The sequence below is a fragment of the Paramormyrops kingsleyae genome, chromosome 4, assembly GCF_048594095.1.
Source record: "Paramormyrops kingsleyae isolate MSU_618 chromosome 4, PKINGS_0.4, whole genome shotgun sequence".
NCBI lineage: Eukaryota > Metazoa > Chordata > Actinopteri > Osteoglossiformes > Mormyridae > Paramormyrops > Paramormyrops kingsleyae.
Genome location: NC_132800.1, coordinates 28458642 through 28566801, shown reverse-complemented (window position 1 = coordinate 28566801; position 108160 = coordinate 28458642). Strand labels below are relative to the sequence as shown.

Genomic DNA, 108160 nt, shown 5'->3' with positions numbered 1-108160 from the left:
GTAGCAGATGTTTTGATGGTTTCTGATTCCTTGCACCAAACTGGGTAGCTTTTCCTGAGCGTTCGTGCGTGTGTCTGTGCCTGTTCGTGTCGGGGTGCGGCGTCATTCTCGGGAACGCAGGTAGGAGGATCGTCAGGGAGGCTTGAGCAACACCAAACCATCTCAAGCGACACCCCGGATAAAAAAGTAAAGTATGGGTCAGTGGCAGCACATCGGTACAGAAATACCACACTGACCCCCAGCCGTGCCCGCTGTTCTGCCATCAGAGGCATAAGTCCGCTGCTGTTGGACTATGTACCACACTCCTGCAGGCAGCCTCGTTGGACTTTCAGTCTTCAATAGATATGACGTCATGTGTCCCTTGCAGAAAGAATGCCTCAAATTTTCTCTGGTGTTGTAACTGCTAAAGATGGTTAATTTCATAAATGAAAGATATGACATTTTCTTGCTAATAAAGGTATTCAAATGAACATACTGTAAATCTATTTGTTAGCAAAGAATATTGGGTGTATTTTTTAAAAATGTTAAGGGTAATTTGCAAATGTAGAAAATCTGTGTGTGTAAAAACTTTTGACTGGTAGTGTATTTTCAATTCATTAGTCTAAGCCTTTTAATATTTTTGCTTTTATAAAATTTATTAAACTTTAACTTATTAAACTTAGGACCGAATCAGGGTACATTTCACTACATGTTACACTTGTATAACTGTGTATGTGACGAATTAAGAATCGTGAATCTCTTTAATCATGAATCTGAGAGGTGTTTCGGGTAAACAAACATCCGCCTGATGCTGCGTACTTAAGGGTGGGGGGGGGCTTGACCCCTAAATGCTTTAACTTTGGGCTGAAAACAAAAAGCAAGACACATTCATTATTGTGAGGTGTGACTGATGTGGGAAGCAGAAGGACGGCTGATGCTTTATGTTGTGTGAATTACACCGTCAGCACCGGGGCGATACGGGTCTAACAGACACTGAAGGTGAAGTGCTTATGAGACGCTGAGGGCCGCTACCATCAAGCCCACAATGTGCAGTTATCAGGGCTCTGCCAGCTGTCATGCCTCTGGTGTGACACGCGTTCAGACTCTCACACTCACGTTACATACACGCAACTGTTACATACATGTAAATGCGTGTGCAGACTAGTCTCAAATTGAAAATCTCACACCAGCCAGCTGACCAAAGTTGGCGACCCTGCACGGTGTGTGTTAAAACCTTCGTAACTCTGGCGAGTGTCACAAAGACCTTGACAGTCATGGAACTGCAGACAGTTCCACAAGGTCCCAGAGTGTCTTACTGGGGACAGAGCAGATCCCAGCCCAAATGGAGGCCTTCTCTGGGCTACTCACTCACCGGCATGTCCTTTGCTTAATCAAAGGGTTTCTGAGGAAATCTAATCATTATCTAAACTGGCGCAATCATATATCAATGAATGTCTAATTCCCATGACGTCACTTCTCAGAAAAAGCCTTCATGCTTCACAAAAGGACCAAAACAAAGGGATGTTTTTTCATACATTCCATTTCAAATGTGCTTTACACATGTAGTCAAATGCAAGCTAACAGATGCAGTGTGCAGTGTGCAGTGTGACACCCGGCCTAGGAGAGGAGGACATGGGGTCCATGGGTCTCGGATGAAGCTGCCATTGTTCCTGTAAAGGAGTCTGGGTGGTTCTCAGCACCTAGACCGCAAAGATCGTACCTGTGGTCTTGGCAAGAGCAATCTTGCTATCTTGCCTCCTAAGAACAAACTTGGGGTGCAATGAATCATGGGATTGGTCTCATTTGGCAAAGATGCAACCAATGTACCCTTGATATTTGAGGAGGGGCAAGAACGGCATCCGGGGATTTTTACCCTCCTCTGTGCATCTGTTCTTAGTACCGAAACTGGTCTTCGGCAGTGGAAGGTGACGTAAGACGGGTCTGCGAGAACACGAGTACGTTAAGTGTGCATACTGAGAAACACCTTCTGTCTGCCTGCATTTCTGTCCCTGGGGCTTGTGGAAAAGCAGGCAGGACAAGGTAGACAATGAATAGCAATGAGCAAAGACAGCATCACATTTACAGCAGAGACCTACAGCAGCTCTGCGATCTGGAACACTGTACTAAGGCGTTTGGAACTGGCGTTTCCTGATCACTTCGTGTATTTAAAGCACATGGAATTAACGTTAACCTACTGGTCAAAAGAAGAAACCGACAGAAGCCGTACGAGTCATTTACCATCTGTCTTTTCTTGAAGTAAAAATGAGTAGCAGCAACATCCTATCTGTGGTTTAATGCACTTTCCATTGTGACTAAGTGCATCTCTTTCAGTTCCTGTCCGCACTTCCATTAGGCCTTTCACAGGAGCTCTATTAATATAAACCCCATCATCTCAGGAGTGCTGCACTCAGCCGAGGTCACGCGGATCACTTATTCAAGTGTGGGTTACGCAGAAGGTTTTCCTCAGGAAATTAATGACTGCAGCTGAAGTCCTGTGGTATGACGTCCCTCCCGGGTGGGGGGAGGTAATGCCCCCCCGCGTCTGCCGCTCTGGGGTGTAGGTGGGGGGCAGAGGGAGTGATCACCAAACAATAGGCTGTACGAGGAACCCGCAGAGCGAACAGGAAGCCCAGTGACAGGACACAGCATAATAGGATACGGTGTTTATGGGTACGCTTTTGCACGACTTATCAGATATCTGACAGTGACACACACACACACATATATATATATATATATGAAAAAAACCAACCCTTGTCAGTGGGAAGGCCTTCCGGAAGGGGATCAAACTGGGAATACTGAGGTGATAATGTGCACTTGAGGGTCATTTCCTAAATTTGAAATGACTCTTCACCGTTCTCAAAACGGAAGTCTGACTACTCATGCAAGCGACGCAAAATGACAGGATTCATAGAGAATAACGAACGGCGGTTAAATTTGACTTTGTTGTTTTACTGTTTATAGTGGTGAAATGCTTCCAAAAATCTGAAGAGCAGCTGATCTGCATGAACTCCTCGCTGTGCTGTGCGAAGGGGCCGGCCTCGGACCGTCCGGAACCGCGCGCTGTCTGGACGGGAAGCATGTGTCACTTTGAGAAGATGAGTAACGTTTGGCATCAGGGCTTCATAAGACGGCAGTCAAAACGCCGCACATTCAATATAAATGAAGATACACTGAGAATGAAAGAGTCCGTCTGGCATTATGGACAGGCTGAGCCCTGTGGGGGCACGGGGGGGTGGATTTGGTCTAGTTTCTGTGTTGCCACGGTGACCTGAGCCTAGAGGTCAGCCAGCCTGTGAAGTCCAGCTGGACCTTGTTAGCTCTATGGGCTCGGTGGAGGTATGGGGGGGGGGGGTCAGCTGTAAGGCCTGGGAGGGGGGTGGGGTGGTGTTAGGGGGAAATGGGGGGGGGCAGGAAGAGGGGGGGTCTCCATGTGTGCTTTCATCAGCTGACCTTCTTTGCGTCTGAGTGTTTCTTTCAGCAACTTGATATGAGTGTTTTTCAAGTTTGTCTTTGTTTTTGTCAGAACCCCCCATCCTGCCTGGTGGCGGAACGACCTGCCAGTCACTCTGAGGGCCGCGCCACCATTCCTGTGGCGACGGTGCCCAGATGACGGAGAGGGCTCCGCCCTGCTTCTCCCGTGGCCGTCCCTGTGGCGACGGTGCCCAGATGACGGAGAGGGCTCCGCCCTGCTTCTCCCGTGGCCGTCCCTGTGGCTACGGTGCCCAGATGACGGAGAGGGCTCCGCCCTGCTTCTCCCGTGGCCGTTCCTGGACTTTTAAAACAAACCGCTGTTCAGTGCCATTTAAGAGATACGTTTTTAGCGTATTGTACTGTAGTCTGAAGTCCAGGCATTTCTTTTGTGCCCAGAGGGATACAATAGCTGGACTTAGCTGCCTCGCCAGTGTTCCCAGGCATCGTCATTGCGGCAGCTTTGGGATTCACGCTTCGCTTTGGCAGAGTCCCGTCAGTAGCTTATTGACGACCCCTTGCTCCCTCAGTGCCACGCGGTCCGTGTCTGGTTTTCTGAGCAGCACGGCAGCCTGTGCCGTCAAATGCACGTGCTTATGAGGGGGCTGTAAATAATAACGTGACACAAACGTGGGTGAGGCTGCCTGTGTCCCCCCTCCCTGAGAGGCCCCATGACCCTGCAGTCCTGACTCGACCCACTGCTGTCACACTACTCACCGTTTAACACCTGGCACAGTCACGTAGGTGTTAGGAGAGAACAAAAACGTGGAGTGGATGTGGCCGGACTGGATGGGGAGCCGCTGTTAATACTAAGTAGGAAACTCTGGCCATGTTGTATTTTAAATCTGCTATTTTTTTTAAAAAACACATTTATTTAAGCCAGTGAGTACAACACACACTTTCTCAGGATTATTAGCTTTTGGAACCAAAAAAACACTGATTCTTCTTTTTCAGTGAGGTAAGCGAGACCATTTTTTGTTACAATGAAACAGTGTAAATGTAAAAGTCCCACTACTTTCACCTGAATGTTGATAACGTATAAAAAGTCACTTATACACATCATTTTATTCTTCAAGCAGTTGGTTCCTAGTATGGAACCTTAAAATTGTTAATAAATGAAACCTGATGCCTTACAGAAATACTACTATTAAAGGCAATATCACTCTGCACAGTAGTTTTTGTGTCTTCATTAAAAAAATCTAAAATGAACCACTTGTTTTAGTAGTATTATGCTATGCTGTATAAATTAAAACACTGAACGTAATTTAAATATAAAAAGGTGTGAGTCCAACACCACAAACCCTTAAAACCCCTTTAAACAGGAACATGTTGAAGCCTGTGGGATGAAACAAACATTTTAAATGGTGCTGAGTGATTGGTTAAGAAGTAATTAAAGGTTCTCTTACTAGAACACGGACAGGAACGTTAATTAGCTGCGGCGAGGACATTTGTCTTCCTAAATTAATGTCATTTAAATCCAAAATTAATGTCAGAAGCTGAAGGGGGGGGGGGGTGAGGGTGAGCAGACAGCAGGAGGGAGAGGGCGAGTTCCTGGGGGGGGGGCTTGGCACTTGAGGTATCAGTTCTTTGGCATTCCTTTTGCTGATTGGACAATGATGGGGACAATCTGCAGCATCAGGGATCGATTTACATATATTTACATCTTTGAAAAAGTGACACATGGAAACAGAATAAAAAAGGGGGGAAGAAACAGTGCCTGATTTTGCAGGGGGGGGTTGGTTCTGTGATGGAGCTGGGGTTTAGGGACCTATGCTCAGTTCCTGCCCGGGGGGGGCATGAAGCTGTTCTCCACGCACAGCACGATGAAGCGGTTGGAGCAGCTGCGCGTGTTCTGGCCCAGGAGCCGGCCGCTGAGCAGCGGGGAGGCCTGCCCCGTCACGGCCGTGTCCCCCGCCCGCCACGCCTCGCAGTAGCTGGACGTCGTGCGGATGCCCCCCTCGCTGGAGCCGTGCCACAGCAGCTTCTGAGGCCTGCACACACAGCAGCGACACGGGTTATACCACACCAGCACGACTACGGGGGGGGACAAACAGCTGCCTCTGTTTCACATCTGCTACTCAACACTGATTTTGCCTTTTTTGTGGCGTTTGACATTTTTCTTGGGGGAACAAACTTCCTGGGGTAAGAGCAGCATGAACAGGCCCGTCGAAGCCCATGTGATGCCCTAGGCGAGCTTCACCACCGGCGCCCCCTGTCTGACACAGGGGGAACTTGGCAGTTTGCTGAGCTGGCACCCCCAGCAGATGGTGCCCTAAGCGGCCACCTGTGTCACATAAGGGGCTGACCAGCCCTGAACATGAACTGCATTACCCTCCAAGGAAGGCCTCCAGCATTCACCCATTTGTGCCTTAAGGATCCCTTCCAGTGATTGGATGGGATAGTGCCCCTCGAACCCCAAACCCCGGGCTGGCTCACCAAGACGGGTCTGTCATCACATTCCGTCCATCAAAGGAATAGATGGGGACCTGGGGCTCGAACACGGCGCCGTTTCCAGAAAAGATGGCCATCCAGCTACTGAAGAGCATGTCCCCCTAGGAGCAGAACCACGGGAGAAGGGGGGTGAGGCACACGGAGCCGGCGGCGGGTTCGAATCCCTGCCAGCTGCACGCTCCGCACAACCGGCTAAGAACACAGCTGCTTCCAATCAGCTTTGGCTTTATTCTCTTCATTTGAGTTAGCATCAAGCAAAACGAACATCAGATATAAAGCTAAGCTCCTCTTCATTTGAGTTAGCATCAAGCAAAACGAACATCAGATATAAAGCTAAGCTCCTCTTCATTTGAGTTAGCATCAAGCAAAACGAACATCAGATATAAAGCTACGCTCCTCTTCATTTGGGTTAGCATCAAGCAAAACGAACATCAGATATAAAGCTAAGCTCCTCTTCATTTGAGTTAGCATCAAGCAAAACGAACATCAGATATAAAGCTAAGCTCCTCTTCATTTGGGTTAGCATCAAGCAAAACGAACATCAGATATAAAGCTAAGCTCCTCTTCATTTGAGTTAGCATCAAGCAAAACGAACATCAGATATAAAGCTAAGCTCCTCTTCATTTGAGTTAGCATCAAGCAAAACGAACATCAGATATAAAGCTAAGCTCCTCTTCATTTGAGTTAGCATCAAGCAAAACGAACATCAGATATAAAGCTAAGCTCCTCTTCATTTGAGTTAGCATCAAGCAAAACGAACATCAGATATAAAGCTAAGCTCGTCTTCATTTGAGTTAGCATCAAGCAAAACGAACATCAGATATAAAGCTAAGCTCGTCTTCATTTGAGTTAGCATCAAGCAAAACGAACATCAGATATAAAGCTAAGCTCCTCTTCATTTGAGTTAGCATCAAGCAAAACGAACATCAGATATAAAGCTAAGCTCCTCTTCATTTGAGTTAGCATCAAGCAAAACGAGCGTCAGATATAAAGCTAAGCTCCTCCTGCCTGGAGACTCAGTGAATTCCAGTTCTGCCCTATCTCTGATGTCATACTGTTTACTGGCAGTCACATTTCAGGCTATAATAACCAGAGGTGGAAAGTTCTGGTTCAGAAAGTACAAATCCAGACCAAGATTATGTTTCAGCCAACCAGTGGAGTATAAAGAGTCATATTCACATAATACTCAACTGGTTGGTTGGAACAAAACCTTGGCCTGGATTTGTACTTCCTGAACTTGAACTTTCCACCTGTAATAATAACTAATTGCTGAGCAGTGGTGCTCCATCCAGTCCTGCTGAGCTCGTCTGCCTAAGAACACCCAGCACGTCTGAAGGCCCAAGCTGACCTTGAGGTTAACGACTGGCACGGTGTCACGATCGCCCTTCTTTACAATGGTGATGAGATCTTGCAGGTGTGATGACAAGAAGGCTCTGTAGGTGGACACCAGCCCCATGGCGCGGGCCTGCTGGTAGCACTGGAAGTCGGCCCCCCGGATGCCACGCATGTCACCTGAGAACGGGGCGTTCAGGGCCACCAGGTGGAGCTGGAGAGCAGGACAGAAACATCACTATCAGGATGCGGTGACATCCCGATCGAAGCACCTCCGGAACTTCTACCAGAAACCCCCCAAGAGCTTCTGAAACAAACTGCATGCTAGAGCAGAAATGGAGCCTGAAATGGAACGAGCGCCGAGCAGAAGTGCATCTTTATTCATGCTCGGTATCTTTAGGAGTCTTTACCATCATGTTGCAAAAATTAGCAAAAAGGCTTTTCATATTTCACTTTAATACAAAACTGAGACACAATGTAACACAGCCCAGCTCAGTTAGTGAGAGAAAAAGAAGCCAGGACTCACACCGGGGGCTCTGTGATACACGCTCGGTAGGGTGCTGTAGCCTGGCAGGTCCTGGAACTCCTGCAACACGACACACTCAATCACAACCCTGGGGAACAGTCAGTAACTTAAGTAAAATGAGCAGTTATGGGAGAGGAGAAGCTCAAACACCCATGGAAGGTGGTGGTACCATGAGCAGCCAGTCACTGACTGCTTTAGCCTAGTGCCCCTGGTTGGTTTATTGGCTGCTTTTGGCAGGGACTGATGCCCACTGTGCCTCTCGATGCCGTTTCTCCCACAGATCACAGCACTTCTCTTTCACCTCCTTGGCATGTTGATATTTTATACTTCCTGGTAGCATACCTTCAGACCAGCATCTCAGCTGGTAGGTTTAATGGCCCTAAGGCGACCCCTGTGCAGCACCCAAGCAGTACCTGGCTCAGGATGTTGGGTTTCTTTGGCTCCACCTCTCCCCATTTCAGCTCCTGGAACAAGGCTGACGATGGGCTATCAGCTGGGATGGGGATCAGCTCTCCAAGCTGCGGGGTTGAAAAGCACATCGTCAGGTCGGCCAAGGTCATGCTAAGCTAATGTATTGGGCCAAGGTCATGCTAAGCTAATGTAACGGGCAAAGGTCATGCTAAGCTAATATAACGGGCAATGGTCATGCTAAGCTAATGTAATGGACCAAGGTCATGCTAAGCTAATGTAACAGCCAATGGTCATGCTAAGCTAATGTATTGGGCCAAGGTCATGCTAAGCTAATGTAACAGCCAATGGTCATGCTAAGCTATTGTATGGGTCCAAGGTCATGCTAAGCTAATGTAATGGGCAATGGTCATGCTAAGCTAATGTATTGGGCCAAGGTCATGCTAAGCTAATGTAACGGGCCAAGGTCATGCCAAGCAAATATAACGCACAATGCTGTCAACATGGTGACTACCAGTGAATACTTGAGTGGAGCAGGTAAAAGTGGTCGTACAGCACCTGGACCTTCTTCCAGCCCTCTCTCACACGGATGTAGAGCTCGCCCTTGTCCAACACATAGGCCATGGTGCCTTCCGCCATGCGGTACATCTCCCGTACCAGAGTGTCACCGTCTCTGTATGTCGTAACCTAGAATGGGCCCAAAACAATCACACTGGACCATCTCAGAAGCAGGATAACAGCAGATGACAGATAAGGTCCCATCAAATGTTCAGATATGGTCCCATCCTCACACAATGCACCTCCTGTTAGAGAACATAAGGCTCAAAACACTCTGAGGCCACAACCCACTGCTTATGTGCGAGAAGCAGCTCCTGGTGTCTCCTTACCGGGTTTCCATGTCCGGGCGACCCCGGAAGTCCAGGAGGGCCTGGAGGCCCCGGAATAGGGACAGCTGGAACGAAGCGACGAAGAACCACTCTGAGACAAAGGTTCAAACTCACCAACATGGTCCTCTGCTAAATGAAGTACTGACCGGAACTAAGAGATGATCCCATCATTAATTTGCAGCTTAAGTCATAAAATAATAAAAAGGCCAGAAAAAAATCCAGCTCCACACCCAATATTGAACCAGAGCTGTCCTGAATATGAAACAGTGCGTGGGAGTGCTTTGTCTCTACATCAGCCATGAATGTGCTAACCTTAAGGGAAATACATACACTTTTCATTTAATCTGTTTGTTTTTCTTTAAATTAAATATCGAAAGGAAGTAATATATCTTTTTGAAAAGTCATAAACCTTTGATAAGCCCCAGGCAGCAGATGTTTTCTTTCTAAATAGTGATACTCTTTACTTTGTGCTAAATGCATCCAGAAAGCAGTAGTCCTGGCTTTAATTTCCACCATAAATCACACCACCTTTCCCAGCTGTAAGTTCATTGACTTTAGCAGAGTGAGAAATCTGAGAAATTTGGCAGAAAGTTGGCATTGACACGAATGAATGCGTGGAGGAATGTCAACATCCCAGTGGCTGTATTAATACACATATTAATACACATATTAATGTCATTTACTACCTGAGCCATACAGGGAAAGAGGCCCGGGGGCCCCAGGGGGCCCCGGAGGACCGGGGGGGCCACGCAGTCCTGGATGTCCATACCCTGGGGGTCCCGCTGGCCCTGGGATGCCAGGATGACCTGGGGGACCAATCACAGATTCTCCTTTGGGGCCCTAAAGTGATAGCAGGGGTCCAGAATAAATCCACACATTCAACCACTATCAAAATGATATCAGCATGAGAGGTACCAGTGGATATGCACATATGCACATGTAACCCTATAAGACAAACACGGATATGCACATGTAACCCTATAAGACAAACACGGATATGCACATGTAAGCCTATGAGACAAATACGGATATGCACATGTAACCCTATAAGACAAACACGGATATGCACATGTAAGCCTATGAGACAAACACGGATATGCACATATACACATATAACCCTATAAGAAACATGGATATGCACATGTAACCCTATAAGACTAACACAGATATGCACATGTACACGTGTAACCCTATCAGACCAACACGGATATACACATGTAACCCTATAAGACAAACACGGATATGCACATGTAACCCTATAAGACAAACACGGATATGCACATGTAACCCTATAAGACAAACACGGATATGCACATGTAACCCTATAAGATAAACACGGATATGCACTGTTCAAACAGAAAACTACTCCCATCTTGTTGTTCTCATTATAAAAGTCCCAGTAAACAAGGCCAGATTCCAAGTGCTGTGTTGTGGAACTCTTCTGGAACATGCCGACAAACTAAATCCAGACATTTTGTGACTAACAACAGTGCTGTTACAATTGGATTTAAGTGAACCGACCATCTTTAGCCAGAGTGCCTGGCCTGTCCTCTCCCTTCAGTGACGTGTGACTGATCGGTAAACAGCAGTATGGCTGCCATCGTGCAGTTCCACTTTGCGTCTCGGCTAATCACATCGCAGGTTTTACTGCAGGAAAGAGAGTCATCTCAGAAAGCGATTGCTCTGCCTCATGTGGCACAGCCATGACTCACCACCAGGCCCGACCTGCCGGGCAGCCCGGGGACGCCCAGGACCCCCGCGTCTCCCCTCTGCCCCTTCTCCCCTTTGTAGCCTCTGTCTCCCTTGTTCCCCTGAAAAAGAACCAGCCCAGTAAAGGCTCATCCACCGACTGTGGGATTAATAGGACAAAAACACAGTGACAGTGACACAATGACGGTGCCCAAATGTCACTGTGACGATCCACCTTCTAGGCACCAATTCAGGTCTGGGGCGCAGTGAGCTGGGATGTCAGGAGACACCTGGCGGGTGACACGCGTTGGTGGCACACACACACAATCACACACTAAGGACAATGTAGGGACACCATTTTGCATAATCAGGTTTTTGGACTGCAGGAGCAAACTTCAGAGATTCAGAAGGGGAATTCGAACCCTTGACCTTCTGGCACCATCCCCAAAGCCATCATCTGGCTATTTGAAAGTTTACTTAAACTTTATGCTATAAAGTTATATTATACATATACCTTGATACAGGATGTATGACCCGCAAGATGTTCTTAGAATGATCTGCAGTGACCAGCAAGTCAAATTTAATTTTAGTTTAAGAAATTTATCTTTTATCTAGCATACTGTCTAATAGAGTCACCTCATCCTACCACCTACATTTCATCCCCTACAGAACCATGTGACCTTCACTGGACACCACCCCCTAGCAGCTAAGGCACGAGAGCAGACTCACCAGGAAGTTGTCAGGAAGTACGGGAGCTGTGTAGGGGAAAAAAGAATGGTTTTGATTGGTTCTGCAGACGGAAGGCTGCCATGCCAGTCGAAGAAAGGAAACTGGACAATGGCCCTTGGATAACAAACACAGATAGAAGCACCTCGAGAAAACTGGTGATGGTTATTCATTTTCCAGAAAAGCAACTAATTTTATTACCATGAAACTGTACTGTGAACGTATATAAGAAAAAGTATAGTTTTGTCGAACATTGTGTAGTTCAAGTAAAGTACCCTTATAAAACAAAAAATATGATATTGTTTGTGAGGTACTCCAGAATCTCAGTGCGAGTGGCACAATGCATTGTCCATGTGCAGTGACTGCAGGAGCATAAGCTGGTACTCTCCCACGCTCTGAGGGTATAACCATACTCAATGTGCAGTGACTGCAGTAGCATAAGCTGGTACTCTCCCACGCTCTGAGGGTATAACCATACTCAATGTGCAGTGACTGCAGAAGCATAAGCTGGTACTCTCCCACGCTCTGAGGGTATAACCATGCTCAGCACTGTACAGCACCTGGCGATCCAGGCTCCCCCGCAGGTCCTGGCTCCCCCTTCTCTCCTTTGGCCCCCATAGCCTCCTTCCTCCTGTCCCGTCCCACAGACGAGCCTGAAAGAAGGTGCAGAGCAGAGACAGGCAGTTCAGAGGGCATGACACAGCCAAGAGCCCAGAACTGACTCTGTGCCACATGACAGGCAGGAAGCAATGAAGACCCACGAGCAGCCCCCGCAGATCATCAGCCTGGCCTCAGGGGGTCACTGCTGCGGAGCGCTAAGGCTTAGTGCACGAGCAGCCCCCGGAGATCCTCAATATGGCCTCAGGGGGTCACTGCTGCGGAGCGTTAAGGCTTAGTGCACGAGCAGCCCCCCAGATCCTCAGCACGGCCTCAGGGGGTCACTGCTGCGGAGCGTTAAGGCTTAGTGCACGAGCAGCCCCCCAGATCCTCAGCACGGCCTCAGGGGGTCACTGCTGCGGAGCGTTAAGGCTTAGTGCACGAGCAGCCCCGGAGATCCTCAATATGGCCTCAGGGGGTCACTGCTGCGGAGTGCTAAGGCTTAGTGCACGAGCAGCCCCCGCAGATCCTCAATATGGCCTCAGGGGGTCACTGCTGCGGAGCGCTAAGGCTTAGTGCACGAGCAGCCCCCGCAGATCATCAGCCTGGCCTCAGGGGGTCACTGCTGCGAAGCGCTAAGGCTTAGTGCACGAGCAGCCCCCGCAGATCATCAGCCTGGCCTCAGGGGGTCACTGCTGCGGAGCGTTAAGGCTTAGTGCACGAGCAGCCCCTGGAGATCCTCAATATGGCCTCAGGGGGTCACTGCTGTGGAGCGTTAAGGCTTAGTGCACGAGCAGCCCCCGCAGATCCTCAGCACGGCCTCAGGGGGTCACTGCTGCGGAGCATTAAGGCTTAGTGCACGAGCAGCCCCCGCAGATCCTCAGCACGGCCTCAGGGGGTCACTGCTGCGGAGCGCTAAGGCTCTCTGTTTCCGGGCAGCTGTCTGACAGCTAGACTAGCCAAGACTAGCGGACCTTGACTAACCATGCAGGTTTTGGTTTCGTGCTCCCTATCATCTTTAAATACTCATAGTGGGGGCTGTGGAATCAGGACCCACTCCAGAAGGAGAAGTTATGGATTTGCATCACTTTTTGTCAATATTTATTCATTATTTACATCAGTAAAAAATTAAGGATAGTACAAGGGAACAAGGATTTATCCTTAAAAAATTAAGGATAGTACAAGGGAACAAGGATTTTGAACTACACAATCAAAAAAGGAGTCAAAAAGGCTGCTTTAGCCTGGACTGTAAAAAATTAGCAAAACATCTCATTGGGTCTGTATTTACTGTGGAAGGGTATTTACAGTGGTAAATACAGACCCAATGAGATGTTTTGCTAATTTTTTACAGTCCAGGCTAAAGCAGCCTTTTTGACTCCTTTTTTGATTGTGTAGTTCAAAATCCCCTGACCCCCCTCCAAAGAAGCAGTTAAAATCCTCCTTTCCTCAGTGCCACATGTTTCTGATCCAAGCTGTCTTTCCCACAGGTATAAATATGACGTGCAAATCCTTAGGAAAACACCTATTGGTAGATAACTAAAAAGAAAAAAGCAGCCGCATTTTAACCTATGTGCTGTCCTTGTTCCCATGTGCTATCCTTGTTCCCATGTGCTATCCTTGTTCCCTTGTGCTATCCTTGTTCCCATGTGCTATCCTTGTTCCCTTGTGCTATCCTTGTTCCCATGTGCTATCCTTGTTCCCATGTGCTATCCTTGTTCCCTTGTGCTATCCTTGTTCTCTTGTGCTATCCTTGTTCCCTTGTGCTATTCTTGTTCCCATGTGCTATCCTTGTTCCCTTGTACTATCCTTGTTCCCTTGTGCTATCCTTGTTCCCATGTGCTGTCCTTGTTCCCATGTGCTATCCTTGTTCCCTTGTGCTATCCTTGTTCCCATGTGCTATCCTTGTTCCCTTGTGCTATCCTTGTTCCCTTGTACTATCCTTGTTCCCTTGTGCTATCCTTGTTCCCATGTGCTGTCCTTGTTCCCATGTGCTGTCCTTGTTCCCATGTGCTATCCTTGTTCCCTTGTGCTATCCTTGTTCCCATGTGCTATCCTTGTTCCCTTGTGCTATCCTTGTTCCCTTGTACTATCCTTGTTCCCTTGTGCTATCCTTGTTCCCATGTTCTGCGCACTAATAACTTTTAACAGCGCTAACAAAATAAATGGCTAAGCAATATCAGAAACTTCGCATCCTAGAAAATGATAAAATGAGCTGCAGGGCATGAGCTTACCTTGTGGGGCGTCCCGATTACCGCTCACCTGCACAAAGCAGAGAAGGACAAATCTGGCATGATATTTATATCTAATCTAATTATTCTGCTGAACAGAGGCCAAAATGAGGCAGTCTGTAAGAGACTGACATTATTAACAAGCCAGATACAAAACCAAGCAACATATTTATAAGTTTACAAAAATTAGTAAATGATTAAAAGCTTCCCCTTTTGTCATTGTTTGGGAAGCGGCTTTGGGAAGATGTGCCCATGACAGCCAATGAAGAATAATGGCAGTTAGTACCAAAGACACCCAAAAAATACAGAATGAAAAGACTCCCGGGCTTAGATGGGAATGTGAACTGAAGGTGGCTTTCCAAAAACGCAACATCAAACTGAAATTTAAAGGCAGACACCATAAGCATTGACCGTTTGTAGGACAATCCCAATACTGTGTTGTTTCTGGAAGGTCACCTTGCTTTCTCATTGTTAGTCTTCATAACACCTTAAAATGAGCCCAAACACCCCAAAGCCTAAACCTTACGCCATGCAGCATGCTTAAGGGGGGACTTTTAATCAAGCCTGCGTCCGTTAAGGGCTGAGGAAGCCCCAAGCACACACGCCTCTCTCCTCGTTTCGGTTAAGGGTCACGGAAGCCCCAAGCACACGCGCCTCTCTCCCCGCGTCTGTCTGACACAGGCTTCCTCCAGCCTACGGAGGCTTCTCATTCACTTACTGGTGTTTTGCAGTGAGGTCGCGGAGGAACCGGAAAGACTGTCTTTAAAATTTAGAGGAAAATGCATTGAGTTGATTCAGAATAGAGCAACAGTGTGACAAAGACAATGAGAGAAACACGGCGGGACAAGTGAGAAGCGAGACCCAAGGACAAACTCACCCCGTTCAGGCCAATGACGCGTCCTGGGATTCCCGGTCGACCCGGAGGTCCCGGAGGACCCTGGGAGGAGACACAGGTGTCAGGTGACATATCTTTGGACCGGAAGAAACACCAGTGCCCAGTGCTACAGCTTTCAGGTGCATCACCAGTAAAAGGACAAAATTGGGATTTTTCTTTCCACAAAACCCAAACCAAACAGCAGAGGGAGACAGTGAGCTTTCACGGCAGAAGGCCTGCTACGCCTTACACCACCCTCTGAAAGTGATGGAGGCAGAAGGCCTGCTACGCCTTACACCACCCTCTGAAAGTGATGGAGGCAGAAGGCCTGCTATGCCTTACACCACCCTCTGAAAGTGACGGAGGCAGAAGGCCTGCTACGCCTTACACCACCCTCTGAAAGTGACAGAGGCAGCACCATCAGCCAGACTTCCTAGGCTGACTGTTCTTAACATTTAATGCTTATGCAATAGTGGCGTAAAAGTCAGGTGCACCAACACATCGGTGAGACCTGAGAGATACACACATCGAACAGCCAACGCACATGTGCAGCTGCATGGGAAAGTCTCTCATGCTGCTGTTCATGTTTCATCCATGTGTGGTTCACCCCCCACCCCCCCCTCAGGATCCCCTCCCTGTGGCTGCGAGCGCGGGCGAATCTCACCGGCAGACCTGCGGAGTCTCCTTTCTCACCCTTCTGGCCCGCAGCCCCATGTCGACCCTGGGGGGTGACAGACGACACTAAGTTCTGCAGACTGTGGTAGCAGGAGCAGCACTAGGGGGTGACGCCCCCCCGGCTGGGGACACATCCTGACGCAGGCCTTTCAGCCAGCGCACCAATCAGCATGCTGGGATATCACATGACCATGTTCAAGCATCTCAGTTAAAAGAAAGACCATAAAAGAGCCACATTTCTTGGAAGGGCGCAGTGAAGCACTTACTGGACGCCCAGGAAAGCCGTATTCTCCTTTTGGTCCTTGAGGTCCTACTGGCCCCTGTAACACAGCAGAAAGGGCATCATTCTTTTGTAAGGAAGTTGACTTTTATCTGTGATGTGCAGAAATGCCCGACACTCAGCCATTGGCCTAACAGTCAGCATAACTGCAACGACCTTTCAAAATCAACAGCAGCAGCTCCAGAAAGACAATCGCCACCAAAGAACACGTCCGAGCATAAATGAAAGAACAGCTCCTCACATGTGAGCTGGCGTGAAAACCTCAGCTATCAGAGTGCAACACAGACAAATCAGAATCAGGTGCCGCGCACTGGAGACATGGAATTGACACACCTACCACAAATCCAGGAGCTCCAGGCGTGCCGTGGTCACCCTGCACAACACACCAGCGCAGGCATTAGCAAGCAGCAAGCGTACCTGCTGACAGCCTCGAGAAATGGCACGGTACTGACCTTAACCCCTTTGGGGCCCTGGGGACCCCGCAGCCCGGACACCAGGGACCCGTCTGCGGCGATGACTGTGCCCGGCTCACCCTTCTCGCCCTAGACATGCAGGCGGGGATAATGATCTTCACATGCGTATAAGGCCCAGGAAGCCCTGCACAGCAGACTATTGCTTTCTGGGACGGTGTTTACATTCCCTGGCCTGCCTCTGATTTGAGTCATTCGGTGTTTACGTTCCATGGCCTGCCTCTGATTTGAGTCATTCGGTGTTTACGTTCCCTGGCCTGCCTCTGATTTGAATCATTCGGTGTTTACGTTCCATGGCCTGCCTCTGATTTGAGTCATTCGGAGTTTACATTCTCTGGCCTGCCTCTGATTTGAGTCATTCCATGTATCTGAGCTGCATTTGCTATAAAATCTATACAGACATAACTTGATCACACACAGCAACATCATGCCCTGTACAGTCGATTCAAGGTGTCCGTTCAACATGCTTTGAATTTTCTGTTGTGCCTGCTGCCACCTTCAATAAAGCCGTCGGCCTGCTCAGCCAATAAACCTGGCAGGTCCTGGCACTGCTCAGGGGGCCCATTCCAATTCTCACCTTTAGTCCCAGAGGCCCCTGGAGACCCGGCACTCCGATGTCCCCCTTCGGGCCCCTTGGCCCCTGCAAGAAGAATAGGGCATGTTTTGCAACTGTAAAACTGTGGCATGGTGGGGATTGAATTGCTGATTATGAATTTTCTCCTGTGATATGAAGCATCAGCAACACCATGTGACTGCAACATGACATCTGAAATCCAAATATTAAAGTCTTCAGAAAAATGCCATATATGTTATGAATTATAGGAAGCATGGTTTAGCTCCGATACTGTCCAATAAATGCAACACATACCTATTTTTTCTTCCAGGAGAGCAGAAAAATAGGATTTGAGTAATTATTTAATAAATGCATAAAGACATTGTTACACAAAAAAGCAGTGTGGAGAAATTCGTAAGAGCAAGAATCCTGAGCTCAGCCGTGTCTGTAAGCGCCTCGTTATCTATGGGCCTGATACTGTGCGCTGTGGTCCAGATACGCCTGGATCTCTGACTGTGAAACGCCGCACAGGAGGCTGAGTGCCGCTTCCCAGGAGAATCCGCCGCGGCTCTGAGTATAAAGAGCGTAATGAGCTGGTCTCCATCTGATAGACCAAAGCAGCATTAATCACGATGCTTCAAATGACCACAAATCCTTCTATGTCAATTTATCCATGATTAGGGACTGTTTCCCTGCATAAACTAATAACATCAAAGTAAAGTTTTGGTATTTGTGCTGTTAAGGCCTCTCCACCCGATTAGTATCAGGTGTGGGATTCCCGAAAACCTCAGCGTGTCGTGGAACTTGATGAGGAACGACGTCATGAAGTTTCTTGTTCCACTGAGTTTGTCACTCAATGAACACTGCAGCTGCATGTTATTCTGCAGTTACAGACATCAGCATTGCAAGCCGTCTTTCAGAGTGGCTTTTGCTGTGTGATGCTGTGCTTATAGTGACATTTTGCTTTCATATGGACGTGTTCGGCACAGGAAGAGGCAAACTCTCAGCAGTCCAGTGACCACAACAGCCAACGTTCCACAGAAGACATTCAGCGTAGCCGAGAGAAGCTTACGGGAAATCCGGGGCGTCCGGGCACGCCTTCGGGGCCCTGAGACACGTGGGAGACACAAAGGCACAGAGAGTCGGTACAAGGGCTAAGACAACGGCTCTATACAAAGACAGAGGAAACTTGCGTCAGTGAGGAGCTAATTGGGGGAGCATGAGAGGAGTTATGTCCTGGGGGCCTCCGTATGTCTCCAAACATAGGAAACTGTCATCCAGAGGCAGCTAATTCACTGTCACTGTGACATCACCCAGCCCGGAAACACCCATCAATACACAGGTAGAGGTAGACACTGGCAAATGGCACTCGCCACTTACATCCTGCAGGTTAACAGCTGGTCCAGGGGGTCCGGGGGGCCCCGGGGCCCCCACGATGCTGCTCCCATTCTGGCCCGGCTCTCCCTGAAACACAGAAGATCACTGAGCTCCTCTGTGCTGTGGCTCCATGCATCATGATGGCAGGTCAGAGAAGCTCTAGATGCATCATGATGGCAGGTCAGAGAAGCTCTAGATGCATCATGATGGCAGGTCAGAGAAGCTCTAGATGCATCATGATGGCAGGTCAGAGAAGCTCTAGATGCATCATGATGGCAGGTCAGAGAAGCTCTAGATGCATCATGATGGCAGGTCAGAGAAGCTCTAGATGCATCATGATGGCAGGTCAGAGAAGCTCTAGATGCATCATGATGGCTGGTCAGAGAAGCTCTAGATGCATCATGATGGCTGGTCAGAGAAGCTCTAGCACACACCTTTGGCCCTGGATCGCCCTTCTTCCCAGCCGGTCCCTGCCGAAGACACAGACAAGACGGACGGTACCGTTCAGGGGATGCTCTACATACTTCTTAGTGTTTGCTTGATGCCCACCAATGATGAAACAGCACGATCTGCATCGTCGCTATTCATTGGCTAAAACTGTCAAATATTAATACGGATAATGATAATAATGACATGGCAGCCTGCTGTACAGTGCAGCTGGACAAAAAAACAGATAAAGGTGTAATTACTGGAAGCCTGTATATGGCAAAGCATTAGATGCTGGGGCAGCATTGAATCATGAATCCTGCTGGCATTTCCTACAATGGACAAAGTGTGGGTGTGGAGTGTACTGACCATGGGTCCAGGCAGGCCTGCTAGGCCGGGGGGGCCGTCGGGGCCTGGGGGGCCATGGTCACCCTGCAGGCAGTGAGAGAGAGAGAGAGGGAGAGAGGGAGAGATGAAATTTCCCCCAAACAAACAAGCAGAACATGGAAGGATGGATGTATGGACTGGTGCAACTGTTTGGTTGATGCTTCTGCTTGGTATAAAATCTCATGTTTCATCCATTATATCAATTCTCTGTAGCTTGTCCTATTCAGGGTTGCGGGGGTGCGGAGCCTATGCACACAAGGCAGAGAACAACCCAGGATGGGGCGCCAACCCATCGCAGGGCACACAAACACACCAGTCACTCGCACACCAGTCACTCGCACACCAGTCACTCGCACACCAGTCACTCGCACACCAGTCACACCTATGGGGACTAACCTTGCATAACTTAGCATGTTTTTGAACTGTGGGGGGAAACCAGAGAAAACGCCATGGTGACAGGGGGAGAGAATGAACACTCCACACACATGGAAGCAGGGCAGACGGGACCTGCAACTGTGCCACCTCATATCAGTCATCTGTAGAAACCAAAATGCGAGTGGAAACTGGTACACAGCCTTCCTGACTCAATGACCTATATGTCAGCATCAGCCCTGGGACACAGGGGTGCGGAGGCACTGGCACAGGGGTAAGGAGTCAGTGACACAAAAGTGAGGAGTCACTGGCACAAGAGGGAGGAGGCACTGTAACAGGGGTGCGGAGTCAGTGGCACAGGGGTAAGGAGTCAGTGACACAAAAGTGAGGAGTCACTGGCACAAGAGGGAGGAGGCACTGTAACAGGGGTGCGGAGTCAGTGGCACAGGGGTAAGGAGACACTGGCACAGGGGTGAGGAGTCACTGGCACAGGGGTGAGGAGTCACTGGCACAGGGGTGAGGAGTCACTGGCACAGGGTAAGGAGACACTGGCACAGTCCAGCTTTCCCTCTGGTGGAGGTGAATCAGAAGCATGTGTCAGAGGTGGGGGGGTGGGGTTACCTTCACTGCAGTGCCGGGAGGCCCGGGAGCTCCGTTCTGGCCCTATGTGGTGAGAGGGACGCTGGCATCAGGACAGCAGCCAATTGGGTGCTTTCAGACACCCCAAATGACTGCTGAGCAGAGCCTATTACCTGAGGTCCAGGAGGGCCAGGCAGACCGGGAACGCCCTGCAGAAGACATGGAGGTGTGGTCAAGGCCAGTACGGGAAATCAGGCACTGCAGTGGAACCAACCAGTCCACCTTCATGCCCATGACAGACTAATTCTATATGCCCAGAAAAATATTCCATCTATCTATTCATCCATTTTCTCAGCCACTTGTCCTAATCAGGGTCACAGGGAGCTAACCACTGCACTGCCCCACAAAAACATTATTGGGGAAAAACAAGAAATATAGGAAGAACACAAGTGATGACTTTCAATGTCTCGGGGCCCAGCTGGTAGAACCTACCAGAGTGCCTCTGTGACTCGCAAAGACAGGCGAGGTTCCGGACCCGTCCAGGTCCTGAAAGCAGAAGCACAGTGAACCACTTTGTTATAGAGATGATGAAAGTGACACAGGAGGTAAAGCGAGGCCGCGAAGACCTCTACCTCTGGGTCTGAGACTGGGAACCAAGCTGGATGTCCTGGGGGCCCCGGGGGCCCGGGGGGCCCCTCACGTCCAGGGAGACCCACTGGCCCCTGAGGGCCTACTGGCCCTGGGGGTCCAACCACCCCTGGGTTGCCTTGTTCACCCTGAGAGAAATGAGGAACAAAACGGAGTATTTCGGCAGAAGGAATGCAACCACGAGTCTCAGACGGAAACATGTTCTGTAAGAGTGCTGGAGTACCTTTGGTCCAGCTTGTCCAACAGCACCCTGCTCGCCCTGTGAGAGTGACACATGGTGCATTTTACAAATATCACAACAAACATTGCCTAAGTCCAGTGTGGGACGCTACCTCTAACAGCAGCAACGCCCAGCAGTTTGGGAGCACAGTGAAGGTTTGACAGACACCGTCCCCAGTTCCTTCTATACTTCCTGGATAGTACACATCACCTGGCTCTTAGTGCGGGTCTGACCAACCTTGAGCAAAGAGGCCTCCTTACCTTCTCTCCTTTGACCCCTGGTGGCCCAGGCAGCCCACTGAGACCAGGAGAGCCCTGGAAACCCCCCCATGAGACAGAGTAAACTGGGACAGCTGATCACAAATGTCACGCCTGCAGCTCTGACACAGGGAAATACTGACATGCAGGACTGTGCTATCTCTGTTTACCTCACATATACATGCAGGGCTGTGCTATCTCTGTTTACCTCACATTTACATACAGGACTGTGCTATCTCTGTTTACCTCACATTTACATACAGGACTGTGCTATCTCTGTTTACCTCACATATACATGTGGGACTGTGCTATCTCTGTTTACCTCACATATACATGCAGGGCTGTGCTATCTCTGTTTACCTCACATATACATGTGGGACTGTGCTGTCTGTTTAGCCTCACATATCTGAGGATTTCCTGGCTGATTATTGGTCATATGCAAATTGATCAGTGAGGCTTCTATTTTTATTTGCTCAGCTGACACTGAGAGCTGTGGACCTTAATGAATGAAGCAGATCAGTACCCAGATGCAGCAGATCAGTACTCAAATGCAGCAGATCAGTACTCAGATGCAGATTAGTATCCAGATGCCGCAGATCAGTACTCAGATGCCGCAGATCAGTACCTAGATGCCACAGATCAGTACTCAGATGGAGCAGATCAGTACCCAGATGCCGCAGATCAGTACCCAGATGGAGCAGATCAATACCTAGATGCCACAGATCAGTACCCAGATGCTGCAGATCAGTACCCAGATGCCACAGATCAGTACTCAGATGCCACAGATCAGTACTCAGATGCCACAGATCAGTACTCAGATGCAGCAGATCAGTACCCAGATGCCACAGATCAGTACTCAGATGCCACAGATCAGTACTCAGATGCAGCAGATCAGTAATGCCACACCATAATCGCACTACGATCTCTAGCCTAATTGCTTAACGTAACGCCATGCGAGGCCCAGTATACTTGACCCCCCCCCCCCCCCCCCCCAGCCTGCTCAGGTACTCACAGACAGCCCCCGCTGGCCTTTTCCCCCCTCTGTCGCATCCTGCCCTGGAGTCCCTGGCAGGGAAGGGCCACCTGAGGGGCCACTGGGTCCTGGGGGCCCCGGTGGGCCAGGGGGGCCTGGAGGGCCCTGCAAAGATCACAGGACAGCAGATCATGACATCAAAGGACAAATAAAATACACAAGAAAAAAAGAAAAACACATGCAAAAATTATTTACATGATCTATAGCACACATTGCTGATAAATACTATAATACTATAGCACACATTGCTGATAAATACTATAATACTATAGCACACATTGCTGATAAATACTATAATACTATAGCACACATTGCTGATAAATACTATAATACTATAGCACTATGTCATATATCTCACATATCCTACTCATCCTTTTACCCTCCAGTCATTAAATCTGTATTTATTACTTATCTATTTATTACTCAGGTGTATCATTCATATATACTGTGTATATATATATATAAATATATATATACACTACTAGGGTATATGCCATATTGTGTTTATATTTATGTAAGCTGTGATGTGACGACCATTTTGAATCTAATTCCAACAGGTTCATGTGGTGAGAAATGTACAATTTTCATGGTTACACTTGGACTTATGGTGTGATTGTCATGGCTACGCTTGCAATTATATTGTGATTGTCATGGTTACGCTTGGAATGATGGTGTGATTGTCACGGTTACGCTTGGACTGATGGTGTGATTGTCATGGTTACGTTTGGACTGATGGACTAAAGAGCGGCAGGGAAGGCCGACGTACTCGAATGGGCTCTGAATCGCTGTCAAGGTCACTGTAGCCAGAGCCGTCCACGGCACCCTGCGAGACATAGTGTCAGCATCATCAGCCACACACACACACACACACACAAACACACACACATACACACAGACATACAGACATACAGATTCTCAAACACAGACAGACACACCGAGAGCCGGCCTGCATAAGGTGGACCCGGTGGTCCAGGTGGTCCTGGTGGTCCGGGCCGGCCGACTCCGCGGTCACCCTACAGGAAGAGGAGAGACGACAGACTAAGGTTAGAACCCAGAGCCCAGCATGGGAGGCCCTGCTGTCATCAAACACCCAGATCTGCATCACTGTCCTCTGCTGGCCTTCACTATAACACAGTATATACATTAATATGACCATAAGCAGAGTTAACTGACATTAACCATACAGTCTAACACACTGGTTAATGGGACACACTGACGGTTGGACACAGTGACTTTCGGACACATTAAACAATCTTACTTTCTCTCCCTTGGCTCCAGTTTCTCCAGGATAACCAGGAGTTCCCTGAGGACCCCTGCTACCCTGTATGATGAGGGCAAAGAGAGTGCCAGCCAATCATGAGAATGTGGGCGGAGCCAGTGGTAGACACACCCACCAACAGAAGGCACCCAGTAATAGAACCACCTTTTTTTTTTATCAGTAACATAAATAAATATCTTTCAGAAGATGCTGATTGCTGCCATGTCTGCAAGAGTGTGCTGCACATTCCCTTCTTGGGCATGAGGGTACATGCATAAACAGTCAGCCACATTTTGTTCAGTAGATAGTATTAGAAGGATTATCTATTAAAATACAAAGGTAAATGTGCGTGCATGTGTAGAGGGTACTTACAGGGTCGCCGTCTCTGCCCCGATCTCCCTGTAAAGTAAGATGAATAATGTCAGTGTGCAGCTTCTCCAAGGCAGAACCCCCCCCCATGGCCATGAAGCACTGCCGTGGTCCCATCTTCCTCCAACACACTGCCGTGGTCCCATCTTCCTCCAACACACTGCCGTGGTCCCATCTTCCTCCAACACACTGCCGTGGTCCCATCTTCCTCCAACACACTGCAGTGGTCCCATCTTCCTCCAACACACTGCCTTGGTCCCATCTTCCTCCAACACACTGCCTGCTTCATAAGGCCATGTGGCACAGCTGATGGAGGCCCCACCCACAGTGAGGTAATAAGCTGGATAGACATCCCAGCACCCCAGACCCGGCGGTCCCCAAATAAACCACAAGTTCACACGACTTCCTGGACTCTGTGCCTGCTTCCCAGCTCCGTACCCACAACTCGTGACAATTGGCTCGGTGGACAGTTGGCAGTAAAGCATTCTGCTACAGGGCCCCTATATTGTGGACTGGTTTGCCAGCCTGTGTTTTGGATGCCGAATCAGTCTTAGTCTTTAAATCTCAACTGAAGACCTTTTACTTCAGTTTAGCTTACCAGCTAACTTAACACATACTGTAACTATCGCTACTGGTGCAGCTGTACAAGCCAGTTTTATTTTGAGGACAGAGTAACAGAATACAGGGGCTCAGAGGACAGAGTAACAAACCACAGGGGCTCAGAGGACAGAGTAACAAACCACAGGGGCTCAGAGGACAGAGTAACAGAATACAGGGGCTCAGAGGACAGAGTAACAGAATACAGGGGCTCAGAGGACAGAGTAACAGAATACAGGGGCTCAGAGGACAGAGTAACAGAATACAGGGGCTCAGAGGACAGAGTAACAGAATACAGGGGCTCAGAGGACAGAGTAACAAACCACAGGGGCTCAGAGGACAGAGTAACAGAATACAGGGGCTCAGAGGACAGAGTAACAGAACACAGGGGCTCAGAGGACAGAGTAACAGAATACAGGGGCTCAGAGGACAGAGTAACAGAATACAGGGGCTCAGAGGACAGAGTAACAGAATACAGGGGCTCAGAGGACTGAGTAACAGAATACAGGGGCTCAGAGGACAGAGTAACAAACCACAGGGGCTCAGAGGACAGAGTAACAGAATACAGGGGCTCAGAGGACAGAGTAACAGAATACAGGGGCTCAGAGGACAGAGTAACAGAATACAGGGGCTCAGAGGACAGAGTAACAAACCACAGGGGCTCAGAGGACAGAGTAACAGAATACAGGGGCTCAGAGGACAGAGTAACAGAATACAGGGGTTCAGAGGACAGAGTAACAGAATACAGGGGCTCAGAGGACAGAGTAACAGAATACAGGGGCTCAGAGGACAGAGTAACAGAATACAGGGGCTCAGAGGACAGAGTAACAGAATACAGGGGCTCAGAGGACAGAGTAACAGAATACAGGGGCTCAGAGGACAGAGTAACAGAATACAGGGGCTCAGAGGACAGAGTAACAGAATACAGGGGCTCAGAGGACAGAGTAACAAACCACAGGGGCTCAGAGGACAGAGTAACAGAATACAGGGGCTCAGAGGACAGAGTAACAGAATTCAGGGGCTCAGAGGACAGAGTAACAGAATACAGGGGCTCAGAGGACAGAGTAACAAACCACAGGGTTACCAGCGCAATGTAATCCGGCCCACTCCCCACATTACCAATGCACACCACAGGCTGCGGTGATGACTTACATGCTGGCCATCTTTTCCTGGCTTTCCCGCTGGACCTGGAGGTCCCATGGGCCCCTGGGGGCCTCTGGGACCCGGCTGAGCTGCTTGAGAGTTTCCATCTACCGAAGGACTGGGGAGACCAGGTGGCCCCGGAGGGCCAGGAGGGCCCGGATCCCCACGTTCTCCCTTCTGTCCTCGGCTGGGGTCCACCTGAGGGAGGGGGGTCAGAACATGAGCAGGTGAGGAGCCCCAATTCACCCCTGAAGGTCTGAGCGTGCCTCACAGGGGAGGAGTTACTCACTGTCCTGTATGGCTCTCCCAGCTCATCGGTTTGGTCCTGTCCTGCAAGGATCACAAAATCAACAACTAACAGTCTTGGAATAACAGTCTTACTTCAATGCAGACACACATGACAAGTCATTTGAAATGCGTAGCTATGATGACAGTTCATGTTACTCATTTGGCTGATATCGCTCGAAACTGTACATATGATAAACAAAAAAAACAAAAAAAAAACTAAAATACTGTAAAAATCACCATAAGATCCTGGCAATGATCCGTACTTGCAGTGTGAAATATTTTAACATCAGTATAGAAGCAGGTTACTCCTCGAGTTCATTAACTGTTACCTAGCACAGGCAAACCATTCATGAAACCTTTGTATTTAGTGCCACCTAGTGGCAGTTTTACAACTCAGACAGCACACCCTGTTTATGCAAAAGACTGCAATTCTTTTATGTAAAATTTTAAAAAATGTACAATTTACTTCAGTAATAAGTATTGATTGACATCTATAACAATGACTGACAAAAATGCATACAGATACTGTTCATGCATAGACCTTTTTCCTACTCGAAGAAGAAGAGTAACTGCTTTTGACCTAATAACTTCTTAGGGATCTCTGCTATCAGCATTAGACACAGCAGTCTGCCTAGAGCAGTGCAGCATCAAACTGCAGGACACTCACTGTACACTGAGCTCTCCTCAGCAGGCTCCATAGTGGGGGTCACCTGACCAGAGTATTCCTCTGGCTCCTCTCCTTTGGGACTGTCCGTAGGGGGGGCTTGTACTGGGGAGCTCCGCCTTCCCTCCATCTGAGAGGGTAAATGAAGCTCACTCACAACACGCCCACCACACGTTTAGACTGAGCATGCATGCATTGGTGTTTTCTGAGCTGCTCAGCTTCGGAGAGTTTGGTGTGTAGTCCTCACGATGTCAACGCAATGTGCTGGGTCACCTTAGGCTGAGTCCTCTAAACATCACCCACTTCAAAGCTCTGAACTCTAACAGATTAATGCGACTAAGTAGTTACTGCACTACTTTCATAGTGTTGTTATCCTATTAAGATAATCAATGAAGAGAATATACGTTTCTTTGCGGTGTCCAGCAGGAGGTGACAGAGATCTATGTGAGAGCAGGAGCTCCCCCAGGTAGCTGAGACGTGCTGCACTGTAGGTGAATTCTGCTGGTCTCGCTCCCTAACGGCAAAGGCCGCTGAATATGGACACAAAAGTCTCCTCTTACAAGCAGCAGACCCAGAACAAAAGCTTTGCTGGACTGCTGTCAGAAGGCTACAAAGCTGGGCCACTCTAACAGTCTGGGCGGTTGGAGACACCGTGAGATGGGAACCAGAATACCCACAATAATTTCACCAGTCACTTGTAACCGTCGCAAGGTTGAAACGACACACACAGATCAGACATTATATCTGAAGCCAAGTTTATCGAGTGATGAACTGCCTGAGTGATATTAATCGTGGTGATATGGCGCGCCACCGACTCTGGGCTTCTTTCAGCTGAATGGCTGTGATTTCAAAATGCACAGACCTGAAGCTGAAGGCAGTTTAAGAATTTGGAGACAGAAGGAGCGAGGAGGAGGGGCCTGTACTCCCAGAGCGCTGGGTAGTCCCCGCGGACGAGTTATCAGACGGGCAACCCGCGGACGGGCCGTCAGACGGGCAACCTGCAGACGGCCCATCAGACGGGCAACCCGCCGACAGCCATCAGACGGGCAACCCACAGACGGGCCGTCAGACGGGCAACCTGCAGACGGCATCGTCACCAAGAGGCAGAGGAAGCGTCTGTGTGCCAGGACCCCTAGCTGCCCCCCCCAGACAAAGGCCGGATGTTTTTAAAAACCCACAAGTCAACATCCCTGTTTACTTCTCATGGGGAGGATGTTGGGACTCTGCATGCTGGTGAGCTGTTATGTTCATCAGACCAGATGAAAGAGAAGCACAATAAGCTGGATGGTGGGTCACCCCGCCCTAGATAAGCCGTTCTTGGACATTATGGACAGATTGGGTTTTTGTGTAACCAAACTGGGGGGGGGGGACACTGACTCTACAGTGGTCTGGTATGGCCAGGAGGGCTGCTGGCAAATAATCCTTGAAATAAAAATAGTTACATTGTGGCAGTGTTGACAGTTAACTCTAGAAGTTGCGTAGCTCAGTGTTAGACTCTGCTCCCCAGGAATCAGTGTTTGGTAGTTAGGAGGACAGGCTGAGCCCAGTCCACGTCTTACTCACCTGTGAAGTCGGGGGTCTTCTCTCCCTCTTCACCACCTCGTCTGTCATCTCACGGTCATCCAGGCCATCATCAGAGCTGCCCTCTCCAGAGGCCTGGAACAAAAGAAAAACTCAGCCTCGCAGCTCCAACCCACTATGCACCCAAACTTTCTCGCCCTATGCTATGTGGAGCTCTCTCACCCTGTGCTACATGAATGAAGCTCTCTCACCCTGTGCTACATGAATGAAGCTCTCTCACCCAATGCTATGTGAAGCTCTCTCACCCTGTGCTACATGAATGAAGCTCTCTCACCCTGTGCTACATGAATGAAGCTCTCTCACCCTGTGCTACATGAATGAAGCTCTCTCACCCAATGCTATGTGAAGCTCTCTCACCCTGTGCTACATGAATGAAGCTCTCTTACCTTGTGCTACGTAAAGCTCCCTCACCCTGTGCTATGTGAAGCTCTCACCATGTGCTACATAAAGTTCTCACCCTGAGCTACATGAAACACTCAGCCTGTGATGCGTGAAGCTCTCTCAGCCTGTGCTACGCGTAGCTCTCTCAGCCTGTGCTGCGTGAAGCTCTCTCAGCCTGTGCTGTGTGAATCTCTCAACCTGTGCTACGCGTAGCTCTCTCAGACTGTGCTGTGTGAATCTCAGCCTGTGCTACGCGTAGCTCTCTCAGCCTGTGCTGTGTGAATCTCTCAGCCTGTGCTACATGTAGCTCTCTCAGCCTGTGCATTTTGAAGGCATGGTGCTGCAGTATATTCTAACGTAGCACTGAAGTGGACACACCCTGTGCAGTGCTGACTTCAGACACGTCCACCATGTAAAAGGGGTTTCCTGACTAACTCAAGCTCTCTCAGGAACAGTTGTTTATACTGTAGTTTCCTTACTGCATTATAATTATACAATAAAATAAAATTGATGATAATAATAATACTAATATTTACAAGCTTACTGGCTCTTTATCTCTTGTTTTATTTTAACAGAGAAGCCTGTGACAGACCCATTGACTAATCAAAAACCATTCAGAAAAACATGGCTCTCCTTTGACCACTAGGGGGCAATAATTGTCTCATAGTCTTCCAGCAGTGACACTGTCAGTCCCAGCTACTGCGTCGAAGCTCACTGCACTTACATAGGGGTCATCCTCCTCACACTGCTCCTCTGGCGCTCGGGGGTCTGGCCGAATCAGCAGCTGCTGCATGTAGCCCTGGGGTGAGAGATAGGGAGTGGGGGTGGGTGGGAGAGATTTAAACTGGCACACAGATTCCTCACCGCAGAAGCTCCAGAAGTCCAAATGACCGCAGCCTGTAAGAAAGCAAGCAGGGACAGCGGGCAGATGATGGAGCAGGAAGATGAGCAACAACGCATCACCTTCACAGGTGATCTACTCATCAAACAGAAACAAACCAGATGTTCTTTCTCAAACTGGAGGGGGCAACACAGAACCTCCAAGAAATGTATTCACTATAGCTGCAGTGTGCACAGGTACATCCCACTGGAGCCTGTGACAACCAGGAGGGCAACTTACTGCTGGCAGATACTGCACTACTGTCAACAGGGAGAGCCCGAATGGTCACTGCAGCAGTTTATAGAGCGTGCAGATACTGCACTACTGTCGACAGGGAGAGCCCGAATGGTCACTGCAGAGGTTTATAGAGCGTGCAGATACTGCACTACTGTCGACAGGGAGAGCCCGAATGGTCACTGCAGAGGTTTATAGAGCGTGCAGATACTGCACTACTGTCGACAGGGAGAGCCCGAATGGTCACTGCAGCGGTTTATAGAGCGTGCAGATACTGCACTACTGTCGACAGGGAGAGCCAGAATGGTCACTGCAGAGGTTTCACACATCCCAGAATAAGCCTGTTGGTGCAGACTACCCTGGGCAAAGCTTGGGTCCGATGGCATTCTGTGGCCATACCTTAAAAATGCTAAACATCTGCTTCGAGTCGCATTTCCAGGCTCTGTGTGAACACGAAGGTGTAGCTGCGACGTGCTGAGACCTTCTGTCACGTGACCCCCCACCACCAATGTCAACGATGTCAACGGCCTGAGAAGTTTCTCTCTCTGAGACTGCCGTCCGCCATTTCCTGCATACTCTAAATAACAGGACAGGATACGACGGAGGGACATGACCACTCAAACAATCACAGTCAATCCAGTTGCGTCCAACCACGCATTATAGTGGTATATTTAAATTTGATTTGCTGAGATCTCAGAAAGAGAGACCTGTACAAGAAACAGAGAGAGCAATAAAAGGAGAAGTGAAGCGCTGCATCCTGGCTGTATGCTGAGGGGAAGCAGGCGAGCTGTCTAAACAAACAGGCTTTTGTCCGCGCCGAGAGACCTTGGCCTCCGCCAGGATTCAGCAGTCCTCCCCCGCCTCCTGCTCCTCCCCCGCCTCCTGCTTCTCCTCCTTACAGAGCGATGGATCTCAGGGCCTCTCACCCCAATTCACTCCCAGCACATGAGGCACCAGTCGTTCCGCACAAAGAGCCGTTTCCCGGGCCGCTGTTGCTATGCCAACTGCTTTTGTAAACACTCCACTGCTGGCAGTGTCTGCATGTTAATGAGACAGCAAAGGGCACATCTGAGGCCAGAATAAATGATTAACTTCATAAACTGAGCAATTAGGTGCTTGAGGAGCGGCCTCACGATGAAGGCCGGCCGGCCGACCGTGCAGCACCGAGCAGGGAGGTCAGCAAAAAGGGTTTTCCTGACCCTGGGCGGTGCGTCGGCCAGGTCTGCACGCAAACAAACGTGATGCTGTGCCGGCTGGGACAATGCAGGCTTTGAGGGGGGCAGGTGGAGTATGAATGTACACTAATCCTGCCATGTAAAGATGCACTAGGTGCAGGAGAACATTCAACAAAACTTAGGATGCTCCTCGAAGTGTCACTTAGTGCTCGATGATCAGTGATTTAATTTTATCTGAGAACAATAAAAATGTTAAATCTTTATTCTTTCAATATGAGTCACATACTTTTATATGTTCATTCACTTCAAACATGCATTTCTTACTGCTTTGAGAAAAAAGTTGAAATCTGCCCCTTATTAAAGACAGAATATTTTTTTCTTCTGCATTAAACTGTCATTAATCCTTCCATTCTATCTGTTCCTTACCAGTAACTTTGCTTTTCAGGCAAATGTAGCAACAGGAGATTTAACTGAGCGTCTCCAACAAGGAGATGAGATCTGAGAGAACTTCTCCTCAGCTTATTACTCCAAGGCGGCTTTGTGGTGGCTCTGGCCAATCGGAAGGGAAGCCCCTCAATCCTGAGGTATGTCAATGAGGGGGCAGTGGGCGAGTGAGAGCGGGGGGGAGGCGGAACGTTCTCCAGAAGAACGTTCTCCAGAACATAAAAACATTAGGAGGACGGTGGCTGGCCGCTCCATGTGTAGGCTGACAGGAAGTCAGTGCAGGACATCTACTCAGGCAGAGGACCCCCCCCCCCCCCCCATGGTGTAATGGCACCCTCCTTCACAGTGACCTGGGACAGCTGCAGCTCCAAGGTCAGCCTGGCCCAAGCCTGAACTGCAAACCTTCCTCAGCAACATGTCCCCGGATCCAGCAGCACACGTTAAAAGCAGCTTGTCTGATATGTAGAGATGCGTGACGTATTTAACATGTTGCATGGCTTTGGTAAAACTGGTGACGGGAAGAATGAGGCTTTGAAAGTCTGGATTCCCATTTGCTCTCAGTTGCTGACAGGCTTGACCCACTTCCCATTGGTTACTTAAGTTATTCCCAATGGATTAAACCAATCAGTGTCTACAGAGCTGGGTAGCCCCACTCATTATGGGTTTCAGACTTATACAATAAAACAGTAACGCTTTATCCATCTATGTAGGGAAATACTCTTTTCAGCCACCCATCTTACTCTCCATGAGAGACACGGACACATATAGAGGTCAGAGCAACCTTGGGGGTCACAGCGCGGGGTCAGCCAGCGTGCAGCACCCCTGGAGGTGGGGGTTAGGGACCTTGCTCAAGAGCCCAATTGTGTCATCAGCCAGGTGGTCGCAGAATTCAAACCAGCATCTGATTATACGCACAGAGTCCCGACCTGCTGAGCCACACTGCCCTCAAAAATGGCTCCAGTGGGACTCAAACCCACAGCCTTTGAATCACCCCCCTCCAAGTGCTTAGCCAGAAGTCCAATGCACCAGCCACTGTACCACAGAGCCATCACACGGCCATAATGGGCCATTAACAAACCCTGATCCCTACTACATCAGCAACGGGAATCTTCTGGTGCAACAATAATCCTTTTCCACATGACTAGCCAAATTCTCATGGCGTCATGTTAACCGTAAAGACTAGGAAAGCGTCACGTATTTCCATGGGTACCCTTTGTCTCGCATGATCTGTTCTCTCTTGTCTATTGGGAAGATAAATCGTCAATTGGTCTGAACTATGAATGGAAGACACTGATGTGACTGAGACTGACACATATACCCATAAAGATTCACACACATATGCATAACAAACTCCTGCAGAAATGCTCACATTCTGGCTAAAGACACACAAAGCTTTACTCACCACAAATCTCTCCAGACCAGTCCCACCAGCGTTGGCCACAAAGATGCCCGAGCCCGCCTCAAACCGCAGGCTGTGTGAGGGCCGCTGCATGGCCACGGCATGGAAGTCCTCGCAGTCCATGTAGAGCCGCACCTCGTGCCCCTGGACGGCCAGAGTGAAGCGGCTCCAGCGGCCCGTCATGCTCGGCACCTTGAAAGACGCCACATCCTGGGAGCTGGAGCTCCCCGGCTCGCTGTAGTACAGGACAATTCTCTGCGTCTGGTCTTCCACTGGCGTCAGGACGACGCCCAGATACACCATCTTCTGGAGGGCATCGGTGATGGCGAACAGCACACCCCCTCTGTCCGTGATCGGCTTTGCGGTGACGATGATGGCGAAGTCATGATAGAAAGGGTCGGGCACAAACGTCTTGGTGAGCCGCCCAATGTTGGTGTCCGGCCCGAAGCTGTAGGCCGGGAAGCCCTCATACCCAGTAATGAAGGAGACAGAGGGGGGGAGGGGCACTCCTATCAACTCCAGCAAGTTCAGGTTGTCCTTAGTCTTCCGGTCTGCAAAAAACACAGAACCCAGCTCAACACAATGCAATGCAAATGCCAACAGGGGCTGAAGTGAAGCAGACCTGAAAGATCGGTATAGCTGCGTTTGGAAGGTTGCGTGTTCAAATCTCATGGCCAACACATAAATGATATCATTATTGGGCCCATAATTGTAAGTGCTCTAGGGACACTCATGGAACCCTCACTTTTCTCACTTGGGCCAAAGTGTCTGTGTGATAATGCCAGAACATAGCCCCCACACCCCCACATACCAGAACATGACCCCTGCGTGCCAGAACATGACCCCCGCGTACCAGAACATGTCCCCCGCACCCCCGCATATCAGAACATGACCCCCACACCCTCGCGTAGCAGAACATAAGCAGTTAAAACAGTGCTTTCTAAGATGATGACTGATTTAGCCTGTAACTCATCAATTAAGAACAGAGGAAAAGTCACACTTCTCTAAGCTTCTCAAAGACCCTCCATCCACACCTTGATTATTGGACCCTATTGTCCCTTCCTCATTACTTAAAGGTGAAGCAGAATGCTCCTTTTGCCCAGTGTCTATCAGACACACAGCCACATAATGCTGCCCTGGCGTTAATCCATTTAGCAGGAAACACCATGTCTAACTGCGCAGGGCCTCTACTTCTGCTCTGTTCTCTTCTGTTGTCTCAGTGTATGTGGGATTGATTGACCTCACCCGCCCCGTAAAGGTACTCCAAGCTCCTAAGAACACATAAGATGCGTGGTACTGTGCATCCGAGTTCCATCATACCTGGGGGCAAGTCCAAGTCACGGCCACTGCCATCCCACCCCATCCTGCCTCCAGCTTTGTCCCAAACTGCAACTAAATCGATACGCCTGCCTGAAACTCACTCCGCTGGAAAGATAAAGAGCCCCCACTGCACGGGTAGGAGGACGTGTGTGTGTGTGTGTGTGTGATACTCACAGCTACCCATGAATTTCACAGCTACCCAAGAGGCTCACAGAGAGAGGAGCCTGAGCAGGTAAATCAGCTGAACGTAAAATGTGCGCTTTTTTTCTCTCTCTCCCTTACAGATGCAGCAATTGACTGCCTGTTAAGGCACCTTCTACTTCACTCCTATCGTTCTTAGCTTATCTCTTTCAATTACTCCTCCTTTTCTTTTTTCTTTTCCTCCCCCTCCTAATCTTTCCCTCCCCTTCAGCCAGCTCAGCCACTGCAATATTAAAAAGAAAAAAAAAATGTGCACGTGAAGCACTGCATCTGGTGCCGGCAGCTGGGTTCTGCATGGACCACACTGAGGGGAGACCTGTCTTTTCAGTCCTGCAAAGAGTCACCAAATTATGAAACCTTCACTGGATCAAGCCATCTAGCAGCATCTCAAAGTGCCATCAGAGAAAAGGGCACCTAGCAGGACCATTGATCAGTTTTGAGTCTGTGAAATAAATTCCTGAAATAAAAAAAAAACAGCAGTAGATCTGTTTTGTTTTCCTCGGATACGCAGACCACCATGTCCCACTGGGACATCCTTCATGCTGTAATTAGACGCTGGGCCGAATTCTTCGCCATGTCCCCCCTGAAATGGGCACTCACCCTCCCTCCCGGCAATCCCCATGCCCCCTTACCCGTGGTTCACTCCACGTCTCATAGGAAATGTTCATCATCTGTCCCAATACGAATTCATGTGACAGCAATTTGCTTTAGAAATTGAGACATCAGCAAGCAGGAAGACAACAGCGAGCAACCATCTAAATGGCCGATAGACGCCCCCAGCGACAGGCTAAAGGGCTACCTGATGCCCTCGGTGACGGTCTAAACGGCCGATAGACGCCCCCAGCGACAGGCTAAAGGGCTACCTGATGCCCTCGGTGACGGACTAAACGGCCGACAGACGCCCCTAGCGACAGGCTAAAGGGCTACTTGATGCCCTCGGTGACGGACTAAACGGCCGACAGACGCCCCTAGCGACAGGCTAAAGGGCTACCTGATGCCCTCGGTGACGGTCTAAACGGCCGACAGACGCCCCCAGCGACAGGCTAAAGGGCTACCTGATGCCCTCGGTGACGGTCTAAACGGCCGATAGACGCCCCCAGCGACAGGCTAACCGGCTACCTGATGCCCTCGGTGACGGTCTAAACGGCCAATAGACGCCCCTAGCGACAGGCTAAATGGCTACCTGATGCCCTCGGTGACGGTCTAAACGGCCAATAGACGCCCCTAGCGACAGGCTAAAGGGCTACCTGATGCCCTCGGTGACGGTCTAAACGGCCAATAGACGCCCCTAGCGACAGGCTAAAGGGCTACCTGATGCCCTCGGTGACGGACTAAACGGCCGACAGACGCCCCTAGCGACAGGCTAAAGGGCTACCTGATGCCCTCGGTGACGGACTAAACGGCCGACAGACGCCCCTAGCGACAGGCTAAAGGGCTACCTGATGCCCTCGGTGACGGTCTAAACGGCCGATAGACGCCCCCAGCGACAGGCTAACCGGCTACCTGATGCCCTCGGTGACGGTCTAAACGGCCAATAGACGCCCCTAGCGACAGGCTAAATGGCTACCTGATGCCCTCGGTGACGGTCTAAACGGCCGACAGACGCCCCTAGCGACAGGCTAAAGGGCTACCTGATGCCCTCGGTGACGGTCTAAACGGCCGATAGACGCCCCTAGCGACAGGCTAAAGGGCTACCTGATGTGCCACAGAGGGCTACCTGATGTGCCGCTGGCTAACAGGACAAAGCTGCACTGCCTTGGACTGTCCTGAACCGCACACACAGGACTTTTATTGCAAATTTACTCTTCTCTGTCATAATCACATCCCAAGGTTTTCTGTACCCTTACTGTCGGTCTTCAGGTTTTTTGTTGTTTTTCCCACTTGTTTTGCATGTTTCTGAACTGGACCACAGCCGAAAAGCCCATAAGGAGAACTTTCTAAACTAATCCAGTCCAAGCTGCTCACAATCACAAAACGGCAGATATAAAGACTTCATGCAGATTTCTCTCTTATGATCCCATCAGAGGAAGTCACACTGCATTGGGTCAATCTATTATCTCTTGGGTGAGAAAACAAACTGGTGGGTCATTCAGTCTCTCCTTGACCCCCAGTTCACTCACTCGCTCATTTATTCACTCACTCACTCACTCACTCGCTCGCTCGCTCACTCACTCACCGCTCCTCCAGAGTTTAAGAAGCCTCTTAGCCTTGGGCTCAACAACCGGTTCCCTGGCAAGGCTGCTCTCCCTGATCTCCCCGGCAGTGGCACCGGTACTGGCCGGCTCCTCGCGCTCCTCCCCTGGCCGGCCAGGACCCGCATTTGCTGTGATGGTGCTTCCAGGGGCTGTGGGGGTCTCCCCGCCACCCCAGAGAAATCCCCACCACTGGCTGCTCCCCGGAGAGCAGAGGGCCAGCAGGCAGCAGAGGCGAGCGATCCTGGTGTCCATCCTCAGCACAGCCCAGTGAGGGAACACTGTGGTGAAGACAGCCTTAGCGTCTCACTCACGGTGTGGGGGGGGCTGGACTTTAGCCACTCCCACCCCCCAAAACCTCAGACCTCTAGGGCAATGCAGCCACTGGCATTTACCGGCAGCCAGAGAGAGACGACCCTCTGCAAAATGAGAATGTCCGAACGGATCCTCTGAGGTGCTATTTGTATCCTTGCCTTACCAGCTCTCAGCAGCGCCCCCTCCTACCAAAGCCAGCCCCCCAGCACCTTTTATGATGGAAATGAAACACAGCTTGGTGTGGGCCAACCACAAGATTTGCTTACCAAACAGGCGGGCCCCAGTGAATACAGCTGATCCTGGCAGTGCCGTGCACCTCTGATCTGCCTTCGCTCCTCCTTTGAGACACTCTCGTCATGTGATGACTGCAGCGGCACAGTCCACCAGTGCACGGCTCATGTCAGCATAAAATAAAACTACCAGGAAACCAGGAAGATCAGAAACCCACCCCCAGCCAGTGAGATAAACTGTGCAGTGCGCTGACACATGGCACAACAGTGCTGTGTTCCCCACTGGCATCTAGAGCTCAGTGAACCAGCAAAGGTGATGTCTGTCCCACCATCTCGACTGCTTCCTTTAGCTGACGATTCTGCTTTGAGACATCTGTGCAGAGCCTGGTTACTGAGAACATAGGATTTTTTTCCCTGGAAGAGGCAAATAAAAACTCCCACCATGGCCCAAATAACAGCTGAGTCCCTGGAGATGGGGGCAGGGTCCACGTGAGACGGGGGGGCCTTGCCAAGCCTCTACAGGCTGCTGAGCAGTGGGCAAAGCCTCACCACAAAGAGTGAATTGTTCTGATGCGCAGCAAAGCTCCTATCTGGCCGTCGCTGGCCATGAGAAGGGAGGGTGGAGTCCACCCAGGGGAGCCGTGGGCTTGACATAAACAGCAGTGGCCATATGAACAGTGGCAGCAGCAAGATCCACTATCTGGATGCCTTACAGAAGCCCAGTATGAAGATAAACTGGAAACAGGTTCAGCATGTAGCAAGATGGACAGTGAATACAGCAGTGATACAGTGAACACAGCAGCAGGACAGTGAATGCATCATGAGAGACAGTGAAAGCATCATGAGAGACAGTGAATGCATCATGAGGGACAGTGAATGCATTAGGCGGTACAGTGAATGCAGTGTAAGGACAGTGAATGCAGCATGAGGGATCACCTGCTTCACAGCTGTGTCTGGAAGCCTACTCTACTTCTTTACCTAGTCCTCAAGGAAGGAGCCTGTGTTTGGCTTGGCTCTGTATTCCCCCCATAACCAGCCTCTAGTGGGACATTCTAAAAAGCTTGATGTCACTGACTTTCTGTCTCTGTGCTCCACATGTGTCAGTAATGATCTGAATGACATTCTGGGGTAGTTTCAATTTTGTGTAGTAGGCCTTTGCCCAAAACAATCTCTCCCAGCCATGAACGCATGGACCGAGGGAAATGTTAGCATGGCAGCAGATCCAACGATGGCCATGACAGCCTTGGAGTGAGGGCTTTCAGAATGACTGCAGCTCAGTAGGTCATGGTATCATCTTGGCTGCCACTCAGATGCAATTAAATAGCCATTCATTGAGCCAGCATTCACTGTCCATCAAAAGGCAGTTAACAGCCACATGGAAAAACCAAAGTGAGCATAGCTTCCAGATGACTGCACTAAATCACTGGGAAAGCAGGACACAGAGCCCCCCGAGGGACCTCCACGCCATGGAGAACCCCAGAGGTGCCTGAGCTTCCATGCAGCCATTCATGCATAGCTAGAGGGTGGGGCACCTGTTGAAGATCTGGGCACAGAAGCAGATGCATCAGAGGAGCCGGTGAAGCGGGAGGCACAGGCCCGGCTGCGAGGGGAGCTCAGATGTGCCGCTGCTCGCAAGGAGGGCAGGAGGCTTCCACTGCACCAAGCGCATGGGGGGCAGGAGGCTTCCACTGCACCAAGCGCATGTGCAGACATACTAGTAGGCTCCTCAGCCTCAGCACTGCTGTAAACACTGTACTCCACTGTCGGCCTGTATAGCTCCCGTGTCTCTGTATCAACTCGCAAACAGTCCCTCTCTCCTCTACTGCCTTCCCAAGGGCTTCCTGGTGCCTGGACGGCTGCCCTGAGGTGGGGAAAGCCCCAGAATCACTGTGACCCTGTACTGGAAAGTCTGTTATGCATTATGGATGGATGGATGGATGGATGGATAGATGGATAACTGCAATTATCTTTCAAAAGAAATGTTTACAGAATGCTTGTATCTGATTTGCTTGCAGGTTTGCGTGTTGGGTCAGGGTTTAGCGCTGTATGGGCGTCGCATGTTCGGCCCCTGCTGGGCGGCTTCCGAGAGTGCACACATGCACCCTGGACAGGCTGTGCCTCAGCCTCTAACCCAGGCTGCCTAGGATTGGCTCCTGGGCCCCAGGCTTTACCCCGGGCCACCTGGGATTGGCTCCTGGGCCCCGGCCTCTACCCCGGGCTGCCTGGGATTGGCTTCTGGGCCCCAGCCTCTACCCCGGGCTGCCTGGGATTTTCTCCTGACCTCCAGTAGCCTGGACCAGGATAAGCGACCGGAAGCTAGATGGATGACTTTTCACCTAAGTGAGAATACAGAATCTGTTACTATAATGTGGAATTCCCACAACCCCATTACAAAATGTGGCCTCATGATGATACTGATGGCCCTCGGTGTGCAAAGGAGATCCAGGTCTCATTTCACAAGAGAGACACATTCCCTGCTCCCTCTTTATTAGCCTGAATGGAACACAAACCCAACAGCCCAAATTATCATTACAGGTCTCACCCTCGCCCCCCCAGGACAGAACCAGCCCATTCACCCCCCCAGGACAGAACCAGCCCATTCACCCCCCCAGGACAGAACCAGCCCAGTCACCCCCCCCAGGACAGAACCAGCCCATTCACCCCCCCCCCCCCCAGGACAGAACCAGCCCAGACACCCCCCAGGACAGAACCAGCCCAGTCACCCCCCAGGACAGAACCAGCCCAGTCACCCTCCAGATTTTATGTTTTTTGAAGTATCTCTGTGTTTATACCCACTTGCAGGACTATCATAAACTGATAAGGTGAGTAACGTGAGCGCAGGGAGGTGGCTGCACTTTACACAGCCCCCGGGACGCTGCCAAGCCGACAATCAGCCGTCCATGTCCCCCCCCGTTATCCTCATTCAGCATGTGACAACTTTAAGCAGCGCAAGTCAGTGACTGCAGCTGAGAGACAAATGACTTTTCCTGCGGCAGGAAGATGATAGTCAGGCACAAACTTCCCAGGCCTCCTGGAGCAGAACATTCTGGGAGTTTCCACTGCAATGGCCAGTTAGAGCCGCAGTCCCACCGCAATGGCCAGTTAGAGCCGCAGTCCCACCGCAATGGCCAGTTAGAGCCGCAGTCCACAATCCTAAGGTAAGTCAGAGCAATAGCCCATTGTGATGCACACTCCTAAGGTAAGGCAGAGCAATAGCCCATTGTGATGCACACTCCTAAGGTAAGGCAGAGCAATAGCCCATTGTGATGCACACTCCTAAGGTAAGGCAGAGCAATAGCCCATTGTGATGCACACTCCTAAGGTAAGGCAGAGCAATAGCCCATTGTGATGCACACTCCTAAGGTAAGGCAGAGCAATAGCCCATTGTGATGCACACTCCTAAGGTAAGGCAGAGCAATAGCCCATTGTGATGCACACTCCTAAGGTAAGGCAGAACAATAGCCCATTGTGATACACACTCCTAAGGTAAGGCAGAACAATAGCCCATTGTGATACACACTCCTAAGGTAAGGCAGAGCAATAGCCCATTGTGATGCACACTCCTAAGGTAAGGCAGAGCAATAGCCCATTGTGATGCACACTCCTAAGGTAAGGCAGAGCAATAGCCCATTGTGATACACACTCCTAAGGTAAGGCAGAGCAATAGCCCATTGTGATGCACACTCCTAAGGTAAGGCAGAGCAATAGCCCATTGTGATGCACACTCCTAAGGTAAGGCAGAGCAATAGCCCATTGTGATACACACTCCTAAGGTAAGGCAGAGCAATAGCCCATTGTGATACACACTCCTAAGGTAAGGCAGAGCAATAGCCCATTGTGATGCACACTCCTAATGTAAGGCAGAGCAATAGCCCATTGTGATGCACACTCCTAAGGTAAGGCAGAGCTCACACAGCTCTGGGGAACGGAATGTGAGGAATGTCCACTCAGAGCGCCAACACCCCCCAGCACCCCCCTAACCCCAAACAGTCCCCAAAATGACCAGCCACCTTGTATTAGCGTCCTAAAGCCCACATTCCGCACCTACTAGTTTGAGCTGGTCAGAGATGTCAGAGGGGGAAGATGCAAGGTGGGGGGGGCAGAGGGCCAGATAATGCAGGGTGTTTGGGGGGGGGGGGCCAAGAGCCAGATAATGTAAGGTGGGGGGGGGCAGGGGGGCAGAAAATATAAGGTGGGGGCTAGGGGGCAGGATAATCCAGTGAATACAGCGCACAATTTCATCAGGACCTCTCTCCCATCCATCCAGGGCATCTTTCACAAGCAATACATACACAAGGCCCTCTGCATCGTGAGAGACCCCTCCCATCCACTGCATGTGTGTGTGTGCGTGTGTAAATGTACGCATGTGGTCCATGTCTGTATGTGCGTGTCTAAATGTATCCATGTGGTCCATGTCTGTGTGTGTGTGTGTAAATGCATCCATGTGGTCCATGTCTGTGTGTGCACGTGTAAATGCATCCACGTGGTCCATGTGTGTGTGTGCATGTGTAAGCACCCTCCACCTCTCCACAGGGACTGGAAGTTGGCACAGTGACGATGTCTCGCACTTGGGCCAGCAAAACATTCTCACTGTACACTTCAAGTCCGCATATTGCTCCACCCAGCAAACAGTGAGAACGGGAAACACGCCCCGCATACAGCTGGCCCCCCGTCACCCCGACCAGGCCATCCAGCAAGTGCCAGCAGGATTCCAGAAGACAGAGGAACATGAGAGGCATTTACAGGGCTGCTTCCCAACCACCGCACGCAGTCCTCCTTTTATCCCTCCTGGGACACCTGTGCCTGCAAACTAAAGGTGCTCCTGATGGATTTATAACACGCTGCCAGCTTTCCAGTCTGAGTCAAAACAGAAGTCCAACAACATCCTATCAGTCTGTCAGAAACAACCATGAAGCTATTACTTAATTTTATTTTTTAAGAGATAACAGCTTGAAATGGTAAACTATGCTTTAAAGAGTGCTAGAAACTTATTTGGTGGGGAAAATCACAGAGCTGATTGGTTCATGTGTTATTTATCACTGTTACATCATCTCATATTAAGGTGCCGAACAAGGATGTCTATACAAATCCAGTGTGAAAATCATCTCGACTCCAAAGGACATTTTCACAAAAACTTGGCAGGGATTCTTGGCGAATTAAACAAAAAACAGTCAAAGCGATGAAAATGACTCAGTCAAGAATCCGCTCTCCATCTTCACTGGGTAGATTCATCTAGAAGGTTAACTCACAGAAAGCTGCTTTGTACCAGGTCTGGGAGTAACAGATTCCAGTGATGTGCTGGGATCACTTTCCAGTGATGTGCTGGGATGGGTGTCTGCGTGCGTGCCGGTGTGTGTGTGCGTGTGTGTGTGTGTGCGTGTGTGTGTGTGTCTCGGCCCTCACGATTCTGTAAAGCTCAAGCGGGCTCTCGGAAGGCGAGACCCCCAGAGTCCCCTCCAGCTGATGTGGAGTTTCCACCGCTCCGCACACGCCGGCCCCCATCGTCACTGTGAATGGCACAGTGTGGCCACACCATGCACACAGACTCACTTATGCTTCTGCGCCCCAGAGCATCCAGAGAGCTTGATGAAGTCATGCTATTCTTTATGGGAGGGTAGAGATCTTCTAGAATTTCCATTCTGGGTTTGATCTCCAGAATGCAGCTGAGGTAAAACTGCCTGTGAAATTGGTGAATTCAGGTGTCCGAAAGGCTGCAGTGAATTAAAAAACAAGGGCAAAAAATATAAATACAGAAAAGAGGCAAGCTGCCATTTCAAAGTGAAAAAATGATCCTTGACTAATAAAAGAATGAAACAATCTTTGTGAGAAAGCATGGGAGGCTTTTGTACTTTTTCAAAGTAAGTGAACTTTCTTTGTGGGGAAACTCCAAACATTTTCCCAAACACACAATAATGAGACGATCCTCCACTTTAACTTGTGGGCAGTACCAGCTCTTTTTGGGAACCGGGGACGTCATTTAAGTGACTTGGGGATTTCACGGCTCTGCCCTGGGACGTCATTTAAGTGACGTGGGGATCTCACGGCTCTGCCCTGGGACGGCATTTAAGTGACGTGGGGATCTCACGGCTCTGCCCCGCCCTGCATTTACGCAGATGTGAAGCCTCCGCACTAAGCATCAGAGAACGGCTTCAGGCTGCCAGCCCTCTGCTTCACGATTCTGCTCTTCTTGCCGAGTTACGACAGGCTTTAGCCGTAAGATTCACACACAGGCTGCCAGACCCATTGTTGTCTGGTCAAACAGGCTGGACCGTGCCCGCTCTTGCTTTGGCTCCATTACCTAATTCCCCAGATTTTTCTGTCAGAAAGGTCGACACCGAAGACTCGTGGTCTTTGTGCAAACAAACTGTTGTCCTCTTTGGCTCAGCTTGGCCTTCTCACACCAAGTCCATGTGCAGATGGGAGCCTCGTGCCTGAGTACAAAGGCTGATGTGCGATGCACTGGGACACAAACCCCACACTCCACACTGTCAGCCCATCAGGTTTCGCCTTTCTGAACATGTCCTCTCAAGTCCTACCTCAAGGGGCCACCTCCCATCTGTCTGTGCTGATCCCAGGCAGGACGGAGGCCCCCAAAGCCTGATGGGACGGGGGTCATCAAGTCAAGCCGGGGCAGGGAAACCTGCCTGTTCTCAGAGCTCAGGTCAGGATCGCCATGTGCTGTAATTACAGCTGTTCAAAGCCATTGATTTATCTAACTACCAGACTGCACTAAAGCTAAGGGCACCTTTACTCTACGTGTATCCAGATCCTAATGCTAATGCTGTAATTACAGCTATTATAAAAAGTGATTGATTTATCTAACCACCCGACTGCACTAAAGCTAAGGGCACCTTTACTCTACGTGTATCCAGATGCTAATGCTAAAGGTCAAACACACAGCAGACAGCCCTTACAAGTGCACAATTACTTCAGAGTAGGACAGTTACAGTACTTTCGTATGCATTCATCTGCTGTCTGCTGCATTTTGTTCAGTTTTTGCCCATGTGGGCTTGACAGAGACGCAGAGCTGATATAAGTAGTCTCAATATTTACAAATGAAATGTCCCGCGGGGAATGCGAACAAGACGCATGAACAGAAAGTCCCAGCTGCTTATGAAATCCAACAGACTTAAACTTCTGCAGCTAATAAAATCTCAACCTACCTGAAGCTATAATATCAGATACTGTAAATGTACCTTCAGCTGTTCAGGACATTTACACACATAGGGCTTTGATCTTGACCTCAGACTTCATTCACTTTATGGACGTGAAATAAACGCCAAAAAGCACAGGGCTGCTACCAAGGCCCAGACACCTGTCTGACACATTTATGGCTGTCTAACTAATGACCTGCAAAACGCAACCCTAAGCAAACATTGCTCTAACATTCCTGACAGACATGTTAATTCATAAAGTACAGAGGAATTAAAAGTAAAATAAAGAGGAACAGCAGCAGCATGGTTTAGCTAAACATTTCCAGTAAACTGACAGAATAGCTTCTGAAGGGGCCAAGTGACCGACAGATCCAGGCAGGGAGTCCAGTCCATTAGGGGTCAGTCCTTTAGGGCCCAGTCCATTAGGGGTCAGTCCTTTAGGGCCCAGTCCATTAGGGGTCAGTCCATTAGGACCCAGTCCATTAGGGCCTGGTCCATTAGGAGTCGGTCCATTAGGGCCCGGTCCATAAGGGCCCAGTCCATTAGGGGTCGGTTCATTAAGGCCCGGTCCATTAGGAGTCGGTCCTTTAGGGCCTGGTCCATTTGGGGTCAGTCCTTTTGGGCCCAGTCCATTAGGGCCTGGTCCATTAGGGGTCAGTCCTTTAGGGCCTGGTCCATTAGGGGTCAGTCCTTTAGGGCCTGGTCCATTAGGGGTCAGTCCTTTAGGAGTCAGTCCATTAGGGCCTGGTCCATTAGGGCCTGGTCCATTAGGGGTCAGTCCTTTAGGGCCCAAAGGGCAAACCACACACCAGACACTCTTAACCTTTTACCCCAGAGAGAAATTCTTCTCTTAAATTCTCTGCTTTGTTTGTCCCCTTGGTTCTCGAGGTGGGGGGGGGGTTGCGGTGCAGGCTGTACTCTCCTCAGTTCTCATTGGAGATGGTATGAGGCAGAATAAAAGGCTGTGATCCCAAAAAGTGTGTGTTCCCAGATCTTCTTAGCTTTTAGAGGTCAGCGTGGCTGTCTAATGGAAAAAGAAACTTACAAAAACTCCCAGAAGGGAGTATAAAAATCTGCCAAAGAAAGCATAGAAGAACATTTAGTTCAGTTTGAACTGAACTCAGGCAGAGGAAATCTGCAGTTTTCAACCTTCCAAACTGTTTTGGACATAGATTACAAATCTTCCATGAACTACATTTCCCATGCATGTTACTAACATCTACAGTATTTGTCACACTGCATAACCCATCTTGGTCATTACAAACATTTACAAATATTTATTTAGCGAATCTTTTATTCAAAGTGACATGCAGCTGGGAAACACGGTCAGCCAATCCCCAGAGCAGCTGGGAAACACGGTCAGCCAATCCCCGGAGCAGCTGGGAAACACGGTCAGCCAATCCACCGGAGCAGCTGGGAAACACGGTCAGCCAATCCCCGGAGCAGCTGGGAAACACGGTCAGCCAATCCACCGGAGCAGCTGGGAAACACGGTCAGCCAATCCCCAGAGCAGCTGGGAAACACGGTCAGCCAATCCCCAGAGCAGCTGGGAAACACGGTCAGCCAATCCACCGGAGCAGCTGGGAAACACGGTCAGCCAATCCACCGGAGCAGCTGGGAAACACGGTCAGCCAATCCCCAGAGCAGCTGGGAAACACGGTCAGCCAATCCCCAGAGCAGCTGGGAAACACGGTCAGCCAATCCACCGGAGCAGCTGGGAAACACGGTCAGCCAATCCCCAGAGCAGCTGGGAAACACGGTCAGCCAATCCCCAGAGCAGCTGGGAAACACGGTCAGCCAATCCACCGGAGCAGCTGGGAAACACGGTTAGCCAATCCCCGGAGCAGCTGGGAAACACGGTTAGCCAATCCGCGGTGCAGCTGGGACACGGTCAGCCAATCCCCAGAGCAGCTGGGAAACACGGTCAGCCAATCCCCAGAGCAGCTGGGAAACACGGTCAGCCAATCCCCGGAGCAGCTGGGATTAAGCTTCTCATTCAAAGCCTAACAGTGGCACCACTCTGCTGCCCGTGGGATTTTCTGATCGTAGGTGCAAAGTCTAACCCTCTGAACCACACATGATTCCCAAAGACTTAATGCTGTATTTGCCTTAGTAAACAGTATAGACAAATCTGAAAAATACATAAAATAAATGCTGCAAATGTCACTTTCACTTGACACATTGCCAAGTCAAAGAGTTGTGACAAAGGGATTCTAGCAGGCAGCCACTGCAGTTCCCAGGAGCCATGACTCACATGTAAAACATGTAAACATTTCACATTGAGAAGAGCAGTTCAGCAGAAGCATCCTTATAACTTAGGCTCACTGAAGCAACACAGAGCTGCTTTTGAAGGACTTTACATTTACCTTAGCGTATCTGAATTTACATCATTTTACCCACCAGACAGTTTCAGTTCAACTTTGACGATGAGGGATCTTGAAGCTATGAAGCTGAAGAAGCATGTTGACAGATATAACATTCATGGCACGTCATGCTACAGCATTCTGTGCAAACCTGAAGCTGTGAAGCTGATATTCATGGCATGACACGCTACAGCATTCTGTGCAAGCCTGAAGCTGTGAAGCTGATATTCATGGCATGTCACGCTGCAGCATTCTGTGCAAACCTGAAGCTGTGAAGCTGATATTCATGGCATGTCACGCTACAGCATTCTGTGCAAGCCTGAAGCTGTGAAGCTGATATTCATGGCATGTCACGCTACAGCATTCTGTGCAAACCTGAAGCTGTGAAGCTGATATTCATGGCATGTCACGCTGCAGCATTCTGTGCAAGCCTGAAGCTGTGAAGCTGATATTCATGGCATGTCACGCTGCAGCCTTCTGTGCAAACCTGAAGCTGTGAAGCTGATATTCATGGCACGTCACGCTACAGCATTCTGTGCAAGCTTGAAGCTGTGAAGCTGATATTCATGGCATGTCACGCTGCAGCATTCTGTGCAAGCCTGAAGCTGTGTGGCTGATATTCATGGCATGTCACGCTACAGCATTCTGTGCAAGCCTGAAGCTGTGAAGCTGATATTCATGGCATGTCACGCTGCAGCATTCTGTGCAAGCCTGAAGCTGTGAAGCTGATATTCATGGCATGTCACGCTGCAGCATTCTGTGCAAGCCTGAAGCTGTGAAGCTGATATTCATGGCATGTCACGCTACAGCATTCTGTGCAAGCCTGAAGCTGTGAAGCTGATATTCATGGCATGTCACGCTGCAGCCTTCTTCTTACCTCAAGCCTGATCACTGCATCATCAGCTCAATACAACTAATACAAATTCAAATATCTAATGAGCTAATCATATGTCAGCAGGACAATCATGCAGATAAAGGTCAGCAGCTTCAGTTAATCCTCACATCAAACACCAGAATGGGAAAGAAATATGGTTTATGTGACTTTGAACAATAGGGGAACCAACCCAGTACTAGCAAGGTGTACCTAATGAAGTGGCCAGTGAGTGTATATACAAAGTAGCACCGATCCTATAAACAGCCCAGAGCCTCAGGTTGTACTTGATTTTGTCAAAACATGAAAGACGTGTTATGACGTACGCCATGGAGCACTGAAGTAATTAAACAAAAATGAACAAATTTTCCAGTTCGAAACAGAAACGAACATTATTACTGTACCTGGAACAACCATTCTTTGGGTGAACTCTTGGCCACACCCCTGACTGTGATGTCAGAGGGGGTGTGGTCACTGCTCCCTGGGGCTGTCGAGTCTTATTTAGGTGCCCTGTTCATTAGGATTAGGGGCATTAGGTGTTCATTAGCTGCTTGGAGGCTCGCTTGTCTAGTCACGGGTTTAGCTGGGCTGCACGCAGAGGGTGGGGCGAACCTGCATAGTTCTGTGCTCTACGCATAATGTCAGGAACAATAAACGTCTGTATATTCTATGATTAATTCTATGATTAATTAATTTTATTTTTCTTTTTGCAGATAATACAGGATTTTTCAATGTTCACCTTCTCCCACCTGTTCCCCAGCGCCCACCTCAGATGCATCCGCCATACAATCCACTCCCATGTATACGAAGCCCAGGGCTCGCAGGCACTTGCTGGTTTGTACCACAAAATGACACGGAGAACACCGTCATTGTTATACTGCCAACCTGACAAGAGCATCTTACCAGAGCGAGAGGAATGGAAAATAAGCAAGGTGTTGACTGACAGGCAGTGGAAACCCCAACATCAGCTTCAAAGCCCAGAAAGGGCCACGCGTGTTTTGTCGCTCCTGCTTCTGAAAAGGAACGCTTCATAACTCTGTCAACACAAAAGGCTGCTCTATCATTAGGAGACAGTTTTTATAGCCCGGTTCCTCTGGCGAACGAGGATAATCATTACAACGGCATCTGACACCTGATCACCTTAAGTCTGCTATGATGTAACCAGAGGAACAGCTGCTCATCTCCTCTGTGGCCCCACAGACTTTCTGCAGACACGTGAGTGCTGGGTGGCCCGGCGGCTAATCAGCCCGCTTGCCGTGACACGACTTTGACAGCTCTTTAACTGTGTCCTTAAAAAAGGGCCCTTATCTATGTGTTGGTGCATCCAGACACAGGCATCTGTTTTCAGTAGCCACTTTCCAGAGGAGAGTCATGGATAGCAAGGGGCACAAGACAGGGGGACGGATCGGCAGTCCCTGTGCGGGCAGGAACACACTGACATTCTGGGCAGATCAGAGGCTTATACTCACTTAAACTGCACATCTTTGGGAAGTGGAAGGGAACCAGGAAACGAGGAGGACCTGCCAGTACCCTGCACTCAAAGAATGGTGTCTAGCTCAGGACCGTTCACTGATCCATGGATCACCGACTGCTGAGGACGCACAGCTGCTTACGCTGCCCTCACACTGTAATAAAGGTGTTATAGCTGCTCTCACACTGCAATACAGTGTTAAGGCTGCCCTCACACTGCGGTAAGTGTGTTAAGGCTGCCCTCACACTGTAATGAAGGTGTTACAGCTGCTCTCACACTGCGATAGTGTTAAGGCTGCCCTCACACTGTAATGAAGGTGTTACAGTTGCTCTCACACTGCGATAGTGTTAAGGCTGCCCTCACACTGTAATGAAGGTGTTACTGCTGCTCTCACACTGCGATAGTGTTAAGGCTGCCCTCACACTGTAATGAAAGTGTTACAGCTGCTCTCACACTGCGATAGTGTTAAGGCTGCCCTCACACAGTGGTAAGGGTTTTAAGGCTGCCCTCAAACTGCGGTAAGGGTGTTAACCCTGCCCTCAAACTGCTGTAAGGGTGTTAAGCCTGCCCTCAAACTGCGGTAAGGGTGTTAAGCCTGCCCTCAAACTGTGGTAAGGGTGTTAAGCCAGCCCTCAAACTGCGGTAAGGGTGTTAAGGCTGCCCTCAAACTGCGGTAAGAGTGTTAAGGCTGCCCTTACACTGCGATAAGGGTGTTAAAGCTAACATTCGTGAATGTCTTCTGATTAGCAGCACAGTGCATTGTGACAGCAGCCTAAAGCTACAAGGTCTCAAGGTCTCCTTCCGGATTTTGGACATGCTTGGCAAGTGCAGCTCTGTTAAAAACAAGCTTACATCTACTTACACAAACACACAGGGACCTCATTTAATAATATTCAATGATTCAATACGTTGAATAAGTGACTGAGGCGGTTGTCTGTGTATAATTCTATAGCATTTACTCAACTTTTTTCTTGACTGCGTGATATTGCAGGAATATTGGGTCACATGTGTGTGAAGTTTGCATGTTCTCCCCATGTCATCGTGGGGTTTCCTCTGGGTACTCCGGTTTCCCCCCACAGTCCAAAGACATGCTGAGGCTAATTGGAGTTGCTAAAATTGCCCATAGGTGTGCATGTGTGAGTGAATAGTGTGTGAGTGTGCCCTGCGATGGGCTGGCCCCCCATCCAGGGTAGTTCCCTGCCTCGTGCCCATTGCATCGGCTCCGGACCTAGCCTGACATGAGCCGTTTCCACTGCTGTTAGCCTGACATGAGCCGTTTCCACTGCTGTTAGCCTGACATGAGCCGTTTCCACTGCTGTTAGTCTGACATGTGCTGTTTCCACTGCAGTTAGCCTGACATGTGCTGTTTCCACTGCAGTTAGTCTGACATGTGCTGTTTCCACTGCAGTTAGTCTGACATATGCACATGTTTGAATAGGTACATCTCGCAGAACAGGGACCTGGGATCCAGCGGCCCTGTCCCACATAAGCCATTTCTGGCAACGAGGCCCAGATAAGACACAGTGGTTTATGTTCTGCTGGGTGTGATAGACAGATGGATTCCTCTCATGCCTGTAGGAAAGAAATGTGCAAAGTGATGCAAGCCTCGTTCTCCTTTCAGGGCGTTATCCTGGTGGGTAGCTAACAGCTCAGACCCCAATCTTCACCCCAAGTGCATATTCTTTTTCCCATGGTTCTTTTAGCCAGCCTGAGTCTTGCACGGTTAATTGTGTTGTGTTTCTCATATCATGAGAGCCTGGGTGTAGGCAGGTCTTGGAGCTATCCACAAGGCGTGACCTTTGACTTTACGTCAGCCAAAAGGAAAACACTCAGTCCTTTATCAGATGTGTTGCCCACTGAAATGTGCAGCAAGTTCAGACAAGGACAGGAGCCGCTGCCCATTCCAGCCCTTGCTGGCCTGAGAGCCTCCTTCTGCATGTTCCCTCACCAGGGACCCTCAACCTGCCCAGGAGCCGCTGCCCATTCCGGCCCTCGCTGGCCTGAGAGCCTCCTTCTGCATGTTCCCTCACCAGGGACCCTCAGCCTGCCCAGGAGCCACTGCCCATTCCGGCCCTCGCTGGCCTGAGAGCCTCCTTCTGCATGTTCCCTCACCAGGGACCCTCAGCCTGCCCAGGAGCCGCTGCCCATTCCGGCCCTTGCTGGCCTGAGAGCCTCCTTCTGCATGTTCCCTCACCAGGGACCCTCAGCCTGCCCCTACACGGACAAACATCTAGACTGCATCTCTAAACATCACACCCACCCTAAAAATTTCATTTTGATTCCAATTCACCATAGTGCTGGTCCCTGTTCATCACTCCTCTTATCATCATAAGTATTCTCCTTCTCATCACCATCTCCATCAGACTGTCAGCGCTACGGCAACCAGTCCTCATTTCCACCATCCCTACTGTCGTCATGATCAGTCACCACTCGTATCTACCAGTCCAGCACTTAAACTTTTGTGGGCAGCATGTGGCTCAGTGGGCTAAGCCTGTGTGCCTGTAATCAGAAGATCACCGGTTCAAACCCAGCCTTAGCATGTCTGTGGGTCTGCCCTTAACCCCCAGCTCCCTGAGTGCACCAACAGGTGGCTGTCCTTCACAGACTGCTTACTCTACAAAAAAAAGAGTAAGTTGAGGGAGGTGTAAAGACAATTTCCCCACAGGGATCAATAAATTATTATTATTATCTGTGTAATCCAGCATTCAGCCAGACAAATACACTACAAAATGAATATAATATAAAAATGTTCTTTTCTTCTACGCACAACTGGTTATTTATGCCACAAATAAATTAATTCACTTATTATCCCAAGTTCCATTTAAGTTGAATAAACAGAAACCAAGGTTTTCTTTGGGAACTGATTTTCCCACCGTTTACAATGAGATAAACATTGTGTGTGGGAAAGTATGTGTCTCGTCTCCTGAAGTAATCGCGTGTGTGTGTGTGTGTGTGTGTGTGCGCGCGCGCGTATAAAATAAACGTAGGTCTATACGATAACTTCTTACTTTATCATTACCATCTTAGCATTTTTACAGTTGGAAAAGTGGCTGAATATCTTGATGCTGTTATATATGTCCATGAATATACAATGACATGCTATATGCCATATAATAACATTTTTATTGATTGAAAGTCGACGCGAGATGCCAAGAAATTTGGAATTACAAGGATTTACCTGAAATACGTATAAATCGATGGACAAGTATTTGTACAAACCGGGTCAATTTGAAATCCTCCATAAAAACACGGATAAATTGAGTAATTCTATGTCGCTAGAACTTTGCAACTAAGTTTTTTTTTAACAAAAATATTACAAATACAACGTTTTAATCATCAATACGTGTTCCACAAACTTTTCAGTTTGATTCCACGAAACATGTACCATCGCTTTCCGTCAAAAATGGAAAAATAACACACACGAAATCGTCTCATTTCCTCATATCGCTTGTTATTCTGCATGCTTATTTCGGGAAGGTTCCCCTTCCCCGCATTCGGATTAAATGCCAGTGATTCAGCGGAGCGATCAAAGCTAACGAACCCGTCCAGGTAAAACAGAAGCGTGACTTACCTTCCATAACCTGAAGAGCAGCGGAAAGGCGGTAAAGCCAGAAGGCGAGCTGTACGACCGACGGCCACCCAGAGAGGCTGAAGGCGAAGTCAGGGCTTAGACAGCATTCATTTTCGCAAACCATGCTAATTGAAATAACATTTAATAGTGAGGTACGTACCGGTAATTCATTGTGGATACCAATAGCGATCCCGGGGTAAAGTCCTGGCATGCATACGTCCGCGTGCTGCAGTCCCAGTTCGTCCCGCACACGCGCTCCTCTCACCCCTCTCCTCTCTCCTCCCTTCTCTCTCCTCCCTCCTCTCCCCCCTTTACCTTCTAGACCGCTGGCGGCTCGGAACCAAACAAAGGGAGCCTCAGTATTTCAGTGCCTCAAACGGCCCTCAGACAGTGAAACCCGATGCCGTTAAGTCCCCCTGTAGACCACCGCTTCGAACCTTGCGCCTCCAGCCCATCGAAATGGACGCGCGTTACGGCGCACAGGTACAGCTAACGACTTTTATATGATCTCGAGTTCTTATTACCTGAGATGTGAGTATCCAGGTGGTGGGTTTAGGTTTTAAGTAAATACACATTACATAAATAAGGCATAAAAAGTACATTACTCAGAAAAACCAAAATCATTTTAAACTATAACATATACTGTTAAATTCAGATAGCACTTTTTATTCGATATTTCGCAAAATATGAGTGAGATGTATCTGATGAATCGAAACAGCCACTGATAAAATGATAGCTGATCTTTTCTTGAATAAAAGACCGATCTTGACCCACAGCCGGCCTGTCGAGTGTGATTCGGCACAGTCCCCACCACGCACCTCGTTAGGTCTCATCACTCGGGGCTTTAACGCCAAGTATTTTAGCTCCGATGCCAATTATCCTCCTCCAAAAACAAAAAAGTCAAGCCCCATATAAACTTCACTTTAGCCCCTGATCTTTTCAATAGCTAGAAACGCCCCTGGTCGCCTCTCAGACCCCCCCATCTCAGACCCCCTCCTCTCAGGCACAGTACGCCACCCTTCTGCATGTTCTCAACTGCAGGGCAGGTTGGATCACAAGATACATCAATAAGGGCAGGAAGAGTCGCTCTGAGGAGAGGAGCTGCTGGGGTGGGCAGGAGTCCAGGGTCACATTTTTCCTATTTTAGCTGTGGGTGTTTGTGTTGGATTTAGAGTTCCGTCAGCCACGTCTGTGTAGCTGGTTGTATCCCTGAAGTGCTCAATGGATTTCTGCTTAAAGCTGAGCCACTAAGAGGGTGAACCTTCATTCCAGAGTCCTCATCCTGGCGTGTAGAAGTGATGTCATTGTTTACACTTCACCACCAGTGATGAAATTGAATTAGGGTAAGGGATTGACAAATAGTAATGGATAAAATGATGCTTCATGAACCTTTTGCTGTATTTTTGACCCCATTAGATGGTGCTCTTGGGGCATGCTTTATGCCTGTTTGTTGACGCACCAGCCCTTCCTCTGTCATAACAGTCTATGTTCCTGTCCAGGCAGGAAGTGTAGTGGACATCAGCCCTTCCTTTGTCATAAGAGTCTGTTTTCCTGTCTGGGTATGAGGTGCAGTGGGCACACTTCTTAATCAGCAGCCTCATGTGCAATAGTCCACCTACACACACACACACACACACACACCAAAAGGCAGCAAAATGGAAATTGTCACACTGTTGTCAGTGTGAATGTTTACCAACAGCCAGGGGGGCGTGAGGATGTCTATGGTCCAGGCAACCACTCCCCATGTTCTTTAAGGTCAGCAGCCCATCTCTTCCTGTTGCAAATCACCTGCTGTTGAATACTGGTAGCTGTGTGTCAGGGCAAGCATGGGTGATGCAATTCCCCGCCTTCCAGATCAAAAGCAGAAAACCAGAAGCGCACTAATGAATGTAAAAATGTGCCCTTCATTCAGCTCTCTGCCTGCCTGCAGAGCCAGACGCAGTCGGGAAGATCCCTATCAGCAGATGATACTGTCACAGCCACGAATATCTGAAGAGCTTTTCTGCAACTGGGGACTTTTCTTCTGTTGGACTTTAGTCAACGGTCTCCAAAAGGCTGATATCTGACAGGTAGGCATTGGTTTCAGGGGGGTCAGATTCTCTTCAATCGGTATCTGACGTGTGAAGAGGCGCTGCACGGTGCATGCCGTCAGGTGAGGCCGAGGGCAGAGCCGCGCCCACAGGCCGTCAGGTGAGGCAGAGGGCACAGCCGCGCCCACAGGCCGTCAGGTGAGGCCGAGGGCAGAGCCGCGCCCACAGGCCGTCAGGTGAGGCCGAGGGCAGAGCCGCGCCCACAGGCCGTCAGGTGAGGCCGAGGGCAGAGCCGCGCCCACAGGCCGTCAGGTGAGGCAGAGGGCACAGCCGCGCCCACAGGCCGTCTGGTGAGGCCGAGGGCAGAGCCATGCCCACAGGCCGTCATAGAGGGCCGAGGGCACAGCCACGTCCACGGGCCATTATACAGGGTCGAGGGCAGAGCCGCGCCCACAGGCCGTCAGGTGCGGTTCGAGGGCACAGCCGCGCCCACAGGCCGTCATAGAGGGTCGAGGGCAGAGCCGCACCCACAGGCTGTCAGGTGGGGCTGAGGGCTTCACTTTCATCAGCCGTGAAGCTCTGACTTGGGAAAACCGACATGCTGGGGGATTTCTGGTATCGTGGAATCCGCGTGTAGGCGGCCGAATATTGTGCATTCATGCTGGCGAAGCACGGTGCCCTATGCACCGGGTAACTAGTAAACCACATACGGGGGGTGAACCGCCCACCCACAGTCAGGATAGCAAACATTGGTCCTCAGATTTGCTTTCCTCAAGCCCAGTGCCCAATGTGTCCTATTAACCAACTCTGCCAGTACCTGAACGTGGCAGGAGGCTGTTCAGGGCAACCTTTTCCAGCCCTAGACCTCTTGGATTACTGTGTGTCTTGGTTTCCTGTCCACAGACGCAGATACACCAGATTTAAGAAGTGCGGTTGTGATGGTCAACCTAACTGCCGTAATGATCCTGCCTGAAAAAGCCTGGGGGCTGCGTGCCGATTTGAGTCACCGCCAAGATCACTGATCATAAAGTGAAAAGGATTTTGTATCCTCACACACGGTGGCCTTTGGCACTCACGGTGTCAGCTAACCTGGGTGTGATACCATGCCGCTCACGGTGTCAGCTAACCTGGGTGTGATACCGCGCTGCTCGCGGTGTCAGCTAACCTGGGTGTGATACCGCGCCGCTCGCGGTGTCAGCTAACCTGGGTGTGATACCGCGCCGCTCGCGGTGTCAGCTAACCTGGGTGTGATACCGCGCCGCTCGCGGTCTCAGCTAACCTGGGTGTGATACCGCGCCGCTCGCGGTGTCATCTAACCTGGGTGTGATACCGCGCCGCTCGCGGTGTCAGCTAACCTGGGTGTGATACCGTGCCGCTCGCGGTGTCAGCTAACCTGGGTGTGATACCGTGCCGCTCGCGGTGTCAGCTAACCTGGGTGTGATACAGTCCCCCTGTCCTCCCTGGGCACCGCTGCTGCCCCCTGTCCTCTCTGGGCTGCCAGTGTCTCCACTCCACACATCGCCCTAGGGATATGCAGCTCACACATGCTGGCATATTAACTGCTGTCGCATGGGTACAACCAAAAATCAACATAATCCTGCCTGTGTCATGAGGATACGGATGGATAATAACTTCTGCTGAGCTGCTCAGGTCCTAGAAGTGAGAAGATCTGTGTGTGTTCCAGCTCCCAGCAGCTACTGTGATATCTTGTTGGTCTAACAGGGGAGTGGCTTGTCTGAACTCGGTTACTGAGGTCAAAGGGCCCCGGGTTAGACAGACAAGCCGGAGACTCTGCTTTTAAAGTGGATGCCCCCCCTCGCCGTCAGATCTCCGTGAACGAGTGCGTGACTTGTCAGGAATGCATGTGTAGGATGAGGCAGTGGCCCAGCTGTGGGCCGCCAGCCGTGCACTCCCAGTCCTGCCAGTGCTGTTGCCATGACCACACGAGGGACATAGTAGCGGGGGTACCCTAAGCACTGTAGAAAGTTCATCTGGATCCTCCCTGCATTCGTAATGTCATCTTTTACATTAAGGGAATATTTGACACCAACTTGTTTGTGGAAGATTGTAGCTCATTTCTATACACGAGAAATGTACTGTAACTGTGTAGTAGTTCATGCGGAACCTAAGTGACCCTCTGCTGAAATGGTTCTAGATGACATAGTGGAAATAGCAGAACACACGCCTGGGTTTGGTACAAGTCCGCCTTCATGGTGAATGCAGTATGCAGTCACTCCTACTGAATGGCTTCCATTCAAATAGGAAGCTTGCAGAGAGACTCCAGGGACTCCGGGAAGGTGAGTGAGTGCCGGCATTGTGTCGTCATGGTGCCGTTCAAGCAGAACTTCACTCCTTACGCTGTGGAAGCAGCTCGTCGGCTCTGTTACACGTGAGGACAGAAAAAAGCAGCACGAGGACCTTGTGGAGTGACTGCAAGTCATTTAACTCTTTGACACAGGTTTTATCTTCAGTAGGAAAGAAATCGGTGTCATATAGTGACTGGATTTTCCGCTTATTGCTCATGTGCACAATGCGGATCAATGGCCGGACCTGCTTCCCTATATTTATTTACTGCATGCAGAGGGGATTTCAGTTCGGCTCCTGTGTAAGTTTGTCATTTAGCAGGCAGGCAGGGAAACGTCACAGTCTGCATCAGGTTTGCTTGAGCAGGTCCACACCCCCCCCCCAGTGGGGTTACAGGTCCATACCCCCCCAGTGGGATTATAGGTCCACACCCCCCCTCCCACAATGGGGTTACAGGTCCATACCCCCCACAGTGGGGTTTCAGCCCCCGCCCCTGTAGTAGATTTACAGGACCACACCCCCCCCACACAGTGGGGTTTCAAATCCACGCCTCCCACAGTGGGATTTCAGGCCCCCACCACTGCAGTAGAGTTAAATCCCCCTCCCCCCACAGTGGGGTTACAGGTCCACCTACCCACAGTGGGGTTACAGGAAGAACAACACCATAATGATTGACCGGCAGGACCTCAGTCATCAGGCCATTTAGAAGATCCCGAGAAGAACAATAGAAGAATGACTGAGGGCAGGAGCTCAGTCATCAGGCCGTTTAGAACATCCCGAGAAGAACAACAGCAGAATGACTGACGGCAGGAGCTCAGTCATCAGGCCATTTAGAACATCCCGAGAAGAACAACAGCATAATGATTGACCAGCAGGACCTCAGTCATCAGGCCATTTAGAACGTCCCGAGAAGAACAACAGCAGAATGACTGACGGCAGGAGCTCAGTCATCAGGCCATTTAGAACGTCCCGAGAAGAACAACAGCAGAATGACTGACGGCAGGAGCTCAGTCATCAGGCCGTTTAGAACATCCTGAGAAGAACAACAGCATAATGACTGATGACAGGAGCTCAGTCATCAGGCCGTTTAGAACCTCCTGAGTAGAAGCGATGGGAACAAACTTACTGAATCCCAACACAGGAATTTTGGGCATTAGGAATACTAGGAAAATCTCCTTCCAGAAAGCATGGCTCTGTGCAGGGACTCGCTGTTCTGGGAACAGGCCTAAGATGGACAGGTCGTGTGGACTAAAGCATGGCTCTGAGGGTTTGCACATGCGCTTCATGAATTTTAAAGAAATTTAAAAGTAAATACAAAGGAACAAAAACAGCAAATGAGCACAGAATACAAACTATTCCTAATGTTTTCTGATTCGGAGAGTGTCATGGCTGTACGACAGCTTGTGGCATGATGAAAGATACTGTCAAACATGCTACTTAACCTTGGATAAACAGCAGAATAGTTAACTGGGTAACATGAGGACCGTGGGGAACATGAATACAACAAATACCATGGAGTCGGGGGCAGACATGAACCCCAGCATCGATCCCGACATCTGAGAGGAACGAGCCAAATAGCAGGTAAGGAAAGGAAAGCACCAGCCTGGACCTTTTTTCTTGTTTTCATTATGATTTGTACCTGCTTGTCATTCACACGCAAGTTAACCTCCATAAGTGAGGGTGTCACTTCACATCGCAGTGTCAGCAGTGCAGATGGATGTGACAGAGTAGATCATCTGGTCTCCAGAGACATCCGCCTACAGCCAAGTGGCCCAGACTGAGGGCTCATTCTGAAAGATAAAAGGAAGCTCTGTGAGAACAGCAGGACAATGGCTCGTTTGGCAAACGGAGCTGCGTGCTGTGAAGTCAGTCTAGGAAACAAATGTACACTAAAGGTCAGGGAATGAGGGTCAGGAAGTTCACACAAAGGCTGCTAGCTGACGTGAAAGCTTTGGATCAATTCAAGAGAAAAATCAAAATATGCAAAATTTACTTTTAAAAGGGAAAAAGTCCAGCTGGACTCTGCTAACTACATGCATCTGCTAATTCCTGCGCTTCCCTACAGCACTGGTCCCTGGGACCGAATTCCCACTCGATGCCCCTGGCTTCCGGAGGCCGGGCTGTTTGACACGAATACAGACTTTCTATTTAGAAAGCTGGGATACTCTATAAGCCAGGAAAGACTTACTGGGTGAAAACATTGAATAGACCCCCCCATATGGAGGCCTGTGGCCTCTAAACATTTTTCAGAAACTGTAATATTGCTGCTACTAGTAGCATTAATGTCTTTGCTACTTACATGTTACCATAAAATAAGATCTGCATAAGTCACAGTGTGTTTATTATCCCGACAGGATTAAAAGGCTGTCACTGCTCATGCTGGATTGGATTTTTTTAATGTTTCCTATAAGTACCAGAATCAAAACAACTTAAAGTAGGTAAATGTTAGAGCAGGTCACTGCATTGCAATATGCAAAATTAAAATTTAGCGGGATTATCCCTCATGGATTCCGCGGGAGCACACGGGATTACACCTCATGGTTTTAGGAGGAACATACACGTAAAGGCCTTCACAGAACTGCCCTTTGTGGAACTCCACTCTGGTCTGCTGCCAAAACCTGGAGGGCACAGAGTTACATCTGGGTCGTGTCCAGGCACTGACTCTGTACCATCTCACTTGTCCACTTTTGGTCATTACTTCTGATCCTCAATAACAAAAAAAAAAGAACAAAACAATTTGCCTGAAATAGTGTACAGTAGGTGCTGTTTTATCACAAATTTGTGGTCAAATATTTCTGTGGTTTTGTTGATACCAAGCAAACGTGAGTCATCAAAAGCTCAGCCTGCAACGTAAAGAGAAACAACTTTCTCTGAAGAAACTCAAAATCATGACAAGGTGGTCACACCTGAAAACATCCCTCATCAGCCTGCGATCAGCTGACCCACCTTAACCCACCCTGACAGGAATGCCAGTCTGTAACAATCCCGCACCCGACACCTCCCTACGCTGAACAATACAGTCTGCAGTTTGCCATTTTCAGTTGACTCTGTCATTTACTGAGGCTGTGACTGTTGCCACATTAATACATTAAGAATCAAAAGATTTCAGACCTGGTTTTTGACAGCCCGCTGTTTCGTGGTTTGCCTGGAGAAGCCCATCCTAGATCGGGTTTAAGTTCAAGTCAAGCTTCCATGGCACTTGGGCTTTTAGGCACTGCTGGCTTCACAAACCATGCAAAGTATGACCTTCTTTGATCAAACATTCAAGGTCATTTGGGAACAAGCAGCACCAGAAGAAAGATGCAAGCATAGATCATCCAGTGAGTCTTTCAGGACTCTTTCAGGACTGGAAAACACTAGACTCAAATGAATAGACTCAAATGACTAGACGAAGCCACCCCGGGACATATAACTATGTTCATATGCTCGGAGCTATGAAGAATATTCTGCCGACTGTTCAGTGTTGACGGCAAAAATTAATTCTTTTAACCTTAAAAACTCAAAACAGTTCAAATGATTAATCTTATGTTTTAATGCTAAAATATGCCGAAATTGGATCTGTGTCTCTAAAGTGTAAGAATCTCTAGGATGAGATTCCCTTATATGTTCCAGAAAATTCCAGGCCCAGATTTCACCAAATGTGTTCATTGTCCAGTTCCACCTTCTCACAAGTCCATCTCTTCACCATCAGCCTGTACTTCATACATAACCCAGAAAGCCCCGGAACTTTGCTTTTGAAAGCAGGAGGGTACCATTATAGACTACAGTGAATTCTAGTGACCAATGAATAGTGGCCCTGAACACTGAACAATGAGGACATTCTAGATGGCCTGTAGCATACTCCCACAGCAGACCTTGAGCCTTTGAATGCTTCTTCTCCCTGGTGATCCATCCATTCATCTTCCAACCACTAGTCCCAGGCAGGAGGGTAGGGGTGACTCGAGCCTGTCCCAAGCAGCAGAGAGCACAAGGAAAAGGTACACCCCAGGTGGAAATTATACAACACACGAGGGCCACATTGAATCGGGACACATAGGGGAGTATGTGTAGAAAGTTTAACTCCTCGCTGACCCTGTTTTATTAATAACTGGGAGGAGTTGTGTACTTGGCTTGACAAACCACAAGGCCAAAGCAGGGATTACATTTGGAAAGTTCTGCATTACTGCTGACAGCCTACAAACACAGAGTCAACAAACAGAAGGGCCATTTTAAACATCACACCTCGGGACAGCCTTTATTTTCAGGGTCAGATTTAGTGTCTCTTTTCTGAAATGTGTGGCAACTGACTGCAAATGGTTTAAATAAAAAGGCATCAGAGAACTAAGGAGCATCAGGTTATTTATCTGAGAATTAAGAATCATTGGTTATTTGTCTGAGAACTAAGAAGCATCGGTTGTTCGTCTGAGAACTAAGAAGCTTCGGTTGTTCGTCTGAGAATTAAGAAGCTTCGGTTATTTGTCTGAGTCAAGCATCAGGTTCTTTTTCAAAGCTCAGGTCCATTTTCGAGGCACATTTTCTTTGCAGTCGAATGCTCAGTTACTGTTATGCTTGGTCCCAGGTACCTTTGGTTTTATTATGGCCAGCACCACCTTAGTCTCAAGGTTTCACATCAAAAGGTCTTCTTCTTACCAAAGGCTTTCACATGGTCCATCTGCTCCTTGGGATTTACAGAGCTTCAGGCTGTGCTCTTCCTGCGGCTGTCACACAAAAACACCAGGGCTCTTACCATGTAGCTTTAATCACCATATTCATAATAAAAAGCTAGTTAAGTGAGTTAAGTTAATCTTAGCTTAAATCTCAAAACAGATACAATTTAGGAAGAAAACAGAAGAAATATGTGCACCTGATTAAATGCAAACTGGAACTTGTGTTGAGAAAAGAAGCTGAATGATTTTATGAAAGTCCCCTTTCATTCAGTTTCTAACACAGGGAGACAGCCAAGACTCAACTAGTTTCAATTAGTATCACCACCAGAGGGCGACATATGTCTATCAAATAGAAGTATCATTGCAAAGTCAAGCCAAACTAAAATTTATTGTCATCTCTTCTATATACATGTATAGACAGGCTCCAGTTCTACAGAGTGCACATAACAAAAGGCACATAGAATTTGCATATATAAATACAAAAAAATGCACTCTAAAAATATAAACTCTAAACCTAAACCTACGTAGACAAGCTAAAAGTCCTTCCGGTCTGCCCGCTCCCCCCTCTGCCTGTGACGTCCTTCCTGCCCGCTCGCCCCTCTGCCTGTGACGTCCTTCCTGCCCGCTCGCCCCTCTGCCTGTGACGTCCTTCCTGCCCGCTCGCCCCTCTGCCTGTGACGTCCTTCCTGCCCGCTCCCCCCTCTGCCTGTGACGTCCTTCCTGCCCGCTCCCCCCTCTGCCTGTGACGTCCTTCCTGCCCGCTCACCCCTCTGCCTGTGACGTCCTTCCTGCCCGCTCCCCCCTCTGCCTGTGACGTCCTTCCTGCCCGCTCCCCCCTCTGCCTGTGACGTCCTTCCTGCCCGCTCCCCCCTCTGCCTGTGACGTCCTTCCTGCCCGCTCCCCCCTCTGCCTGTGACGTCCTTCCTGCCCGCTCGCCCTTCTGCCTGTGACACCTTACTGGTCTGCTCGCCCCTCTGCCTGTGACGTCCTTCCTGCCCGCTCCCCCCTCTGCCTGTGACGTCCTTCCTGCCCGCTCGCCCCTCTGCCTGTGACGCCCTTCTGGCCTGCTCACCCCTCTGCCTGTGACGTCCTTCCTGTCTGCTCGCCCCTCTGCCTGTGACGTCCTTCCTGTCTGCTCGCCCCTCTGCCTGTGACGTCCTTCCTGTCTGCTCGCCCCTCTGCCTGTGACGTCCTTCCTGTCTGCTCACCCCTCTGCCTGTGACGTCCTTCCTGTCTGCTCGCCCCTCTGCCTGTGACGTCCTTCCTCGCTGCTCGCCCCTCTGCCTGTGACATCCTTCCTGTCTGCTCTCCCCTCTGCCTGTGACATCCTTCCTGTCTGCTCGCCCCTCTGCCTGTGACGTCCTTCCTCTCTGCTCGCCCCTCTGCCTGTGACGTCCTTCCTGTCTGCTCGCCCCTCTGCCTGTGACGTCCTTCCTGTCTGCTCGCCCCTCTGCCTGTGACGTCCTTCCTGTCTGCTCACCCCTCTGCCTGTGACGTCCTTCCTGTCTGCTCGCCCCTCTGCCTGTGACGTCCTTCCTCGCTGCTCGCCCCTCTGCCTGTGACATCCTTCCTGTCTGCTCTCCCCTCTGCCTGTGACATCCTTCCTGTCTGCTCGCCCCTCTGCCTGTGACGTCCTTCCTCTCTGCTCGCCCCTCTGCCTGTGACGTCCTTCCTGTCTGCTCGCCCCTCTGCCTGTGACGTCCTTCCTGTCTGCTCGCCCCTCTGCCTGTGACGTCCTTCCTCTCTGCTCGCCCCTCTGCCTGTGACATCTCTCCTGTTTGCCCTGCTGTTATACCACTGTTCATCCTGGCATCAGAAGCACCACCACCTGCCTGTGGTCACCTGCTTGCCCCCCAGATGTCACCTCTGGCTTGTTCACTGGGGGCTTTGGGCGGGGATAATGTAAAGTAGTTGGAGACAATGTAATGTTGTGAGAATGTGCTATACAAATAAAATTGAATTGAATTACATTGAATTGGATCCTTGAGGCTTGAATGACATTGTTTCCCACCAGCAAGGGGACTAAAGAGTGATAGTCAGAATCACGAACTATGAAGAGTGGTACAACCTTACACTCTTTCAGTTCCACATACAGGATACCGCAGCAGGGTGCGGTCTAACTTGCTGCACCCTCTATGAGTATATTAGAAGATCGTAGTTCCCACTTCTGAAGGACCAGGTGGCTGCACCAGTAGTTGTGAGTTATATTGGTTACTTGTGAGTCAATGAAAGCCCTGCATTTTATTCAATTGACTACCACCTCTCCCTGTCTCCTGGGGCCCACCAAAGGGGGTTTCCTGTTCTCCCATGCCAGTCTTCTTCACCTTGCTGCTTGCCCATATTTGCCCAGGATACCATGTGCTGTAAGCATGTAAAGGCTGTGCTGAATGAGGTGTGTTCCCCTCTGCAGCAGACATAAGCTGGGCTTGGTGGGCCTGGGCTGCGATGGAATGTTAAATACTGCTCAGCAGGGCATATCAGTAGAAGGGATACTCGGGATATTCACCAGTGGTGATGTTTGTAAACTTGACATGGGAACTGGAGTGGAATGTGCATAGCCTACATATACCTGGGGGCTGAGGTCAGCAGGTTGGGTAGGATAAGGGGAAGCAGCTGGGTGGTTCATAGTGGGCTGCTAGACCGTATGCACCTCCGCAAAGATGGGGTGTGGGAAGTTTAGAAGAGCCAGGGAGACTAAGGGCCCAGGAACATTAGATGGGGGAACGGAGGAGTCTACTAGAGGGGCTGCACTGGACTGCCCGTGGTCGAACTGGTGGCTTGGGCTTGCAGTTAGGCTGATGTCCAAGCATAGTGGAGGCCCCTGCCTTGATGGCCCAAAGGCTGGCAGCATACATGCATGTGCTAGTAGGATGGGTTCTGAACTGGATCCAGTGTTCCCTTTGAAGTGGATCCAGTGTACCCTTTTTTAGTGGATCCAGTGTTCCCTTTGAAGTGGATCCAGTGTACCCTTTTTTAGTGGATCCAGTGTACCCTTTGAAGTGTTGAAAGGCCAATAACAACGCAATTGCTTCTTTTTTGATGGTGCTATAGTTGATGGGATTGTGGTTGAACTTCTTGGAGAAGAAACAGACGGTGCGTCTACACAAAGGTCATCTTCTTGAATTAACACAGCACCTGCACCTGTTCCACTAGCATCCACCTTGAGCTTCAATGACTTAATGATGTCTAGTGCAGATAGAATTGGAGCACCATACAACAAAATCTTAATTGCATGATTTCATGGAGGCTCAAAGGAAATGTTTTAACAGACGACTGTAGGCTTTTCTTACTCCAGGACGACCAGACAGGCTACCATCATGTGCCGCACTTAACACATGCTGCTGCAAGGGTTTAGAAACAACAACTTGAAACACTGAACTCGACTCATTCTCGGAGTTGGCTGGCGTCCATTTGTGCATAAGCACATCATCAAAAAAATAAGCTATAGGATGCTGAGGCAGCTCTGATGGATCATCATGGAACATCAGTTTTCTGGGCATAAACTAGTTGTGCCTGTTCCAAGGGGAACATACTGCCATCCATTCCTTCATAAGAATTATCCTTAATGTTACTAGGGAGAAAAAGAGCAGTGTGCCTGACTTCAGGACTATCGTTACACATAAAGGACCGGGAAAGATCTACCATATTTTCCATTTTTTAAGCTTGTGTCCGATCACAATACATGCTGTCACAGAAATTTATGACAGTCTGTGCTTTGAAATATGACATAATATATTGTTGAGCTCAAGGGAATAACCACTTTGATGATATCTCTGTAGTAATGTTACAAAGACTTTCTGGTCAACATAACTTTTATAGGGGTACACAGACAGTTCACACACCCTCCTCAGAACCAGATCAAACTGGTTAGCGTGGGGTGGGCACCTTGCAACACATATACTTTATGCTGCTTGCATCTTGCAAGCAAGTATATACTTCATATAATCAGTGTTGGGCAAGTTACTTCAAAACTGTAATGCATTATTTATTACTTGTTACTGTAATTTCAAAGTAATTTGTTACATTACAATATTACTGTATTTAAAATGTAAGGCATTACACTACTATTGCATTACTTTGAAGTTTTTCTCACCAAAATAACTGGAAATATGGATTTGGAAATCTATGCTCATCTTGCTCATGACGCACAATTAGCTCATTACACAGCCAGTGGAAGGAGATGTGATACAGTATCTAACTGAGCTATAGGCCTATGGCTAAAAACAGTAGAATATAATAACCACAGCGATGGCTCATGACGCTCAATTAGCTCATTACACAGCCAGTGGAAGGTGATGTGATACAGTATCTAACTGAGCTATAGGCCTATGGCTAAAAACAGTAGAATATAATAGCCACAGCGATGGCTCATGACGCTCAATTAGCTCATTACACAGCCAGTGGAAGGTGATGTGATACAGTATCTAACTGAGCTATAGGCCTATGGTTAAAAACAGTAGAATATAATAACCACAGCGATGGCTCATGGCGCAATACAAGGAACAATCATCGCAACAACAGACAAAAGGTCAAAGTCTGGCAAATTGTGATAGAAATACTGTAACTTTAGGCCTAGTCATATTAACATTAATTGAACTGTATTGTAATGTCTAAAGTTATGACAGGATACAAAATTAGCATTTCTATGCCTTTACAGTCATCCCTCGCCACTTTGCGCTTCGACTTTCGCGGCTTCACTCTATCGCGGTTTTTTGTCTATTGATTAAAAAGTTGATTGAGACAATGAAAATGATACATCGCTACGCATCGGAAGCATCTTTGCTCTTCGTAATTAAATGTACAATAATAACAATATATTTATAACATCTAATATTTCTTCTTTAATATTTTGGGTAATACGAGTGTAATTGTCGTGACCTGCCTGTCCGATCCTCTTATGTGCCACGCCCCCTTATTAACCACATATGCAACCCAGCTGTTTTCTGTCAGTTTGATTAAGTTTTACTATCCCACGTTAGATCAGTTGCAGGTTCACTCATCTCTCTGTTCTGTCTGACTACAAGAAGTGAAACGTTTTGCACGGACATTTCTCCTCTGCTGATCTCGCGGTGATTTTGGCGAATTTGTATGAAGAAAAAAAACCATCACTTCATTCCGGGTTAAAAATGCATTGTAATGCACGTTACTGACATTTATACCGAGTAAAATATTACCAATTTTTTTTCTGTAATGCCTTATATTACCTCGTTACAGGAAAAAGCAATGCATTACTGTAATTTGTTACTTTTGTAACACTCCCAACACTGCATATAATAATAAGTTGTACTTTATTGATCCCTGTGGGGAAGTTTTCTTTACGCCTCCCTCAACTTGCTCTTTGTAGAGTAAGCAGTCTGTGAAGGGCAGCCACCCATAGCAGCCCCCAGGGAGCTGGGGGTTAAGGGCCTTGCCCAAGGACCTGCAGATGTGCTGAGGGTGGATTTGAACCCATGATCTTCTGATTACAGGCACACAGGCTTAACCCACAGAGTCACATGCTGCCCCATTTAATTTGTATGCTGCAGGCCTAGAGCATCTGCACTTTGCATGATCTTGTGGTTTTCCTGCCCTTTCTGACAAGCTCCAGACTCACACCAATGTTCTCACACCTGCATTTCTGCAAAATCTAACAAGCAAAAAGTTCCAGTATATGTTTATAATACTGAAATTAACTTCTAATTCTCTTTAGCTTATTGTTGGGTGTTAGCTGCCTAACACACAGGTACCGTTGCTTTTAATATAAAAATATATTCTAAAGCTGTATATAAAAATATCTCTCTAGTCAATTTTTGTCTCACAATACACTGAATACAGTGAGGAACTCTTGCAAAACCACATCACTGTCACTCAATTCAGGCAATCAACTTCAGGCAAAAGAGTAACTTTCCCTAAATCAATCTCGTGCCACTCGAAACCAAGGGCGGACTAGAACTTTGACAATCCCAGAGACAAGGTCAGACCACAGATGAAAAGTGTGCAGGGCAACTTTGACGATACTAAGTTCTCTGCCCTGAACCAAGACATCAGAACCACAACTAGAGTGATTAGAAAATGGTAGGACACTGTCCAAAATAAAGGACTCTGCAGCTCCAGTGTCCCTCAGAATATGAACATGTTTTTGCTCACAGTCAGAAACATCAGAAAGTGAGACCATGTCATCCAAAAATGACTCAAACACAGAGTGTGTGTGGTTACAAACCTTGCAGCTGTGCAACACCCTTTGGAGGGGATTGTGCTTTACGCTGATTTTTCGCCTTAATGTAGGACAAAATGCAATTAGATGCTCATTTTCATGGCAGTAACAACTTTCACAAGACTCAGATGAGAAAACAGAGGAGTTAACAGTCCTGGACGGGTTCTCAGGAGCCCTGGACTCATGCTCACTGACATCACGGCGTGGAGTAGAAAAGGTGCTTCTGTGGGTGAGCACAGACTCATCTGCTAAAACGGCAGCATCTGAGAGTGGAGACCTTTTGTTCATTCAAATAACCTCTAACTTTGGTTGAAGAACAACGTTCATCAAAGAGAGCAGTCTTCTCACGAGCTAATTCAACAAAGGTGTGGCTGGTGGTTTTGACATGTTTCCGGAACTTTTGCTGTTAGGCCGCAGGGACGGGTTCACAGGCGTGCAACACAGCCTCAACAGCCTCAACAGCTTCATAATCCAAACTCTGACCTAACCCACCTCTTGAACTCTCCCCACAAGTAAGATTCAGATATTCTTTGGCCACTGTAACATGAGAGCAATGCATTCAACACACAGGAAAGTATGTGTCAACTTCACTTTCCATGAACACAGGAACCACTGCAATATGTCTGCTAATACAATGGTTCTCAAGCTTCTCAACATTAAGGCCCACCTATTTATCACTGCACGTTGTCAAGGCCCACTGGGCCACAGTTGGTATTTGATAACCAAGTACCGATACTCGTGTTTTTGAAAATGTAATTTATTTGGCACAGAAACACAATTCAAATTCAGACAGAGAAGCTAACATGTAGGGAACTGTTCAGATAATTCAATTGAAAATGAAAGAATTGTTTTATCTTTACCTCAAAAGCTTCAATGGGAGCAGCCCCAAAAAGTGTTTGTTGTTTGTGGCCGTATATACTGTTGCCTTGGGCCACTCTGATTGGTCAGCATGACTGGCACGAGGAGCACGACACGTCTGATTGGCTAGAGTGACTGTAACACAAAGAGGACAGCATAAAATTGAGTTTTAAACCCTGGTCAGACTTGCTGTATAATGTATATGCTAAATCGCAGCCTTTGTGATTTGCTAGTAACGCTGTTTAAATTTGAGATTTCCATTTTGAATCGATAAGTCGTTCAGCCCTATTAAACAGTATTTACTGCCCAAATTAAGCATGGTGCTGGTGGCCCTTTCTGGACCAATGGCCTCTCCCCATTTTAGGTTTGTGGCCCACAGGATGGCGTTCATGGTCCAGGGAAGCGTACAGATGACGAGGCCTGACAGACACACGCGGACGCAGGAGGAGTAGGTGCGGGAAAACTGGCAGGTAGAGGATGATCAGGAGCAGGCCTGCTTCTCAGTTCCAACTCCTTCAGCTGGATGTCCCTTTGAGTTCGCCACAACCAAACCCTCAGATGGCTCTGACTGAGATGCAACACCCAAGATCTCATCTCCTTCCAGTAAGATCTGCTGCTTCCCAGCTTGAGATATGGTGCACTGTTAAACACCTTCTTAGTTACTGTAGTTTTCATGGTACAGAAATTCTAGAAAAGAAAATAGAAAATCCCGATGAGCCCCCAATTTTGTTACGTCCTGGTCTACGGTCAGTCGTCGCACTTGCTGCTTCAGTAACGCACTTGGTTAGCACATTATAAATGTTATCTAATTTTAACACAATGTGGCTTATTTTCAGTTCAGTCTCTTCCTGTTTCACTTTTTCAATTTCATACTCTACTGAACACTCATACACCTCAGAACAAAGTGCTTCAGCAATGCCATCTGTAATATTTATTTAATTTACTTATTTAATTAATTTATTTAATTTACTTATGTACAAGTTGTTCCCAGAAGTCACTTGAGGAATGTGCTGTGTGTTTTTGGAATCTGTGATACAAAGGTTTTTACACATTTATGTAAAAATCACACTCTCTAAGAGGAAGATGTTGAATGTAATCCATCACAGTGAAGAAACAAAAACTAAAAAGTTCACAGTTGAAACAAATGTCTTCTGGTTTTGACCAGTTAGTTGAATGTTTCTTTGACAAATGTAATTTGAGGGCATGTCAGGTTCTGAAGGAGCAGCATGCAAACAGGTAAGAAATTTGCTGTGGTTGTGCCTTAACCTGTAGTGCCCCAACATCTTGGAGTTCATCTTAAAATGAAACTGTACGGAACCTTAGTTTGTTACATTGTAAATGCATTGATAGCTACGTTTTTTTTACCAGCATGATTTAGTTAATTATTACTTCGATAAGTCCACATATTTACTTCAGTAGAGACAATGATATTCACATGAATACACAGCATCCAACACTGATTTGAGAACATTTATTATGGCAACATCACGACACCTTACACTTGAAAACCAATAACTACAAAGAAACTCACCCTTATGTAACTGTTCAACACTATAGTATGTATATCTACCAGAGCATGTGAGCGGAGTGGAGAGGTGAGTATTTCCGCTCCTCGCTCACGAGGCTGTTGGCTGCACCCGCTCCTCCGCTAAAATTTCCCCCTGCTCCAGTCAAATCACTCCAATTTAAAAAAGGGACAAATAAAGGAATCAGTGGGCTTAATAGCCTAAAGAATATACAGGCTAAGCGCATCCACGTTTTAAATTCCTCAGTGTTTTTCTGTTGATGCTGCTGCTGCGTCTCTCTTTAAAATAAAAATTCACGGACAGCGTTACGTGAAATTGAAAAATCCTATTAGACCTACTTTGAATGACAAAACGAATTTATTTGATTACCAATATTTACTTTATAGGCTTTTATACTTTAATTTACTTTATAGACTTGATATGCTACAACCATATAAAACTTGCTCACGTTTTGCTCTGGCTTCCGCCTGTTTGCGTAGCACACTCTCATGTTTCTGAGAAAAGTGGTTCCAAAGTGAATCTTTACTCACTGAAACAGTTTCACCACATTGTTGTTCTTGCTGTACATTATTGTCATCTATACGTTTGATAAGAATAGTACACTTGTATGATTTATCGGTTTCCTTTGTGGTCTGAAATACACTTAGCAGCCAATGATATCTTGTTGAACACTTTTGACTGCAATGACTTACACCAGGGATGGGGAACCTGTTCCATGGAGGGCCGGTGTGGGTGTGGGTTTTTGGGATAGCCTCTCAATCAGCCAATAATAAAGCAGTGGTTCTCAACTGTCCTGGGGTCCCACTGTTATTGGCTGATTGAGAGGCCATCCCAAAAACCTGCACCCACACTGGCCCTCCATGGATCAGGTTCCCCACCCCTGACTTACACAATGACAAAATGACAAGTACATCTGGAGTGTAAGACTATGCAAAAGAGGGCTAGCACAATGCATTTTGATCATCATGACAAAAGCAGCTGCTGATGTATGATATAGCTGAGAATTGCACATAAGCATCTGCCTGAGTACTAAAGCAACTGCAAAATGATGAAAACAACTGGAAATTGTGGTTATGATGTTCACGACTGACTAGAGGTTGTGGGAACTGAACAAGCAGTTCTGAGAACTACAATTCTGTTGTGAGAAAAGCAACTGAGAAAAAAACTCGGGTGTGACGTCATTCCAAGTTCCGACCTCCAAGGTAAATGGAACGTAGCTTAAGTCACATAGGTAATATCCCCGAAATGATACGCTACACGTGCATGCACTGACTGTCCACTTCCGCGTTTGACGGGAAGCTGATCATTTGCCATCTCTAAATGGAAGTGGAAGTAATTTAAAGCTGGAGTCTCAATTTTGTCAAGCCACTTGAATTAGATTCTGGAATAATATAAAGACATTTTGTATTGCAAGGTAAGATTATAGTTAACATATACAACTAAAATTAAACTTTATGTGTGTATTATGCAGTGGTGAGCTTGTCAACGCTGATGAGCGGAATGTTGTAACATCATTCTTTATTATGTGGAAAAAGAAAGACTCATCAACCGGCCAGATATAATAATGAATTATTATGATTTTAAATTTTATTTTATCTAAGGGTGGTGCTCGATCTGACATTTTTGCATACCTATCAGAATATTATATTCTTGGTTAGAGCGAATGTGTACAGCAGACTTACGTAATGTTCTCCGTTAGTCCATAAATTTAGCATATTCAATGGAAGGTCAGCAATTGCACAGATTAGACGGGAAGTAAGCAGTTATTTTTTCCTGTATTTCTTCCTGTTACCTTTGCAGTAGTCCAAATGGTAACAGTATAACAATATATAAGGCAGTTGTGCAAATGGTGAACAATAGAGTACAAAAGGTAGCAATCATATAAGTCAAAATCAAATTAGCAGCGGAAAGGTATGAGTGTAACAGTTCTTGAGGTAGTTAGTGAATAAATAAATTACTGTCCAGGGGCAGGAGGCAGAGTGGGGAGGTAATGGACAGAGTTCAGCCTCCTGACAGCCTGGTGGATAAAGCTGTTTAAGAGCCTTGTGGGGCCCGGAGGGTCCGGTACCTTCTCCCTGAAGGCAGGAGGCTGAAGTGGGAGTGTAAGGGGTGGGAGTGTAAGGGGTGGGAGGAGTCTCCAGCAATGCTGATGGCCCTGCGGGTGAGGAGGGCATGGAAAGTGTCCGTGAGGGGGGGCAGGGAGGTGCCGATAATCTTGCTGGCTGTATTCACTACCCGTTGCAGAGCCTTACGGCAGGAGGCAGAGCAGCTTCCAAACCACACAGCGATACAGCCAGTGATGATACACTCTCAATGGTGCCTCTGTAAAAAGAGAGCATGATGGGGGGGGGGGGGGGTTGGGGGAACTTTCGCCCTCCTCAGTTAAAAGGCAACTGAAATTGTTTGTTCTTCTTCCAAGTGTCTTTTTGGAAGAACTTAGATTTTTGTTAGAAAACCTTAGCAGAAATGCTCCAGTAGCAATGCTTGGCTCCTCTGAATGCACTTTGCACTTTGTAGACGGTCCCTAGCAAAAGGCTGCGCTTCCAACGCCGGTGTTCTGAGGAGTTGAGCTACCTATCTAGACGTGGGTTCGAGTATCTTTGCGTATGTGCAGCTCCACCGTCTTGGGGTTAGGGTTAGGGTAAGGGTTTTAGGGGGTTTTTTGGGGTTAGGGCAGTGGTTCTCAATCCTGTTCATGGTGCCCCACCTGCCAGAATGTTTTCGTTCCAACCCTACCTTAATCAGGCTTATATGGTCCTTAATAGGCTAAAGCTGGTTTCAGACCGAACGTGGCATGCACTACGCTGCGCTTCGTGCCGCGCGCCACTCGCGGAGCTTGTGCGAGCTCTGTGGTCAAAGATGAACTTTGTTGAACTTTGACCGCTGCGCGCTGTGACACATTGTCGCGCGATCAATAGAAACAAGGCACCGAAGCGGGCACAGAAAACGAAATTAAGGAAAAACTTATATTGTCCATGTTTGAGTTCCCAGAGCTATATTACACAAGCGTAGAATCTTTTTGAATGCGAAACATACGTCGTCGCTACTGACCGCGAGCCGAAATGACAGGAGAGAGTTTTGAAAGCCACGCCTACTCTTTGCACAGAAGTCTCGCGGCGAGCACAGCGCATGCCGCGTTTGGTCTGTAACCAGCTCTAGCCTATTAAGGACCATATAAGCCTGATTAAGGTAGGGTTGGAATGAAAACATTCTGGTAGGTGGGTTGCCAGGAACAGGATTGAGAACCACTGGGTTAGGGTTAGGGCTGTCGATTAGCACTACGGTATTCTAACTCGACAAAGTAGCTCAACACGACAGAACACCAGCTTATTTGTTTCACGGAAAATGTCTCGTCACTACAATAATGAACTTATCAGTCAGTATGAAATGTTGTAGTACAATTTATTTTCTCCTGAAACAGAAAGTGTGACTTTTGTGATTTTTGTTGGAGTAGTTTCAAAGATATAGGGGAGGCAAATATGAATATCAAGCGAATATCCAATATAAAACCAACTCGACCACGCTGCAAAGCTCTGGGGGAACAGACACTCAGCAGTCTTTCTCTGCGTCTCCTGCTCTGCTCCCCGAACAAGTGCCAAAAACGTGACAGTTTACAGACAGATCGGGGGGTCAGATATCTGTACACACCAGTTACCTCTGTTAAACTGGACCCATTATCAGGTAAAGGCAGGGTTCACCTTTTCATGATCACTCTTGTGATTACATCACCCAGCTCACACAAGTTCGTCTCACTTCCCACTTTTCACGTCATCTTGACCCCCAAAATACACACATTTCTTACAAATGTTTTCTGCAGCAGCCTTGCTCAAATAATAGGTTTTCATTTCTGTAGGTAAGAGGAATTATCATATTTTGCAATGGTAGCTTATTTTGCAAAAAGCTCAAGGTACAGACCTGATCCGAGAAGTAAGCAGGAATCATACGTTTAGTATATTAAATGTTTCAAGGCAAAAGTTAATCATTACAATCATCATATTTGAATCAACAGTGTTATCATAAGTCTCATTATTAATTACTGATTGAATTTGCATTGCGTTTGCATAACCATGGATATTTCTTCCACACCAGCTTGCAGCTACAGCAGATACGCTTCATACATTCTCGGCAATCGCACCGGACACTTTTTCTCTTGTCCCGCCCAGATTTGGATCCCTATACATGTACACTCACCTAAAGGATTATTAGGAACACCACACTAATACGGTGTTTGACCCCCTTTCACCTTCAGAACTGCCTTAATTCTACGTGGCATTGATTCAACAAGGTGCTGAAAGCATTCTTTAGAAATGTTGGCCCATATTGATAGGATAGCATCTTGCAGTTGATGGAGATTTGTGGGATGCACATCCAGGGCACGAAGCTCCCGTTCCATCACATCCCGAAGATGCTCTATTGGGTTGAGATCTGGTGACTGTGGGGGCCATTTTAGTACAGTGAACTCATTGTCATGTTCAAGAAACCAATTTGAAATGATTCGAGCTTTGTGACATGGTGCATTATCCTGCTGGAAGTAGCCATCAGAGGATGGGTACATGGTGGTCATAAAGGGATGGACATGGTCAGAAACAATGCTCACGTAGGCCGTGGCATTTAAACGATGCCCAATTGGCACTAAGGGGCCTAAAGTGTGCCAAGAAAACATCCCCCACACCATTACACCACCACCACAGCCTGCACAGTGGTAACAAGGCATGATGGATCCATGTTCTCATTCTGTTTACGCCAAATTCTGACTCTACCATTTGAATGTCTCAACAGAAATCGAGACTCATCAGACCAGGCAACATTTTTCCAGTCTTCAACTGTCCAATTTTGGTGAGCTCGTGCAAATTGTAGCCTCTTTTTCCTATTAGTAGTGGAGATGAGTGGTACCCGGTGGGGTCTTCTGCTGTTGTAGCCCATCCGCCTCAAGGTTGTGCGTGTTGTGGCTTCACAAATGCTTTGCTGCATACCTCGGTTGTAACGAGTGGTTATTTCAGTCAAAGTTGCTCTTCTATCAGCTTGAATCAGTCGGCCCATTCTCCTCTGACCTCTAGCATCAACAAGGCATTTTCGCCCACAGGACTGCCGCATACTGGATGTTTTTCCCTTTGCACACCATTCTTTGTAAACCCTAGAAATGGTCGTGCGTGAAAATCCCAGTAACTGAGCAGATTGTGAAATACTCAGACCGGCCCGTCTGGCACCAACAACCATGCCACGCTCAAAATTGCTTAAATCACCTTTCTTTCCCATTCTGACATTCAGTTTGGAGTTCAGGAGATTGTCTTGACCAGGACCACACCCCTAAATGCATTGAAGCAACTGCCATGTGATTGGTTGATTAGATAATTGCATTAATGAGAAACTGAACAGGTGTTCCTAATAATCCTTTAGGTGAGTGTATAATGTAATGCAGTCTAGGAAACCGATTCAGTTGTTTTTTAGTGAATAAACTCAGCTATGTTCTGTTTCTAGACCACAAAGTGAATATAAAAAGAATTCATTTTCAGAATATTCATTTTAGGTGTGTGGAACCACTGTACATGATTCAATTGAGTTCATTCAAAGTAATTTTTATTTTCGGTGTGGTTGGTTGAAACAAAATCGTCTGGATTTGTACATTCTGGACCTGAATTTTCCACCTCTGCCTGTAACGGAATATTTTTGTGAGTAACTTCCCCAACACATGAAGTGAGTAATGAAACCAACAGGTGCAAACAATTCAAAGAAAAAGGTCATTTCAAAGACAGGAGCAAGGCATTCTGGGTAAAGTAGTCTGTTAACCCTGGTGTGCGACATATACAGCCCTCCAGAGCATATTGTTGGAAAGCTGCTTTGGTTGACAGCTGGTAAACTGACTATTGAATATGAAGCTAACATTACTTTTGGTTTTTATTACAGAGTCTGACTGTCATACACAGGAACTGGTTTCCGTACAACCATAATCATCTAAGCAATGGCTCAACATTCCCACGGAGAGGTTTGGTTATAACATTGCAGTCTATAATGCATGTTGTCTGTAAAAACCTGACACTGAAAGGCAGGAGAACTTAAGTTGAGTAACTCTTTTCAGCTAAAGGCTGCTGAAAATAGCAGATGAAAATCTCTCTCTGCAGGGCTCTTCCTCCAGCTACTTTCTTATTATATTGTGCTACACAAAATGTTATTGATATATTGTAACAGAACAGCATAACTTAATATAAAGTATGTATAATTATATTGGATGCTGTCTTAACATGATGTTTTTAGTGTATTTTGATTTTGACCTCATTATATTAATGTGCTCTGTTGGGTCTTAAACTATTTTTATTGCTATTTAATTTGGACGGGTCTCTCTTTTAAAATAATAATTATAATTATAATTTACACTTTTATTGATCCCTTTGGGGAAATTCTTTTTACGCCTCCCTCAACTTGCTCTTTGTAGCGCAAGCTGTCTGCGAAGGGCAGCCACCTGTAGCGGCGCCCAGGGAGCTGGGGGTTGAGGGTCTCGCTCAAGGACCCGCAGACGTGCTGAGGCTGGGTTTGAACCGGCGACCTTGTGATTACAGGCACACGGCTTAGCCCACTGAGATTTAAAAGAGATTTTAAATGTCAGTGGACTAACCTGGTTAAATAAAGGTTTAATAATAATGCAGAATATAAACACACACGTGTGCTTCTTATAGTAATGAAAGAATCACAGCAGGTGCCTCCAGCAGACATATAAGACTGTGAGCAGGAAACCTGCCTTCTGTTAACGGAAAGGTCAGTGCATGTGTGGGAGTGACCATGTGCGGGTTTGTGAGTCTCATGGACTCATCTCCGACATTCTGCAGGCCCAGACCATGCCCGCCGACCTCTTGTTGCGTTCTCTGGAGGAGCTCACGAAAGATGAGCTGAAGAAGTTTAAATATAACCTGATTCACCTGGTGAATGAAAAGAATCAGCCCATTCCCAGGGGTCAGCTGGAGAAATTGGACAGAACAAACCTCGCCGACAAGATGATAACTTCCTACGGTGAAGCTGGTGCTCTCAATGTCATGCTTGAAGTGCTAAAGAAGATGAACTTGAATAACCTTTTTCAGAAACTGAATAAAGACCTGAAGAAGCGTAAGCATATTTTTAGCCTTTCTTGTTTATCATATAAATTGTAACCTTTTTAAGCTCTTGAAAAGTTAACATATTGTATTGCATTATATGGGAAATGCTTGTTAGATACAGAGACAGAAATGAATCTGAAATTCTTCCTTATTTCAGGTCCCCAAGCAGGAAGTGAGCTGGGTGACATATTGGAGCAGAGTAAGAGCTGGATGCTGTTCTGTAGTTTACACTTTGCTTTTAGCAAGCAAGCTCACTCCTCCTTTTTCTATACTGTTATCATGCCCGGGGGGGGGGGGGGGGGGCTTGGTTTTTCTCCCTACTTGGGAGTTTTTGGTTCCTCTTCTCCGTTGTTGTCACGTTGGGCGATCCGGCAAGCGGGTAAGCAGGCGAGTAGATGGCAGTATGGGGCAAACGGGGTTTATTGACAAGTCCGGAGGCACATCAGGGAAACGGGCACGAGACATAACAATGACAGATCTGGGGAGACTCACTCAGACGCGGACTAAATACACCGGACAAGGCAAGAGAAACAGGAAACAGGTGATGACAATCCGGGAATCACACGAGGTAACGAGGTGGGCGTGGCGCATACGAGGATCGGACGGAGCTGGGCGTGACAGTTGTCATCTGACTTTCTTTATTTAATTTGTCTTCTCTTTTCTGTGTTTTTGAATTATTCTGTATAAATGCTGCAGGAATGTATCCTAACATGCCCATGTAAAGCACCTTGGACTCGGTAGTGAAAGGCGCTATATAAAATACATTGACTTGAACCCTGAATATCAGGGTGGCCCGTGGCATAGGCAGTACAGGAAAATGCCACCTTGGACTCGGTAGTGAAAGGCGCTATATAAAATACATTGACTTGAACCCTGTATATCAGGGCGGCCCGTGGCATAGGCAGTACAGAAAAATGCCAGGGGCACCTTCCATTCCAAAGGGGTAGAAAGGAAAGGGGGAAAATTAAGATCTTACCTTGGATAATTCGGCATTTGTTAATTTAATAAATAGCTAGAATTAACGTCAGTTCCTCCCTACGTAAATTCATTAGGGAACGTCTGAAATACTTTTCAGGTGTTTGGGATCGGGAATAACCTACAGCATCATTTTCAGAAATACACTTTATCTTTAAAGTGTCCTGCTGCACCTGCATGAACCGTCCACTGTGTCTGTCTCAGGATAGTAACTGTAATAGTCAAATAAAATGCTTTTCTGTTCCCATCCCCCTTTTAAACTAATAGTTTAAAACCTTTGCATTTTTATTACTGATTAGTCTTATATGCATAGCAAACAGCATTATCATGCGAGCGACGTGCTCATTGAATGAGGTTTTGTGCATGAATGCCAGCCAGCTGTAATTTCTCGTGCTGTTTACTTTGTGTTTAGAAAGTTATAATCTGGTGCTGTTATTGGCTGGGTTTAATGCCACCCCAGCCAGGGCCGGTCAGTCCTATAGGCCACATAGGCGGCCGCCTAGGGCACCACCTTCTGAGGGGGCGCCGACTTGCCAGCCAGTTTCACTTTGCCTCAAGCAGGGGGCGCCGGTGGTGATGCTCTCCTAGGGCTCCACATCAGCTAGGACCGGAACTGCTGTACAGATATCTGGGGCTTCAGTAAGAATATGTAGGATGTGAAATTTAAAGCTTAATTTTAACACAATGAAATAGTAAAAAGTGTTTATGTGTGTGTGTGTGGGGGGGGGGATTAGGTATCCCAACAAACGTAACCTGTTCTTTTACAGTGTGGGGACCATTTCTCAGGTCCCCACAAACATCTGTGAATGCAATCAAAAAACTAAACATGCCAAAAGTCTCGTATTTTGTTTGGTAGATTATGGTTAAGGTTAGGGTTGGGTAGGGGTTAAGGTCGTCATGTTGGGATTAATGTTGTGTGTTTTAATCCTCCTACCACACTGGTCAGGATCATGTTGAGAATTAGTGCATTTTCCTCTCATTTTTCTTCAGGGGAGCTCATGTCCAGCACGATAAAATGTAACCTGAAGCAGAAATTTCAGTGTGTATTTGAAGGGAAAGCTAAGGGAGGACAGCCAACACTCCTCAGTGAGATTTACACAGAACTCTACATAACTGAAGGTGGGACTGGAGGAGTCAATGATGAACATGAAGTGAGACAGATTGAAACAGCACCCAAGAAAAGGCGAACAGAAGATACTACAGTCAAGTGCAATGATATATTTAAACCCTTATGTGGGCGTGAGACACCTATCAGAACTGTACTCACTAAAGGGGTGGCAGGTATCGGAAAAACAGTCTCTGTGCAGAAATTTATTCTCGACTGGGCAGAAGGAAAAGCAAACCAGGACATTCACTTCATATTTGCTCTTCCTTTCCGGGTCCTGAATTTGATTAAGGATGAACACAGTCTGATTGAACTGCTTCACCGCTTTGTCCCAGAACTGAAATCACTTGAATCCACTGAGCTGTCTAGGTACAAAGTCTTGTTCATCTTTGATGGTCTGGATGAATGTCGCCTTCCTCTCGATTTTCAGAACAATGAGAGCTGGTGTGATGTAACAACGAAAATGTCACTGGATGTGCTGTTGACTAACCTCATTAAGGGGAATCTGCTTCCATCCGCTCTCCTCTGGATAACCTCCCGGCCAGCAGCAGCCAATCAGATACCTCCTGAGTGCATCCACCGGGTGACAGAGATACGAGGGTTCAGTGATGCCCATAAGAAGGAGTATTTCAGGAGGAGATTCAGTGATGAGAGCCTGGCCAGCAGGATTATCACACATGTGAAATCATCAAAGAGCCTCTTCATCATGTGCCACATACCTGTGTTCTGCTGGATTTCAGCCACTGTGCTTAAGAGGCTTTTTAGTGAGACTGACAGGGGAGAAATTCCAAGGACTCTGACTGAAATGTACACACACTTCCTGATCTTTCAGACAAGTTTAAAAAATGACAAGTATATGAAAAACTATGAAACCAAGCTTAAGGAATATAGCAAGGAATTCCTTTTAAAACTTGGCAAACTAGCTTTTGACAACCTTGAGAAAGGCAATCTCATATTTTATGAGCAAGATCTGACAGAGAATGACATTGATGTCACAGAGGCTTCAGTTTACTCTGGAGTGTGCACAGAAGTCTTTAAAGAGGAGTATGGGTTGTATCAGGAGAAGGTGTACTGCTTTGTGCATCTGAGCATCCAGGAGTATCTCGCTGCTTTATACGTGTTTCTGTCAAACTCATCAGCTGACCTGCTGAAGACTGCAGTGAAAGAGGCATTAAAGAGCAAGAATGGACACTTGGACCTCTACCTCCGCTTCCTCCTGGGCCTCTCAACCGACTCCAGTAAGACTCTGTTACAAAAACTACTGGGATCAACAGGAACCAGCTCACATGACATTAAGCAAACAGCCCAGTACATCAAGGAGGAAATACATGAGAATTTATCTCCAGAAAGGACCATCAACCTGTTCCACTGTCTGAATGAACTGGGTGACAATTCACTAGTAGAGGAAGTACAAAGATACCTGAATTCAGGAAGCCTTTCAGCACAACGCGTCTCACCTGCACAGTACTCAGCTCTGGCCTTTGTGATGCTGATGTCAGATGAGGAGCTGGATGTGTTTGATCTGAGGAAATACAGCAGATCAGGTCAAGGGCACAGGAGGCTGCTCCCTGTGGTCAAGAACTCCAGGATGGCTCTGTAAGTGACGTGGGGATGGGAAATCATGTCTGGTCTGGCAGTAATACATGGATATTGTTTGAAATGTCTGATGAATATTATTATTTTGATAATCTCGGCTACAGCTGTTTCTATAGCAGTAGCCGATCTGGACCACAGACTTTATAATGACTGAAGGTAGTGATGTAGTAACAAACATAAAAGTGATGTTTCCGTTCCCATCCAGTCTGCCTTCTGATCACAGGCACAGCATCCTAACCTGCTATAGAAACAGTGAGGGCTCTTTATCCACAGGGTGTATAAGTGGTATGTGAGTGTTATTGTCAGCAGGTGTGTTCATGTGATGGAGCCCAGAGCTGGGAGCCTCTGTATGGCTGCTGTCTCTGGCTGCTCACTGGCGGCCTCTGCTGGCCACAGCTGCACCTTGCTGAGGGTGTGACTACACATCCTGTCTAGCAGTAATAGATTAAGATTCTTTCAAATATAAAATATGTATATGTATAATTTATTTACCCTCTTGTATCAATAACTATGATTTTTAGGAACCTAGATTTTATTTTAACTGAAGGTAGTGATGTAGTAAAAACAACAAAGACAAGATTTCCATGACCATCCTTTGTGTAACAAATAACCAAAGATACAGCATCATACAGAATGGTCCAGTTTTCATTAATAGTGGGAAATCCACTCATATTCTTTTCAGTTCTGGATGCTGTAGGAATCATTTCTGTAAATACTGGGTGTGGTGCGTGACTCTTTGGGTTCAGACCCTGTGTCTGTGAGTGGAAGGTCGCTGGTTCAGATCTCCTGGCCGGCAGAGTGATGTCATCGCTGGGTCCTTGAGCTGCAGGGGTGCTGGATGCTGGCCGACCCTGTGCTGTGACCCCAAACTCCCTCTCACCTGTATATGTGGGGTGTGGGAGGGGAAAAACACAATTTCCCCATGGGGATGAATAGAGCATCATTATTCATAAATTGTTCAAACAAACATCTTTTTTTAAAAGCCTGTTTCACAGGATTGATAGCTTTCCAATTAGTGTATTGTTGATAAGGGCTGGCCAATAACTGAAATATATATATATATATATATATATATATATATATATATATATTATATAGATATTTAATTTTATTTTTTAAATATCGCAATAAATAATAATCACCCCCCCAAACACAGAATTCAATTTCAATTCAGTTCAGTTTTATTTGTGTAGCATGTTTTCACAACATTACATTGTCTCAAAGTGCTTTACAGCATCCCTGCCCAAAGCCCCCAGTGAGCAAGTCAAAGGGAACAGTGGCAATGGGGGAGCCCATCCTCTAGAGGGCAGCAGAGGAGGCCGTAACCCTAACCAGACCCAATGGGGGAGCCCATCCTCCAGGGGGCAGCAGAGGAAGCCCTAACCCTAACCAGACTCAGAGGGAGAGCCCATCCTCCAGGGGGCAGCAGAGGAAGCCCTAACCCTAACCAGACTCAGAGGGAGAGCCCATCCTCCAGGGGGCAGCAGAGGAGGCCGTAACCCTAACCAGACTCAGAGGGGGAGCCCATCCTCCAGGGGGCAGCAGAGGAAGCTGTAACCCTAACCAGACTCAGAGGGGGAGCCCATCCTCCAGGGGGCAGCAGAGGAAGCTGTAACCCTAACCAGACTCAGAGGGAGAGCCCATCCTCCAGGGGGCAGCAGAGGAAGCCCTAACCCTAACCAGACTCAGAGGGAGAGCCCATCCTCCAGGGGGCAGCAGAGGAGGCCGTAACCCTAACCAGACTCAGAGGGGGAGCCCATCCTCCAGGGGGCAGCAGAGGAAGCCCTAACCCTAACCAGACTCAGAGGGGGAGCCCATCCTCCAGGGGGCAGCAGAGGAGGCCGTAACCCTAACCAGACTCAGAGGGGGAGCCCATCCTCCAGAGGGCAGCAGAGGAGGCCGTAACCCTAACCAGACTCAGAGGGGGAGCCCATCCTCCAGAGGGCAGCAGAGGAAGCCCTAACCCTAACCAGACCCAAAGGGGGAGCCCGTCCTCCAGGGGGCAGCAGAGGAAGCCCTAACCCTAACCAGACCCAAAGGGGGAGCCCGTCCTCCAGGGGGCAGCAGAGGAAGCCCTAACCCTAACCAGACTCAGAGGGAGAGCCCATCCTCCAGGGGGCAGCAGAGGAGGCCGTAACCCTAACCAGACTCAGAGGGGGAGCCCATCCTCCAGAGGGCAGCAGAGGAGGCCGTAACCCTAACCAGACTCAGAGGGGGAGCCCATCCTCCAGAGGGCAGCAGAGGAAGCCCTAACCCTAACCAGACCCAAAGGGGGAGCCCGTCCTCCAGAGGGCAGCAGAGGAAGTGAAATGATGAAGATGGCGACATCTCAATTCACATTGTCGCAATCTTAATCAAATGTTAAGATTGCGACAATGTGAATGACAAAGCAGGAGGCAGGGAAGTTATGACAGGCAAGTGCTGGAGCCGCTTCAGATGACAGGGCGAACAGTAGTACAGCAGCAGGACATACAGGGAAGATGTCACAGGCAGAATGGTGAGCAGGCAGGAAGGGCATCACAGGCATGAGGGCATGCAGGCCGGAAGGGCGTCACAGGCAGAGGGGCGAGCAGGCCGGAAGGGCTACACAGGTAGATGGGCGAGCAGGCCGGAAGGGCTACACAGGTAGATGGGCGAGCAGGCCGGAAGGGCTACACAGGTAGATGGGTGAGCAGGCCGGAAGGGCTACACAGGTAGATGGGCGAGCAGGCCGGAAGGGCTACACAGGTAGATGGGTGAGCAGGCCGGAAGGGCTACACAGGTAGATGGGCGAGCAGGCCGGAAGGGCTACACAGGTAGATGGGTGAGCAGGCCGGAAGGGCTACACAGGTAGATGGGCGAGCAGGCCGGAAGGGCTACACAGGTAGATGGGCGAGCAGGCCGGAAGGGCGTCACAGGCAGAGGGGCAAGCAGGCCGGAAGGGCTACACAGGTAGATGGGCGAGCAGGCCGGAAGGGCGTCACAGGCAGAGGGGCGAGCAGGCCGGAAGGGCTACACAGGTAGATGGGCGAGCAGGCCGGAAGGGCGACACAGGTAGATGGGCGAGCAGGCCGGAAGGGCGACACAGGTAGATGGACGAGCAGGCCGGAAGGGCGACACAGGTAGATGGGCGAGCAGGCCGGAAGGGTGTCACAGGCAGAGGGGCGAGCAGGCTGGAAGGGCGACACAGGTAGATGGGCGAGCAGGCCGGAAGGGTGTCACAGGCAGAGGGGCGAGCAGGCTGGAAGGGCGACACAGGCAGGAGGGCGAGCAGGCCGGAAGGGCGACACAGGTAGTGGAGTCGTCGCAGGCAGCAGGGTAGGCAGGATATCTTGATAATTTGGGGTCTCCAGGCAGCAGAGCCCAGTAGGGAAAATAAAATGTGCAATTAGCCAAAGTAGGGGAGACTAGAGGCAGTGCAAACAATTAGGTGAGTGCAGTATGTAGGCTATGGCAGATAAGGCTATGGCAGCATAAGCAGGAGGGAGAGGCAGGTGGGAACGCAGGCATGGGGAGTGCCTGAACGTCAGCACTCCAATTCCACAAGGGGGGGGTGAACCTAGAGTGACAGACTGACAGTTCAGTTCATCCAAAGCCAATGGCACCGATCCCCACCCAGCTCTACACCTCACACTGTAGGTCTAACTGGGAGTGAGCAGTTAGCTGGAGCTAGAACTAGTGTCCCTATAAGCTATACTAAACAGGAGCTCTATAGGAGAAAGCTCTGCAGCCTGCCGTAGCTCTTTCTACCCTGGGTACTAACAGATATCCTGCTCCTTGAGATTGAAGAAAGTGAGGAGGGTTGTATAAGGCCAGCAGAATACTAAGGTATTCTGGTGCAAGGCCAGTGTTTTTTAACTTTAAACATTGCAGTTAAATTTTTTTATTTGTTAACACTACGCCAGCGGCATTCTGGGCCCGTTGTAGATGTGATCCCTGTGTCTGGTGCGTGTTAACACTCCACAAGCAGCATTCAGTCTTGTAGCCGGTCCAAGAGGATTATGGTCCACAGTATCGAATGCTGCAGTTAAGTCTAGTATTTCCAAAAAGATATACAGCCACGGTCAGAAGCCATAAGTAAATCATTCACTACTTTGACTGAAGCTGTCTCTGTGCTGTGGTTTGGTCTAAAGCCAAACTGATATAATTCATTAGCATTATTTTTCTGTAGGAAAGAAGACAGCTGGTGAGCAACAGCTTTTTCCAGGATCTTTGAATTTGATGGAAGATTTCAGATAGGTCCCACCTCTGGCACCACCGTCATTGGGTCCCTGAGCAAGACCCTTAACCCCAACTTGCTCCAGAGGGACTGTCCCTGAATTTAGGGTCGTGCAATCTCCTTGAGGAATTTAGTAGGAATAGCAGAGGATTTGCAGGAAGAAACTAAGCTCAAAAGTTGTGATGTTTTATAGGAAGGAAAGATTCAAAGGTCATATAATTAGTACGCATAGGACTAGCAGGAGTCTGGTAGCTGTATGTAGCTACAGATGTGCACTGGATGGTCTGTCTAATCTTAGTTATTTTACCATTAAAAATTTAATAAAGTCATCACTCTTAGAAGTTTGTGAAACTTGCGAGTTTAACGTTGAATAATTCTGTGTTAACCTAGACACAGATTCAATTAGAAATTTAGGATTACTTTTGTTATCTTCAATGAGTCTGTAGAGGTACACAGATCTTACAGTCACTAGTGCTTGTCTGCACTTAGGGAGGCTCTTTCCAGGCAGATCTGAAAACATCTAGTTTAGCTGAGCGCCATTTGCGCTCTAGCTTGCATGAAGCCTGTTTAAGTTCATGTGTATGATCAGAGCACCAGGGGGCAGGTTTCTAATCTCTATGCTTTATGCTCTTAAGTGGAGCTAAAAGATCTAGGTGCTGCGAGGCGATTTCTCCATGTGCACAGTTATCTGTTCAAGTTCATTTTCACACGGGGGTTCAGATGTAAGACTTAAGGACTGTGGAAGTTGGTTGAGAAACACTGTTGTAGTTAATGAGGCAACAGAACGTCTGGTACTGTACTTTGGAGCTGAGGCTGAAGGGAGGTTATACTGTATATCAAACGTTAACAAGTAATGATCTGAAAGCAGAGGATTCTGAGGTATAATAGATATGTGTTCCAGCAGGACACCATGGCTAAGAATCACATGCAGGCTATGGTTACAGGCATGAGTAGGCCCGATTGTTTTTTTTTGGACAGAAATTAACATTTGTAAGTGCTTGTCTTGTTCGTCCCTCCACATAAGTCATGGGGTCTGCTGTCATATGCTGGCTGGGGGAAAATAATACTTGCTTTAGTTTCTAGTAGAATAGATTACTGTAATGCCCTCTTACCTGGTCGGCCTAAGAAATCTATTTCACATCTACAACGGGCCCAGAATGCTGCTTGTGGAGTGTTAACACGCACCAGGCACAGGGATCACATCTACAACGGGCCCTAATGCCGCTGGCGGAGTGTTAACACACACCAGGCACAGGGATCACATCTACAACGGGCCCAGAATGCTGCTTGTGGAGTGTTAACACACACCAGGCACAGGGATCACATCTACAACGGGCCCTAATGCCGCTGGCGGAGTGTTAACACGCACCAGGCACAGGGATCACATCTACAACGGGCCCTAATGCCGCTGGCGGAGTGTTAACACGCACCAGGCACAGGGATCACATCTACAACGGGCCCTAATGCCGCTGGCGGAGTGTTAACACGCACCAGGCACAGGGATCACATCTACAACGGGCCCTAATGCCGCTGGCGGAGTGTTAACACGCACCAGGCACAGGGATCACATCTACAACGGGCCCTAATGCCGCTGGCGGAGTGTTAACACGCACCAGGCACAGGGATCACATCTACAACGGGCCCAGAATGCTGCTTGTGGAGTGTTAACACGCACCAGGCACAGGGATCACATCTACAACGGGCCCAGAATGCTGCTTGTGGAGTGTTAACACGCACCAGGCACAGGGATCACATCTACAACGGGCCCAGAATGCTGCTTGTGGAGTGTTAACACGCACCAGGCACAGGGATCACATCTACAACGGGCCCTAATGCCGCTGGCGGAGTGTTAACACGCACCAGGCACAGGGATCACATCTACAACGGGCCCTAATGCCGCTGGCGGAGTGTTAACACACACCAGGCACAGGGATCACATCTACAACGGGCCCTAATGCCGCTGGCGGAGTGTTAACACACACCAGGCACAGGGATCACATCTACAACGGGCCCTAATGCCGCTGGCGGAGTGTTAACACACACCAGGCACAGGGATCACATCTACAACGGGCCCTAATGCCGCTGTTGGAGTGTTAACACGCACCAGGCACAGGGATCACATCTACAACGGGCCCAGAATGCCGCTGGCGGAGTGTTAACGCACCAGGCACAGGGATCACATCTACAACGGGCCCTAATGCCGCTGGCGGAGTGTTAACACGCACCAGGCACAGGGATCACATCTACAACGGGCCCTAATGCCGCTGGCGGAGTGTTAACACGCACCAGGCACAGGGATCACATCTACAACGGGCCCAGAATGCTGCTTGTGGAGTGTTAACACGCACCAAGCACAGGGATCACATCTACAACGGGCCCTAATGCCGCTGGCGGAGTGTTAACACACACCAGGCACAGGGATCACATCTACAACGGGCCCTAATGCCGCTGGCGGAGTGTTAACACACACCAGGCACAGGGATCACATCTACAACGGGCCCTAATGCCGCTGTTGGAGTGTTAACACGCACCAGGCACAGGGATCACATCTACAACGGGCCCAGAATGCCGCTGGCGGAGTGTTAACGCACCAGGCACAGGGATCACATCTACAACGGGCCCTAATGCCGCTGGCGGAGTGTTAACACGCACCAGGCACAGGGATCACATCTACAACGGGCCCAGAATGCTGCTTGTGGAGTGTTAACACGCACCAAGCACAGGGATCACATCTACAACGGGCCCTAATGCTGCTGGTGGAGTGTTAACACGCACCAGACACAGGGATCACATCTACAACGGGCCCAGAATGCTGCTTGTGGAGTGTTAACACGCACCAGTTTCCCCAGCAAAGGCGATAATCACCGGTTAGTCACTGTCAGATATCGACACTGGGATACTTGTCTGATTACGCTGATTACCGATAATATCGTCATATCACCCAGACCTAACTGGTGATTTGACATGTTCCCAGGTATAACAATACAGGGAAAATGTATTTTACTCATGGGATCAGGAATCTAAGTGCCAGTTTCTGCTGCATTAGCTGCTGGGGATGTTCACATCTCCTCCTTTCAGTGATACGTGTCCAGTGTAGGGACACCTGGCAGAAAGATGGCTAAAGACTGCACTGGAAGCACTGGTCTGACTGTTATGGGAGGTTCATGTCCATCTTGCTGTTGATGTGTTCCTATATATTCCTATATATTCTGTGATTTTTGGCTGTAGTTTGTACTTAATGTTTTAACCTCTAGTTTTGAGCTAAGATGCACTGACTCTAATTAGTGATCATATGACTGCAGCAAATTGCCAGGATGTACAGAACACTCTGCAGACTATAAATAATTTGTGCTGCCAATTATATTAGAAATAAATGCGTATTGTAATGTTTGTATTTAGCTAATGTCTGTGTTTTCTGTTCCAGGCTGAACAGCTGTGATCTCACAGATGAAAACTGTGGAGTGTTGACTTCAGCTCTAAGTTCAAACTCCTCACCCCTGAGAGAGCTGGACATGAGTGACAATGACCTGCAGGATACAGGAGTGAAGCTGCTCTCTGCTGGACTGGGGGATTCACACTGTAAACTAGAGATACTGAGGTCAGTATTACGGGGTATTCCACACTGTACACCCATCTCCTTGAGGAGATGCTCAGTGATTTCCCAGCTCTGATCTCTTCAGGGCTCTGGACGTTAATCTTTCCCAGTCTGGTCTCCTTGCTCTTGACATCCCTACCAGGCTTCATCCTCACTGCCATCACGGTCTGCTTGGGACAGCACTGTGGATGAGGGAGGAAATTGGCTGAGTCTGAGACCGCTGCCTAACCTCAGATCTGGGCTCACATACCATGAAATCATCATTTTATTTGTACTTTCACTATAATTTCAACTTCAAAACACAATTGCGATTGTTTCAGGCAGTGGGCCGTTTTATTGCAGTGTGGTATGAGTTTAAGGACATACAGGCAGTGGGCAGTTTTATTGCAGTGTGGTATGAGTTTAAGGACATACAGGCAGTGGGCAGTTTTATTGTAGTGTGGTATGAGTTTAAGGACATACAGGCAGTGGCCATGGCAGTTTTATTGTAGTATGGTATGAGTTTAAGGACATACAGGCAGTGGGCAGTTTTATTGCAGTGTGGTATGAGTTTAAGGACATACAGGCAGTGGGCAGTTTTATTGCAGTGTGGTATGAGTTTAAGGACATACAGGCAGTGGCCATGGCAGTTTTATTGTAGTATGGTATGAGTTTAAGGACATACAGGCAGTGGGCAGTTTTATTGCAGTGTGGTATGAGTTTAAGGACATACAGGCAGTGATGGGTGAATGGACTGAAGCCTCAGTGAGGCAGACTTTATTAAAAATAAAAATGACTGCAGGGCAAGGAATGTTTGGGGCGGCTGGTTGCAGTCAGCGGCGTCCTCATTCCGAGTCGACGTCTCTGGGTGTGAGAGACGGGAGGCGTGAGGGAGACACCGTTGTCTGTTCCCAGGCGAGGTGGGAGGAGAGAAAACAGAACAAAAGGAGCGGAAGGCAGGGTAACGCGGAGCAGCTGGTGTCTGGGGTCACAGGTCACCATCATCACGATGGTTTGGTTTGGAAATGAAATGCTCATTTATGGCTGTTAACTCACAGTGACATCAGGATGTCAGATTAAAAGGTGAGCTTCAGTGAGTCGTGTAGGATCACTGTGTTAGAGTTCAGGATGTCAGATTAAAAGGTGAGCTTCAGTGAGTCGTGTAGGATCACTGTGTTACAGTTCAGGATGTCAGATTAAAAGGTGAGCTTCAGTGAGTCGTGTAGGATCACTGTGTTACAGTTCAGGATGTCAGATTAAAAGGTGAGCTTCAGTGAGTCGTGTAGGATCACTGTGTTACAGTTCAGGATGTCAGATTAAAAGGTGAGCTTCAGTGAGTCGTGTAGGATCACTGTGTTAGAGTTCAGGATGTCAGATTAAAAGGTGAGCTTCAGTGAGTCGTGTAGGATCACTGTGTTAGAGTTCAGGATGTCAGATTAAAAGGTGAGCTTCAGTGAGTCGTGTAGGATCACTGTGTTAGAGTTCAGGATGTCAGATTAAAAGGTGAGCTTCAGTGAGTCGTGTAGGATCACTGTGTTACAGTTCAGGATGTCAGATTAAAAGGTGAGCTTCAGTGAGTCGTGTAGGATCACTGTGTTAGAGTTCAGGATGTCAGATTAAAAGGTGAGCTTCAGTGAGTCGTGTAGGATCACTGTGTTACAGTTCAGGATGTCAGATTAAAAGGTGAGCTTCAGTGAGTCGTGTAGGATCACTGTGTTAGAGTTCAGGATGTCAGATTAAAAGGTGAGCTTCAGTGAGTCGTGTAGCATCACTGTGTTAGAGTTCAGGATGTCAGATTAAAAGGTGAGCTTCAGTGAGTCGTGTAGGATCACTGTGTTAGAGTTCAGGATGTCAGATTAAAAGGTGAGCTTCAGTGAGTCGTGTAGGATCACTGTGTTAGAGTTCAGGATGTCAGATTAAAAGGTGAGCTTCAGTGAGTCGTGTAGGATCACTGTGTTACAGTTATATCCTTGCAGACAAGCAGCCGCTAAACCCCTGAGAGCCGACCATTGCTGCTGGTCTCTACCTCACTTCATACAGCTAATTACATGCAAATAGACGGCTGTAGAAAACAATATTTTGATTTCTTTTCTGCAGGCTGTCAGGCTGTAGAGTCACAGAAGAAGGCTGTTCTTCCCTGGCTTCTGCTCTGAGGTCAAACCCCTCACACCTGAAAGAGCTGGACCTGAGCTACAATCACCCAGGAGACTCAGGAGTGAAGCTGCTCTCTGCTGTACTGGAGGATCCCAGCTGTAAGCTGGAGAAGCTGAAGTGAGTACAGAGTGTGTGTCTGACACGCTACAGATACTTATGCATGTATGTGAAGAAGAGGCACCAGTAAATAAATGGATACAGCAGCACTATGTCATTTTGCTTCTCCTATAGTGTGGACCACAGTGGAGAGTGCAGGACCAGACCAGGCTTACAGAAATGTAAGTGTGTTTGCAGGTTTTCTTAATAATACCATCAATACTATGTTATGGTTGTATTCACACGATTGTTGTGATGAGTGTGGCTTTTTGCACTGTGTGTAGATGGATTTCCATGTTTGTGTTTAGGTGAGTTTCTGTGTGTCATTTTAGACAACATCCAAATGAGAAAAATAAAACATCAAAATCATCACCAAACACGCTATCAATTCATTTATACTTTTAAAAAAATATTTTTTAAATTTAAATGAGTTTCCCTCATTTAACACTAGGGGTGGGCGATATATCGAATATGCTCGATGTATCTCGGCTTGTTCCACGTGCGATGTAGTAAATGACTATATCGTGAACATCGAGTATAAATCCTAACGTTATTGGTAAACAGACAGCATGTACTTCGCTTTCCAGTTTTGCTTTTCTGCCCCGTCAAAGCAGACAGCTCGCTCCCCCGCCGAGAAGCCTCTGGCTACATCCAACCCAGCCTACCCTACGTCACCCCACGAGCCCGTCAATCATGCCGTTCATTCGTCCTTCGTTTACGCTAATCACGCTGATGTTCTGAAGAAGCATTTTACCAGCGCATGGTTTACGCTTTAACCCAGCAGTTTGTTTTACAGTAATTTTTTTTTCTTTTTAGTAAGTGGAAAGAGTACGCTCTAAAATAAAAATAAAAACTACAGTATAGTAAACTCATAAACCATAACATAGCTGTTTATTATCAATTACAGTATTATTTCGAATTATGATTTTTTTATAATCGTATAGGAGCACCCTTATGTATGCGGTCCGAAACATCGATATGCGGCAGTGCTTCATTCATGGTCACAACAGTCACATGGTGGGCACATCAGGACTGTATTTAAACGTTTAGGACTATTTACCCTTGTTTATGTAGCTGTAGGATGGCCATAATATAGTTTCAATCCGATATCGATGTAATGCTTGTCTGTGATGATTGATTAATATATTGATTGGTGTATTAATATAGCCGGAGAGCAATAAAACCCATTGCAATCAAGTATGCAGTGCCTTATAAAAGTTATCACCATTTTACTCATTTTACTTATGGTTATCACCATTTTACTCAATTACAAAGGATAGTTAAACGTTTTCCAAATGAGCATTTTATTGCATTTCCAAAGGCACTGTAAGTTATTTCTGTGCCAACATTGAAATTAAATAAACTTATTTAATGTCGATATAGATGACAAATTATTCACAAATGATACAGAGGACAAAAAAATATATATTTTATATGATTTATTCAAATTAGATTTCAGTCTATTCAATGAGTCTTTTCATGTTCTGAATCTAAGGGCAATTCGTAAGGGCATTTCAAGCAAAATTTGGAGCACTCATAGTAATAAAATAATGACTTGAATTACACCATGATAATTATCAATATCGTTTGATATGATCATGATAAAAATATTTTGCTATATCGCACAGCCCTAATGGATGCTACCACAGTGGCGTTGCTAACTAGCTAATAACTAGAAACCCATAGGAAGCATGCTGAACAGTCGTTTGAGCAGACAGTAATATCTGATGACGCACAAAGTCTTTAAGTGTTAGTCTTGTTAACTACACGGAAGCTATATTATCAGCAAGAAGGTCTTTACCTAGTTACCATAGTTTTGGTAGTGAGTCTGCTAGATAGTCAGCTAACTGATGGAAACGTTTAACCAGCAGCAAAACAACCACAAACAACCATGCGGGTCCCACAGTAAAATCTTTGTGCAAAAATTGACAGTCAATATAGTGTCTAGCAGAAACATTAACAAACAAAATAATAAATAATAGATAGCACAGTTATTACATTGGGACACAAACTAAAGATTTTTAACTTAATGACATAAAAGGCACTACAACGCTTCCGTTCTGCGAGTTCGCTTTGGCTTCCGCTTTAATTAACGCGTGTTGGACATGGGCGTGGCTTTCACGGTACGAATGGGCCGGGTACGAATCCAACCCCGCCCTCCCGCAGGCTGCAGCCAGACATACTTGCCCCCGCCCATCCAAAAAACTCTCCGCACGCGCATTTTGTGCTTGACCAACAGCGAATCCGCGGAGATAACACGGAGGAAACACGTGGCCTCAACTCTGTGTCACAGCGAATAAACCCTAACCTTATATCTTAACCCTAACCCTAACCCTAACCGGAGCTCCACTTTATGTCCTTAAAGATAACGTCTTTCCTGTGGAGGTGATGTATTTCCGGTGGAGCTCCACTCTACGGGCGTCTGCAGCTAGACCCTCTTGGAGATAAGTGAAACCCTGCAGACATTAATCGGAGATGGAGGCGGACGACTTCGACAGGCTTGTGTTTTTGGCACAAAACATATAGGGAACTTGTTACTGATTGCTTGTTACAACGGTAAAGTTGCAGTTTCCCAGTTTAAATAAAGAGTTTGCCATATTTTGCCATTATTTTTTTAGCATTTAAACACAAAATGAACCGGATAAAACAAGAAGAGCATATACTATACTAAACACATCTAAGGACATTTATCAAAACAGTAATTTGTAAAGTAAGAAAATAAATGTATCCAAACAATGTGTAAAGTTAAAAAAAACAATGTGTCCTGCCTCGATTGTCCGCTCCTTCCGTGTGCCACGCCCCCTCGTTAACTCCGTGTGGAATCCCCGTGTGATCAACTGATTCTGGTTGTTGTTATGAGTCCTCTACATGTATTTCGTCCGCGTTTCAATTTGTTTCCCCAGTCCCGTCATTGTATTGTCCGTCTGCATTTTGCCTGCCTTACCTGTAATTAAACCCCGTATTCTCCGATACCCTGACGTCTGCGCCTTTGTCTCCGTTCCGTCTCCGCTCAGCACGACAATATTATTATAATTAAATGTATTAATGGTTTATTATTAATATTAAAATAAGTAATAAGAAATGTATATTATTATATAATAAAAATTACTGTTACTGTCTCATTGTCTAAATGTATTTTTACTGTCTAAATATATGTATTCAGCTAGTGTAAACATGCACAGTGCTATCACAGCCAATGCGAGGCTGAGACTGAAGCTTTACCCTTTGTTTCAGCTGAGAGACGTGCTGCGTGACTCATTTCCCTGCTTGTACAAGTTATCTTAGGTCGGCGTTCACGGTTTAACTTCTGCTATTCAGATCAAGTACTAGGGATTTTTTTTCCGAACTGGTTGGTTCGATTTTTAAGAAATTCGAGTTCTAATGAGTTCGAGAACTGAGGTACCACTGTATAGTCTTTTTTATGTTAAACGTTGGTTTAAAATAAAGAGTTCTATGTTAAACTTTAGTCAAAGGATAGTATAGAAAACTTTATTTTAAACTTTGGTAAATATGCTTGTGAGGAATGTCGCTGCTTTTTAATTTTATTTACCCTTAATTAAGCTGTTAGTTTAGCTCGCGCCGCATTTTGGGGGCTCTTCCCGCCGTCCGACATTTCTTGAGATATTTCATAAACTTCAGTTCCCGCTTCGTTCGGGGAAGCTGTGCTGTTTTTATATTGTACAGAAACATAAAGTACAGGTTGCCTGATGGTATTAATAATTCTCCCTCCTGCCTACAGACTCCTGCCCGCTGACGCTGGACCCCAATACAGCAAACAGACACCTGTCTCTGTCAGGGGGGAACAGGAAGGTGACACGGGGGGCAGAGCAGCCATATCCTGATCATCCAGAGAGATTTGACTGTGAGCCCCAAGTTCTGTGCAGAGAGAGTCTGACTGGTCGCTGTTACTGGGAGGCTGAGTGGGATGGAAATAGAGCTGAAATAGGAGTGACTTATAAAGGAATTGAGAGGAAAGGAGACAGTGATGACTGTCGGCTTGGAGCCAATGACAAGTCATGGAGTCTGTACTGTTATACTGACAGATACTCTGTCCGGCACAATGATAAACAGACTCTCATACCCATAAAGCCCTCAGGCTCCCGCAGAGTAGGAGTGTATCTGGACTGGGGGGCTGGTGCTCTGTCCTTCTACAGAGTCTCCTCTGATGGACTGACCCTCCTGTACAGATTCACCTCCTCATTCACTGAGCCCCTCTATCCAGGGTTTTGGGTTAATTGTGGCTCCTCGGTGTCACTGGTTCCCCTGCCAAATAAATGGTGTTCAGTGATCTGAATAAACATGAAAAATATAGTTTTTCTCTCTGACTAAAATGTAACTAAATGTAATCCTGATGAGTAGGGGGGGGGGCTTTCCCCCTCCCCTGTATATGTACATTTTATATATTTATGCCTATTTTCTGTATTTCCTCCCTGTACAATGACAATAAAGACTCTCTGTTCTGTCCTATTAATGTCCTGCTTCAGCGTCACCCAAAGCATAACTGAGTAACATAATGAAGCCACAGTCTGGTGGATTAAATTAAATAAATTCACTTTACTACTAACACAATTACAGTAAATCAGTGTAAATAATGATCATTTAACTGGAGACTGTAAAAGGTCTGGTTACGCCCCCCCTTACTGTAAAAGGTCTGGTTACGCCCCCCCTTACTGTAAAAGGTCTAGTTACACCCCCGTCAGACAGAAGGGGCAGGTGCCCAGGCACCCTTACCCCCCCACCCTCCACGTGCCTGATCCAGAGAAATTGATACATAGATAGATACTGAATCTGCCCCCAACAGGCAAAAGCTACTAAATTTAGCTCCATGCATTATTATTAATAATAAACATGTAAGAATATACACACACGCATTAAACAATCCGCCATTGGATTCATTATCTATTGCAGATTAAATTCTATACAGTGAATATTGTGTGCAGGTTTGGTCACCATATCTTAAGAAGGACATTGCTGCCTTGGAAAAGGTGCAACACAGAGCTACAAGAGTGATTCCTGGTCTTAGAGGAATGTCTTATGAGGAGAGGTTAGCGGAGCTGAATCTGCTTAGCCTCGAGCAAAGGAGACTAAGGGGGGACATGATCCAGGTCTATAAGATTCTAACAGGTCTCAATGCTGTTCAGCCAAATTGCTATTTCAATATTAGTTTGAATACTAGAACTCGTGGCCATAAGTGGAAATTAGTGGGAGAACATTTTAAAATGAATTTGAGGAAGCACTTCTTTACACAGCGTGTAGAGTATGGAATAATCTTCCTGCTAGTGTAGCGTAAGCTAAAACCCTGGGTTCCTTTAAATCAGAGCTAGATAAGATTTTAACAACTCTGAGCTATTAGTTAAGTTCTCCCCAAACGAGCTTGATGGGCCGAATGGCCTCTTCTCGTTTGTAAATTTCTTATGTTCTTATGTGACTATAGTCAGTTATAATGTTTTTCTCTCAAGCTGCTGCCATATTTCTGACATCCACTGGACACGTCAATTCACAGAACAAGCGATCCTTCCGGAAACAATGTGTACTTTTCAGGGAGGCCACTAGGTGGAGACAAAATATAGATTGCTAAATATAAGAGGTTCAGGATTAAATTATAAGCAAGCCGATCTATGCACGATATTTATAAAACACCATGATTACTCCATTTTAACTGGACGCTTCTTTTTATGCCAGTTTGTAATTAGCAGTCATTTGCGTTCTTTCATAATAAAAATAAATCAAATATTATGAGGCATAAATTATTTGTATATTTTGCCAGAACAGAAATCACGCCACTGAATTTCAGCACTTTCCCGTTTGAGATGAACGTGATGTTGCCTTTTCCTGCCCGGCGACCTTTAAAAATCCATGACAGCAGCGGTTAGATGCAGCGTGTGCAGCGGCCATATTCACGGACAAAATCAAGCTGATCACTAAGACTTAGTTTGTGGTTAATTAATACATAAGTAACAGCATAATACTACATTATTTGTGCCCCTCAGGTAAAGTGTTACCGATGAGAGAACACTTTGAAAATCAGTAAATAACATTTTCTCTTGCCTTGACTCCATGTCTAAATCAGACCTAGACATGTTTGAGTAGATTATCATGGTTCCTCTGGTTATTGCACTTACACACACAATATGAAGAAAATGTAAGTGAACCGAAATCTCCATGCAATGAATTAGCATCCTGTGAGTGTGTTTCAAGTGCTGCAGCCCATACATTAGCAATGGGTATCAGATCACTGTATTCAACAGAGTGAGGGGTTATTCAGAAAGGACCAGTGTATTATTATAAAACAGACTGATAAATCAACTTCTTTAAGCAATTATTACTGTATGTCTGGTCCAATAATCCAACATGCTCTCCCAGCTGGCAGCTTTCAAGGAGGATTGACCTCATTGTTCTTGCAAAACTAGACATTTATGAAGGCCTCTATACCTTAACAAGCTTACGATTAAATGCAGCATGGCCTTTGATGTCCTATCTGGATGTATGGGGGTGATTTTCTGTACTGAGTTAGATCAAATGCATGAATCCATTTCCAAAAGCTGTTTATCTGGGTCCCCGCGATGGGGCACCTTGGATATGGGGCCAGTATCTCACAGGCCTTGGACACCTAATCACTCAGGCATCTCTGAGTCGCTTCTTTATTTAGCCTAATAAATAGCTTTTGTCTAGCAAATTTAACACAAACCAGTTTGTGGCCTGATTGAAAAGCTAATGAAAGCTAATTCAGTAGCAGGAAAAGGTTTTCCTGGTTATTTACATATATTTCAGAGGTTCACAGGGCTGCCAACTTTGCTCAGCTGGCTGGTCTGACATTTTCAATTGGAGACACGTCTGCACACGCATTTACATGTATGTAACAGTTTTATTACCTTGTAAATATTCTGTAGGGTTTGCTAGCTACCCAAAGCTTTTGATGTAGCTAATTATAAATTTATAATACAACCCCAATTCCAATGTGTCACACTTAGTCAAGGAAGAGGACAGAGATGCAGAAGTGCAGGGACAATCAGGGTTTAATGGAGAGATTCGACAATAAGCAGCTAGGAGCCGTAGCCCCCCTGACAGATGCGGTGCCGGCTCTTCAGCCCGGATGGGCGGGGCGAGTGCGAGCCGAGCGAGCGAGGTCGCCCACTCGACGAGCAGGTGAGAATGTATCGAGTCGGCGCGCTGAAATCGTGGTATTGATCCGCAATCCTGGGTCGATGCCTGGGGGGTCCGTCCGACGAATAGACACAGGTACGAGGAACATGAGGAAGGGAGAACAGGAGGTGCTGGACTCGGCGGGACAGGTAGGTTAAGGACGGGAGCTGGTCTGAGGAGGGAAGGCAATAAGGAGAGGATCACACACGAGGCTAACAGGTAACGCGGGGAGAAGCGGAAAGACGGAGGACGAGAAGAACGCTCGGTATGGCTAGATAACATCTGCTCAATACGTCGCGAGGAACTTTGGGGTTTGCTCTGCTTGTATAGGTGGCTAATCGTCTGTCGATGCATTGCACCTGTCCGGTTCCGGCCTCTGTGGGCGTGACACAATGAAGTTGGGACGTTGTTCAAATTGTAAAGAAAAACAGAATGCAATGATATGGAAATCTCATAAACCCATATTTTATTCATAACAAAACATAGAAAACACATCAAATGTTTAATCTGAGAAAATGTATAATTTTAAGGAAAAGATAAGGTAATTTTGAATGTCATGGCAGCAACACGTCTCAAAGAAGTTGTGACAAGGCTATATTTACCACTGGGTGGCATCCCCTCTTCTTTTAACAACAGTCTGTAAACGTCTGGGGACTGAGGAGATCAGTTGCTCGAGTTTTGGGAGAGGAATGTTGTCCCATTCTTGTCAGATACAGGATTCTAGTTGCTCAACTGTCCTACAGTAGGTCTTCTGTGTCATAATTTTTGTTTTATGATGCACCAAATGTTCTCAATGAGTGAAAGATCTGGACCACTGGCAGGCTAGTTCAGTATCCGGATCCTTCTTCTACGAATCCATTATGTTGTAATTGATGCAGTGTGTGGTTTGGTATTGTCATGATGGAAATGGAAGGTCTTTCCTGAAAGAGATGTCATCATATGTTTCTCTAGAACCTGGATATACCTTTCAGCATTGATGGTGCCTTTCCAGATATACAAACTGCCCATGCCATATGTGCTAATTAATGCACCCCCAAACATCACAGATGCTGGCTTTTCAACTGAGCGCCGATAACACGCTGGGTGGTCCTTCTCCTCTTTAGTCTGGATGATACAACATCCCTGGTTTCCAAAAAGAATTTCAAATTTAGATCATCTGATCACAGAACAGTTTTCCACAATCCATTTTAAATGAGCTTTGGCCTAGAGAAGGTGTCAGCGCTTCTGGATCATGTTCAAATAGCTTCTTCTTTGAATGATAGAGTTTCAACTGGCATCTTTGGATGGCACGGCGAATTGTGTTCACTGATAACGTTTTCTGGAAATATTCCTGAGCCCATTTAGCGATTTCCATTGCAGAATCATGCCTGTTTGTGAGGCAGTGCTGCCTAAAGGCCCGAAGGTCATGGGCATCCAGAATACTTGTCCCTGACACACAGAGATTTCTCCAGATTCTCTGAATCTTTTGATTATATTATGTACTGTAGATGATGATATTTTTGACCTCTTTGCAATTTTACACCGAGGAACTTTTTCCCTGAAATTGCTCCACTATTTGTCAATGCAGTATTAGGGGGATTGGTGATCCTCTGTCCATCTATACTTCTGAAAGGCAATGCAACTCTAAGACGCTCTTTTTATACCCAGTCATGTTACTGACCTGTTGCCAATTGACCTAATTATTTGAAAATTGTTTCTCCAGCTGTTGGGTTTTTGTACCACTAACCTTTCCAGCCTCCTATTGCCCCCCGTCACTTTTTTGAGACGTGTTGCGTGTTCATTGAAAATGAGCCAATATTTTTCACTAAATAGCAAAATATCTCACTTTAAACATTTTACGTTTTCTATGTTTTGTTATGAATAAAATATCAGTTTATAAGATTTCCATATCATTGCATTTTTTTTTATTTACAATTTGCACAATGTCCCAACTTCACTGGAATTGGAGTTGTGGAATAATATAGATTTGCCCTAAGATTTCTTGAGTGAGCCTGACAGTCAGGAAGTGTGAGCGTCACGCCAGATGCGTGAGAATCGGTAACCTTGGGTTCAAAGCCGAGTAAATGTGCCTTAAACTGCTTTATTGCTTCTTTCATTCCACAGATCCTTAAACATGAGCATCAGGCAAAATACGACAAATATGTAAGGTGTGTTTTAATGGGTCCAGCACACAAACGGGATATTTACCCCAAGGCTAACGCTTCCAACATTACAAACATTACAAATGACGAGGGCTCGGCCTATTAGCCACCGTGTAACCTCCACAGTCTGCATAAATAACGTGGTACCAGACCACACCTAGAGGTGGTTCTAAATGACGAGGGCTCGGCCTATTAGCCGCAGCGTAACCTCCACAGTCTGCATAAATAACGCGGTACCAGACCACACCTAGAGGTGGCCGTAAATGACGAGGGCTCGGCCTATTAGCCGCAGCGTAACCTCCACAGTCTGCATAAATAACGCGGCACCAGACCACACCTAGAGGGGGCCGTAAATGACGAGGGCTCGGCCTATTAGCCGCAGCGTAACCTCCACAGTCGGCATAAATAACGCGGCACCAGACCACACCTAGAGGCGGCCGTAAATGACGAGGGCTCGGCCTATTAGCCGCAGCGTAACCTCCACAGTCTGCATAAATAACGTGGTACCAGACCAGACCTAGAGGGGGCCCTAAATGACGAGGGCTCGGCCTATTAGCCGCAGCGTAACCTCCACAGTCTGCATAAGTAATGCGGCACCAGACCAGACCTAGAGGTGGCCATAAATGACGAGGGCTTGGCCTATTAGCTGCTGTACTGAGGGCAGCAGCAGGAGAAACCCGTGGTTTCCTAAAAGCCTGGGCCAGGCTGGGATTGACAGAGGCACATAGTGCCATATGTGACAGGCCCTCCCTAGGCTGGGTCCCCAGGGGCCTCTGCTGATTGGCTGTCGGAGTGCCACATGTAATGAGCCCTCCCCAGGCTCGGTCCCCAGAGGCCTCTGCTGATTGGCTGTCGGAGTGCCACATCTTCCCTAGGCTCGGTCCCCAGGGGCCTCTGCTGATTGGCTGTCATACACTATTGCAATTACACTATGACCACTCAGGAGCAAAGCGGGAGGCCAGCAAACGTTCGCATCCTTGGATGTGTTCTGTGCCGTAAGTGTTTGCAGGAGGTCCTGGCAGATTCTCTGGACTTCTCGCCCTCGTCGCCATTCGTCAGTTGCTCCCTTCGGCTCCGCCTCCCGGACATGGCCACACCCCCTGTCTTCGGCACTACTTCCTGTTTCTGCAAAGAAAAGGCCACAGCTCGCACACCTCGAAAGCTTTGCTCATTGCTTGATTTATTATTGGATTGTTGATAGTTTGATTGCTTGTGTATGACGGTTTTGGTTTTTTTGTTTTCGCTACACCCTTTTTCGGTACTTCTGCCCTGGTTTGTTGTTTTTCTGGTTTGACCCTTTGCCTGTTTTCGACTATCCTTTGCCTTCTTCCTTCGGTACCGTTGTTTGGGTTTTTGTGTGCTTGCTGTGTGTGTGTTTGTAACTAGGTATGTAAGGAGTGACTGCCTTTTTGTTTTTGCGAGATGTGGTGGTTTATTGTTGGTTTGGTTAGGGAGCTAGGAGTTAGTATTGTTGTTTTGTTTGTAATTTGTTTATCTCATGTAGGGTTAGTTTAGATTGGGTTTCGTTCGGCAGCGGTGTTTTGTTTGTTGTTTTGGCCATTGTCACTCCCGACGTCTGTTACACCTGGTGTTTGTGAAAGTGTTTGTGAGAAACAACATAAAAAAAGATCCCTCTTGATTCCCTTTCCCCGCTTGTCTCGTCTCCCCTTTCCCTTTCTGACGGTCTCCAACCTTAGACTGGGGATCATAACAGATGGCATCTCCCAGTCTGGATTCCCAGTACGTTTTGGGTTCTCCTGCTGATCTCAGTTCCATTGAAGAGCAGCTGTAATCAGCGCACACTCCATACCTCCTCTTCCTGCTCTCTGACAGCTCACTTCATTAATCTCACAGAAGAGCAGCTGTAATCAACGCACGCTCCTTACCTCCTCCTCCTGCTCTCTGACAGCTCACTTCATTAATCTCACAGAAGAGCAGCTGTAATCAGCGCACGCTCCTTACCTCCTCCTCCTGCTCTCTGACAGCTCACTTCATTAATCTCACAGAAGAGCAGCTGTAATCACTGCACACTCCATACCTCCTCTTCCTGCTCTCTGACAGCTCACTTCATTAATCTCACAGAAGAGCAGCTGTAATCAGCGCGCGCTCCTTACCTCCTCCTCCTGCTGTCTGTCAGCTCACTTCATTAATCTCACAGAAGAGCAGCTGTAATCAGCACGCGCTCCTTACCTCCTCCTCCTGCTCTCTGACATCTCCCTTCATTAATCTCACAGAAGAGCAGCTGAGCAGTGACAATGCTGCAAGATTCCTCTGTCATTAATGACACCAAAGAAAATGTTCAGGCTGACTTGTAGGCTGCTGTATGATACCAGCACGGAAATCTCTCACTTCTCTTACGATTCCATTTACCATCATATTTTCTAGTAATTTTTCCAATCTGCTATACTATTACCATGGATGGATTAAAAAAATATACAAACAGGGCTTTAGAGAGGGAAAAAAATCTACTTATTTTTTGAGCAAAATCAAAGACCAAACCAAAGAGCAGCAGTATCCGTATACGTGCAATAAAACTATTATATGGGAACTATCACCAAACACACCATATTAAGATAGAACTGAATGCCCCGGCCGGCCAGATCTAATGCTTTTTGGTTTTTGCTTGGATCTGCTGATAAACATTTCTATTATAACTCAACATAAGAAAACCAAGAGCCCTATTTGATGTGCCTGTTGTGTGTTGTTTTGGACAGAAGTGTCTGCTGAAAAGGTTCTGTTGAATAGGAGTACTGAGAATTCAAATGTATTCATACCTTTTTGGTGCTGTGGTTGGCTGTGGTCTGTCAGGCTGCTTGTTACTCTCAGAGCTGCAAACTTTAGCATCTGGAGGGAATTAAAGCCAAATGTGTCAGAAATGTGTCCCTCTGAGTACTGAAGCTTGTTTACTGTCAGAAAATTACATGACTCAGTTCTTTTGGCAATCTGGGAAAAACTGGAACATTCCAGTTCTCCACTGATGAGAGGACGGGGCTGCACTCATGCACATGAACCAATAGAAGAGGAGAATTATGTTTGTTATACGTTTGATCTTGGCTTGTTGGTGTTTTGTGACCAATTAGGACTTAGATGTCCTTATAGGGAATTGGGTGTTATGATTTACCAGCTGGTTGCTGTTTGTGCTCGGGGTAGCTGGTGCCAGAGTGTGACTGGAGCACTTTGCTGGATTGCTTGAATAAAAGAGAACTTTGCTCACCAACTGCGACGTCTGGAGTTTTATTCTAAGTGGCTAAACTAAAGTTATTAGAGAGGTTGATTTATAATTTTTCTTCCACAGGGTCAGTCCTGTGCTGGTGCTGCAGCCCCAGTTAAATGTACTGCAGGGTGTACGATGCACCGCTCCCAAACTATCTATCTATCTATTGGAACTTTGCCATCTTGCTCATTTGACTTCCTCTGACAGACCTGAATGTTGGGTTCTGAGTCTGGTCCCTCCCAAGGTTTCTTCCTCCTAGGGAGTTTTTCCTTGCCACTGTCACCTCTGGCTTGCTCACTGGGGGCTTTGGGCAGGGGTTATGTAATGTAAAGTACTTTCAGACAATGTAATGTTGTGAGAATGCAGTATATAAATAAAATTAAATTGAACTGAACTATCTTTCTGTGTATTATGCAGTGTTTTTTTCTTGTTCCACGCCTTCTTGTCCTTTCCAAACTCCATGTGCTCTGCTCCGCCCCATGACTACAAAACGGGAAATTTCTGCACCTTATCAGACAGCGAGTTCTCTCCCCAAAGCCAGTGTCACTTATTTACGTTCACCTTCCCAGTCGCTTCACATTCAAGGTAAGAAAATGCTGTTAGTTACTTTAATAGGCTTTGTGATTTTAAAATCCAGGACTAGAAGAGTGACATGGTAAAGACACAAGGAAAAATAATATTAACAGAATCACTATATTTAATCACTTAAGAATGTTTCTATTAGTCATAACTCTCTTTGCATGTGCATTTCAGTGTTTCTCTCTAAGTTGTTTTGCACAGTAATTCTTACACAGTACATTGTTACATTGGTTACTGAATAGACCTCTGAGATAGTAATAATAGACAGAGAGCTTGTTTTCTTGGTGCTGTACGTGTTACAGTCTGTTCTAAATGCTGCAAATTCCTTTCATGTCCTCAAAGGGTACAGAGGTGTTACAGCAATGAGCCATGTTTGCGTTATTTTATAGTCGACATTATAGTTTTATTGCAATATTATCCTTATATCAACAGCATTATTACATCAACCCAAATAACGATGACCAGCAGAAAAGAATTACAGAAATGTAAGTGTGTTTGCATGTTTTTATTAATAATACCATTAATGGGCGGGTGCTGCCTGGCGGTCATGGGGCGTGGGGTCTGGGGTGCCGGTGGTGGCGGGGGCTGGCCCTGGGATGGGTGGTTGGCCTCTTCGGTGCGGGCCTGGGTAGGGGTCTGGGGCTCTGGTGCCCGGGGCCTGGCCGTTTCCTCGGTGGGCGCCTTCCTGCGCGGGGGTGGCCTGTGCTCCCTCTGGGGCGCCGCCGGGGGGGGTGGGACGGTCCATGTCTGGGGGGCCGGCCTGCGCTGTTTGGGGGGTGGCATGTCTCGAGCCCGGGCTGGTCTGCCACTTTTTTGTCGTCGAATGAGTGGGTAACTGAGTGCGGGCTGCCCTTCGGGGGGGGGGGGGGGCTAGCTCTTGGCGTCGGCACTGCTCCGGGGCGTTGTCGCCGGGGGCCCCGGGTCCGCTCCATCCCATGCCGCGGTGGGGGGCTGGGGTGCCTAATGAGCCAGCTGGTTAGCTGGCTCTCTTCTGCCAGGGGGTAGTAAGCTCCCCCCTGGTATCATGAATCCCAGCCCCTCTCCCCCCTCACTCACATAACATGCCACGCACACATGTAGGATCTCGGGGTGGGAATGTGCCGCGCACGCTGCGGTGAGGGGGCCATCCACATGGCCTTACTCACTGTGCTGCGCGGCCCTCTGCCTCCCCTTGTTTTAATTGCACTTTAGTCATCACATATCAGTATACACACAGGGCCTTGGGGGGTGGGGGCACTACCTAGAGGTTGGTGGGTGGGGCCGCTGAGGTGGTCTCACTCACCTCTTCACTGCTGCCCACCCCTCAATTTTACTTACACTGTATACATTGAGGGTCTTGGCGGGGGGGCGATGAGGAGGAGAGCTGTTTGCAAGCAGTGCTCCTCCGCACTTCCCCCGTCAATTTTAAATCCATCTTAAGTTTCTCAACAGTCATACTCATCCCTTACACCACATACACTCACCAACACATGCATCCAACACTCCACCTCTCACACAGGTGCGTGGGGGAGGAGAGTGGGCGGGTCTTCCTACACCCCCGCTCCCTGCCCGCGATGGTGGGGGGGGCGCTCGGGCGGTCGTCCGGCTGGCGGTGCCCTGGGGTTGCGGCTGGCGCTGGGGGGTGGCGTCCGTTCCCCCGCATGGCGGAGGGCGGTCCGGAGGGGATGGGCTTATGTCTTTTTGTCTCTGTGTATGTGTCTGTGTATGTTGTGTGAGTGGGTGTATGGTCTATGTGTATGGCTGAGAGGTGTGTCTGCGAGGTGTCTGTGTGGGCGGTGTGGGCCTGGGTTCGGGGCTAGCTGCTCCTTCCTGGGCGCGGCTGCCTCCTTGGCATGGTTGCTGGCCCTCCTCCCCGGGTGGGGGCCTGGGGGGGGCTCGGGCCTCTCCGGCGTGGGTGGGGCTCTCTACCGGGGGCCGGTCGGCTCCCGGCCGCCTGGGGTCCTGGGGCCCTGGCTCTGGCCCGTGCGGGAGCGGCCGTCCCCCTCGCGGGGTCGGCTACCTGTTGCCTCTGGTTCTCTGGGGCTCGTGCCCTTTTGGCTGCGGGGGGCTGCGTCTGGGGTCTCCCCCCTCCTCCTCCTGCTGGGGTGGGGACGCGGCTGTTGTGGGGACGTGGGGCCTTGGCTCTTCTGTGCTCTTGGGGGGCTGCGGACGCCTTGGGTCTCCTGGGCCTGTCTCCGCTGGCCTCTGGCTCTTGTGGGGTGGGGTTGCGGCCCCCCACCCTTGCTATTAAGTACATTCCATGGAGAAATTCACACGCACCCAACACACGTATACCCCCTCACAGAAGAACACACATGCAAACCCACTTCCACGCTCCCTTCCAAGCACATGCAACGATTTTGGATGTCTGTGTATCTGTTTTATTTTCTTTAATTCTGGTTGTGTCTTTGTATTTGTCCATTTTTGGTTGTATTTCAAATGCTGTTTATTTATTTATTTTATTTTATTTTTTTTCCCCTTGCCTTGATATGTGCTTTTTACGTTACTCTTGTCTTTCTTAGCCTCTCTCCCACTGTTGTCTCCCCCTTTGTTCGTGTTTTTTTTTTTTTTTTTTTTTTTTTTTCTCCTCTATCACCTTTTTTAATCTCTCTCCCTACCCCTTTTCTTCACTATCACTCCCTTCCGGACAGCTCGGCAACTGGAATATTTTACATGTGTTAAAAATAAAATACAATAAATATACAAATAAAAAGAAATCGACCAACATGAAGGGCCTATACAGAGTTTATAGAGCCCCTCATGGCAAAGTAAATATGTCTGACACAGCAGTGCATTCAGACCATTATTCTGCTTGCTAATGCTGCCGGACAGGACACATTTAAAAAAAAAAAATAATAATAATACCATTAATACTATGTTATGGTTGTATTCACACAGTTGTTGTGATGAGTGTGTTTTCTGCACTGTGTGTAGATGGATTTCCATATTTGTATTTTGGTGAATTTCTGTGTGTCATTTTAGACAACATCCAAATGAAAAAAACAAAACATCAAAATCATCACCAAAAACACTATTAATTAATTTAATCATTTTTAAAAATATTTTTTTAAGAATACTTTATACTGTAGCTGCTCATATTGTCTTTGTGTTTGTGTGGGAGCGTAAGATGGTTAAAATATATTCTGATATAGTTGTACATGTTTAATTTCACAAAAACAGAATCCTTTGCATTTGTTCTTTTTGCACATGTCGTGAGTGTATGTGTTTTCTGTGTGAGATTCGTTAGTATTGTCCTAAGACGGCACCCGTAGGCAGTGACACCGGACTCTCTCCTCCAGTGTGAGATTCGTTAGTATTGTCCTAAGACGGCACCCATAGGCAGTGACACCGGACTCTCTCCTCCAGTGTGAGATTCGTTAGTATTGTCCTAAGATGGCACCCATAGGCAGTGATACCAGACTCTCTCCTCCAGTGTGAGATGTGAATTTGCATTTTTACAAAGTGGTTCTGGAACACTCCTTAATATTCATGAGAGAATATTCCTGATTGGCCACTGAATGCCTTAAACCAGGGTTGCCCCAATCCAGTCCTGGAGGGCCAGAGCCCTGCACATTTTTGTGTTTCCCCTCATTTACCACACCTGATTCAACTTCTTGTGCTAATTACCACACAGCTCTTGGCCTTGAATCCTTTATGGTGGAACACGGAAAGAACTAAGCTACACAGGGCTCTGGCCTTTCAGGACTGGATTTGGGCGGCCCTGCACAGGCTGCAAGTGTCGATGTACACTGGCCAATAAGGTAGTGCTTCTCTCATAAATATTAATGAGCTAGCCAATCATGTAGGGCTTGTTCATGAATATTAATAAGATTTCCTGAACCACCCTATGGAAAATATCAGATTTCATTTTGGCGCCCATGTTAACAGATGAGAGTGGCCCTGTGTTGCCAGATTGGGTGGTTTTCCATCAAATTGGGCTTCTTTTAGTTATGTTGGGCTGGGAAAATTAGCATTGGGCGGGTCTATAAAATTTGCGCTGCTTTTTAAAATATTTTGCGGGTTTTACTGTCATTATTATTATTATCATTTAAAAAATTTATATTAAAAATATACTAAGTGTTACGACTGCGTGCGGGCAAGCGGAGAAGCAGGCAAGTCGAACCGTGATTACAGGTAAATGAGGGTTTATTCTGGGTAATAAGGCAGACAGGGAAGCTCACAGCAAACAACGTCAATGACCTGACTGGGGAATACAGA

General features: G+C 47.7%; 2 protein-coding genes and 2 long non-coding RNA genes across 16 annotated transcripts; 2 read left to right on the top strand and 2 right to left on the bottom strand.

The window, feature by feature from the left end:
* Positions 1-4282: 4282 nt before the first annotated feature.
* On the bottom strand, positions 4283-52864 carry LOC111851418 (collagen alpha-1(XV) chain-like). Of its 3 annotated transcripts, XM_072711032.1 has the most exons (42): positions 52707-52864; positions 52547-52623; positions 32862-33409; positions 29451-29525; positions 28328-28420; positions 26768-26894; positions 26102-26142; positions 25822-26010; positions 24076-24102; positions 23704-23766; positions 23381-23458; positions 23212-23268; positions 22425-22550; positions 21416-21469; positions 21159-21194; positions 20920-21063; positions 20780-20833; positions 20461-20496; positions 20330-20371; positions 19319-19381; positions 18958-18993; positions 18527-18610; positions 18219-18254; positions 17171-17233; positions 16576-16665; positions 16461-16496; positions 16110-16163; positions 15833-15889; positions 15172-15231; positions 15013-15054; positions 14298-14325; positions 12030-12122; positions 11473-11498; positions 10767-10865; positions 9741-9894; positions 9055-9119; positions 8726-8854; positions 8173-8277; positions 7760-7819; positions 7250-7447; positions 5887-6002; positions 4283-5441 (listed from the first exon to the last, which is right to left on the bottom strand). In XM_072711032.1, the coding sequence occupies exons 1-42, from the start codon at positions 52715-52717 to the stop codon at positions 5225-5227; spliced, it is 3789 nt and encodes a 1262-aa protein (XP_072567133.1). In that variant the 5' UTR covers positions 52718-52864; the 3' UTR covers positions 4283-5224. The 3 variants fall into 3 exon arrangements, with proteins under 3 accessions (XP_072567133.1, XP_072567131.1, XP_072567132.1); XM_072711030.1 differs by lacking the exons at positions 52547-52623; positions 52707-52864 and adding an exon at positions 36556-37002; XM_072711031.1 differs by lacking the exons at positions 15013-15054; positions 52547-52623; positions 52707-52864 and adding an exon at positions 36556-37003.
* On the top strand, positions 52444-69053 carry LOC111851386 (uncharacterized). Of its 2 annotated transcripts, none has more exons than XR_011989999.1 (4): positions 52444-52698; positions 52869-53029; positions 54477-54615; positions 68942-69053. It is a non-coding gene; the product is annotated as an uncharacterized lncRNA (long non-coding RNA). The 2 variants fall into 2 exon arrangements; XR_002840007.2 differs by lacking the exon at positions 68942-69053 and adding an exon at positions 55480-55587.
* A 2301-nt stretch (positions 69054-71354) lies between these two features.
* LOC111833819 (protein NLRC3-like) lies at positions 71355-95353 on the top strand. Of its 10 annotated transcripts, none has more exons than XM_072711049.1 (9): positions 71355-71517; positions 76008-76086; positions 76925-77198; positions 77346-77387; positions 79154-80864; positions 88487-88660; positions 90734-90907; positions 91022-91068; positions 94626-95353. In XM_072711049.1, the coding sequence occupies exons 2-9, from the start codon at positions 76063-76065 to the stop codon at positions 95177-95179; spliced, it is 3000 nt and encodes a 999-aa protein (XP_072567150.1). In that variant the 5' UTR covers positions 71355-71517; positions 76008-76062; the 3' UTR covers positions 95180-95353. The 10 variants fall into 10 exon arrangements, with proteins under 10 accessions (XP_072567150.1, XP_072567146.1, XP_072567153.1 ...); XM_072711045.1 differs by having other exon boundaries at positions 76534-77198; XM_072711052.1 differs by adding an exon at positions 93252-93271 and having other exon boundaries at positions 76008-77198; positions 94626-94786.
* A 2378-nt stretch (positions 95354-97731) lies between these two features.
* LOC140588807 (uncharacterized) lies at positions 97732-103082 on the bottom strand. Its single transcript, XR_011990005.1, has 2 exons — positions 102945-103082; positions 97732-101295 (listed from the first exon to the last, which is right to left on the bottom strand). It is a non-coding gene; the product is annotated as an uncharacterized lncRNA (long non-coding RNA).
* Between the last annotated feature and the right edge of the window lie 5078 nt (positions 103083-108160).

Bases quoted from the DNA above. Each gene is read 5' to 3' on its own strand.
- LOC111851418 (XM_072711030.1), bottom strand. From the start codon at position 36,826: ATGGACACCAGGATCGCTCGCCTCTGCTGCCTGCTGGCCCTCTGCTCT. The intron at 26,143-26,767 runs GTGAGTGTCCTG...TGATCCTTGCAG, and splicing joins TGAGGAGAGCTCAGTGTACA to GACAGGACCAAACCGATGAG. The intron at 10,866-11,472 runs GTGAGTCTGCTC...GTTCTTTTTCAG, and splicing joins TACTTCCTGACAACTTCCTG to GGGAACAAGGGAGACAGAGG.
- LOC111833819 (XM_072711045.1), top strand. From the start codon at position 76,862: ATGTGTGGGAGTGACCATGTGCGGGTTTGTGAGTCTCATGGACTCATC. The intron at 80,865-88,486 runs GTAAGTGACGTG...TTTCTGTTCCAG, and splicing joins AAGAACTCCAGGATGGCTCT to GCTGAACAGCTGTGATCTCA. The intron at 90,908-91,021 runs GTGAGTACAGAG...CTTCTCCTATAG, and splicing joins TGTAAGCTGGAGAAGCTGAA to TGTGGACCACAGTGGAGAGT.